General features: G+C 46.0%; 9 protein-coding genes and 3 long non-coding RNA genes across 37 annotated transcripts; all 12 read left to right on the forward strand.

Annotated features, from left to right (window-relative positions):
- The first annotated feature begins 3,632 nt into the window (after positions 1–3,632).
- LOC127308647 (uncharacterized) lies at positions 3,633–7,038 on the forward strand. Of its 3 annotated transcripts, none has more exons than XM_051339521.1 (5): positions 3,633–3,790; positions 5,159–5,411; positions 5,725–5,927; positions 6,488–6,556; positions 6,677–7,038. In XM_051339521.1, exons 2-5 carry the CDS (start codon positions 5,405–5,407, stop codon positions 6,875–6,877), a joined length of 480 nt encoding a protein of 159 aa, XP_051195481.1. In that variant the 5' UTR covers positions 3,633–3,790; positions 5,159–5,404; the 3' UTR covers positions 6,878–7,038. The 3 variants fall into 3 exon arrangements, with proteins under 3 accessions (XP_051195481.1, XP_051195483.1, XP_051195482.1); XM_051339522.2 differs by having other exon boundaries at positions 3,658–3,790; positions 5,162–5,411; XM_051339523.1 differs by lacking the exon at positions 5,159–5,411 and having other exon boundaries at positions 3,639–3,790.
- A 1,918-nt stretch (positions 7,039–8,956) lies between these two features.
- On the forward strand, positions 8,957–10,113 carry LOC127310698 (uncharacterized). Its single transcript, XR_011747776.1, has 3 exons — positions 8,957–9,041; positions 9,130–9,264; positions 9,367–10,113. It is a non-coding gene; the product is annotated as an uncharacterized lncRNA (long non-coding RNA).
- Positions 10,114–13,684: 3,571 nt separating this feature from the next.
- On the forward strand, positions 13,685–16,171 carry LOC139829934 (putative FBD-associated F-box protein At5g50270). Its single transcript, XM_051339513.2, has 3 exons — positions 13,685–14,849; positions 14,931–15,065; positions 15,170–16,171. The coding sequence occupies exons 1-3, from the start codon at positions 13,920–13,922 to the stop codon at positions 15,551–15,553; spliced, it is 1,449 nt and encodes a 482-aa protein (XP_051195473.1). The 5' UTR covers positions 13,685–13,919; the 3' UTR covers positions 15,554–16,171.
- A 1,618-nt stretch (positions 16,172–17,789) lies between these two features.
- Positions 17,790–30,188, forward strand: LOC127308646 (uncharacterized). 14 transcript variants are annotated; one of them, XM_071821466.1, is made up of 13 exons: positions 17,790–18,162; positions 18,483–18,564; positions 18,649–18,721; positions 18,813–19,918; positions 20,648–20,691; positions 21,072–21,233; positions 21,391–21,472; positions 21,564–21,586; positions 21,995–22,080; positions 22,941–23,405; positions 23,497–23,547; positions 23,635–24,488; positions 29,262–30,188. In XM_071821466.1, exons 12-13 carry the CDS (start codon positions 23,851–23,853, stop codon positions 29,428–29,430), a joined length of 807 nt encoding a protein of 268 aa, XP_071677567.1. In that variant the 5' UTR covers positions 17,790–18,162; positions 18,483–18,564; positions 18,649–18,721; positions 18,813–19,918; positions 20,648–20,691; positions 21,072–21,233; positions 21,391–21,472; positions 21,564–21,586; positions 21,995–22,080; positions 22,941–23,405; positions 23,497–23,547; positions 23,635–23,850; the 3' UTR covers positions 29,431–30,188. The 14 variants fall into 14 exon arrangements, with proteins under 14 accessions (XP_071677567.1, XP_071677566.1, XP_071677565.1 ...); XM_071821465.1 differs by having other exon boundaries at positions 21,072–21,200; XM_071821464.1 differs by having other exon boundaries at positions 17,790–18,022; positions 18,128–18,162; positions 21,072–21,472.
- A 2,336-nt stretch (positions 30,189–32,524) lies between these two features.
- On the forward strand, positions 32,525–35,667 carry LOC139832050 (uncharacterized). The gene is made up of 3 exons (XR_011746553.1): positions 32,525–32,890; positions 34,696–34,830; positions 34,934–35,667. It is a non-coding gene; the product is annotated as an uncharacterized lncRNA (long non-coding RNA).
- LOC127308644 (putative F-box/LRR-repeat protein At3g49150) lies at positions 32,886–34,684 on the forward strand. Its single transcript, XM_071821473.1, has one exon. It carries the CDS (start codon positions 33,799–33,801, stop codon positions 34,672–34,674), a length of 876 nt encoding a protein of 291 aa, XP_071677574.1. The 5' UTR covers positions 32,886–33,798; the 3' UTR covers positions 34,675–34,684.
- A 21,205-nt stretch (positions 35,668–56,872) lies between the features above and the next one.
- LOC139832051 (putative FBD-associated F-box protein At5g50270) lies at positions 56,873–59,245 on the forward strand. The gene is made up of 3 exons (XM_071821474.1): positions 56,873–57,916; positions 58,001–58,135; positions 58,244–59,245. Exons 1-3 carry the CDS (start codon positions 56,978–56,980, stop codon positions 58,625–58,627), a joined length of 1,458 nt encoding a protein of 485 aa, XP_071677575.1. The 5' UTR covers positions 56,873–56,977; the 3' UTR covers positions 58,628–59,245.
- Positions 59,246–61,562: 2,317 nt separating this feature from the next.
- On the forward strand, positions 61,563–73,201 carry LOC127308645 (uncharacterized). 10 transcript variants are annotated; one of them, XM_071821480.1, is made up of 12 exons: positions 61,563–61,631; positions 61,716–61,788; positions 61,879–62,984; positions 63,714–63,757; positions 64,138–64,299; positions 64,457–64,538; positions 64,630–64,652; positions 65,061–65,146; positions 66,000–66,471; positions 66,563–66,613; positions 66,701–67,553; positions 72,324–73,201. In XM_071821480.1, exons 11-12 carry the CDS (start codon positions 66,917–66,919, stop codon positions 72,404–72,406), a joined length of 720 nt encoding a protein of 239 aa, XP_071677581.1. In that variant the 5' UTR covers positions 61,563–61,631; positions 61,716–61,788; positions 61,879–62,984; positions 63,714–63,757; positions 64,138–64,299; positions 64,457–64,538; positions 64,630–64,652; positions 65,061–65,146; positions 66,000–66,471; positions 66,563–66,613; positions 66,701–66,916; the 3' UTR covers positions 72,407–73,201. The 10 variants fall into 10 exon arrangements, with proteins under 10 accessions (XP_071677581.1, XP_071677579.1, XP_071677576.1 ...); XM_071821478.1 differs by having other exon boundaries at positions 64,138–64,266; XM_071821475.1 differs by having other exon boundaries at positions 64,138–64,538.
- A 2,375-nt stretch (positions 73,202–75,576) lies between these two features.
- Positions 75,577–78,708, forward strand: LOC139832054 (uncharacterized). Its single transcript, XR_011746554.1, has 3 exons — positions 75,577–75,930; positions 77,736–77,870; positions 77,974–78,708. It is a non-coding gene; the product is annotated as an uncharacterized lncRNA (long non-coding RNA).
- Positions 75,927–77,724, forward strand: LOC139832053 (putative F-box/LRR-repeat protein At3g49150). The gene has a single exon (XM_071821484.1). The coding sequence runs from the start codon at positions 76,839–76,841 to the stop codon at positions 77,712–77,714; it is 876 nt and encodes a 291-aa protein (XP_071677585.1). The 5' UTR covers positions 75,927–76,838; the 3' UTR covers positions 77,715–77,724.
- A 21,194-nt stretch (positions 78,709–99,902) lies between the features above and the next one.
- On the forward strand, positions 99,903–101,975 carry LOC127308643 (putative FBD-associated F-box protein At5g50270). 2 transcript variants are annotated; one of them, XM_051339512.2, is made up of 4 exons: positions 99,903–100,948; positions 101,033–101,167; positions 101,276–101,708; positions 101,804–101,975. In XM_051339512.2, the coding sequence occupies exons 1-3, from the start codon at positions 100,010–100,012 to the stop codon at positions 101,657–101,659; spliced, it is 1,458 nt and encodes a 485-aa protein (XP_051195472.1). In that variant the 5' UTR covers positions 99,903–100,009; the 3' UTR covers positions 101,660–101,708; positions 101,804–101,975. The 2 variants fall into 2 exon arrangements, with proteins under 2 accessions (XP_051195472.1, XP_051195471.1); XM_051339511.2 differs by having other exon boundaries at positions 101,276–101,975.
- Positions 101,976–106,841: 4,866 nt separating this feature from the next.
- Positions 106,842–109,018, forward strand: LOC127310697 (protein ALP1-like). Its single transcript, XM_051341345.2, has one exon. It carries the CDS (start codon positions 107,070–107,072, stop codon positions 108,390–108,392), a length of 1,323 nt encoding a protein of 440 aa, XP_051197305.2. The 5' UTR covers positions 106,842–107,069; the 3' UTR covers positions 108,393–109,018.
- The last annotated feature ends 17,604 nt before the right edge of the window (positions 109,019–126,622 follow it).

The raw sequence follows: 126,622 nt of genomic DNA on the forward strand, positions 1-126,622 counted from the left end.
TCTCTTCTGATCTTCCTAAACTTGATATCTCCAAACAAAGGGCAAAGGCGCTGAATATCATATATGAGGCTTGTAACCTGGAAATGATCAATATCACATTTGTAACCTGGGAACAATAAGATATGAGGCTTGTAACCTGGAAACGATCAGTATGACGAAGACTTGATGCCGACCATGAGGTGAGTCATACCCCCTCGGACTTTTTGAATGTTTATCTTCTTATTTAAGATGACTTGTATGATTTTAGTAACCTGGTTTAGCAACATATACTGAACTCTACCTACTAGCTTGATACGATTGCTGGTAGATGATCGATATTACAGCTACTCTAGCACCAAATCCTTCTGTTATATTTTATATGCAAATGATGGTTCTTGGAGAGATTCTGCAATGAGGACAAGCAATGATTTTTGATACGGCAAGAGTGACTGGTTTCAGGTCTTTCAGCATAGTAAACCAGTGGCCACAATCAGTAATAGCAATGGGATCAGTACCATGTACGAGCTAGCTGACGCGCAATATAACGGATCAGTTGATGGTGATACTTAATCTCTTTATGTTGCTTGGTACTGTAATGAACATAATTTTGTTTTAAATTTCTTTGCAGACGTTTATTCCAATCGTAATTGGAACGAAGTTTGATCACCTGGTGAAGCTTCCTCTTCAGATGCAATGGACCATTGCTAATGAGGTACTGCATTTACCTTGTGACCAAAATATTGTTCACTTTTTTCCTTTTTTTTGTGTCTTGGCAAGTTAGGATATGAAGATGAGACCATTCTTGGGAAGGGTTTTACTACTACTGATATACTAGGTGCATAATATTTGGTAAGTGCACTAATCCAAATCCAAATCCAATAAGCCTTAAATTAGTCACTAAAATATATAAACTTAACAAGAGACAGATACTAATAAATTTTAAAGTGCGACTTTTATGGTTGGCCCTCATAAACACAGCAAAGGTAGCAAAGCCCAGCCAACCATTGAAATAGAGAATTTTTTAGAGTCATTAGGCCTATATACAGAAGGGAAATGTATTAGAAGTGTTGCGGCAAAATAGTTCATCTATCTGAATTATTATTTGCTATTCAGTACTTGCAGCAAAATAATGTTAGTTGGCAAACATGTAGCTACAAACCTAGCATTGTTTAATTAAACCCCAATTGTCTAGGTGCATCAACAATGGCTATCATCTAGGATTTCTATTGCTTTACAAACATAAGTAAATATGATAGATTTAGTGCTGGTGTTTGTCTTTTCAAAAAAAAAAAAGAGCACCGATCTGAAAGCATATAATCGTGTCTGTTTTCGTGTCCTGAAAACTAATAATTGTTATGCTGGTGTTTTGTTATACTTGTACAAAGATATGGGTGCATTCTTTATTGCCATTCGCTAGCAAATAAACTATCCTGAATATTTTGTCAAAAATAGGCACATGTGATTAAGGTATATGCCTGTAAATTATGTACAAGAGGTGATATGTACTCTCTTATTTAGTGTAAAAGTAACTTAAATATTTATGTTCAGGTTGCGATGTAGTGCACATATTTATTGCTACTTTTGCTAGGTGGAGCGAGATAATGCAAGTAGTTGAGTATTGCTGCGGCGATGAAGGTGGAGGTAGACTTGAGAGATAGAAGAATGTGTTAAAGGTGGCATAAACCTCTTCAAAGTTTCCCTCGAGATCGAAGAATGTACATGGCGAAGCGATCGGGGTCAAAAACCATGACCTCTCCCTGGTTGCTGCCGCCACATCTGCTGTCTTCAAACCCAATACATCCATGCAAGTATTAGTTAACTGCATATGTGCGCACGGGTGCAGCGAAAGCGGAGGCCGAGCCATGGCTGCGGTGGTGTAGATCTTGCCGAGAGTGCACCTCTTGCCCTGGCCTCCATCATTGACTTGCCGTGGTCCAGCGCCGCCACAAGGGGCTCCACCCTTAAGGAGTTGTCATGATCCATTATATGCAACCATGGAGTGACTCCGATGGAGTGTTTTTGGATTCTACATTAATGCTACCAGGGATCTGAGGATTGGAGATTGAAGAAGATGAATCTTCTTGAGATTGAAGTATATCACCTTTTCTACTTCCTGTAGACAAACAAACTAATTGGTAGTTCTTGAGCTTGTAGTAAACACGAATTGATTTGTTTTTGTTTCACAAGTGATAAATGAAAACATGGTTTAGTAACTTCTTATTCAAATTTTATTTGACAAATACATTGTTCTTAAAAAAATTAAGTATACATATAAACCACTCTGACATTTACTGTATCATTTGAAGGGAGGTAAAATAATATTATGCAAGAATTGTGTTGCGGGCACTATGCTCACTGCTTATAGTACTTACCAATTCAGTGGAAAATTCATGCTTAATGGAGAAATTTATTTAAGTGGAGTTGTTCATGCTTAATTAGTTTCATACTTGGGAGGAGATACCCGATGACTTCTCAATGTAGACTCAAATCATGAATGTATATATTTTTCAAAGCTGGCAAGGCATCTACTACATCGATAAATGACCTAGCCGAGTTTGTCCTTTGGATTATTTGATAGTGATTTAGCACTACAAGATTGGAACCCTACTAAAGTCATGAACCTGACTGACATGAGTGAGGCTAAACATAACAAGCCTAACAAAGGTAGGCGAGTTTAAAAAATGGTAGGCGATATTTTGACTTATAACAGAGGTACTGACAAAGACTAAAAACCGAAGTCGACGAGAAAAGAGAAACGACGATATGCGGTTTCTTCTGATGTTATATGAAAAAGTTGATTTTACATAGGACACACCAAAAATCTCGCCCCAGGAATCACGTCATCACCTTCCCAAAAACTCGCCCCAGGAATTGACGATAGCCCAACACCTGCATTTTTAATAAAGCATATCATTTAATGAACCCCTAAATTTTGGTTATCAAAGCATCTCATTACATATAGTTTCGTTCATCAAACCCCTAAATTTCATTCATCAATTCAATGAGCAAATATTCAATCGACAAATATCATTAAATCAACCCGCCCCAATAATATCTCGGTAGCCGAAATTAACTCGACCCAGAGATCATGCTGTGGTAATTAAAAAAATTCCCAATTCAGGCATGCTTTTACTGGAATACTTTTGAAGAATTAGAGAATGTAAACTACGAGTAGCAGAGATACATAGATTTTGCAATGGTAAATACATGAGTAGAGCAATTTGTCCTTGGCAAAACATATTGGATAGATTAAAATTACTTATACTGGTGCCATGTGAGAAAGATAGTCCGTTATGTACAATGCAGCTATCACACTTTCATATATAGTTTATGTGCATAGTACTGGAGATGATAGTAATGATGGAGAAACATACCTTAGCATGAAAAAATTGTGTTTTGATTAAATTTAAGTTGGCAGAACTAAGCAAACATCTGTTATTATATGTAGTGTAGATTTGAATTTTCATTCTTTTGAATTTTCATATGTAAATTATGAATTATATATGTGCATTGAGAAATAAAATTTGAGGACCCGTGGCAACGCACGGGCATTTGTACTAGCGTTTGATAAAAAAACAATCATCAAACTATCGTGCCAAAAACAACTAAGAATATCACCTGCATGTCGCTTCCAGTTCACAACCCACCGGCCATGCCCCAATCTGGCTGCTATTTCCACGTGACTTCTCCCCCCGTATAAACCCTCACCCGCCCCCCTCGTCCAGTCCCCGTCCCCGCTCCCCATCGCCGCCGGCTCCGAGCCAGCCACCCCGACGAAACTAGGGTTTCGCCCTCTACCTCCGCTCCCAAGGTACCAATCACGACCTCTCGCTCCCTCGCCACACTTCTCTAGGGCGCGCGCGGTGCTCGTTTGCGTTTCCCCCCTGGATCTGGCGCTCGTGTAGGCGAAGCCCCCAGAGCTCAGATCTGGCGATTTTTTGACCACCTAGGGTTCTAGCTGAGATTGGTTTTGTAGCTTCGGACTCCGTCGCGTCTAGTGACTAACTGGACCTCTGGGAGGATACTGTGCGGCATCCCGTCACGAGTCTGCCCGGGAGCTCGTGCATTTGAACTCACTTATTTTCCGTATTTTTTACCTCCTCAAATCCGAGTTTCTAAGAATTGAATAAAGTAGGGCCGAGTCCGCTAAACAGGCACCCGTCACGAGAACTGCGTGGTGTTCGAACTGCGAATTGCTTGCTTGTTGTGGTTGGTTGGGGCTAAGTAAAGGTAAGTACAACAACACTTGCCGTTGTTGTGGTTGGTTACCCGATTCGGTGTTGTTTCCTCTAGTTTGTTAGAATGGTTGTTGGTGTTTGGAGTTCAGTCTACTTAATCATTGGCGTATTTACATTATACTCGAGTGAAGTGTGCTTTTGTGGTTGTACCATGTGGTTTGCTATATTAATATAGCGGGGCCGAAGCCTATTTCGAGGAGTGTGCTTTTGTTGTTACTTGTATTATTATGAATAAGAAAGGTAGTGGTAGATTTTTTACCGTCCTTTTGCTGGTGTACTGTCTCATCAGTAGCTGCTCTTAGTGTCTGGTTTTCGTTTAGTTCTGGGCAGCCCTTTATTTGTGCTGATGCTTCTGTAAGAAGACTGTAATCTTTGATGATTGGTTGGTGTGAGTCTCTAATTCCACATGGTTGCTGTTTACTTAATTTCCCCCAGTAATACTATTAGGCTTGCTTAAGCAATTTCGGTTTGACTTAAAGGGGTAAAGAGTGTTATGAATCTTTGGCGCGTTTGTTAAAGTACATGTATTGGTAATACGTATTATTTTTAGCTCCATACTAACTTTAAGCTACTCCACTTTTCTGCACTCAAATTTTAAGTAACGAATATCCCTAGAGATTTTCAATGGGAGCACTAATTGGCATCAAAGTTTAAAATAGCCGGCTATAGCCGGCCGGAGGGACTCGACGCTACAGCTACGGCCTTTAAACGCTAAGATGAAAAAATCCGCTATTAGCCCCAAAAATCGGCTATTAACGCTAAAAACGGGGAAAAAAAATAGCGGCTAAGGCTGCCGCGCAGGGCCCAAAATAATTGGCCCAAAATTTCGTTTCGCGGCGTTTGGCGTTGTTTTGCGCGGCCCAAACCCAGCATAGAAGTGCCCGAAGCCGAACCCTAGCGAAATATCCTCATTCTCTTCTCTCCTCGTCGTTCTTGAACAGCAGCGCGACCATGGCGGCGCGTACGGCCCGTCGTCGGTAGCTCCTGCGGCCAGCCGTGCTTGCTTCCTCCCCCTGGCATCCCTAGCTCCCCTGATTGGATCAAGCCGTTCCTTCCCTGAGCCTTGACTGCTGCTGCTACCCCCGGCCGCGCATCCAGTACTCTTCGATCTGCTGCTAGCCTGCTACCACGGACGCTTCACCAGCCTCCACCCTTCCGTTTACTGCTGCTCCCTACCACAGGCAACGATGTCAAGTAAGTGCTGCTCGATTTGTACTTCTGTAGCTTGTACGTACCTTACTAGAGAAAGGGGAATCCGTTCTGGTAGATTTGTAGGTGTGAAATTGTTCTCCATATGTTGCTGGTAGCTGGTAGATGACGTGAATCTTGTCAATAATCTATCGATCTAGCATACAATGGACTAGCATTCCATGTTTAATTTTCTCTTCTTCAGATGGACTAGTATACGATGTATGTGCAGTATAGTTGATATGGAATTTATTTTGTTTGGGTTAGAGTATGTGCAGTATATAGTTGACATGGATTAATTTTGTTTGCAATATATCAGAACTGGTTAGAGAGAGCAAAGGAGAGATGCGGGGAGTCGGAGGCCCGTTGCTCACCGTCAGCGATCTCCTCAGCGACCTCGCCGTCGACGGAGGCAACGACCACCTCGACGGCGGCGGCGGAGACGCATCTGTACCCTCATCCCCGTTGGCAGCGCAGCAGGTTGAGGAGGCCGACCCGTCCCACCTCCAACGGCTCTTCGAGGTGAGGGTACCCTTCGTCTCCTCGTTCCTAATTTCGTACGCATCTGTTGATTCACCCGTCATGTTGTTTCTTGCGCCTTCGAATTCACTCTCGGAATATTGCATCTAGCCATTGATTTCTTTCCCTGAGTCTCCATGAGCTACTCAATTGTTCTGGGTGAAGGATCCTGCTACCGTATATTGATATGGATTGTACAAAAAGGTCCACTCCCATATTTTATATTTCATACTAAAGTAAATAGATGCAGGGATTGATTAAGGTGGACTGATCTTAGTAAAGTTAAGTTCATATTTCATATGCTGTTTTAGGTTACTTCACGTCGTCTTCACCCATTGTGGCCAGCATAACAGAGTGCTGAATTATTGATGTGCTTGTCATGTTTGTTGTTTGCTAATCCCTGAAGTGAGTGTTTATCAATAGAAAGGAAGGGCCCACAAACAGGCCATAAAAAGCTGTTTTGTTCATTAATTCAATGTGGTGTGCTACTCTGTTACTGTTATTCCTGGCTATCTCGGCTCAGTTCAGAAATGTAATCGATTTGCTTGTTCATCATTAATCAGGAAGACTATGACAATCTGATGAAGTCACTACAGGAGAATGACCCTTCATGGCCCTCCTTGATGCTGAAGGTATGGCTCTCGCCTTCCCTGTCGTTTCCCATGTGCCATACCCTGTGGTTATCTACTGCAATTCATATCCGAATGAAAAATAACAACTCTGCTCCCCATTCTCTGTACCTCAAACCCTAGTTGTGCACAGCGTTGAAGACCTCAGATAAGCTGCTGGGCTGCGCGAACGCGAAGGCGCGACAGCTGCTGGAGAAGGTGGAGGCGCTGGAGCAAGTGCTAGAGAAGGGAGATCACATGGTGGGAGCGATTTTAGAGGGTCTCCAGAACGCGCAACTTAAGGGTGATAGCAGGACTTCGAAATCAAATGCACCTAGCAAGTAGTGTTGCGCTGTTGCAGCTGTTGTGTTTGGTTTATGCAAATCAGAAGGGTTGTCACTGTCTTTTTGATGTAAAAGGGCTACGCGTTGGTATCTTCATGAGTTTGGACAGTGCGTGTATGCTTTATGTCTCGGCATTGTTGGAATTTCGGTGTTCCCCTGTCATAGATTTGGTGAAACGACTCAGCATCGTTTAGAGCATCTCCAACAGGCGCGGTATATCGCGGCGCGCTATACCGCCGTTTCGGCGCGCTGCAAACCGCTGGCGCGCGTGCTACCGATTTTTCCCCGCCGGAGGTTGCATTTTGCAGCGCGCGTTGGTGCGGGAAAAAGGCACCTCCGCTGGAGGCTGTATTTTGCAGCGCGTTTCGACCGTTAAATTCAAAATTAATCAAACGAACGATTAAAATTTGATTGAAAATACGAATATTTAAAAAGTTCAACGATACAGCACGACATAGTAGTCGAAAACGAAAATCTAACTACTCGGAGTCCCAATCGAAGTCCGACGAGTGGGTGCTCGGAGTCGTCTCCGACACCGGCGTCGACGTCCACTCGAAGGAGGAGGAGGACAGAACGATTGTCGACGGCCCTGCGCCGTTCTTCTTCTCCTCCGCCTTCCTCGCCGCCTTCCTCGCGGCGGACTCGGCGCGGAGCTTCTCGCGGCTCGCCTTCTTCTTCGCCTTGAGCGCCGCCTTCTCCTCCTCCTTCTGCGCGTAGAAGGCCTCCGTCGCGGCGAGGTCTTCGGGGAACTGCCGCGCCCACTCGACGCGCATCGCCTCGTCGCGCTCCGCGATGAGGAGGCGCTGCTCCAGCTCGCGTCGCCGGCGCGCCTGCTCCTGCGTGATGACGGCGCGGCGGCGGTGCGAGCATCTCCGCCGCTCGCGGTTGGAGACGTCGTGGAAGTTTAACGACCGCCGGAGCGGCCGAGCCGCCACGCGACGGCTGTCGTAGGCGCACGCCGCCTCGTGCGCCGTGTCGAATGTGCCGAGACGGATCCGGCTCCTCGCCGGAGCGGATCTCCGCGTCGAATCGGCCGCTCGGCCGCGCGCGGACGCCGTGGTAGCCGGAGGATGGGCGGCGGCGCGGCGGCATCGTCGCGTCGTCGGGGAACGGCCGGAGGTGAAGCAGCGCGGGAGGGAGAGCGGCGGGGAGAGAGAGAGGCGCGGGAGGAAGACGCGTGGGAGGAGTGTCACAGTCGCCGCTTCGCGCGTGTCGTCTATATAGCGCGCGCGGCAGCCGACGCGGCAGATTTCCGGCGCGGGATGGCGCAAACGCGGACGCGCGGCAAACTTTTTAGCGCGCGCGCTTTTTTCCCGCGCCTGCTGGAGCTGCGCGCGAGCGCCCGCGCGCGCCAAATCGGCGGTTTTTTTTGCCGCGCGGGCCTTTTAGCGCGCCTGTTGGAGATGCTCTTATGTTCCACCCATTTGCTTGTCATTTCTTCATTTGGTTTGCTTTGTTTCCGGCAGGATAGTTGCTATAAAAAAAACATGCCATTCCAATGTACTTCCGTTATCTCTCGTCAGGGTTTCTGTAGAATCCTGAGGTTTGTTGTTAATAGTAGTATGAGCATAACCCAGAGACGGGTAAACTCATGCAACTCAGATTGGGAAGTAGAGTAATCATGTGCGTATCAATAGTCCAGGTATCTCCGTTGTCGATTATTTTTCTGTTCGTTGCGAGTTGCCACGAGTGCAAAGCGAGCGATGCGGCCATTGCCAACTGACACAGTGGTCACACGACTTCATGGCTTGCAAGCACGGCTGGCCGCAGGAGCTACCGACGACGGGCCGTACGCGCCGCCATGGTCGCGCTGCTGTTCAAGAACGACGAGGAGAGAAGAGAATGAGGATATTTCGCTAGGGTTCGGCTTCGGGCACTTCTATGCTGGGTTTGGGCCGCGCAAAACAACGCCAAACGCCGCGAAACGAAATTTTGGGCCAATTATTTTGGGCCCTGCGCGGCAGCCTTAGCCGCTATTTTTTTTCCCCGTTTTTAGCGTTAATAGCCGATTTTTGGGGCTAATAGCGGATTTTTTCATCTTAGCGTTTAAAGGCCGTAGCTGTAGCGTCGAGTCCCTCCGGCCGGCTATAGCCGGCTATAGCCGCGCTATAGCCGGCTATTTTAAACTTTGCTCACCGGACTTCCACAATATACGGATCTTCCAGGTAGCTGCCACAACCAACATTCGCCATTCTAAGTTCTAACATACAAATAATTATTATCGTCTGATGTTCACTGTTTTTTCTTCTTCAGGGAATTAGCCCAGTTAGCTCGGCAAACTCAATGCACACATTGAAGGTTTTGGCTCTCAGGTCTTCCGGCCATGGACTGCACACAGTTCTTAACGTTCTCAGGGGGTTCCCTTGCTTGGAAAGGCTCTATGTTATTGTTAGCACTCATCTTTGCTTGCTTGCTTTGAATGGATGGTTTGGTTGACATATTATCTAGTCTACTTAGCTGTAACATATGCTTCTTCTTTCTATTTTGCAGTTTTACAAACACCATGAGATGGATAAGAAAAACGAGGCTTGGCACGACCCACTATTTCCAATCGAATGCCTTCAGACCTATCTAAGAAAGGTGGTGTTCAAGTCATACGTAGGCTATGACGAGCAGCAGGTTGGCTTTGTGAGGTTCTTTGTTTTGAATGCGAGAGTGCTAAACAAAATGGAGTTTGAAGGATATGGCGACTACAACAACGAATCGGTGGCTCGTCAACGCGTGCTGCTACAAGTGGAAAACAGAGCTTCCCGAGATGCTCAATTTGAATTCAGGAGTAATTGTTATTGGACTGATAGCCAGATCAACAAGTGTATCCATGATTTCTCAGTAGCCGACCCCTTCAGACATCCATAGACAGGGTTGGAGCCTGAAGATTATACTATATGTAGACGGTGTTGATGCCTGAAGATTCTACTGCCCTCCACACATATGTCTGCTCTATTTCAGGTCTAAAGTTTCTCAGTAATTCTTGTAGCTTATGAACTCACCCCTGTTAAAACTGCACGTGATATTTTTTGGATGCTAAATTTTACTGCTGAAAAGTTCTAATGTGCAGGGATGATAAAAAAAGTGTGCAAAGTTGTAGCTGTGAGGGAGCTGGTAATCCAGCTGCCAAAACACCTCTTGCCCTGTACAACTTGGTCCTAAGCTGGGCAAGAAACGCATGTTTGTGTTGCTAACTGAGTTGTCTTTTCAGTAATATGTACAACTACTATCTGAAGTTTAGTTGGTGATAATATTCTTTGCGTGCGCACACATTTGTTTGATGCTTTTTCTAGTTAGTGTTAGGTTGAATTTTTTATGCGCTACTCATCATGTCTCTGCCTGCAACGGAAACATGATTCGGTTTGAACCCGTGCTAATGTCCCCTATCCTAAACAAGATCATAAATAAGAGTCCAGAGCTGCTTAACGTATTCTTGCTTGCTATATTGCTGAAGTTTGAATTTACTGAAATGAAAGTGATTGCATCCTTGTACAAATTTGCAAGTAAATGGAACAGACATAACATTGGACTAGGAAAGGACCTTGGGCTTTGGCTGGGATACTGGTGTATATTTGTAACTAGAGAATAAGTATTTCTTGTCATCTTTGTTGCTTGCAAAACCGGATTTTTGCTGGATCTTTTATCCTCTTAAGTAAAATAGGTTTGAGATCCATAAGAGCACGACATCAGTTTCGATGGAATTGACATCATTTCGTTGCTGGCCATGCATGCAGTGGCGAAGGACGAAAAAAAATTGAGGTCGGGCGAAATTTTAAACGTAAAAAAATGACGCAAAATAATAAACTATCTCGACACATTAATAGTTTATATTATGGTAAGCATAGTCACTAAAGACTGTGGTAATAACAACATGTTCAAATATAAGTAGAACCTAAAACGTACCGATAATAAAGATTTATTGTCTTCTAGAAGTTTCAGGCAATGGCAAAGCTCTACCTTCCTTTTGAAAATCTTTTTTAATTTCACCAAGATCAAGACTTTTGAATATATTATGGCATAACATTTGCAGTTTCTTCGGGGGTGTTTGATTTATATTGGCTGCTACTAGCAATGGGCATAAAATATCTCTTCAAATCTGCAATTGAAAACATAAAATACATTAGTAGTTTTCCCATATTACCGATCTTACAATTCACAAATTTAAACTTTATCCAATTGACAAAAAAATCTACAATTATACCTCTACCTTTAGCTGTAGCGTTCTTCTCTTTCTTATCCATCTGGTAGATAACCTAGACCGGCGCCAAGTGATCTGCACAGTGCTAGGGACGTGCTGGCGGGCAGGGAAATTTGGAGGGATCCGGTTCGGAGTAAGCCGCCAGGGCAGGACGTCGGGCGGCGGCGCGGCGCAGTGAAAGACGACGAGGCCGGCGTGCCGTATCCCGTCGCACCGCGCGTACTCCCGCGATCGCGTCCAAGATGAACAGGCAGGCGGGCGCAGGTGGTTTTTTTTCTTGGAAGGCGATCGCGACTTCGTTCCGTATACGTATACAATCCCTGCCCATCCCTTCGATCATCCTAGGACCTGGCCAGGCCCATTCGGTATACATGCACATGCAGCCCAGCTAGTTACATTGCAGCACAGACAATCCATTCAGCCCATTTCCTATCGACAACAACATAGCAGCACTGAAAACGGACAGAATTTGTACAAAACTGATTGTATGTATATAGATGCATATGTATATGCGATTTTTTGCAAAAAAACAAGGTAGGGCAGCTGCCATACCTTGCCCAAAGGGGAGCTCCGCCCCTGCATGCATGCCTCTTTCCTATACACATGAGAGAATCAGCAGGAAACCTTGTGTGAGTTCTGGTAAATCAGTAGCAAGGGAAAATGTTTTCTAGGCCACTGGTACTTTTTGAATGGTAGGCCACAACCACAAGTATGGATTATGTCTAGTAGCGAATACATGTGGCATGTTTAAGTAAATGCGCTACTTATAGTTGCATGTTTCAGGTATGGAGAGTAGATTTTGTACGTCTCGTCCATCTTGTCCTGGCTTCTAATTTTTCAGAAATAATGAAAATTCACCACAAAGAGTTCATTCAGCTGAATTTGATGTGAATCTGAAAGCAACTTCACGATAGTGGGCTGGATTGTGGGGATCATCATGTCACCTACTGATCTTCTATTTCTTCGGCGAGAGACACTATGTAACACAGGCAAAATAATGCGAAGAAATAATTTTATGAAAGAAAATAGGTTAATTCAACATGTGTGTCATTGTCAACTTCATGTAATAAAAAAACCACTTAAAAACGTTGAAAATAACGCTAATCAGTAATAACAGTGCTACTGTCAAAGTGGCATTGATTGAATTATCCAATATATACCAGTGACATTTTTCTTTATTTTTAGCGACAATTGGAAAGTCGCAAGTAGTGTGAGTGTGATGGGATTCTACCTGTATTTTTTTCTCAAAATTCCGATGTAACGGCGGCGAACCCTAGCTTGCAATCCCCATTGTCGATCACCATACTCTCGTCAAGGGCGTCAATGCCGGAGCGAGGCCGAAGTGCTAGATAGTGGCCAGGAGTGGCGCGAGCCAAGTCTCGCAGCCAAATAACCCGTCCTCGATAGCCAACGGTCATGAAGAACTTAGATTTTTACGAAAGCCATATTTATATCGATACAACATGTTTTTTTTTTAGTTTTTAGCCCATAAATATAATGGAAAAATGATGGCCAATTTTATCATGGCATTCTAATAAAGAGGCGCATTTTTCGTTCTCCACCGATAGCATCATGTCACCATATTCCTCTTCTATGAATCTCTCGAGAACCACTATCTTAGAATTGCTACAATAATACGAAGAAATAGCTTTGTGAAAGAAAAGTAGGTTAAGTAAATATTTTTTATTGTCAATTCCGCTTAACTGAAAAATACCGCCGCAAGAATGACATGTAAAAAGTATCACTTGTAAATATAATTCATTTGATGAATGGTGCTGCCACATCACATGTATTGAAATATCCATAGTTTATCATTTGGCAGTGACTTTATGTAAATTTTTCTCGGTGGCATTTAACGACTGTTGATACTAATTTACCTCCATGCAAGATAGCAGGCAAACTGAATATGCATGTATATTTAGTTATCCCTTACCATTCATAGCACATGTATCTTTGCATATAAGAAGACTTTTATGGTTAGGATTAGGATTAGTTGATTGTTTCCATGTATATCTTGTATTACCCCTATATATATGAGATATGATGGCACCCATAGTGCTCCATCCAAACCTATTCTATCATGATATCAGAAAAGCGATCCAACGCTTTCGCACCCCTCTTCTACCGCCACCGCTCTAGGGTTTCTCCTCCCCGTCACTGCACGGCCTCTCCCTCTGCCATGATCGATACGGCGAGCTTCCGCACCCCTATTCTTCCGCCACCACTCTAGGGTTGCTCCTTCCCGCCACCGCACCGCATCTCCCTCTGCCATGACCAACATCGGCGAGCACACCCATGTCGCACTCTAGGCGCATACCACAGTGACCCAGAGCATCTAATCCCTCATATGCCACACTTGACCTCAAAGGGTCCAACTTCACCAAGTGAAGCAACTTTCTTCATGTCGCCGTCACCACGATCATCCCTCCCGCCGTCGACGGCGGTTGGCTGCGACCTCTACCGTTCTGTGGCGGCTGTGTGGCTCCATCAACCCCTACGCTGTTGAGATGGTCACAGTGGAGACTTCCACAGCCTTCACCCCATGTCGCCCATCACCGTCCTCTTCCGCAACAATCTGTGGGCTACCTCGGCCAGAAATTTCGCAACATCAAGCAAGGGGACAAGTACATCACCACCTAGTGCCTCCAGCATGCCACCGATTGTGGTAAATCCAACCCTATTCTATCAGCACGTTTATTTTTAGCCTCTCCATCGCAGGGGCCGGCCGCCAACCCTAGATCTACAGTACATTCCCAGTCCCGACCTCCCCACTCCACCCACAGCCGCGTCGAGCGCGCCGATGCCAGTGCTAGCCAGCGAGTGCTGACTGGTGGCCAGGAGCGGCGGGCCGCCGGCCATGGAAAAGACGGAGGTCGCGGCGGTGGCGGCGCCTGGCCCCGAAAGGCTAGATTCCGATGGAAACGCGTCGAAGCGGGCAGACTGCGACGAGGCCGACAGCGATCTCATCAGCAAGCTCCCCGACGACATGCTCTCCGCCATCATGTCCCTCCTCCCCACCAAGGACGCCGGCCGCACGCAGGTACTCTCTCGCCGATGGCGGCCCCTGTGGCACGCCGTGCCTCTCAACCTCGACGCCCGCGCCGAACTCCCCGGCAACCCAGCACACGCCCACACCGTCCCCGTTTCCGCCGTCTCGACGATCGTCTCGCAGCATCCTGGCCCCGCCCGGCGGTTCTCGTTCACCGGCTTCCACGCCGGCGACTTCGACGCCCAGATGGAGAGCTGGTTCCGCTCCCGCGCGCTGGACAAACTCGAGGAGCTCCATCTGTGCTGCCACACTAGCATCGATTCATCATCCGGGCTGCCTGAACAGAGCCAACGTCTGCCGCTATCTGTGCTCCGCTCCGCCTCTACCCTCCTCGTTGCCAGGATCGTTGGTTGCCGTTTTCCCGACGATATGCCGTCCATGGATTTCCCTGTCCTCGCGAAGCTCACTTTGGTCTACGTTTTAATCCCTGGGGACGTCTTCCACGGCTTGCTCTCTAGCTGCCATGCCTTGGAGAGCTTATACATGTCCGGAGTTTCTGCTACTACCGGTTCCCTCCGTGTTACCTCGCCGACTCTAAGGAGCATTGCCTTCCATCATTGGCCTAGCGCAAAAGCCGCCCAAGCCCAACTGGTCATCGAGGATGCTCCTCACCTTGTAAGGTTACTAATACCTTACGATTCCCAAGATGGTTGTGTGACTATCCGGGTAATCAGGGCACCTAAGCTCGAGATATTGGGCCCTTTTTTTCCCGTCCTCTCCAACCTCATCGTCTCCCAGGTAACAGCACCAGCATCCAGGAGGAATCTTGCATTTGGCGCATAATTTTGTTTGTGCTCATTTTTTTTCTGTTTTCCTCAGGGAATAAGCCCAGTCAGCTCCGCAAACTGGACCCGCAGTGTGAAGGTTTTGGCTCTCAGGTCTTCTGGCTTTGCATTGCACGCAGTTCTTAATATTCTCAGGTGGTTCCCCTCTTTGGAAAAGCTGTATGTCATTGTGAGTACTCGTCTTTGCTCGCTTTAAATGTCTGGTTTGATTGGCATATTTTCTTGTCTAGTTAGCAACAGCTTTAACAAATGCCTCTTCTTTGTATTTTGCAGTTTCGACCACACAAATACATTGAGATGGATAAGGAGGATGACCCTCTGTATGACCCACTACATCCAATCGAATGCCTTCAGGCCCATTTGAAACTTGTGGTATTCAAGTCATTTGTAGGCAATGAGAAGCAGGTTAACTTTGCCAGGTTCTTTGTTTTGAACTCAAAAGTGGTAAACAGAATTCAATTTGAACTCTTCAAGTACAAGAGTGAATCGGTGGCTTATCAGCACCAGCTGCTACAAGTGGAAAAAAGAGCTTCTCGGGGTGCTCAAATTCAATTTAGGAATCAACCAGCTCGTAGTGATCTCGATGCCAGCAAGCATATCCATGATTTGTCAGTGGCCGACCCCTTCAGAAATTGTCAAAATTGGGTTCATGCCTGAAGATTGCACTGTCTTGTGCTCATTTTGTAGACGCGGTTGATATATGAAGGTAGCATTATCTTCTGCCTATGCCTGATTTCTTTCTGGTCTGGAGTTCCAATGTAATTTGAGTAACTTATGAAGTCACCCGGGTTAATATCGCACAAGATGCTTTTTAGATGCAAAATGAGTTGGCTGGAAAGTTCTAATGGTGAGGAATGCAAAGAAGTTATGGACAAAATGTTGTAGCTGGGAGGGAGTTGGCTAAACCCAGCTGGTATGAATCTCTTCCTGATGCTATTACCGCGACAGGAGAAGTCTGATTGCCTTATCCTGACTGAACTGTGGAAAACAAGAAAGAAAACACAGCAGCCATCCAATTGATCCTGAACTAAGTATTTGAGCTTAGTTCCTTTGATTTATGTTATACAAGCCGTGAGGCAAACATTGCTAAACAGTGTTCCAGCAGCATGTGCCTGGAGTACCCGGGTGCTGGTGTTCTTATCTCCGTGTATTCATGATAACTCTTGTAATGTTTTCTTAAGTAATGTTGCTACCAAAACACATGTTTCTATTGAGAATTGTATCGCCTTTTCTAATATATATATACAAAAGCACAAAAGCTTTTATTTGATGTTCTGTTGAGAGGATATGCACTATTCTTTTGTCAAAGGATACGTAGTTGTCAAGCTAAGCTAGCAATTTGTAGTTTTGCTAATGATCCTAAGCAGCTGGAACATGCTTCGGTTGCCTACTGGTTGTTCTCTTATTAAAGTTTGTGGTTACTGTAATTGCATCCTTGTACAGTTTTACCAGTATTTTTTTAAGAGAATTGTATTGTGCTAAGGACTTTAACATAGTGTTTGGCTTTGGCGGAGGTCCTGGTGCATGCTGCTTGTTAACTTGTTTTCTCAACATATTTGTTGGTTGCAAATACAGGGTTTTGCTGCATCTTTATTCGAATTCAGGAGTGATCCTTTTTCTATTGATTACCTTTGACAACATGCACATCCATGATTTGCTGGTACCGGAAACCTTCAACAGCTTGTTTCGTAGAAAGACTTGAGGTTGTTGATGCCTGAAGATTGCATTATCTTTTGCTCCTCTTTTGATGAAAGGGGTTGGCGTCTGAAGTTTGCATTGTCTGCTTGCTTTGTGGATGGCGTTGTTGAAACTCCTCTTACCCTGTGCCACTGGACTTTCTTCAGCCTAAGCCAGGCTTAATATCCTTTTGACTACAATCAGAGTAAAAAGACAGTATGGTTGCAGCCTGTTTTTTTTTCCAGTTTCAGTCACGAAAATGTTTTTACGTTGTTAACTTTTTTGTATTCCTTTTCAGTTACATACAGAAGTATGAGAGGTTTAATTCTGGTTGATTTTTTTGCTTACATGTAGCATTTTCCTGATGCTTACTAGGAACTATGCTTTTCTAGAGGAAGGAACGATTCTGTAGCTATCTAGCCATCTAGGGGTGCTATCAGGTTGAAGTTTTGCCAATGCTGCATTATTCATCATGTCTCTGCCTTCAGCTGGAACACCAGAACCACAAACCCCTGAAGATCCGTGGCCTAAAGCGTTGTGAGGTGGGGAGACCGGCGGTGAGATCTAGGGTCTTCTTGCGGTCGTCACGAGGGGCGACGCGGTTGCCACACTTTTTTTGTTTTGTTTTTTGCACATGGTCATTTGATCCGTGAGCTTTCTCTCGTCCCTGGGAAAGGGCGGCGAATTCGGAGCGGGCCGGGACGAGCTGGTCGGAGCGGAACGGAGATGGCTTGCTGGCGCTGTTTCTTCAGAACCCGAGGCCGGAGCTTGCTGTCCTCCCCTTCCTGCGTTGGCGCCGGCGACAGCGGCAATGGCACATAGTCCGCTGTTGCTCGCGCGCTAATTTTCCTTTTTTTTTTTCTTTTGACATGGAACACTCGTATCTAAAGGTATAATTGCTGCACCCCCATGGGGGTCTCACAGCGCTCCTAGCTTCTGAACCGTCGGATCACCTCATCTTTGCATCTCGTCCGTCCATTCTGGGGCTTTCCTCGCGCGTGGCCACTTTCCTGCAGACTCCTCCTGCTAGCTATCCCCATGCAACAGCCATTTGTTACCCGCCCCGTCTGCATGTGGGTCCCACCTTTGGTTGGGTCCGCTCGTCGGTGACTGCGGGTAGGCTTTGGTTCGGCTGGAAAAGATCTCCCCGCAGGGGTAGTTTGGGGCTTTCCTCGAGCAGCTCACGAAGGTGAGACAAAACCAGCTTCCGGGGAAAACCCTACCCAATCCCCATCCTCCTCTCCCTCGTGCTCCCCATCCCCGCCGCCTCGAGCCTCTCCTCCTCCCCTTCACGGCCCCCCATCCCGGCAGCCACCTCGTGCGCATCTCCTCCTCCCCATCGCATCCGCCTCAGCAGCAGCAGCCGGAGGTCGGCCCAGAGGAACTGCAGGAACGCCGGCTGCCGCATCGAGCCGTCGTGATGTCCTCGTCCAACCACTACCCGATAAGGTTCTCCTCCCTCTCCATCTCTCTTTCTTTCTCATAGTACTATTTTCTCACCTTTTTTCATGGTGCATCGGGTGATTTGGTGTTGCTGGGGATGGACACGAGAAGGGAAAGAAGAAATGGCAGGGGATAAGCCAGATCAGGTAGGAATTAGAGAAAACTTGTTTTTGTATTTCCGTTTCTGAACATACAGGTTCAGAGATCGTCTGTTTCGAGTACCCATTCGGCCGAATCAGAGGAAGGTTACTTAGAGTGTTTTGTAGACCTCGTTCCTGCGATCGTTTTGAGTGGTCATTCACTAAATTTGGTTAAGCGGTTTAGCTGCAGCGACAAAAACAAGCTCCTGGAATGTGTGTTTTGATGTCTGAATATTACTGTGCTGAAGTATCTGTCTCTACCTATTTATCTCTGCATTGCTTCTAGCTACCTGCATCTTAACTTGGAACCTGGCCACCTGTTGCAGGAGAAGATGGCCACTGGCGATGGAATTGCAATCGCAATCGTTGCTCTGCTGATATTCACCTCCTTCCTAACCACCCTTGCATGTGACTTACGGCCCATCACTTGCTTCTCATTTCATTTACTGTGCCGTTGTCGATGATAAGTTCACTCTTGCCTGATTTATGTAGATGCTGTGGAGTTTGGTCCTTCGGCTCCCTCGGCCCAATTCACTGTTTGCCCACGGTTCTAACCTCTTGCACAGTTTAGTCTGCTGTAATCTTACTTTGTTCGTTGTTTTTGTTCTTCTAAGCAAAGGGAAGTTCTGATAAGAAAACAAAATTCTTGTTTGCAGGTCACCATCTGCAGAAGACAACAATTGTTTTGTATCAAATTCTTCTGGTTATATTTTCAAGTATTCGTATTCTGCTTTAAAATCACACTTTTGCATTCATAATATTAGTATGTGTGCCATGTCCATGTTCTTCCTGGAGGTGCATATTGCATCAAGCATTGTGTGGTGGCATGTTGATTTAGCTTATTATTTGATCGAGCTCGGCCTCCTTTGCGCCCACTTCATCATGCACAATGCCTCATAGGCCATTCGATTTGTGGTGTCTGCCAATTGTATGATAGAAAGTAATGGAATATTAAGCTAGTGGTGGATGGCCTTCTCAATCCTTCAGGGTATGAAACTATTTAGCCTCTTTGTTGTTGTTACACTGATTGGTAAGAGTTTAGGCCCTCTTCATCATGCATCCATGTTTTACTCTTAAGTGCTCACAGTAAAGAAACTCAGTTTTATTTGTTACTAATAAGCTACAGTGCAAAGAAAATTATATAAATTTCAATGCTGCTATCTAGAATCTCTTGTACTTTTGTCGAGATTTAGTAGGGCATACGGACCATTTTGTCTTTGCTAGTGTTTTCCCTATCAAGTGTTATTTTATCGAAAGTTTTGAAAATGGTCTTTTTATCATATGAGCCGTGTTGAAAAAATGGCTTGGGTGGTTTCATATTTTTAATTCACGTAACGCATCCTTATCATATGATGCTTGGGGAATTTAATTCTTATCTATGCTTGATGACCTTTTTCTGGTCATGGACGGAGGATTTTTTTTCTATCAGCTCCTGAAAATCAAAAGGATGATAGAAAATAAATCCATTTTACATCGGGATTTATATACTGCAATATTTGTAGATCATTTATGATGCTCTATATATTCTTTGTGCTTAAGCAATTTCTAATATGCTATTAATGTTTGATATCGTGCAATTTTAGGTACAACTTTTGGACACAATAAACTAGCAATGTCTGTTATCGTAATTAGGACACAATAAACTAGCAATGTCTGTTATAGTACAATGGTTAATTGCCTACTTTCCTACTTAATGCACCAAATTTACAGCTCAGGACAAGCAGGAGATAATGCGAGTGAACGTATTCCCATGTTTCAGATGGTATGTTCTGAACTTAATTTCCATGGTTTATGGAACTTCTGAATATGTTATATATAAATGCTACTATATATGTCACTATCTCTTTCATTTCTTTATTAAATTTTCTATTCAGAGTGGCTTCATATGTTTGTTGAGTGGGAATCCTTAAGTTGCTTGAGTGAGTTCACAGTAATATTTGAATCTGATTTGTTTTTTGAAATAGTATTATATGAAAATATATGTAGAGACATTTTTCGAACAAATGGTCGCTGCATTCACTTTCGTTCATCTTATGGTTGCATCTCAGCACATGTTGTACTGCTATGATACTTGCTTGAGTTTACTTATCAAATTTAGTTCGTTTTTCATTGCTCATATCCAGCCATCTAAAACTTGAGCTCTTCAAAATGTGAGAGCTGGTTTTGTAACAACTTCTATTCTTTTTAGTAAAGTCTGAATCATAGAGTGTGATAGATGGTTCTCTAATTTCTGTCTTCTTTTTTGAAAGTTTTTACAGACTATTTGTAGTGTAATCAAACAAATAAAATGTATTTGAAGCTAATTCAGATTTCTTGAAAGCTAAGACAAAAATGTAGATTTTGGTGTTGTTTTGAGTGGTCATGCACTCAATTTGGTTCAGCGGTTTAGGTGCAGCGATGAAAACAAGTTGCTTGTCTGTTTTTGCAATGTTGAAATTTAATTTTAATTTGGACAAGTGAAGTACTTACTTCATTTTATTCAAATGTGCAGGGGTTGTGCATGCAATGGTGAGAAGGGCCTATTGCCGCAGAAATGTGAGTGCTCATCAAAACATGTAGTTCCTATCATAATTTTGTGATTTTGCGTCATGCTCAAATATGTTATTGTAGAAATGAAGTTTTTTCTCTCTTTTTTGGCAGTGTTGTGTCGGATTTGTAGTTTCCTATAACCTGGTTCCAACCTCAGATGTTGTTCCTTTTTTGAGATAACAAAAGCAATCATTTGTAAATGATTTCTATGCTACTTTGGGTGTTTTAAATGTGTGACCTGAAACTCCAGTGCATATCTGCTTAGCCTTGCCGCTTTTCTTAGGAACTTTGTTTTGCTTCTCACCACACATGTGCCTTTGATTTTAGTTTTATATTTTTTGATTGTGGTTTTATTTCCTAATTTATCCATGTGTCCTCTCCATTAGGGCCAAGGCGAAGCAGCGATCATCTTCCAGAAGGCCCTCTCCATTATCCCCATGTTTGAGGCCACCTAGGACATCCTCGATGAGAGCAAGCCTGACAATCCTCTCCAGCTCATTCATCACATGGAGGAGGTGTTCGATTGGAAGATAGGATATTGCAATATGGTTTCTTCCAATTTATTTATTGGTCCATTCATCCCATAGTTTGTCATGAACTTACAACATTAATGAATAATGATGCAGCTTCTACACATGCCAGAAACAAAACATACTCGTGCATATTTTTTAAGTTAAAGTTGATATTTTTCCCGTGCTTTGTTAGGGCTGGAGATGACTGAGGCTCATGAAGAATGCCATACTTGATTTCTCGAGCCTTTCCATCTCTCAACCATCCAATGCTGAAGGTACAGGCCAACCCTCTTCTTGTTGCGTGTATTCTGGCAATGATGATTTTACCAGATTTAACATAACTCACCATTGATATTTTATATGCAGAATCATGACAAAAGATAGTGCAGGTATTCTGAAGCTCAATAGGCCAACCAGCTTTTGGTTGCGTGTAATTTGACAATGATTATTTTACCCAATTTAACATAACTCGCCATTGATCTTTTATATGCAAAATCATATCGAAGGATAGTGCAGGTGTTTCTTGTATTATGATGCTCAATAGAACCTGATTGAAACCTCGACCTCAACTCATCTGATACTAAAATACTTACTAATTAATGGTTTCCTAGAAAAAATGTTCATGTGGTTAGTTTTCTTTGTACAAGCAAAACAAGTAATTGAGGCCTTGGCTGTGTATATATAAATATATAAAGAGGGTTTTCGTTTGTGCAAAATGGGAGAAACAGATTTACAGATTTATTGTGGTAATGATTTGGTCTCATGGAAAAATGACTCAAGTTCTGATCTATTTGCAGGTATTGGATTTCTGAAAAGAAGCTCACATCCTCGCCTCATTTCACCATCCAAAAGTAGTTTAATTTTATGATGTTTTACATGTTGGGTAAGTGCAGATGTCAATCCCCAAATATAATAATGAACTGAAATTTACTACTTTTCCCTTCAATAATAGCCACTATTTCTTTATTTTTGCCAATCTTGTACAATTTAGCAAGGAATCTACGATCTGTAAATCAATGGCCAAGTTTGCTGCTTTTTAATGAAGATCTTATGTGAAAATATAATTAGGAACTTAGTCTGAGATACTTTTCTCTTTCATAATATGCCACTATGTAGTGACATAACCATTTAAGCTGTACTAAGCATGTTTAACATACATTCATATGCATCATGCTTCTGACAATAATGCATTATCATCTTCGCTTTGTCCCGACAATAACTAGAAGTTTAAATTCTTTCCTATTGCCTTCATTATGTGAAAACTACACTTTATAATGGTACTATAATTAAAATTGCTCAAACTTTCCTTATCTGATGTTTGGCAAAGCAGTTACTACTATGACTTAAGCCTTAGCCAATTTAGAGCTCATTTTCCATTTTCTTCTATCCATGTCATGCACTACTTTCTGAAACATTTTGCAACTTCATAAAAGTTTTAGATCAGTCTTAAAATGTGGTTTGAATTGTGCTTTTGTGTACCCACTGTTTTCATACTATATTTGAGTTCAAAAATATTTTATAGCGTTAGAGTTTCACTCAAAATGCTAGATATAATTCAGTTTTTTGGATTTTTTTTTCAAATTATGGCTGTAATGTTCTCGATTTTTATAAACCATTCAAATCAACTCCGTTTGAGATGAAAACTTTACAGCATATCAATAATAGTTACATCTTGCTTCTGTAAAATTTACAAAAAATGTTAAGCTCGTTTGGTTGCCCAAATGATTTGAAAACAGAGTGCAGTTTTCAGTTTCAGAAAACACAATCAGTTTCAGTTTGAGAGTTCAGGGGACGTGAGAGTGAGAGGCTGCCTAGCAGTCTTCTTCATCATGGAAACCATCCACAGGGCAGCGCAGCAGCGCGGTGCTTGCCATTCGTCGCGTTCCAGCCCATCCTGACTGTACTGTGGATATCGTCTCCAACTCTGACCATACTCCGGCAACGTTTCCGACCATTCCAGTGAGCCTCTGGTCATACCACCGTGTCATAAGAAGTACCCAGGAGACCAAAGACAAAGAGAAGAAGAGAAGAGGGGAAGAAGCCAAAGGGCACTAAGTTGTCAAAAAAGGCATAAAATCAAATGTTCGTCATGTGGAGGATATAACCACAATAAAAGAAAATGCAAAGACAACCCACTTGCCGGTGTTAAAGAATATGGCAACTTCACTAGAGCCGCCAAGAGGAGCAAGAAAAAAAAATGCAAGACAGGTAAAAAGATTATAACACCATATTTATAAATTTACACTTCATATTTAAATTCTACTAAAACAATCTTAACTTGTATTTATGTTGTGTCCAGGGATCTGCAACTACTATTCCTGTTGAGCAACCTACTACTGCTACTCAACAAGTAAAATTATTATTTCCCTACTGAAAGCTACAGCTAATATTTTAAATCTGCTAAAAGAATCTCAATTTGTATTTATGTTATGTCCAGGGATCTGCAACACATGTTCCTGATCAGCGGCCAGCAAAGAAGAGTCAGAAGAGAAACACCACTGAGACTCTCAGCCAACTCCAGATGCATTTGCTGGTGCTTCTTTCTCTCAACATGCCAATGAAAGTTCCCAACAAACTACCAGGCAGTCCCAGCAAGTTGCCAGCTCCATGACAATCCCAATAGAAGGAAGGCTAAAATGGTGGGTTTTTGGTAATGAGAACAGCTCACGGCAAGATGGCGGGCTCCCAAAGCGCGCCCCCCATGATGAAAGCCCAGGGCGGCTCCGGGGACAGGTCGGTGCAGCCCATTGACCAATATGGCACCAACCTGGGCTTGGCATTGGGAAGTACTTGGCCTCAGGGGAAGGGCTGTGACCTGGTGCTGGGCAAAGAGTTGCAGTCTGGGATGGATAGCAGGGTGGAGGAGAAGGAGGGGTCGCTGATTTCCACGGAGAACGACTCCCAGGTGACTGACCCGGCGTCTTCCTGGGTGGCGGACAGCCCGGTCCCGGGTGGGCCGCCTACCAAGGTGATGCGGCTGGGCTCTCCACTGCGGGGCCAAGAAGAGGAGCAGACCGGGGAGAGGAGACACGGTCGAGAGGGTGAGGAGGTGGCGCCACGGAAGGATCTGCTCAAGGAGGCTTTGGCGGACGTGCACCGGTGTGCAGGGGAGACGCTCGAAGGCCATCCCTTACACGCGAAGGAAGAAGGACGTCACGATCACGGCCGTTCGCAAGAGCGGCAGGACCCGGGGAGCGGACGTGGGCACGCCGGCGTTGGAGAAGGCACAGCGCCTCACCGCGGAGAAGAACTTGGAGAAGAACCTGGACAAGGCGAAAGGCAAGGCGAAAGGTAATCCTTTTTCCGTTCTTGATGTTATTTCGGATCCTATGCTCTCTACGGTGGCGGAGGACAGCTGCTTGCTGTTTCATCCAAAGGCGGGCTCCCCGGCGGAGGCCCTCTCCTTGATTAGGGCCAAGGAGGAGGCGCAAGCGGCGCTGGCTGCGACCTCTCGCCGTTTGGAGTTGGAGGAGGAGGCACGGCGACGGGCGGAGCCGAGGGAGGCCCCGTCGTCTGCTGTTGCCCAGGAGGCTGGGACGAGTGCGTCCCCCAACCGACAGGGTTTGCAGGCCCCAGGGGAGGGTCCGGGTTCAGGGGAACCGACAGGGGAGGGTGGCTCGGCTGAGAGGGCTCAAGCTGAGGCTGCAACCCCCTCTCGCGGACGACCGCGACGCAAATGTGCTAAGACTGGTAGGCCCCTGTTGAATGTTCGAAAAGGACAAAACAAGCGCAAGGGTACCAAATGAGGGCGCTCATTTATAATCTGAGGGGTTTTGGACGGCTAGGGCGCCGATCACAACTCAGAGCTTACATGAGGGAGGAGAGAGTGGACATTCTTGGCTTGCAGGAGACTCTGAAACAAGACTTCTCCTCGGCAGAGCTGCATAGCCTTGAGTGTGGAGGCCAGTTTGCGTGGTGCTGGGTGCCGGCAAACGGACATTCGGGGGGAATGCTCCTAGGGTTCCGAGACGAGTGCTTCGAGGTGGGGGCTTGGAGAAAAGGGGTTTTCTTCATCAGTGCGGACGTTTACCAGCGGAACATTAAAGCTAAGTGGTGCTTCATGCTGGTTTACGGTCCGGCGGATCATTCAAGGACAGGGGAGTTCCTGGATGAGTTGCAGCACGAAGTGGACAACTGCCAGCTCCCGCTAGTGGTGGGGGGAGACTTTAACCTCATTAGGAAGCTGGCGGATAAGAGCAATGAGGTGGTGTGCTGGCCGCGGATTCGGCGCTTTAACGACGCCATTGCGGCAATGTCCCTTAGGGAATTGAACCGAGCAGGGGCTCGATTCACTTGGACAAACAACCAGTTAGACCCGATTCGGTCGGTGCTGGATCGGGTGTTTGTCACACCGTCGTGGGAGACACTCTTCCCTCTGTGTTCGCTCTCGGCGGTGACGCGTATTGGATCTGACCACAACCCCCTGCTGCTGGATAGCGGGGAAGGGGGGCGCCTGCGGACAGCGCGGTTCTTCTTCCAAACCTGGTGGTTCAGAGTCGCGGGCTTCGACGACCTGGTGCGGGGCAAGATTGAGGGATACGTGCTGGAGAGGGGTCCGCATCGATGTAGCATTGAGCAATGGCAGTGCATCTCCAGATGCTTGCGCCAGTTCCTCAAGGGATGGGGGGCAAACCTTGGTAAGGAGAAACGCGACTTCCGTGCGGATCTCTTACGACAGGTGGCTGAACTAGATTCCATGGCAGATTCGTCAGGCCTGGATGAGGAGGGGTGGGCCCTCCGATATCACCTGGAGGACCAGCTTGTGCATCTGGACGAGGTCGAGGAGGAGTACTGGAGGCAACGCAACCGCCTTAAGTGGACTCTCCAAGGGGACTCGTGCACGGCGTACTTTCATGCGATCGCCAACGGGAGGCGACGCAAATGCATGATTCCACGTCTTAGGGTGGACGGTGGAGAGATTGACGACCAGAAAGATCTGATGGACCACATCTACCAGTTCTACTCCGGCTTGATGGGATCAAGGGGGGAAGAGAGAGCATTCTCGCTAGCTCCGGACTTATGGGCTGAACCGGCTAAGATCTCGCCGGAGGAGAATCTCTCGCTAGAACTGACTTTCACCCCAGAAGAGCTAGACGAGGTTCTCGCTTCGATGAAGCTCGACTCGGCGCCGGGTCCGGACGGGTTGCCGGTGGCCTTTTTTAAGAGGTTCTGGGGTACTCTAAAGGGTCCCATCCTTCAGATTCTGAACGACTTCGCTCTAGGGAGAGTGGATATCTCCCGCCTAAACTTCGGGATTATCTCCCTCATCCCGAAGGTTAAGGGGGCCGACGATATCAAGCAATTCAGACCTATCACGCTCATCAATGTTATATTCAAGTTTATCGCTAAGGCTTATGCGATTAGATTAGCCCCGTTAGCTAATAGGACGATTGACAGGAATCAGACAACCTTCATTAAGGGGAGGTGCCTGCATGAGGGAGTGCTGGCATTACATGAGATCGCTCATGAACTCGGGGTTAAGAAGCTTCGAGGCCTCTTCCTCAAGCTGGACTTCGAGAAAGCGTATGACAGAGTAAATTGGGACTTCTTGAGGGAAGTACTCCTGAGAAAGGGTTTCTCTGCGGTGATTGTCCATCGCCTTATGCAGCTGGTGTCAGGGGGACAGACAGCTGTCAACGTTAATGGGGAGATTGGTGCTTACTTCCGGAATGCACGGGGAGTGCGACAAGGGGACCCTCTATCCCCTATTCTGTTTGATTTCATGGCCGACTCGTTGGCAGCGATTCTATCTCATGCGAACGAGTCGGGGCACATACAGGGTGTGGTGCCACACCTCATCCCAGGGGGAGTTACCCACCTCCAGTATGCGGATGACACCATGATAATGATCGAACCTTCGCAATTGGGAATTGCGAACCTTAAATTCCTCCTGCTCTGCTTTGAGAACATGTCAGGGCTGAAGATAAACTTCAACAAGAGTGAAGTCATCGTGACAGGGGTCGCGGGGGAGGAGAAACGCAGGGTGGCGGATGCACTGAACTGCAAGCTTGGGAGCTTCCCCATTCGCTATCTGGGCCTTCCGGTTAGTGACAAGAGGTTATCAGTAGCGGACTGGTTTTTCCTTACAGAGAAGGTGGGGCATAAGGTAGAGCCTTGGCAGGGGCTCTTCCTAGCATCGGCTGGGAGGCTGGAACTGACGAATTCTTGTCTTTCGAGTCTGCCGATGTTCGCCATGGGATTATACCTTCTATACGACGCGACACATGGGGCTATGAATACTGCGAGAGCCCGATTCTTCTGGGAAGGGGTGGGAAACAAGCGCAAATACCACATGGTGGATTGGGCTACCGTGTGCAAGCCTAAGGCGTATGGAGGACTGGGGATCCTCAATACAAAATCCATGAACATTGCCTTTATGCTCAAATGGATCTGGAAACTTTACCAGCGACAGGATGGCTTATGGGCAGACCTCCTGAGGGCTAAATACTTAGGCGATAATGACTTGTTTTCCCCAGCGGTTCCAACCAGAGGGTCCCAAGTGTGGAATGCGATCCAGAAGGTGAAATGGCATTTCAAGCTTGGGGCATGGCACCGGGTTCATCATGGGAGACGAACCTACTTCTGGCTGGATTGGTGGACGGGGCGGGGACCCCTCCACCGGCTATTCCCTCGACTCTTCGCCTGCTGTGACAACCACTTTGCCACGGTAGCAGGGGTGAGATCGGAGGGGGGATGGCGCATCAGGTTCCGGAGAGCCTTCGGTACGGACGAGATGGTTGAATGGGAGAACCTCTGCAGAATCTTTGATCTGCACCCCTTCGCCGAGGGGGAGGACCAGGTGATTTGGGCACTGGATCCTTCGGGGGTCTACTCCACACACTCTATGTACCTGCGGCTGTCGCAAGGTGCGGCAGTCACGTACTTCAAGGAAGTCTGGCGCACAAGGGTCCCGCCCAAGATCAGAGTCTTCCTATGGCAATTGATCAGGGGAAGCTACCGTCAGCAGAGCAGGTTGCTAAGAGGCAGGGGCCATCTGACGGAAGCTGCGCAATGTGTGGCGTGTTGGAAGATTGCGATCACATCTTCTTCAAGTGCCACCTTGCAAGGTTTATGTGGGCAGGGGTGAGGGAACTCCTTCCATGTACTTGGAATCCGACCGGGGTCGGCGACTTCATCGCCATAGTCCAAGGTCTTTCCGGACCTCTCCGTAGGCTAGCTTGGTTTGCTTTCGCAGCCTTAGGCTGGACGCTCTGGAACACACGTAACAAGTTAGCGATTGAGGGGAAGGTGATCGGACATCCTGCTGATGTGCTCTTCACCATGTCTATCCATATGCGTAGCTGGAGGGTTCTGGTCAGACAGCGGGACAGGGACCTTCCGGGACGCGGCGCCGGGCGAGCTTAGGCGACTACACGCGAGGACGAGGAGGGAGGCCACTTGACGGCCGATTCTGCGGCTCCCTCACCTTGGTTTTCAACTGTGGTGTGCCCAAGGGGCGGATGTATGAGCTACTATTCTAGTGGGTGTGTGGGTGCTGGGCACCAGTTGATGTTGTTGGTTGTATCGAACTTATGCTTGCCGTTGTGGCTTTATCTATAAAGCCGGGCCTATGGCCTTATGTTTAAAAAAATAGGCAGATTGTTCAGTAGTATACCTTCATATTTTGTGTATGATCAGATGTTCATCATGTTAGTTCTTGAAAGTTTTTGAACCTGTTGGGTTGTCTTATACTGAATAATGCTGCCCAATTTTCAATTATTACAGTGGTACAATATACTGCCAAAATAATGGCCATTTCTCTGCCAATTCCATTATTTTCAGTACAACATACCACCATTTTCGGTATAATATACTGCCAGTTTATCACAGTGGTACACCATACTGCCATTTCCATTATTTTTAGTATAACATTGGAGATACAACATACTGAGAATTACACCAGAGACAGTTCGTACATTACTCTAGATGCAAGTACATCAGGTTCTCCACTTGCAATTGGAGATACATTGTACACACAAGCAACGCCTGCCCAGGTTCTCCACTTGCAAGTACACTGACAGAACACAATTCTTCAGTTATTAATTGATGCTCCCTTATCTGCAGGCGCCGGAACACTGGCTCATTGCCCCTCGCTGCCGCTGCCGTGTGCAGTGTGCTCGTGGGTTTATGGATCAAACTGCCGGTGACCAATACCATGAGCCACTTGTCGTTCATCCTCCATCAGCCGCACCTGCAGCACCTACACACAGTAGACAGGAGAGGGTCTCAATAGAGAGCTACCTGTAGGGCAGTAGGGGATTGGGTAGGCCATCATGTTGAATAATTTTTATTTGCTTGGTTCTAAGCTTTGATGACGTTCTTGCATGATAGAACCTTGTATCCTCGTCCCCTAGAACGCGCCAGTTTACCTTGCCACGTTGTCTTGCTTCGCCAGCAATAGAGTGAGCTGAACTTTCAATTTTTGCTTAACCATATGCCTAAAGAAGCCCTCTAATTTCGTTTGGGGTCTACCATCCTCGAGCCAGTCCATAAAGGCCCCTCAAGGTAAACTTGTTCGCATCCAGAACTTCTCTGTCGGGTTTCAGAATTTCCCTCCACCTCCCAATATTTTTTATCTGTTTTAGATTTCGGCTAATCCATTTCGCTATGACTCCAGGTTACAGTGACCAAGTCGACAAAGCCATTTCTGAACTTTCAATTATTTTTATACTAAAAAATCTTTGATTTTTTGGACAATTGTCGAAGCTTCAGTTTTCAAAGGACAATGATCGGTATAGTAGGATCTCGAATATTGGACCAAGTGAAGTCTTGAATTTGCAAGTCTCTAATTGCATCATTAAACTGGCTCTTTTTTCACACAGTGCAGCTGTGCTGGTAGTTCTGTCCTCACCTAATCGGACTGTGTTTTAAAATCACCAGCGACAATGTTCATTGTTTAGTTGTCCAGAGATGGAACTCTGAATTTTCAGATTGCAAGTGAACCGTGAGTGATCTTTTCTTGGCTATTGTATTGCAGCATTTAAATTTTCTTGAGTTCCATACTGTTAGAATTTCACCAGCGGTACCAACAGCATCTATATGCTATAATTTGTCATGCATAGCAGGAAGGAAAGCGGACTTGTAAAATACAACAACAAGGCCATCTCAGCTCCGACAGACAAACAAACACTGGCGAAACTGATAACCGCTACCACAAAGTGACGCCAAGCAACTGCAAACTGAAAAACAGAAACAACCACGCTGGGAAATAAAATACGCCGTTATACGTAATGTACATTGGCACGATCTTCACAGGGATCGTGCGCCAAGGCGCACATTTAAATCTAGTTTCATTAAGACACGGCATAGTCGCCGGTCACCAGACAGGTTACATTAGAAAGAAAGTTCGTAGTCTTACATGGTCTCCGTGAATTTCACCTACACCCAAAGCCGCAAGCTCATGAGCCGGTCTATTACATACTCTAGGGTGTACACCACTTTAACCTCTAGAAAATTCATATGAAGTCTAAATCTCATATCACTAAGCAAGATGCCAATTGTTGAGAAGGAATAATCTGAAGACGACATGGCATTCTTCATCCATCTTAAAGATCACTTTCCCAATGTGCTCGGCAACTTGCATAGCATTGGAGAGGGCAGTGACTTCCGCATGCATGGCATCCGACATCATTCTCAGAGGTTCATCTGCAGCTACACAAATATCCAACGAGTTGTCCCTGCCAATCGTACCCCAGCCATCACTCCTAGTATCTTCATCGAAAGATGCAACCACGTTCATTTTAATGAATTCAGTGGGTGGTGCTTCCCAACGTCTAGTCTGTTTGGCAACATGAGTTTCTTTTCTCCCCCAAAAATTTGATCCATTTTTGCATCTGTCGTTGAACATTAAACTATCTCCACCGGCGGCCCCGATAGCGATTTGGGGCCGGCGTCGTTTTTGGGCTCGCACCGGTGCACCCCAAACGGCGCCGGCCTTTTTTCGAGCCTAATAGAATCGCCGGTATTCCCGTGCCGGCCCCTTCACCAAGGGCGCGAATCGGGCGCGCCGGCGCCTTGCGGAACGACGGTTTTCGCTGGTGGGGGCGCCCTGTCAGCGAGAGGATGCGACGGTTCGCATCGGCCGCGACGCAGGAAGGTAGGTCGTCGGCGTTTAATGGTCTCCCGCGCTGAAACCGAGGAGGCCACGAGGGCAGCGACTGGCCACGCGGCGTCCAGTCGCCGTAAATGTGGGTAGTTGCCACCGCTATATAGTACGTACGCCGTCCACCACCGCCGCTCCATTCTCATCTCCACCACCGCTCCATTCTCTCCTCTCCACATCAAAATGACGGGCCGTCTGAAAACCACCTACTCGATGATTGACCTCAACGGCCGCGCGCTGCCTCCACCACCACCGCAGCCGCTGCCGGAGCCAGAGCCGGAGCCGGAGGACGACGCGGAGTACAGCTCTGACGAGGACGAGGACCCACGGTTCGCGGCGTGGCACAAGGCCTACGTCGCAGACGCGGAAGCAGAGGCGGCGGAGGAGGCAGCGCAGTCGGGCGAGCCGCCGCAGGCCCCCGCTGACCCGGAGCAGGCGGCGATCCTTGCGTCGCTGAACGCGCAACGATACAAGCGGTTGAAGGAGGAGCAGAGCGAGTTCGTCAACAACGCGAACCTCGAGTACGTCCTCGAGATCTCGCGCCAGCGAAGAGGAGGCGGGACGCCGCCTCATGGAGGCGGAGCGACAGAAGCTCGCAAAGCTCAATGCTCATCGCCACTACGAGGCGTTCGCCCGCCAGCAGGCGAGGCACGCCGAGATCGAAACTTCTCGGGGAAGGCTGGAAGCGCAAGGACAGCGCCGCCGGCAAGCCCCTGCGACGCTGGCCGCCATGCTCCACCGCCAGATGCGCGAAGCAAGGGAGGAGAAGCGGGCACGGACGCATGCGACAATGGCGAAGAACGACGACGAGGCAGGGCCGTCGAGCGTCCCAACCGACGGCCAGTAGATCGGGATTAAATTTAAGTTTTAGTTATGTTTAAATTCGAGCTACTTTTGTATAAATTTCGTATAAATTTGGGTTTTTAAATATCATTTTAAATTCAAAATATATTGAGGCTGGCGTATGGGGGCGCCGGTTGGGAGCAGCATCCCCAAATAAAGCATGCTATGTTGGCGCCTATTGGGGGTTGCCGGTGGAGATGCTCTAACAGACTGATGGTTCTCACCATGATTGCCTCTATTTCGTTCTTGCCACCAATTCCACAAAAAAGACTGACAACCTTAATACTTCCTCAAGCACCTCAATTGCTGACCGACATCGTACATCCTGGAGGAGTAGACTTTGCCACCTCTTCTTTGCATACTTGCAGTTGAGAAAAAGGTGTCCTCCATCCTCAAAAAATCTGTGGCACACTACACATCTTGTATCAAGCTCTACTCCTCTCCTTCCCGCTCGCCCGATGTGCCTGGGTGCTGTTGACTTGGGCTGTCCTAGGATCTCATTCCGTGCTGGCCGTTAGATGTAAATGAATGAATGGTGGATTAAGAGGCTCGGGGCACAACGTCAGGGCACTGGATCTCAGTCCCTTTCCCCGACCCGGTACAGAGCTCTACCGGCGGCGATGGCGGGACGCTGATGGGCTAGGGAGGGCGTCCTTGGCACGGCGGCAGTGGGCGGCGAATTCGGGGCTCCAGACGGCGACCCAAGCACGGCAACGGCGATGTGGGCCCTCTTCCGCGAGTGGTGCAGGTTAGCACCGCGTACCATCTGCTCAGGCCTATGCCGTCTCGGGCACTCCTCTCGGCTCACGCTCCTTCCTGCGCTTCGATTTGTGCTTCTATGTGGCCTTAATGACCGGTTAATCTTATGTTTCCTCGAGTTGATTAGGGTAGAACTAGAAAAGATGATACTGGATTACATTTGCATCTAACATGCTTCTTCTCATGAGAATTGTACAACTGAATCTGCTAGTTACAGTTCATCTACGGTACTGCAGACTTGTTGCAGTTCTCGCTTTGACAATTTACATGAATTTTTTTTTTTTTTGAGTTTGTACAATTTATACATGGTTAAATTAACAATGTGTTGACCACTGAAGTTAGAGTGAATATTTACGTGTCACTTGTTCATTTCCTTGGAGTATATGTTGACTTGACCTCATGTATGTGGTGAATGTGAGCCCAATTTTTGAATTAAAACCCGACGAATGTAAGCTTTTGAATTAAGATCGGTCGGCGACCAAATGTACGGGACAATCATTCGGTCATTTAACCATGAACAAACATATCACTCTACTGCCGCTTTAGTCCTCTTAAAAAATTGGTCACATAATGCCCCCTGTTAGTGGTCAAAATGTACATGACTGTCATATTAGGAAACAAATTTAGACCTAGTGTCAAATAAGGAAAAATAATAATTTCCAGGGCCAAATACGGAAATCATATTTTGTTTTACCGTCAAATAAAGAATTTTATCAATACTTATATCGGAATTCTCCATATTAGAAAGGCTAGGACCGTCCACACTCCACAGAGCCGCCTCCATTCCCAAATTCTACTACTGCCTTACCACCCTGAACCCTAGATCTATCGCGGTTCCCTACCTCCAACTCCATTCCCCAGCGCCGGGGACGGCGGTGATCGATGGCCTGACTCCATATGTACCCGCCATCCATGGAGAAGGTCGCTGCAGCGTCGGCACCAGCGTCCGATGACGATCTCATCAGCCACCTCCCCGACGCCATCCTCGGCACCATCATCTCCCTCCTCCCAACAAAGGACGGTGGCCGCACGCAGGTACTCTCTCGCCGATGGCGCCCCCTCTGGCGGTCCGCGCCTCTCAACCTTGACATCCTCACCTGGATCCCACATGTCCCCATCTCCGTCCTCGCCTCCGCCATCTCCCAAATACTATCCCAGCACCCTGGCCCCACCCGGCGATTCTCCTTCCCCTGCCGCCACCTCGGGTTCTCTGCTGAGGTGGAGAGCTGGTTCCACTCCTGGTTCCACTCCAGAGCACTAGCCAATCTCCAGGAGCTCAATATCATCTACACCGATGGAGTACTGCCACCATTCGTGCTGTGCTCTGCATCCACCCTCCTCGTTGCCAAAATCAGCTATTGTCATTTCCCCCATGAGATCGTGTCACCTATGAATTTCCCCCTCCTCAAGAATCTCTCATTGTTTAACGTTTCCATCTCGGAGGAAGTCTTCTATTTACTGATCTCTAGCTGCCATGCCTTGGAGGGTTTATTCATAAAAGGAGTTAAGTCTACGGGTTGCCTCCGTGTTAGCTCGCCGACTCTTAGGAGCATCGGTGCCTCCAGCAGCCCACATAAGATGGAAGAATTGGTCATTGAGGATGCTCCTTGCCTTGAAAGGATACTATTGCCTTACCACTTGGATCGTTTGACTATCCGGGTAGTTAGAGCACCTAAGCTTGAGATATTGGGCCCTTACTCACTGATACAGATCTTCCAGGTAGCAGATGCAACCAACATTCCGCATTCCTACATACAGATATTTAGCTTTTGATGTTCATTTTCTTTTCTTCAGGGAATGAGCCTAGTCAGCTCGGAAAACTCAATACACACCTTGAAGGTTCTGGCTCTCAAATCTTCTGGCCGTGAATTGCAAACGGTTCTTAAGTTCCTCAGGGGGTTCCCCTGTTTGGAACGGCTCTACGTCATTGTGAGAACTCATATTTGCTTGCTTATATGTATGCTTTAATTGACATCTTATCCGGTCAAGTTAGCTACAGCTGTAACATAAGCATCTTCTTTTCATTTTGCAGTTTCACAAGCACCATGGGATGGATAAGAAAGATGAGCCTCAGTATGACCCATCGCATCCAATTGAATGCCTTGAGACCCATCTGAAAAAGTGGTGTTTAAGTCATTCGTAGGCAATGATAAACAAATTGATTTTGCGAGGTTCTTTGTTTTGAATGCAAAAGTGCTGAACAAAATTGAATTTGAAGGATACTGTCACTACAACAATCAATCAGTTGCTTATCAACACAAGCTGCTACAAGTGGAAAATAGAGCTTCTCGGGATGCTCGGATTGAATTCAAGTATACTCCGGACCCTGAGCATTACGGTCGTACTAATCTCGACAAGCATATCCATGATTTGTCAGTGGCCGACCCCTTCAGACAGTGGTTGACGCGTTGAAGATTGCACTATCATGTGCTTATTTTGTAGACAGTGGCTTGAAGATTACTTTGTCTTCGCATAAGTCTGGTCTACTCCTAGTTTATAGTTCCTCTGTAATTCCAGTATCTTACAAAGTTACCCCAGTTTAAACTGCAAACAAAATATTGGATGCATATTACTGCCGACATTCTTAGAAAGAGAGAGTTGGTAAGTGGTAGCCCCATCTGCCGATACTCCTCCTACTGTCTTATCATTTGCAATTATGGTTAGTTCTGCCTAAACTGGGCTAGAAAGACATGGCTTGTGTTGAAAACTTGAAATCTTGATTGTCTTTTCAGTTTTATACAAAAGCATGAGTTGTTTAATTGCTGATTTTTTGGTGTACATTTTGTTGTTTGCAGTACCATGCTTTATAAAAAGCATGAATCTTAACGTTAATTATCTTTACATTTTTCTGCATTACTGCTAGAGAGATCTAGTAGTCTAGGCATCTTTATTGTTTGTGATACCATGCTTTACGGTTTTTTATTGTTGTCTATGGGGTATATTTGCTACCTTTAAGTAAAAAAGGAGAGGCTTGAGATACTGCAAGTACGGTAGTAGTTAATTTCTATGAAATTTACTCCATTTGTTGTTTGGCATGCGTTTCCCATAGTCTGAAAGAATCTGCTAGAAGCCTTGTGTGGTGGAACACACTTGTTAAAAGATTGTAGTAGCAAATATTTCTGATATACATATACTATATTTAATAATGAATACTTGACATCTTTGAGGATGCCTTTTAGCTCCCACACTTCCCAAGATGGCTAGGAAGATAGATGCTATCATAGCATGTACCGTAGGCCCAATTCCTTTCAATTGTATATTTCAGGATTGCTATAATTAGATTCAAACCCATTGCATTGCAACAGCTAGTGCTGAGTTTCTCAAGGATTTATTTGATAACCTGTAGATTGCATTAAAATGGATTGTATACAATTAAAAACACGGTGAAATCAGAGGTTTGGTCTACTCGCAGTTATATGTCGAAGCTGCCTTTGTAAAGCGGTTGCTCGTACTGAAGACGCTTTGTCCAAACGAAATTCAAAAGGCGGTACATCTGTTCCTAAATGTTTACTCGCTATTTCATTTCATTTTATTTGGCTTGAATATATACAGCCCATAACTAATCTGTATGGAAACTGGTTGGTGAGTGGATATGAAAATGTGCCCAAGTGATGTGGAGTTCCAGCTCGTAGAGTTGTGGCGAGTGGGGTTTGCTAGAATTTATCGTTGTCATCTAAACCAGGTTATACTGATATTAAATGAAATTTCCATGGCGTGGGGAAACGGTGACTAGTGGCTTTGATGTTCCTCGTTGCACTAGCGTCAGGATACCCCGATTAGCATTGCGAGTGGCAGAAGAAGACTAGAGATTGTTGCTGCTGAGATTTGGGACAAACTTGTTAGCATGTTTTTTTTGTAATACTGCTTGGAAGTATTTTTGTTAGGTGTGGCAGTGATCCTGGTTTGTACAACTTGTTAGCATGTTTTTTTTTGTACTCACTGTTTGGAAGAAGTAGTATTTCTGAACATCTTTGTTGCTTGCAAAATCAAGCTTTTGCTAGATCATTATCACTGTCTATGGGGCACCATACATTCTTGAGTTTTGATGGATTTCCCGTATACATGACAGAATCCGAAGGAAACTTTGTGACCTGTTGTGGAGCTATGGTAAATAGGAGAAAATGTTTTACCTGTGGCATGTACAGTAGCACAAGTACACGATACTTGGCAAGTTTTACATCTTTCATGATATTATGTAATATGTACTTCGAATACTTGACAAGATGGCCAGGTACGGCGGCTTGGGATAAGAACAGTACTCAGGCAAGATAGACACAGTTCTTCAATTCATGTTCCAGCTACAATTGGAGAGAAACTCATCCAACTGTTGGCGCTCAAGGATGTAAGTTAGGGCAGGAAGAAAATATATATGGCCCTCAAAAATATGCTTTGCTTCTGCCGGAAATGTAACCGGCAACTAGCCCTTCATTTCCCTTTTGTTCTATCTTGTTCAAGCGAGCGGTCCTTGGATTTGTTATTGATGAATGACTTGGTGCATGGTATGGTTGTGTGCATCATCAACTAATAAATTTAACTTCAAGAGAAATTCGATAAAAACATGCACATTATTTGGGACTTTGATGAGGAAGAACCCTTTACTTGCTTTGTAGAATTTAGACAATAATATTTAATAAGGTTTTTATCTTTCGATCAATTTAGATTTTTAGCACAAACAAACTTGATGGAAGATGTTTGTCTTGTCCCTATCATTTTTGGCAGATATTTTTCTTTCTCCATTAATGACTTTTCATCCCTATTACAAGGACAAGAGTAATCTTTTCCGTCTTTGAGAAACACCAAAATAATTCAAAAAAAATTTGTTATGAGAAAGATAGGAGGTATTACTCGACAAAGTCCTAGTTTTTCCTTCTGAGCTTCAGCAAACTTCCAAATAATGTGTGTGAGCGAGAACTTCGATTGGATCTCGAAAATAATTTGTAACCTTCCTATTTAAAAAATCCATGTAAATAACTAAATGATTTTTGCAGATTTGAAGTTCCATAAAAATCACGAATGATTTGCGAGCCGCGGGAAAATATAAAACCCAAAAACCTCTTCACATGCTATTTTAGGTCATCGGTTTTGCCTTTTTAACGAAAAACTTGCTGTTATATGATTTACTCTAATGTCTGCACACCAGATTTTTCTCGATTTGTTTGAAACTTTTTATCTCTTTTTTTAAATTTATTTTCTGAAAAAAGAGGGAAGAAAAAATCCCTGGCTAGGGCATCTTATCAAATTTGTCCAAATTCAAAGCCCAAGAGTCGACCATTCCCCAACCCCTCAGACTTCAGTGCCAGACCACTTCCCCCAAAACATTTCCGTCGTTGTGGGCGGCGGCCAACCCTAGCTCCCATCCCGGGACGGCGACGCCGCCGGCGTGAGGCCGCGGCCGGCGACTTGTGGCCAAATCTTCAACCCCCTCTCAATGGAGAAGGAGGCTGCAGCGCCGGACAAGGGAGAATCCAGCGGAGCCAAGGGGACGCGGGCACGGAGTGGCGACCACGACGTCACCGACGATCTCATCAGCAGGCTCCCCGACGCCATCCTCGGCACCATCATCTCGCTCCTCCCCACCAAGGACGGCGGCCGCACGCAGGCCCTCTCCCGTCGCTGGTGCCCCCTCTGGCGCTCCGCGCCCCTCAACCTCGAGGTCGGCACCACCACCGCCTCCGTCCCCCCTTCCGCCTGCTGGAATTTTGGGCATTTGGCCTTTGGCCCATGGCCCATTATCAAATTCTGAAACTCACATGGCCCATTCCAAAAATCAGTGGCAGCACTAGTGGGAGCTGAAGTTTAGTCCCACATTGCTAGTTGGAAGAGAGTTGGAGTGGTATATAAGGTGGGATGTTCTAGTCCTAGTAAGTGAGTGAGAAGAGAGAGAGCCCTCGCGCACTCCTCCTCCTCCGCCGCCCGCCTCGCCTCGCCTCGTCACGACATGTCACGACGTGCCGCGGGTTGCGGGAATCTCGCCGAGCCGAGCTTATCTTTTTGCTATTTGGGAAATTAATTGTGTAATCAATTTTGAGTCATTAACGGACGCGTTACTCAGCCGTTTTGCCTTCCGGTTTTTCTGGATCGTGGCTGTGCCGACTCGGACGTGGGCTGCGTCCCACGACCTTCCCGAACCGCACTATATAATCGAGGACGCCAACCCTAGTTTTTTTTTAGACACATATGCGACTACCTGTTTCCAGTTCATTGCGCCGCCGCCTTCGTCTTCCTCATCCTGTCCGTCGGCGTGCACCGACTACCGGGACAGTAGGCCTCCGGAACCCTGCCTCTCGTGAACCTGTACGGGTGAGGGGCAATCAGGTTTTTGGGGAGCGCTCAGGCGCGACTACTGGCATCACGACGTCGTCATCGGACGACGAGTTCCTCCACACCGACAACTTCTTCCCGGACCTCAGCGACTTCTTCGACAACCTCAACATGGGCGACAACGACGCTGCTGCGAAGTATGTGATCTTGTCGTTTCTCTTTTAGTTTCTGTTAGAGTTCCTTCTTCTAGTTTCTGTGGTAGATGCGATCGGTTTATCTTGTTTAGACGTGTTCGGTTCATCTATCTTACTAGTCTGCACGATTAGTTTATTTGTTGTTTTCATAGTCATGATTTATCAATTACTTGTACGGATTATTTCATAAGGATATTTGCTTAGACTTTCAACAATCCAAAAACCTGATTATAGGCAAATCAATTCAACCAGCGTTGCTGCCGCTACTCGACATCCCCTCTTTGATGGTATGCATTACAAGAGGTGGCGCACAAAGGCAGTCCTATGGTTTACAAACCTGGGCTGTTTTAGCGCCACATATGCTAGACCTGAGGGGCCTCTCTCTGCAGAGGAGCAGGAAAAGTTTGAGAAGGTCGACGCCATGTTTAAGGCAGCCTTGTTCAGCATTCTTGGGGACAACATTGTTGACCCGTACATGGCTTTCGACCTTGGTAAAGATGCGTGGGATGCGCTCGAGGCCAAATTTGGGGTCTCGGACGCTGGCACTGAATTGTATGTCATGGAGCAATACTATGACTACAGGATGACTGATGAGAGCTCCATGGTTGAGCAGGCTCATGAGATTCAGTCACTTGCCAAAGAACTCGAGCGGTTTAAGTGTACCTTACCGGACAAATTTGTGGCCGGTGGCATTATTGCCAAGCTTCCTCCTTCGTGGAGGAACTTTGCTACTTCTCTGAAACATAAGAGACAAGAGTTTTCCGTTTCGGATCTCATTGGCTCGCTTCATGTGGAAGAGAAGGCGAGAGCAAAAGACACACGCGCTCGTAGTTTTGAGGGAGGTTCTAGTGCCAATGTGGTACAGAAGAAAAACTTCCAATCTCACAAGTCTAAGAATAAGAATAATGGAAAAGGCAAGTTTGACGAGAAGAACAAAGCCTCTAACTCAACCAACTTCAAGAGGAAGACTCCTTATAAGAAGAAAGGGAACTGCCATGTTTGTGGCGCTCCTGGACATTGGGCTCCTGATTGCCCAGAACGCCATGATCGGCGTGGGAACAGCGGCAAGTCCGCAAATGTTGTTATTGGCGTTGATACTGAGATGAAGGACGTTGGGTACGGTATTTCTCCTACTATCCTTTCAGTATGTAATTCTCCTGATTGGTGGATAGACACCGGAGCCAATACACATGTATGTTCTGATGTCTCTATGTTTTCTTCTTATCAGGTCGCAAGGACTTCCTCCGTGCTGATGGGAAACGGCTCACGTGCTTCTGTTCGTGGTGTTGGTACGGTGGATCTGAAGTTTACTTCGGGAAAGACCATCCAGCTGAAGAATGTGCAGCACGTTCCCTCCATTAATAAGAATCTCGTTAGCGGATCGCTTTTATGTCGAGATGGTTTTAAGTTGGTTTTTGAGTCCAATAAAGTTGTAATTTCCAAGTGTGGACAATTTGTTGGAAAGGGTTATGTGTGCGGAGGCTTGTCCCGCTTATCTCTGTCAGACATATGTACTCAAATTATTAATCATGTTTGCAATGATAGTGAGTCCGATATTTGGCATTCACGACTTTGTCATATTAATTTTGGGTGCATGACGCGGCTGGCGAACATGAATATAATTCCAAAATTTGCTATTGTCAAGAAATCCAAGTGCCAAGTATGTGTGCAAGCTAAGCAACCACGTAAGTCTCACAAGACTGCGGAGGCAAGAGACTTGGCACCGCTGGAGCTTATACATTCGGATCTTTGTGAAATGAATGGTGAATTGACAAAAGGAGGTAAAAGATACTTCATGACTTTAATTGATGACTCCACTCGATATTGTTATGTGTACCTCCTGAAATCTAAAGATGAAGCTCTTAATTACTTCAAAATCTTTAAAGCTGAAGCAGAAAACCAACTTGATCGAAAGATCAAGCGGTTAAGGTCTGATCGTGGTGGAGAGTATTTTTCCAACGAGTTTGATTCTTTTTGTGCGGAACATGGTATTATCCATGAGAGGACGCCTCCCTACTCACCTCAGTCAAATGGGGTGACCGAAAGAAAGAACCGTACTCTAACTGATTTGGTTAACGCCATGTTAGATACATCGGGTCTATCCAAGGCATGGTGGGGGGAGGCGATATTGACTGCATGTCATGTCCTAAACCGTGTCCCCACAAAGAACAAAACCATTACCCCGTTTGAGGAATGAGAAAGGAAAAGGTTGAAACTCTCTTACCTACGAACTTGGGGCTGTATGGCGAAAGTAAATGTGCCAATACCCAAGAAGCGCAAGCTTGGACCAAAAACCGTGGATTGTGTTCTTCTGGGATATGCATTTCATAGCATTGGCTACAGATTTTTGATAGTAAAATCTGAGGTATCCGACATGCATGTTGGCACAATTATGGAGTCGAATGATGTGATTTTCTTTGAGGACATATTTCCTATGAAAGAAACGTCTAGCTCATCAATTCAGGAGATGCCCAGTTCATCTACTCAGGAATTATTTCCTGAACCTACCATGGCTATAGAACACTTTGATAATCCTGTGGAGGATGACAATGAAGCTCCCAAAAGGAGCAAGAGACAGAGGACTGCCAAGTCCTTTGGACATGATTTCATTGTGTACCTCGTGGATGACACTCCCACTTCTATTTCAGAAGCCTATGCATCTCTGGATGCTGACTACTGGAAGGAAGCTGTCCGTAGCGAGATGGATTCCATCTTAGCCAATGGAACTTGGGAAATTACTGATCGTCCTTATGGGTGCAAACCTGTAGGATGTAAATGGGTGTTCAAGAAAAAGCTTAGGCCTGATGGTACTATTGAAAAGTACAAGGCACGTCTTGTGGCCAAGGGTTATACCCAGAAAGAAGGTGAAGATTTCTTTGATACATACTCACCTGTTGCCAGACTGACCACCATTCGAGTGCTACTATCCTTGGCTGCCTCACATGGTCTTCTCGTTCATCAAATGGATGTTAAGACTGCTTTCCTAAATGGAGAGCTTGAAGAGGAAATTTATATGGAGCAATTGATGGATTTGTAGTAGATGGTCAAGAAGGAAAGGTGTGTAAATTACTGAAGTCTTTGTATGGGCTTAAGCAAGCACCTAAGCAGTGGCATGAGAAGTTTGAAAGAACTTTAACCGCTGGAGGTTTTGTTGTAAACGAAGCTGACAAGTGTGTATACTATCGCCATGGTGGGGGCGAGGGAGTTATTCTTTGTCTCTATGTCGATGACATATTGATATTCGGGACCAGCCTTACTGTGATTAAGGAGGTCAAGGAGTTCCTATCTCGTTGTTTTGAGATGAAGGACTTGGGAGTAGCTGATGTGATCTTAAACATCAAGCTGATGAAGGATGACGATGGTGGGATTACATTGCTTCAGTCCCACTATGTGGAAAAGATCCTGGGTCGCTTCGGGTATAACGACTGCAAATCTTCTCCAACGCCTTATGATCCTAGTGTGATAATTCGTAAGAATAAAAGAGTTGCTAGAGATCAATTGCGATATTCGTAGATCATTGGCTCGCTTATGTATTTAGCCAGCGCCACGAGGCCTGACATCTCCTTTGCTGTAAGTAAACTCAGCCGTTTTGTGTCTAGACCTGGAGATGTTCATTGGCATGCTCTTGAGAGAGTTTTGCGCTATTTGAAAGGCACTGCGAGTTATGGCATTCACTATACTGGGTATCCAAGGGTACTTGAGGGTTATAGTGATGCAAATTGGATATCTGATGCTGATGAGACTAAGGCCACAAGTGGTTATTTGTTTACACTTGGAGGTGGCGCTGTTTCCTGGAAGTCTTGCAAGCAGACCATCATTACGAGGTCAACTATGGAAGCAGAACTTACAGCATTAGACACAGCCACTGTTGAAGCAGAGTGGCTTCGTGAGCTTTTGATGGACTTACCTGTGGTTGAGAAACCAATACCCGCTATTCCTATGAACTGTGATAATCAAACTGTGATCGTCAAAGTAAACAGTTCTAAGGATAATATGAAGTCATCAAGGCATGTGAAGAGGAGACTGAAAACTGTCAGGAAAATGAGAAACTCTGGAGTTATAGCATTGGATTATATCCATACGTCTAGAAACCTGGCAGACCCCTTCACAAAGGGACTATCACGAAATGTGATAGAAAATGCATCGAGGGAGATGGGTATGAGACCCACACTATGAGCTGCCCACGGTGGTAACCCACTCTATGTGATCGGAGATCCCGTGAATTAGAGCTGGGAGACAAGCTGTTGGTCAGCTGTGAGGAGAGTATATATCCCTATAGCAATTTTACCACTCCGTAAGATGCAATACTCTCCTAATCTGCATGGCAGGTTGATAATTATCTTAATGTGTTTCTAAGTGGCTTATTTTAGCAGAGATGTTGTCCTACAGAACATCTTTTGAAGAACACACCTATATGAGTCTGATTGTTAAACATCGCAATCTATGAGAGTTGGGTGCTCTCTAGTAAACTCATGAAAGGCCCTGGAGCATGACGTATAAGCTCCAAACCGCGAGGAAGCCTCACGGCAGCCTAGTATCGGTCTAGGCTTTGTATGAAGCTAGTGCGCAGAAAACTTGTAGTTCAAGGCATAGTCCACTATTCAAGTTGCAATCTAGTGTAATATGAAGCTTTAAGTGGAAGTTCAACTTAACAGTCTCCACGACATACCGGTATATAAAATAATATTCTGGAAACTTACTGATGAGATGTGCCAATGAGAGTTTGTGGGGGATTGCTGGAATTTTGGGTATTTGACCTTTGGCCCATGGCCCATTATCAAATTCTGAAACTCACATGGCCCATTCCAAAAATCAGTGGCAGCACTAGTGGGAGCTGAAGTTTAGTCCCACATTGCTAGTTGAAAGAGAGTTGGAGTGGTATATAAGGTGGGCTGTTCTAGTCCTAGTAAGTGAGTGAGAGGAGAGAGAGCCCTCGCGCACTCCTCCTCCTCCGCCTCCCGCCTCACCTCGCCTCGTCACGACACGTCACGACTGTAGGATAACGTTGCATAGAAAACAAAAATTTTCCTACCGCGAACACGAAATCCAAGCCAAGATGCAATCTAGAAGACGGTAGCAACGAGGGGGTTATCGAGTCTCACCCTTGAAGAGATTCCAAAGCCTACAAGATGAGGCTCTTGTTGCTGCGGTAGACGTTCACTTGCCGCTTGCAAAAGCGCGTAGAAGATCTTGATCACGGCGCCACGAACGGGCAGCACCTCCGTACTCGGTCACACGTTCGGTTGTTGATGAAGACGACGTCCACCTCCCGTTCCAGCGGGCAGCGAAAGTAGTAGCTCCTCTTGAATCCGACAGCACGACGGCGTGGTGTCGGTGGCGGTGGAGAACTCCGGCGGAGCTTCGCTAAAGCACGCGGGAGCTATGGAGGAGAGGGGGGTGGCTAGGGTTTGGGAGGGGGTGGCCGGCCACTCAAGGGGGGCGGCCAGGTTGTGGTCTTAGGGTGGCCGGCCCCCTCCCCTTGGCCCCTCATTATATAGGTGGAAGCCCCAAGTGTTGGACTACAAGTCTCCGAATAAGACCCGAACCCAAAACCTTCCATGTGATAGGGAAACCTACCCAAGGTGGGAATCCCACTTGGGTGGGATTCCCCCCTTCCATGTGGGGGGGTGGCCGGCCCCCATAGGGGGAGTCCACTTGGGACTCCTCCCCCACTAGGGTTGGCCGGCCATGGAGGTGGAGTCCCTCCGGGACTCCACCTTCCTTGGTGGTTTCTTCCGGACTTTTCTAGAACCTTCTAGAACCTTCCATAGAACCTTCCGCATCATTTTAATTCACATAAAATGACATCCTATATATGAATCTTATTCTCCGGACCATTCCGGAACTCCTCGTGATGTCCGGGATCTCATCCGGGACTCCGAACAAATATTCGAACTCCATTCCATATTCAAGTTCTACCATTTCAACATCCAACTTTAAGTGTGTCACCCTACGGTTCGCGAACTATGCAGACATGGTTGAGTACTCACTCCGACCAATAACCAATAGCGGGATCTGGAGATCCATAATGGCTCCCACATATTCAACGATGACTTTAGTGATCGAATGAACCATTCACATACAATACCAATTCCCTTTGTCACGCGATATTTTACTTGTCCGAGGTTTGATCTTCGGTATCACTCTATACCTTGTTCAACCTCGTCTCCTGACAAGTACTCTTTACTCGTACCGTGGTATGTGGTCTCTTATGAACTTATTCATATGCTTGCAAGACATTAGACGACATTCCACCGAGAGGGCCCAGAGTATATCTATCCGTCATCGGGATGGACAAATCCCACTGTTGATCCATATGCCTCAACTCATACTTTCCGGATACTTAATCCCACCTTTATAACCACCCATTTACGCAGTAGCGTTTGGTGTAATCAAAGTACCTTTCCGGTATAAGTGATTTACATGATCTCATGGTCATAAGGACTAGGTAACTATGTATCGAAAGCTTATAGCAAATAACTTAATGACGAGATCTTATGCTACGCTTAATTGGGTGTGTCCATTACATCATTCATATAATGATATAACCTTGTTATTAATAACATCCAATGTTCATGATTATGAAACTAATCATCCATTAATCAACAAGCTAGTTTAAGAGGCATACTAGGGACTTCTTGTTGTCTACATATCACACATGTACTAATGTTTCGGTTAATACAATTATAGCATGGTATATAAACATTTATCATAAACTTAAAGATATATAATAACCACTTTTATTATTGCCTCTTGGGCATATCTCCAACAGTCTCCCACTTGCACTAGAGTCAATAATCTAGATTACATTGTAAGGTACCTAACACCCATGGCATTCTGGTGTTGGTCATGCTTTGCCCTAGGGAGAGCTTTAGTCAACGGATCTGCTACATTCAGATCAGTGTGTACTTTGCAAATCTTTACTTCTCCATCTTCGATGTACTCGCGAATCGAATGATAACGCAGCTTGATATGCTTCAACCTCTTGTGTGACCTTGGTTCTTGTGCATTGGCGATGGCACACATGTTGTCACAGTAGATGACTAGTGGGTCCAATGCACTAGGAACCACACCGAGCTCTACAATGAACCTCTTCATCCATACCGCTTCTGATGAAGCCTCTGAAGCCGCTATGTACTCCGATTCTGTTGAGGATTTCGCCACCGTGCACTGCTTCGAGCTTGCCCAGCTTCATAAGCACCATTCAATATAAACACGTACCCAGACTGTGACTTAGAGTCATCAGGATCAGTGTTCCAACTTGCATCGGTGTAACTTGTTACAATGAGCTCTTGGTCACCTCCATAACAAAGAAACATATCCTTAGTTCTTTTCAAGTACTTCAGGATATTCTTGACCGCTGTCCAGTGTTCCATTCCTGGATCACTTTGATATCTGCTAGTCAAACTAACAGCATGTGCTATATCCGGTCTTGTACATAGCATGGCATACATGATAGAGCCTACTGCCGAGGCATAGGGGATCTGACTCATCCTTTCTCTTTCTTCTGCCGTAGCCGAACCTTGAGTCTTACTCAAGACCTTGCCTGGTAACATAGGTAAGAATCCTTTCTTACTTTCGTCCATTCTAAACTTCTTTAGAATCTTGTCCAGGTATGTACTCTGTGATAGCCCTATTAGACGTCTTGATCTATCTCTATAAATCTTGATGCCTAATATATACGATGCTTCACCAAGGTCTTTCATTGAAAAACTATTATTCAAATAACCCTTTACACTGCTTAATAGTTCTATATCATTCCCAATCAATAATATGTCATCTACATATAATATCAGAAATGCTACAGAGCTCCCACTCACTTTCTTGTAAATACAGGCCTCTCCATGACACTGTATAAACCCGAAGTCTTTGATCACCTTATCAAAGCGTCGGTTCCAACTTCTTGACGCTAGCTTCAGTCCATAAATTGAACGCTGAAGTTTGCATACTTTGTCAGCATTTTTAGGATCGACAAAACCTTTGGGTTGTACCATATACAACTCTTCCTCAATGTCTCCATTAAGGAACGCCGTTTTGACATCCTTCTGCCAAATCTCATAATCGAAAAATGCAGCTATTGCTAACAAAATCCTTACAGATTTTAGCTTCGCTACAGGTGAGAAAGTCTCATCGTAGTCAACACCTTGAATTTGTCGGAAACCCTTTGCGACAAGTCGAGCTTTATAGACAGTAATATTACCATCAGCATCTGTTTTTCTTTTGAAGATCCATTTATTCTCGACAGCCTTGCGGCTATCAGGTAAATCTACCAAAGTCCATACTTTGTTATCATACATGGATCCCATTTCGGATTTCATGGCTTCTTGCCATTTGTTGGAATCTGGGCTCATCATCGCTTCTTCATACGTCGCTGGGTCTTCATCATTGTTGTCCACAATTATGACATTTAGACAAGGATCATACCAATCTGGAGTGGCACGTTCCCTTGTTGATCTGCGAGGTTCAGTAGCTATCTCATTTGAAGTTTCATGATCATTATCATTAGCTTCCTCTGTTGCCGGTGCAGGCGGCACAGGAACATCTTCCGGTACTGCGCTACTCTGATCAACGAGCAGAGATTCTTCAATCTCATCGAGTTCTACTTTTCTTCCAGTCACTTCTTTAGTGAGAAATTCTTTCTCAAGAAAGGTTCCGTTCTTAGCAACAAAGATTTTGCCTTCGAATCTGTGATAGAAAGTGTACCCTATAGTTTCCTTAGGGTATCCTATGAAGACGCATTTCTCCGCTTTGGGTTCTAGCTTGTCCGGTTGTAACTTTTTTACATAGGCTTCGCAACCCCAAACTTTCAGGAACGACGGCTTAGGTTTCTTATTAAACCATAATTCATACGGTGTCGTTTCAACGGATTTTGATGGTGCTCTATTTAAAGTGAATGCGGCTGTCTCTAATGCATAACTCCAAAATGATAATGGCAAATCAGTAAGAAACATCATAGAACGAACCATATCTAAGAGAGTTCGATTATGACGTTCGGACACACCGTTTCGTTGTGGTGTTCCCGGCGGTGTCAATTGTGAAAGTATTCCGCATTTCTTTAAATGCATGCCAAACTCATAACTCAGATATTCACCTCCACGATCTGATCGTAGAAATTTAATCTTCTTGTTACGTTGATTTTCTACTTCACTTTGGAATTCCTTAAACTTCTCGAAAGTTTCGGATTTATGTTTCATGAAATAGATATACCCATATCTACTCAGATCATCTGTGAAGGTTAGAACATAACGATAACCACCGCGCGATGCTACACTCATTGGTCCGCACACATCGGTATGTATGATTTCCAATAAGTCAGTAGCTCGCTCCATAATACCAGAGAATGGAGTCTTAGTCATTTTTCCCATTAGACATGCTTCGCATCTATCAAGTGACTCAAAGTCAAGTGATTCAAGTAACCCATCGGTATGGAGTTTCTTCATGTGTTTCACTCCAATATGACCAAGACGACAGTGCCACATATAAGTAGAATTATCATTCAATTTAATTCGCTTAGCATCAATGTTATGTATATGTGTATCACTACTATCGAGATCTAACAGAAATAAGCCATTCTTTTCAGGTGCTCGACCATAAAAGATATTATTCATAAAAATAGAACAACCATTATTCTCAGACTTGAATGAATAACCGTCTTGCATTAAACAAGATCCAGATATAATGTTCATGCTCAACGCGGGTACAAAATAACAATTATTGAGGCTTAAAACTAATCCTGAAGGTAGATGTAGAGGAAGTGTGCCGACAGCGATCACATCGACTTTGGATCCATTTCCAACGCGCATGGTCACTTCATCCTTTAGTAGTCTTCGTTTATTCTTTAGTTCCTGTTTCGAGTTACAAATATGAGCAACCGAACCAGTATCAAATACCCAGGTACTAGTACGAGAACCAGTAAGATAAACATCTATAACATGTATATCAGATATACCTTCTTTCTTTTTCTTGACAAGGCCGCTCTTCAGATCCGCCAAATACTTGGAGCAACTACGCTTCCAGTGTCCCTTCTCCTTGCAGTAATAGCACTCAGCATCAGGCTTAGGGCCAGTCTTAGGTTTCACAGGAGGCGTGGCAGCTTTCTTGCCACTCTTCTTGTTCTTGCCTTTAGACTTGCCCTGTTTCTTGAAACTGGTGGTCTTGTTGACCATCAACACTTGGTGCTCTTTCTTAATTTCAATCTCAGCAGATTTTAGCATGGCGAAGAGTTCAGGTAACTCTTTGTTCATGTTCTGCATATTGTAATTCATCACAAAGTTCTTGTAACTAGGTGGCAGTGATTGAAGGACACGATTAATCCCCAGTCTGTTAGGAATCACTATTCCCAAGTCACTGAGTTTCTTCGCATGCCCGGTCATGGCGAGCATGTGCTCACTAACGGAGCTGCCTTCTTCCATCATGCAGCTGAAGAAGTGTTTCGATGCTTCATAGCATTCCACGGCCGCATGAGTTTCAAAGATAGTCTTCAACTCATTGATTAACTCATGTGGATCGTGGTGCTCAAAACGTTTTTGAAGATCGGCTTCCAGACTGCATAAGATGGCACACTGAACTTGAGGGTACCGAGTTTTCCGAGTCTCGTAAACAGCTTTTACTTCATCGGTTTCAGTTTCTGCAGGAGGGTCACCTAGCGGTGCATCAAGCACATATTGCAGATTTCCGCCATTGAGGAAGATCCTCACATGACGGAACCAGTCGGTGAAGTTGCTACCGTTGCTCTTAAGCTTTTCTTTCCCTAGGAACTGGTTAAAATTGATTGAGGACGCCATATCTACAACATATTTGCAATAGTTTAGACTAATGTTTACGACAAATTGAGTTCAAATTTTAATTCAACATAATTAAAAACTAGGTGAACTCCCACTCAAAACAATATCCCTCGCATTGTCTTAGTGATCACATGAACCAAATCCACCACACCAAGTCCGATCATCACGAGACAAGATGTAACTTCAATGGCCAACACTCAAAGTGTTCATCATATCAATCATATGATTCATGCTCTACCTTTCGGTATCACGTGTTCCGAGACCATGTCTGTACATGCTAGGCTCGTCAAGGCCACCTTAGTATCCGCATGTGCAAAAACTGGCTTGCACCCGTTGTATGCACTTGTTGATTCTATCACACCCGATCATCACGAGATGCTTCGAAACGACAAGTCTTGGCAACGGTGCTACTAAGGATGAACACTTTATTATCTTGATATTTTAGTGAGAGGGATCATCTTATAATTACCGTCGCGATCTAAGCAAAATAAGATGCATAAAAGGATTAACATCACATGCAGTTCATATGTGATATGATATGGCCCTTTTGTCTTTGCGCCTTTGATCTTCATCTCCAAAGCACGGACATGATCTCCATCATCAACGGGCATGATCTCCATCATCCTCGGCGAAGCACCAAGGTCAATGGCGCCGTCTTCATGATTGTCCTCCATGTAGCAACTATTACAACTACTTTGAAATACTACTCAACATGAAATTTAAAGACAACCATAAGGCTCCTGCCGGTTGCCACAATACAATAATGATCATCTCATACATATTCATCCTCACATTATGGCCATATCACATCACCAAACCCTGCAAAAACAAGTTAGACGTTCTCTAATTTGGTTTGCATATTTTACGTGGTTTAGGGTTTTCGAGTGAGATCCAATCTACCTACGAACATGAACCACAACGGTGATACTAGTGTTGTCAATAGAAGAGTAAATTGAATCTTTACTATAGTAGGAGAGACAGACACCCGCAAAGCCTCTTATGCAATACAAGTTGCATGTCGAACGAGGAACAAGTCTCATGAACGCGGTCATGTAAAGTTAGTCCGAGCCGCTTCATCCCACTATGCCATAAAGATGCAAAGTACTCAACTAAAGATAACAAGAGCATCAACGCCCACAAAACCATTGTGTTCTACTCGTGCAACCATCTATGCATAGACACGGCTCTGATACCACTGTAGGATAACGTTGCATAGAAAACAAAAAATTTCCTACCGCGAACACGAAATCCAAGCCAAGATGCAATCTAGAAGACGGTAGCAACGAGAGGATTATCGAGTCTCACCCTTGAAGAGATTCCAAAGCCTACAAGATGAGGCTCTTGTTGCTGCGGTAGACGTTCACTTGCCGCTTGCAAGCGCGTAGAAGATCTTGATCACGGCGCCACGAACGGGCAGCACCTCCGTACTCGGTCACACGTTCGGTTGTTGATGAAGACGACGTCCACCTCCCGTTCCAGCGGGCAGCGGAAGTAGTAGCTCCTCTTGAATCCGACAGCACGACGGCGTGGTGTCGGTGGCGGTGGAGAACTCCGGCGGAGCTTCGCTAAAGCACGCGGGAGCTATGGAGGAGAGGGGGGCGGCTAGGGTTTGGGAGGGGGTGGCCGGCCACTCAAGGGGGGCGGCCAGGTTGTAGTCTTAGGGTGGCCGGCCCCCTCCCCTTGGCCCCTCATTATATAGGTGGAAGCCCCAAGTGTTGGACTACAAGTCTCCGAATAAGACCCGAACCCAAAACCTTCCATGTGATAGGGAAACCTACCCAAGGTGGGAATCCCACTTGGGTGGGATTCCCCCCTTCCATGTGGGGGGGTGGCCGGCCCCCATAGGGGGAGTCCACTTGGGACTCCTCCCCCACTAGGGTTGGCCGTCCATGGAGGTGGAGTCCCTCCGGGACTCCGCCTTCCTTGGTGGTTTCTTCCGGACTTTTCTAGAACCTTCTAGAACCTTCCATAGAACCTTCCGCATCATTTTAATTCACATAAAATGACATCCTATATATGAATCTTATTCTCCGGACCATTCCGGAACTCCTCGTGATGTCCGGGATCTCATCCGGGACTCCGGACAAATATTCGAACTCCATTCCATATTCAAGTTCTACCATTTCAACATCCAACTTTAAGTGTGTCACCCTACGGTCGCGAACTATGCGGACATGGTTGAGTACTCACTCCGACCAATAACCAATAGCGGGATCTGGAGATCCATAATGGCTCCCACATATTCAACGATGACTTTAGTGATCGAATGAACCATTCACATACAATACCAATTCCCTTTGTCACGTGATATTTTACTTGTCCGAGGTTTGATCTTCGGTATCACTCTATACCTTGTTCAACCTCGTCTCCTGACAAGTACTCTTTACTCGTACCGTGGTATGTGGTCTCTTATGAACTTATTCATATGCTTGCAAGACATTAGACGACATTCCACCGAGAGGGCCCAGAGTATATCTATCCGTCATCGGGATGGACAAATCCCACTGTTGATCCATATGCCTCAACTCATACTTTCTGGATACTTAATCCCACCTTTATAACCACCTATTTACGCAGTGGCGTTTGGTGTAATCAAAGTACCTTTCCGGTATAAGTGATTTACATGATCTCATGGTCATAAGGACTAGGTAACTATGTATCGAAAGCTTATAGCAAATAATTTAATGACGAGATCTTATGCTACGCTTAATTGGGTGTGTCCATTACATCATTCATATAATGATATAACCTTGTTATTAATAACATCCAATGTTCATGATTATGAAACTAATCATCCATTAATCAACAAGCTAGTTTAAGAGGCATACTAGGGACTTCTTGTTGTCTACATATCACACATGTACTAATGTTTCGGTTAATACAATTATAGCATGGTATATAAACATTTATCATAAACTTAAAGATATATAATAACCACTTTTATTATTGCCTTTTGGGCATATCTCCAACAACGACGCGCCGCTGGTTATGGAATCTCGCCGAGCCGAGCTTATCTTTTTGCTGTTTGGGAAATTAATTATGTAATCAATTTTGAGTCATTAACGGATGCGTTACTCAGCCGTTTTGTCTTCCGGTTTTTCTGGATCGTGGCTGTGCCGACTCGGACGTGGGCTGCGTCCCACGACCTTCCCGAACCGCACTATATAAGCGCGGACGCCAACCCTAGTCTTGTTTTGAGACACATATGCGACTATCTGTTTTCAGTTCATTGCGCCGCCGTCTTCGTCTTACTCATCCCGTCCGTCGGCGTGCACCGACTACCGGGACAGTAGGCCTCCGGAACCCTGCCTCTCGTGAACCTGTACGGGTGAGGGGCAATCAGGTTTTGGGGGAGCGCTCGGGCGCGACTACTGGCATCACGACGTCGTCATCGGACGACGAGTTCCTCCACACCGACAACTTCTTCCCGGACCTCAGCGACTTCTTCGACAACCTCAACATGGGCGACAACGACGCTGCTGCGAAGTATGTGATCTTGTCGTTTCTCTTTTAGTTTCTGTTAGAGTTCCTTCTTCTAGTTTCTGTGGTAGATGCGATCGGTTTATCTTGTTTAGACGTGATCGGTTCATCTATCTTACTAGTCTGCACGATTAGTTTATTTGTTGTTTTCATAGTCATGATTTATCAATTACTTGTACGGATTATTTCATATGGATATTTGCTTATACTTTCAACACCGCCGTCTCCCAGATAATCTCCCGGCACCTCGGCCCCTCCCGCAGGTTCTCCTTCCCCGGCCTCCGCGCCGGCGAGTTCGACGCCGAGCTGGACAGCTCCCGAGCGCTCGCCAACCTCGAGGAGCTCGACATCGGCTACGCGTCTCGGACAATCAGGCCGCTGCCGCCGTTCGTGCTCCGTTCGGCGTCCACCCTCCTCGTCCTCAAGATCAACAAATGCGATTTCTGCGACCAGATCGCGCCGGGGGGCATCAGCTTCCCCCTCCTCAAGCAGCTCTCCTTGATCCGCATCTCGATATCGAGGGACGTCTTACATGGCCTGCTCTCGGGCTGCCGTTCCTTGGAGAGCTTGTTCATCTCGGAAGTTCGCTCCGCCCGTTGCGGCCCTGCTAGCTGGCTGGGCGTTCCTCGGATCAGCAAACCGCTGCCGCTGTCCGTGCTCCGCTCCGCATCCACCATCCTCGTTGCAAGCTGCTTAACGTCCTCTTGCTTGCTTATATTATTGAAGTTTGAATTTACTGAAATGAAAGTGATTGCATCCTTGTACAAATTTGCAAGTAAATGGCACAGGCATAACATTGGACTATGAAAGGACCTTGGGCTTTGGCTGGGATGCTGGTGTATATTTATATCTAGAGAATAAGTATTTCTTGTCATCTTTGTTGCTTGCAAAACCGGATTTTTGCTGGATCTTTTATCCTCTTAAGTAAAATAGGTTTGAGATCCATAAGAGCACGGCATCAGTTTCGATGGAATTGACATCATTTCGTTGCCGGCCATGCATGCCTCTTTGCGATACACATGAGAGAATCAGCAGGAAACCTTGTGTGAGTTCTGGTAAATCAGTAGCAAGGGAAAATGTTTTCTAGGCCACGGGTACTTTTTGAATGGTAGGCCACAAGTATGGATTATATCTAGTAGCGAATATATGTGGCATGTTTAAGTAAATGCGCTACTTATAGTTGCATGTTTCAGGGTGCTTTACGGAGAGTAGATTTTGTATGTCTCGTCCATCTTGTCCAATCAAGGCTTCTATTTTTCAGAAATGATGAAAATGCACCACAAGGAATTCCTTCAGCTGAATTTGCTGTGAATCTGAAAGCAACTTTACGATAGTGGGCTGGATTGTGGGGATCGTCATATCACCCTACTCCTCTTTTGTTTCTTCGGCAAGAGACACTATCTAACACAGGCAAAAATAACGGGAAGAAATAATTTTATGGAAGAAAATAGGTTAATTCAATATGTGTGTCATTGCCAACTTCGTAATAAAAAACCACTTTAAAAAACGTTGAAAATAACGCTAATCAATAATAACAGTGCTGCTATCAAAGTGGCATTGATTGAATTATCCAATATATAGAAGTGATATTTTCCTTATATTTTTAGCGACAACTGCAAAGTCGGAAGTAATGTGAGTATGATGGGATTCTACCTGTTTTTTTCTCTCAAAATTCCAATCTCACGGTGGAGAACCCTAGCTTGCAATCCTGATTGTCGATCACCATAGTCTCGTTAAGGGCGTTGGTGCCGGCATTGAGGCCGAAGTGTTGTGGCCAGGAGTGGCGCGGGCCAAGTCTCGTAGCCAAATAACCCTTCCTCGATAGCCAACGACCATGAAGAAAAACTTATATTTTTTACGAAAGCCATATTTATATCGATATAACATTTTTTTTAGTTTTAGCCCATAAATATAATGAAACAATCATGGATTTTTTTTTATCCTGGCATTCTAATAAAGAGACACATTTTTTGTTCTCCACCAACAGCATCATGTCACCCTATTCCTCTTCTATGACTCTCTCAAGAACCACTATCTTAGAATTGCTACAATAATACGAAGAAATAGCTTTGTGAAAGAAAAGTAGGTTAAGTAAATATTTTCCATTGTCAATTCCGCTTAACCGAAAAATACCGCCGCAAGAATGACTTGTAAATATAATTCATTTGATGAATGGTGCTGCCACATCACATGTATTGAAATATCCATAGTTTATCATTTGAAAGTGACTTTATGTAAATTTTCCTCGGTGGCATCTAGCGACTGTTGATACTAATTTACCTCCATGCAAGATAGCAGGCAAACCGAATATGCATGTATATTTAGTTATCCCTGACCATACATAGCACATGTATCTTTGCATATAAGAAGACTTTTATGGTTATGATTAGGATTAGTTGATTGTTTCCATGTATGCCTTGTATTACGTCTATATATATGAGATATGATGGCACCCATAGTGCTTAATTCAAACCTATTCTATCATGATATCAGAAAAGCGATCCAACGCTTTCGCACCCCTCTTCTACCGCCACCGCTCTAGGGTTTCTCCTCCCCGCCACCGCACGGCCTCTCCCTCTGCCATGATCGATATCGGCGAGCTTCCGCACCCCTCTTCTTCCGCCACCGCTCTAGGGTTGCTCCTTCCCGCCACCGCACCGCCTCTTCCTCTGCCATGACCGAGATCGGCGAGCACACCCATGCCACACTCTGGGCGCATACCACAGTGATCCAGAGCATCTAATCCCTCATATGCCACCCTCGATCTCAAAGCCTCCAAATTCACCAGGTGAAGCAACTTTCTTCACGTCGCCGTCACCACGATCATCCCTCCTGCCACCGCCGACGGCTTGATGCGACCTCTACCGTTCACGACGGTTGTGTGGCTCCATCAACTCCAACGTCGTCGACATGGTCACAGTGGAGACTTCCACAGCCTTCACCCCAGTGGCGGAGCCACACTTAGGTTGTGTAGTCATTTGACTACACAGTTTTTTGGCAATACAACCTTAAAATGTGTAAAAAATAATTAAAAATTTATATAAATACATGCATTTGACTACACAACTTTAACATGACTACACATGTTTGATGTTCTGGCTTCGCCACTGCTTCACCCCATGTCGTGCATCACGGTCCTCTAGCAAGGGACACAGATTATGTGTCAGTCCAACCCTACTCTAGTATCAGCACTTTTCCTTTTATAGCCTACTCTAGGGTCGGCCGCCAACCCTAGATCTACAGTCCCATTCCTGACCTCCCCCACTCCACCTCTAGCCGAGCGCGTTGAGCGAGTGCTGGCCAGGAGCGGCGGGCATAGGCTTGCGGCCAAACCCTCCGTTTGGGCCGCCGCCGGCCATGGAGAAGACGGAGGTCGCGGCGGTGGCGGCGCCTGGCCCCGAAAGGCTAGATTCCGATGGAAACGCACGGAAGCGGGCAGAGAGTAGCGACCGAGACCGCGACGATGCCGACAGCGATCTCATCAGCAAGCTCCCCGACGACCTGCTCTCCGCCATCATCTCCCTCCTCCCCACCAAGGACGCCGGCCGCACGCAGGTACTCTCCCGCCGGTGGCGCCCCATGTGGCGCGCCGTGCCTCTCAACCTCGACGCCCGCGCCAAACTCCCCGGCAGTCCAGCACACGCCCACACCGTCCCCGTTTCCGCCGTCTCCACGATCATCTCGCAGCATCCAGGCCCCGCCCGGCGGTTCTCGTTCAGCGGCTTCCGCGCCGGTGACTTCGACGCCGAGATGGAGAGCTGGTTCCGCTCCCGCGCGCTCGACAAACTCGAGGAGCTCCATCTGTGCTGCCACACTAGCATCGATTCATCATCCGGGATGCCTGAACAGAGCCAGCGTCTGCCGCTATCTGCGCTCCGCTCTGCCTCCACCCTCCTCGTTGCGAGGATCACCGGTTGCTCTTTTCCTACCGTTATGCCGACCATGAATTTCCCTTTCCTCGCGCAGCTCACTTTGGTCTACGTTTTAATCCCTGGGGACGTCTTCCACGGCTTGCTCTCTAGCTGCCATGCCTTGGAGAGCTTGTACATATCCGGAGTTTCTGCTACTGCTGGTCGCCTCCTTGTTACCTCGCCGACTCTAAGGAGCATTGCCTTCCATCATTGGCCTAGTGCAAAAGCTGCCCAACTGGTCATCGAGGATGCTCCTCACCTTGTAAGGTTACTAATACCTTACGATTCCCAATATGGTTGTGTGACTATCCGGGTAATCAGGGCACCTAAGCTCGAGATATTGGGCCCTTTTTTCCCCGTCCTCTCCAACCTCATCGTCTCACAGGTAACAGCACCAGCATCCAGGAGGAATCTTGCATTTCGTGCATAATTTTGTTTGTGCTCATTTTTTTTTTTCTGTTTTCCTCAGGGAATAAGCCCAGTCAGCTCCGCAAACTGGACCCGCAGTGTGAAGGTTTTGGCTCTCAGGTCTTCTGGCTTTGCATTGCACGCAGTTCTTAATATCCTCAGGTGGTTCCCCTCTTTGGAAAAGCTGTATGTCATTGTGAGTACTCGTCTTTGCTCGCTTTAAATGTATGTCTGGTTTGATTGGCATATTTTCTTGTCTAGTTAGCAACAGCTTTAACAAATGCCTCTTCTTTGTATTTTGCAGTTTCGACCACACAAATACATTGAGATGGATAAGGAGGATGACCCTCTGTATGACCCACTACATCCAATCGAATGCCTTCAGGCCCATTTGAAACTTGTGGTATTCAAGTCATTTGTAGGCAATGAGAAGCAGGTTAACTTTGCCAGGTTCTTTGTTTTGAACTCAAAAGTGGTAAACAGAATTCAATTTGAACTCTTCAAGTACAAGAGTGAATCGGTGGCTTATCAGCACCAGCTGCTACAAGTGGAAAAAAGAGCTTCTCGGGGTGCTCAAATTCAATTTAGGAATCAACCAGCTCGTAGTGATCTCGATGCCAGCAAGCATATCCATGATTTGTCAGTGGCCGACCCCTTCAGAAATTGTCAAAATTGGGTTCATGCCTGAAGATTGCACTGTCTTGTGCTCATTTTGTAGACGCGGTTGATATATGAAGGTAGCATTATCTTCTGCCTATGCCTGATTTCTTTCTGGTCTGGAGTTCCAATGTAATTTGAGTAACTTATGAAGTCACCCGGGTTAATATCGCACAAGATGCTTTTTAGATGCAAAATGAGTTGGCTGGAAAGTTCTAATGGTGAGGAATGCAAAGAAGTTATGGACAAAATGTTGTAGCTGGGAGGGAGTTGGCTAAACCCAGCTGGTATGAATCTCTTCCTGATGCTATTACCGCGACAGGAGAAGTCTGATTGCCTTATCCTGACTGAACTGTGGAAAACAAGAAAGAAAACACAGCAGCCATCCAATTGATCCTGAACTAAGTATTTGAGCTTAGTTCCTTTGATTTATGTTATACAAGCCGTGAGGCAAACATTGCTAAACAGTGTTCCAGCAGCATGTGCCTGGAGTACCCGGGTGCTGGTGTTCTTATCTCCGTGTATTCATGATAACTCTTGTAATGTTTTCTTAAGTAATGTTGCTACCAAAACACATGTTTCTATTGAGAATTGTATCGCCTTTTCTAATATATATATACAAAAGCACAAAAGCTTTTATTTGATGTTCTGTTGAGAGGATATGCACTATTCTTTTGTCAAAGGATACGTAGTTGTCAAGCTAAGCTAGCAATTTGTAGTTTTGCTAATGATCCTAAGCAGCTGGAACATGCTTCGGTTGCCTACTGGTTGTTCTCTTATTAAAGTTTGTGGTTACTGTAATTGCATCCTTGTACAGTTTTACCAGTATTTTTTTAAGAGAATTGTATTGTGCTAAGGACTTTAACATAGTGTTTGGCTTTGGCGGAGGTCCTGGTGCATGCTGCTTGTTAACTTGTTTTCTCAACATATTTGTTGGTTGCAAATACAGGGTTTTGCTGCATCTTTATTCGAATTCAGGAGTGATCCTTTTTCTATTGATTACCTTTGACAACATGCACATCCATGATTTGCTGGTACCGGAAACCTTCAACAGCTTGTTTCGTAGAAAGACTTGAGGTTGTTGATGCCTGAAGATTGCATTATCTTTTGCTCCTCTTTTGATGAAAGGGGTTGGCGTCTGAAGTTTGCATTGTCTGCTTGCTTTGTGGATGGCGTTGTTGAAACTCCTCTTACCCTGTGCCACTGGACTTTCTTCAGCCTAAGCCAGGCTTAATATCCTTTTGACTACAATCAGAGTAAAAAGACAGTATGGTTGCAGCCTGTTTTTTTTTCCAGTTTCAGTCACGAAAATGTTTTTACGTTGTTAACTTTTTTGTATTCCTTTTCAGTTACATACAGAAGTATGAGAGGTTTAATTCTGGTTGATTTTTTTGCTTACATGTAGCATTTTCCTGATGCTTACTAGGAACTATGCTTTTCTAGAGGAAGGAACGATTCTGTAGCTATCTAGCCATCTAGGGGTGCTATCAGGTTGAAGTTTTGCCAATGCTGCATTATTCATCATGTCTCTGCCTTCAGCTGGAACACCAGAACCACAAACCCCTGAAGATCCGTGGCCTAAAGCGTTGTGAGGTGGGGAGACCGGCGGTGAGATCTAGGGTCTTCTTGCGGTCGTCACGAGGGGCGACGCGGTTGCCACACTTTTTGTTTTGTTTTTTGCACATGGTCATTTGATCCGTGAGCTTTCTCTCGTCCCTGGGAAAGGGCGGCGACCCGGAGCGGGCCGGGACGAGCTGGTCGGAGCGGAACGGAGATGGCTTGCTGGCGCTGTTTCTTCAGAACCCGAGGCCGGAGCTTGCTGTCCTCCCCTTCCTGCGTTGGCGCCGGCGACAGCGGCAATGGCACATAGTCCGCTGTTGCTCGCGCGCTAATTTTCCTTTTTTTCTTTTGACATGGAACACTCGTATCTAAAGGTATAATTGCTGCACCCCCATGGGGGTCTCACAGCGCTCTAGCTTCTGAACCGTCGGATCACCTCATCTTTGCATCTCGTCCGTCCATTCTGGGCTTTCCTCGCGCGTGGCCACTTTCCTGCAGACTCCTCCTGCTAGCTATCCCCATGCAACAGCCATTTGTTACCCGCCCGTCTGCATGTGGGTCCCACCTTTGGTTGGGTCCGCTCGTCGGTGACTGCGGGTAGGCTTTGGTTCGGCTGGAAAAGATCTCCCCGCAGGGGTAGTTTGGGGCTTTCCTCGAGCAGCTCACGAAGGTGAGACAAAACCAGCTTCCGGGGAAAACCCTACCCAATCCCCATCCTCCTCTCCCTCGTGCTCCCCATCCCCGCCGCCTCGAGCCTCTCCTCCTCCCCTTCACGGCCCCCATCCCGGCAGCCACCTCGTGCGCATCTCCTCCTCCCCATCGCATCCGCCTCAGCAGCAGCAGCCGGAGGGTCGGCCCCGGAAGGAACTGCAGGAACGCCGGCTGCCGCATCGAGCCGTCGTGATGTCCTCGTCCAACCACTACCCGATAAGGTTCTCCTCCCTCTCCATCTCTCTTTCTTTCTCATAGTACTATTTTCTCACCTTTTTTCATGGTGCATCGGGTGATTTGGTGTTGCTGGGGATGGACACGAGAAGGGAAAGAAGAAATGGCAGGGGATAAGCCAGATCAGGTAGGAATTAGAGAAAACTTGTTTTTGTATTTCCGTTTCTGAACATACAGGTTCAGAGATCGTCTGTTTCGAGTACCCATTCGGCCGAATCAGAGGAAGGTTACTTAGAGTGTTTTGTAGACCTCGTTCCTGCGATCGTTTTGAGTGGTCATTCACTAAATTTGGTTAAGCGGTTTAGCTGCAGCGACAAAAACAAGCTCCTGGAATGTGTGTTTTGATGTCTGAATATTACTGTGCTGAAGTATCTGTCTCTACCTATTTATCTCTGCATTGCTTCTAGCTACCTGCATCTTAACTTGGAACCTGGCCACCTGTTGCAGGAGAAGATGGCCACCTGGCGATGGAATTGCAATCGCAATCGTTGCTCTGCTGATATTCACCTCCTTCCTAACCACCCTTGCATGTGACTTACGGCCCATCACTTGCTTCTCATTTCATTTACTGTGCCGTTGTCGATGATAAGTTCACTCTTGCCTGATTTATGTAGATGCTGTGGAGTTTGGTCCTTCGGCTCCCTCGGCCCAATTCACTGTTTGCCCACGGTTCTAACCTCTTGCACAGTTTAGTCTGCTGTAATCTTACTTTGTTCGTTGTTTTTGTTCTTCTAAGCAAGGGAAGTTCTGATAAGAAAACAAAATTCTTGTTTGCAGGTCACCATCTGCAGAAGACAACAATTGTTTTGTATCAAATTCTTCTGGTTATATTTTCAAGTATTCGTATTCTGCTTTAAAATCACACTTTTGCATTCATAATATTAGTATGTGTGCCATGTCCATGTTCTTCCTGGAGGTGCATATTGCATCAAGCATTGTGTGGTGGCATGTTGATTTAGCTTATTATTTGATCGAGCTCGGCCTCCTTTGCGCCCACTTCATCATGCACAATGCCTCATAGGCCATTCGATTTGTGGTGTCTGCCAATTGTATGATAGAAAGTAATGGAATATTAAGCTAGTGGTGGATGGCCTTCTCAATCCTTCAGGGTATGAAACTATTTAGCCTCTTTGTTGTTGTTACACTGATTGGTAAGAGTTTAGGCCCTCTTCATCATGCATCCATGTTTTACTCTTAAGTGCTCACAGTAAAGAAACTCAGTTTTATTTGTTACTAATAAGCTACAGTGCAAAGAAAATTATATAAATTTCAATGCTGCTATCTAGAATCTCTTGTACTTTTGTCGAGATTTAGTAGGGCATACGGACCATTTTGTCTTTGCTAGTGTTTTCCCTATCAAGTGTTATTTTATCGAAAGTTTTGAAAATGGTCTTTTTATCATATGAGCCGTGTTGAAAAAATGGCTTGGGTGGTTTCATATTTTTAATTCACGTAACGCATCCTTATCATATGATGCTTGGGGAATTTAATTCTTATCTATGCTTGATGACCTTTTTCTGGTCATGGACGGAGGATTTTTTTTCTATCAGCTCCTGAAAATCAAAAGGATGATAGAAAATAAATCCATTTTACATCGGGATTTATATACTGCAATATTTGTAGATCATTTATGATGCTCTATATATTCTTTGTGCTTAAGCAATTTCTAATATGCTATTAATGTTTGATATTGTGCAATTTTAGGTACAACTTTTGGACACAATAAACTAGCAATGTCTGTTATCGTAATTAGGACACAATAAACTAGCAATGTCTGTTATAGTACAATGGTTAATTGCCTACTTTCCTACTTAATGCACCAAATTTACAGCTCAGGACAAGCAGGAGATAATGCGAGTGAACGTATTCCCATGTTTCAGATGGTATGTTCTGAACTTAATTTCCATGGTTTATGGAACTTCTGAATATGTTATATATAAATGCTACTATATATGTCACTATCTCTTTCATTTCTTTATTAAATTTTCTATTCAGAGTGGCTTCATATGTTTGTTGAGTGGGAATCCTTAAGTTGCTTGAGTGAGTTCACAGTAATATTTGAATCTGATTTGTTTTTTGAAATAGTATTATATGAAAATATATGTAGAGACATTTTTCGAACAAATGGTCGCTGCATTCACTTTCGTTCATCTTATGGTTGCATCTCAGCACATGTTGTACTGCTATGATACTTGCTTGAGTTTACTTATCAAATTTAGTTCGTTTTTCATTGCTCATATCCAGCCATCTAAAACTTGAGCTCTTCAAAATGTGAGAGCTGGTTTTGTAACAACTTCTATTCTTTTTAGTAAAGTCTGAATCATAGAGTGTGATAGATGGTTCTCTAATTTCTGTCTTCTTTTTTGAAAGTTTTTACAGACTATTTGTAGTGTAATCAAACAAATAAAATGTATTTGAAGCTAATTCAGATTTCTTGAAAGCTAAGACAAAAATGTAGATTTTGGTGTTGTTTTGAGTGGTCATGCACTCAATTTGGTTCAGCGGTTTAGGTGCAGCGATGAAAACAAGTTGCTTGTCTGTTTTTGCAATGTTGAAATTTAATTTTAATTTGGACAAGTGAAGTACTTACTTCATTTTATTCAAATGTGCAGGGGTTGTGCATGCAATGGTGAGAAGGGCCTATTGCCGCAGAAATGTGAGTGCTCATCAAAACATGTAGTTCCTATCATAATTTTGTGATTTTGCGTCATGCTCAAATATGTTATTGTAGAAATGAAGTTTTTTCTCTCTTTTTTGGCAGTGTTGTGTCGGATTTGTAGTTTCCTATAACCTGGTTCCAACCTCAGATGTTGTTCCTTTTTTGAGATAACAAAAGCAATCATTTGTAAATGATTTCTATGCTACTTTGGGTGTTTTAAATGTGTGACCTGAAACTCCAGTGCATATCTGCTTAGCCTTGCCGCTTTTCTTAGGAACTTTGTTTTGCTTCTCACCACACATGTGCCTTTGATTTTAGTTTTATATTTTTTGATTGTGGTTTTATTTCCTAATTTATCCATGTGTCCTCTCCATTAGGGCCAAGGCGAAGCAGCGATCATCTTCCAGAAGGCCCTCTCCATTATCCCCATGTTTGAGGCCACCTAGGACATCCTCGATGAGAGCAAGCCTGACAATCCTCTCCAGCTCATTCATCACATGGAGGAGGTGTTCGATTGGAAGATAGGATATTGCAATATGGTTTCTTCCAATTTATTTATTGGTCCATTCATCCCATAGTTTGTCATGAACTTACAACATTAATGAATAATGATGCAGCTTCTACACATGCCAGAAACAAAACATACTCGTGCATATTTTTTAAGTTAAAGTTGATATTTTTCCCGTGCTTTGTTAGGGCTGGAGATGACTGAGGCTCATGAAGAATGCCATACTTGATTTCTCGAGCCTTTCCATCTCTCAACCATCCAATGCTGAAGGTACAGGCCAACCCTCTTCTTGTTGCGTGTATTCTGGCAATGATGATTTTACCAGATTTAACATAACTCACCATTGATATTTTATATGCAGAATCATGACAAAAGATAGTGCAGGTATTCTGAAGCTCAATAGGCCAACCAGCTTTTGGTTGCGTGTAATTTGACAATGATTATTTTACCCAATTTAACATAACTCGCCATTGATCTTTTATATGCAAAATCATATCGAAGGATAGTGCAGGTGTTTCTTGTATTATGATGCTCAATAGAACCTGATTGAAACCTCGACCTCAACTCATCTGATACTAAAATACTTACTAATTAATGGTTTCCTAGAAAAAATGTTCATGTGGTTAGTTTTCTTTGTACAAGCAAAACAAGTAATTGAGGCCTTGGCTGTGTATATATAAATATATAAAGAGGGTTTTCGTTTGTGCAAAATGGGAGAAACAGATTTACAGATTTATTGTGGTAATGATTTGGTCTCATGGAAAAATGACTCAAGTTCTGATCTATTTGCAGGTATTGGATTTCTGAAAAGAAGCTCACATCCTCGCCTCATTTCACCATCCAAAAGTAGTTTAATTTTATGATGTTTTACATGTTGGGTAAGTGCAGATGTCAATCCCCAAATATAATAATGAACTGAAATTTACTACTTTTCCCTTCAATAATAGCCACTATTTCTTTATTTTTGCCAATCTTGTACAATTTAGCAAGGAATCTACGATCTGTAAATCAATGGCCAAGTTTGCTGCTTTTTAATGAAGATCTTATGTGAAAATATAATTAGGAACTTAGTCTGAGATACTTTTCTCTTTCATAATATGCCACTATGTAGTGACATAACCATTTAAGCTGTACTAAGCATGTTTAACATACATTCATATGCATCATGCTTCTGACAATAATGCATTATCATCTTCGCTTTGTCCCGACAATAACTAGAAGTTTAAATTCTTTCCTATTGCCTTCATTATGTGAAAACTACACTTTATAATGGTACTATAATTAAAATTGCTCAAACTTTCCTTATCTGATGTTTGGCAAAGCAGTTACTACTATGACTTAAGCCTTAGCCAATTTAGAGCTCATTTTCCATTTTCTTCTATCCATGTCATGCACTACTTTCTGAAACATTTTGCAACTTCATAAAAGTTTTAGATCAGTCTTAAAATGTGGTTTGAATTGTGCTTTTGTGTACCCACTGTTTTCATACTATATTTGAGTTCAAAAATATTTTATAGCGTTAGAGTTTCACTCAAAATGCTAGATATAATTCAGTTTTTTGGATTTTTTTTTCAAATTATGGCTGTAATGTTCTCGATTTTTATAAACCATTCAAATCAACTCCGTTTGAGATGAAAACTTTACAGCATATCAATAATAGTTACATCTTGCTTCTGTAAAATTTACAAAAAAAGTTAAGCTCGTTTGGTTGCCCAAATGATTTGAAAACAGAGTGCAGTTTTCAGTTTCAGAAAACACAATCAGTTTCAGTTTGAGAGTTCAGGGGACGTGAGAGTGAGAGGCTGCCTAGCAGTCTTCTTCATCATGGAAACCATCCACAGGGCAGCGCAGCAGCGCGGTGCTTGCCATTCGTCGCGTTCCAGCCCATCCTGACTGTACTGTGGATATCTTCTCCAACTCTGACCATACTCCGGCAACGTTTCCGACCATTCCAGTGAGCCTCTGGTCATACCACCGTGTCATAAGAAGTACCCAGGAGACCAAAGACAAAGAGAAGAAGAGAAGAGGGGAAGAAGCCAAAGGGCACTAAGTTGTCAAAAAAGGCATAAAATCAAATGTTCGTCATGTGGAGGATATAACCACAATAAAAGAAAATGCAAAGACAACCCACTTGCCGGTGTTAAAGAATATGGCAACTTCACTAGAGCCGCCAAGAGGAGCAAGAAAAAAAAATGCAAGACAGGTAAAAAGATTATAACACCATATTTATAAATTTACACTTCATATTTAAATTCTACTAAAACAATCTTAACTTGTATTTATGTTGTGTCCAGGGATCTGCAACTACTATTCCTGTTGAGCAACCTACTACTGCTACTCAACAAGTAAAATTATTATTTCCCTACTGAAAGCTACAGCTAATATTTTAAATCTGCTAAAAGAATCTCAATTTGTATTTATGTTATGTCCAGGGATCTGCAACACATGTTCCTGATCAGCGGCCAGCAAAGAAGAGTCAGAAGAGAAACACCACTGAGACTCTCAGCCAACTCCAGATGCATTTGCTGGTGCTTCTTTCTCTCAACATGCCAATGAAAGTTCCCAACAAACTACCAGGCAGTCCCAGCAAGTTGCCAGCTCCATGACAATCCCAATAGAAGGAAGGCTAAAATGGTGGGTTTTTGGTAATGAGAACAGCTCACGGCAAGATGGCGGGCTCCCAAAGCGCGCCCCCCATGATGAAAGCCCAGGGCGGCTCCGGGGACAGGTCGGTGCAGCCCATTGACCAATATGGCACCAACCTGGGCTTGGCATTGGGAAGTACTTGGCCTCAGGGGAAGGGCTGTGACCTGGTGCTGGGCAAAGAGTTGCAGTCTGGGATGGATAGCAGGGTGGAGGAGAAGGAGGGGTCGCTGATTTCCACGGAGAACGACTCCCAGGTGACTGACCCGGCGTCTTCCTGGGTGGCGGACAGCCCGGTCCCGGGTGGGCCGCCTACCAAGGTGATGCGGCTGGGCTCTCCACTGCGGGGCCAAGAAGAGGAGCAGACCGGGGGAGAGGAGACACAGTCAGAGGGTGAGGAGGTGGCGCCACAGAAGGATCTGCTCAAGGAGGCTTTGGCGGACGTGCAGCTGGTGCAGGGGAGACGCTCGAAGGCCATCCCTTACACGCGAAGGAAGAAGGACGTCACGATCACGGCCGTTCGCAAGAGCGGCAGGACCCGGGGAGCGGACGTGGGCACGCCGGCGTTGGAGAAGGCACAGCGCCTCACCGCGGAGAAGAACTTGGAGAAGAACCTGGACAAGGCGAAAGGCAAGGCGAAAGGTAATCCTTTTTCCGTTCTTGATGTTATTTCGGATCCTATGCTCTCTACGGTGGCGGAGGACAGCTGCTTGCTGTTTCATCCAAAGGCGGGCTCCCCGGCGGAGGCCCTCTCCTTGATTAGGGCCAAGGAGGAGGCGCAAGCGGCGCTGGCTGCGACCTCTCGCCGTTTGGAGTTGGAGGAGGAGGCACGGCGACGGGCGGAGCCGAGGGAGGCCCCGTCGTCTGCTGTTGCCCAGGAGGCTGGGACGAGTGCGTCCCCCAACCGACAGGGTTTGCAGGCCCCAGGGGAGGGTCCGGGTTCAGGGGAACCGACAGGGGAGGGTGGCTCGGCTGAGAGGGCTCAAGCTGAGGCTGCAACCCCCTCTCGCGGACGACCGCGACGCAAATGTGCTAAGACTGGTAGGCCCCTGTTGAATGTTCGAAAAGGACAAAACAAGCGCAAGGGTACCAAATGAGGGCGCTCATTTATAATCTGAGGGGTTTTGGACGGCTAGGGCGCCGATCACAACTCAGAGCTTACATGAGGGAGGAGAGAGTGGACATTCTTGGCTTGCAGGAGACTCTGAAACAAGACTTCTCCTCGGCAGAGCTGCATAGCCTTGAGTGTGGAGGCCAGTTTGCGTGGTGCTGGGTGCCGGCAAACGGACATTCGGGGGGAATGCTCCTAGGGTTCCGAGACGAGTGCTTCGAGGTGGGGGCTTGGAGAAAAGGGGTTTTCTTCATCAGTGCGGACGTTTACCAGCGGAACATTAAAGCTAAGTGGTGCTTCATGCTGGTTTACGGTCCGGCGGATCATTCAAGGACAGGGGAGTTCCTGGATGAGTTGCAGCACGAAGTGGACAACTGCCAGCTCCCGCTAGTGGTGGGGGGAGACTTTAACCTCATTAGGAAGCTGGCGGATAAGAGCAATGAGGTGGTGTGCTGGCCGCGGATTCGGCGCTTTAACGACGCCATTGCGGCAATGTCCCTTAGGGAATTGAACCGAGCAGGGGCTCGATTCACTTGGACAAACAACCAGTTAGACCCGATTCGGTCGGTGCTGGATCGGGTGTTTGTCACACCGTCGTGGGAGACACTCTTCCCTCTGTGTTCGCTCTCGGCGGTGACGCGTATTGGATCTGACCACAACCCCCCTGCTGCTGGATAGCGGGAAGGGGGCTCCTGCGGACAGCGCGGTTCTTCTTCCAAACCTGGTGGTTCAGAGTCGCGGGCTTCGACGACCTGGTGCGGGGCAAGATTGAGGGATACGTGCTGGAGAGGGGTCCGCATCGATGTAGCATTGAGCAATGGCAGTGCATCTCCAGATGCTTGCGCCAGTTCCTCAAGGGATGGGGGGCAAACCTTGGTAAGGAGAAACGCGACTTCCGTGCGGATCTCTTACGACAGGTGGCTGAACTAGATTCCATGGCAGATTCGTCAGGCCTGGATGAGGAGGGGTGGGCCCTCCGATATCACCTGGAGGACCAGCTTGTGCATCTGGACGAGGTCGAGGAGGAGTACTGGAGGCAACGCAACCGCCTTAAGTGGACTCTCCAAGGGGACTCGTGCACGGCGTACTTTCATGCGATCGCCAACGGGAGGCGACGCAAATGCATGATTCCACGTCTTAGGGTGGACGGTGGAGAGATTGACGACCAGAAAGATCTGATGGACCACATCTACCAGTTCTACTCCGGCTTGATGGGATCAAGGGGGGAAGAGAGAGCATTCTCGCTAGCTCCGGACTTATGGGCTGAACCGGCTAAGATCTCGCCGGAGGAGAATCTCTCGCTAGAACTGACTTTCACCCCAGAAGAGCTAGACGAGGTTCTCGCTTCGATGAAGCTCGACTCGGCGCCGGGTCCGACGGGTTGCCGGTGGCCTTTTTTAAGAGGTTCTGGGGTACTCTAAAGGGTCCCATCCTTCAGATTCTGAACGACTTCGCTCTAGGGAGAGTGGATATCTCCCGCCTAAACTTCGGGATTATCTCCCTCATCCCGAAGGTTAAGGGGGCCGACGATATCAAGCAATTCAGACCTATCACGCTCATCAATGTTATATTCAAGTTTATCGCTAAGGCTTATGCGATTAGATTAGCCCCGTTAGCTAATAGGACGATTGACAGGAATCAGACAACCTTCATTAAGGGGAGGTGCCTGCATGAGGGAGTGCTGGCATTACATGAGATCGCTCATGAACTCGGGGTTAAGAAGCTTCGAGGCCTCTTCCTCAAGCTGGACTTCGAGAAAGCGTATGACAGAGTAAATTGGGACTTCTTGAGGGAAGTACTCCTGAGAAAGGGTTTCTCTGCGGTGATTGTCCATCGCCTTATGCAGCTGGTGTCAGGGGGACAGACAGCTGTCAACGTTAATGGGGAGATTGGTGCTTACTTCCGGAATGCACGGGGAGTGCGACAAGGGGACCCTCTATCCCCTATTCTGTTTGATTTCATGGCCGACTCGTTGGCAGCGATTCTATCTCATGCGAACGAGTCGGGGCACATACAGGGTGTGGTGCCACACCTCATCCCAGGGGGAGTTACCCACCTCCAGTATGCGGATGACACCATGATAATGATTGAACCTTCGCAATTGGGAATTGCGAACCTTAAATTCCTCCTGCTCTGCTTTGAGAACATGTCAGGGCTGAAGATAAACTTCAACAAGAGTGAAGTCATCGTGACAGGGGTCGCGGGGGAGGAGAAACGCAGGGTGGCGGATGCACTGAACTGCAAGCTTGGGAGCTTCCCCATTCGCTATCTGGGCCTTCCGGTTAGTGACAAGAGGTTATCAGTAGCGGACTGGTTTTTCCTTACAGAGAAGGTGGGGCATAAGGTAGAGCCTTGGCAGGGGCTCTTCCTAGCATCGGCTGGGAGGCTGGAACTGACGAATTCTTGTCTTTCGAGTCTGCCGATGTTCGCCATGGGATTATACCTTCTATACGACGCGACACATGGGGCTATGAATACTGCGAGAGCCCGATTCTTCTGGGAAGGGGTGGGAAACAAGCGCAAATACCACATGGTGGATTGGGCTACCGTGTGCAAGCCTAAGGCGTATGGAGGACTGGGGATCCTCAATACAAAATCCATGAACATTGCCTTTATGCTCAAATGGATCTGGAAACTTTACCAGCGATAGGATGGCTTATGGGCAGACCTCCTGAGGGCTAAATACTTAGGCGATAATGACTTGTTTTCCCCAGCGGTTCCAACCAGAGGGTCCCAAGTGTGGAATGCGATCCAGAAGGTGAAATGGCATTTCAAGCTTGGGGCATGGCACCGGGTTCATCATGGGAGACGAACCTACTTCTGGCTGGATTGGTGGACGGGGCGGGGACCCCTCCACCGGCTATTCCCTCGACTCTTCGCCTGCTGTGACAACCACTTTGCCACGGTAGCAGGGGTGAGATCGGAGGGGGGATGGCGCATCAGGTTCCGGAGAGCCTTCGGTACGGACGAGATGGTTGAATGGGAGAACCTCTGCAGAATCTTTGATCTGCACCCCTTCGCCGAGGGGGAGGACCAGGTGATTTGGGCACTGGATCCTTCGGGGGTCTACTCCACACACTCTATGTACCTGCGGCTGTCGCAAGGGGCGGCAGTCACGTACTTCAAGGAAGTCTGGCGCACAAGGGTCCCGCCCAAGATCAGAGTCTTCCTATGGCAATTGATCAGGGGAAGCTACCGTCAGCAGAGCAGGTTGCTAAGAGGCAGGGGCCATCTGACGGAAGCTGCGCAATGTGTGGCGTGTTGGAAGATTGCGATCACATCTTCTTCAAGTGCCACCTTGCAAGGTTTATGTGGGCAGGGGTGAGGGAACTCCTTCCATGTACTTGGAATCCGACCGGGGTCGGCGACTTCATCGCCATAGTCCAAGGTCTTTCCGGACCTCTCCGTAGGCTAGCTTGGTTTGCTTTCGCAGCCTTAGGCTGGACGCTCTGGAACACACGTAACAAGTTAGCGATTGAGGGGAAGGTGATCGGACATCCTGCTGATGTGCTCTTCACCATGTCTATCCATATGCAGAGCTGGAGGGTTCTGGTCAGACAGCGGGACAGGGACCTTCTGGACGCGGCGCTGGGCGAGCTTAGGCGACTACACGCGAGGACGAGGAGGGAGGCCACTTGACGGCCGATTCTGCGGCTCCCTCACCTTGGTTTTCAACTGTGGTGTGCCCAAGGGGCGGATGTATGAGCTACTATTCTAGTGGGTGTGTGGGTGCTGGGCACCAGTTGATGTTGTTGGTTGTATCGAACTTATGCTTGCCGTTGTGGCTTTATCTATAAAGCCGGGCCTATGGCCTTATGTTTAAAAAAATAGGCAGATTGTTCAGTAGTATACCTTCATATTTTGTGTATGATCAGATGTTCATCATGTTAGTTCTTGAAAGTTTTTGAACCTGTTGGGTTGTCTTATACTGAATAATGCTGCCCAATTTTCAATTATTACAGTGGTACAATATACTGCCAAAATAATGGCCATTTCTCTGCCAATTCCATTATTTTCAGTACAACATACCACCATTTTCGGTATAATATACTGCCAGTTTATCACAGTGGTACACCATACTGCCATTTCCATTATTTTTAGTATAACATTGGAGATACAACATACTGAGAATTACACCAGAGACAGTTCGTACATTACTCTAGATGCAAGTACATCAGGTTCTCCACTTGCAATTGGAGATACATTGTACACACAAGCAACGCCTGCCCAGGTTCTCCACTTGCAAGTACACTGACAGAACACAATTCTTCAGTTATTAATTGATGCTCCCTTATCTGCAGGCGCCGGAACACTGGCTCATTGCCCCTCGCTGCCGCTGCCGTGTGCAGTGTGCTCGTGGGTTTATGGATCAAACTGCCGGTGACCAATACCATGAGCCACTTGTCGTTCATCCTCCATCAGCCGCACCTGCAGCACCTACACACAGTAGACAGGAGAGGGTCTCAATAGAGAGCTACCTGTAGGGCAGTAGGGGATTGGGTAGGCCATCATGTTGAATAATTTTTATTTGCTTGGTTCTAAGCTTTGATGACGTTCTTGCATGATAGAACCTTGTATCCTCGTCCCCTAGAACGCGCCAGTTTACCTTGCCACGTTGTCTTGCTTCGCCAGCAATAGAGTGAGCTGAACTTTCAATTTTTGCTTAACCATATGCCTAAAGAAGCCCTCTAATTTCGTTTGGGGTCTACCATCCTCGAGCCAGTCCATAAAGGCCCCTCAAGGTAAACTTGTTCGCATCCAGAACTTCTCTGTCGGGTTTCAGAATTTCCCTCCACCTCCCAATATTTTTTATCTGTTTTAGATTTCGGCTAATCCATTTCGCTATGACTCCAGGTTACAGTGACCAAGTCGACAAAGCCATTTCTGAACTTTCAATTATTTTTATACTAAAAAATCTTTGATTTTTTGGACAATTGTCGAAGCTTCAGTTTTCAAAGGACAATGATCGGTATAGTAGGATCTCGAATATTGGACCAAGTGAAGTCTTGAATTTGCAAGTCTCTAATTGCATCATTAAACTGGCTCTTTTTTCACACAGTGCAGCTGTGCTGGTAGTTCTGTCCTCACCTAATCGGACTGTGTTTTAAAATCACCAGCGACAATGTTCATTGTTTAGTTGTCCAGAGATGGAACTCTGAATTTTCAGATTGCAAGTGAACCGTGAGTGATCTTTTCTTGGCTATTGTATTGCAGCATTTAAATTTTCTTGAGTTCCATACTGTTAGAATTTCACCAGCGGTACCAACAGCATCTATATGCTATAATTTGTCATGCATAGCAGGAAGGAAAGCGGACTTGTAAAATACAACAACAAGGCCATCTCAGCTCCGACAGACAAACAAACACTGGCGAAACTGATAACCGCTACCACAAAGTGACGCCAAGCAACTGCAAACTGAAAAACAGAAACAACCACGCTGGGAAATAAAATACGCCGTTATACGTAATGTACATTGGCACGATCTTCACAGGGATCGTGCGCCAAGGCGCACATTTAAATCTAGTTTCATTAAGACACGGCATAGTCGCCGGTCACCAGACAGGTTACATTAGAAAGAAAGTTCGTAGTCTTACATGGTCTCCGTGAATTTCACCTACACCCAAAGCCGCAAGCTCATGAGCCGGTCTATTACATACTCTAGGGTGTACACCACTTTAACCTCTAGAAAATTCATATGAAGTCTAAATCTCATATCACTAAGCAAGATGCCAATTGTTGAGAAGGAATAATCTGAAGACGACATGGCATTCTTCATCCATCTTAAAGATCACTTTCCCAATGTGCTCGGCAACTTGCATAGCATTGGAGAGGGCAGTGACTTCCGCATGCATGGCATCCGACATCATTCTCAGAGGTTCATCTGCAGCTACACAAATATCCAACGAGTTGTCCCTGCCAATCGTACCCCAGCCATCACTCCTAGTATCTTCATCGAAAGATGCAACCACGTTCATTTTAATGAATTCAGTGGGTGGTGCTTCCCAACGTCTAGTCTGTTTGGCAACATGAGTTTCTTTTCTCCCCCAAAAATTTGATCCATTTTTGCATCTGTCGTTGAACATTAAACTATCTCCACCGGCGGCCCGATAGCGATTTGGGGCCGGCGTCGTTTTGGGCTCGCACCGGTGCACCCCAAACGGCGCCGGCCTTTTTTCGAGCCTAATAGAATCGCCGGTATTCCCGTGCCGGCCCCTTCACCAAGGGCGCGAATCGGGCGCGCCGGCGCCTTGCGGAACGACGGTTTTCGCTGGTGGGGGCGCCCTGTCAGCGAGAGGATGCGACGGTTCGCATCGGCCGCGACGCAGGAAGGTAGGTCGTCGGCGTTTAATGGTCTCCCGCGCTGAAACCGAGGAGGCCACGAGGGCAGCGACTGGCCACGCGGCGTCCAGTCGCCGTAAATGTGGGTAGTTGCCACCGCTATATAGTACGTACGCCGTCCACCACCGCCGCTCCATTCTCATCTCCACCACCGCTCCATTCTCTCCTCTCCACATCAAAATGACGGGCCGTCTGAAAACCACCTACTCGATGATTGACCTCAACGGCCGCGCGCTGCCTCCACCACCACCGCAGCCGCTGCCGGAGCGCAGCCGGAGCCGGAGGACGACGCGGAGTACAGCTCTGACGAGGACGAGGACCCACGGTTCGCGGCGTGGCACAAGGCCTACGTCGCAGACGCGGAAGCAGAGGCGGCGGAGGAGGCAGCGCAGTCGGGCGAGCCGCCGCAGGCCCCCGCTGACCCGGAGCAGGCGGCGATCCTTGCGTCGCTGAACGCGCAACGATACAAGCGGTTGAAGGAGGAGCAGCGCGAGTTCGTCAACAACGCGAACCTCGAGTACGTCCTCGAGATCTCGCGCCAGCGAAGAGGAGGCGGGACGCCGCCTCATGGAGGCGGAGCGACAGAAGCTCGCAAAGCTCAATGCTCATCGCCACTACGAGGCGTTCGCCCGCCAGCAGGCGAGGCACGCCGAGATCGAAACTTCTCGGGGAAGGCTGGAAGCGCAAGGACAGCGCCGCCGGCAAGCCCCTGCGACGCTGGCCGCCATGCTCCACCGCCAGATGCGCGAAGCAAGGGAGGAGAAGCGGGCACGGACGCATGCGACAATGGCGAAGAACGACGACGAGGCAGGGCCGTCGAGCGTCCCAACCGACGGCCAGTAGATCGGGATTAAATTTAAGTTTTAGTTATGTTTAAATTCGAGCTACTTTTGTATAAATTTCGTATAAATTTGGGTTTTTAAATATCATTTTAAATTCAAAATATATTGAGGCTGGCGTATGGGGGCGCCGGTTGGGAGCAGCATCCCCAAATAAAGCATGCTATGTTGGCGCCTATTGGGGGTTGCCGGTGGAGATGCTCTAACAGACTGATGGTTCTCACCATGATTGCCTCTATTTCGTTCTTGCCACCAATTCCACAAAAAAGACTGACAACCTTAATACTTCCTCAAGCACCGTACATCCTGGAGGAGTAGACTTTGCCACCTCTTCTTTGCATACTTGCAGTTGAGAAAAAGGTGTCCTCCATCCTCAAAAAATCTGTGGCACACTACACATCTTGTATCAAGCTCTACTCCTCTCCTTCCCGCTCGCCCGATGTGCCTGGGTGCTGTTGACTTGGGCTGTCCTAGGATCTCATTCCGTGCTGGCCGTTAGATGTAAATGAATGAATGGTGGATTAAGAGGCTCGGGGCACAACGTCAGGGCACTGGATCTCAGTCCCTTTCCCCGACCCGGTACAGAGCTCTACCGGCGGCGATGGCGGGACGCTGATGGGCTAGGGAGGGCGTCCTTGGCACGGCGGCAGTGGGCGGCGAATTCGGGGCTCCAGACGGCGACCCAAGCACGGCAACGGCGATGTGGGCCCTCTTCCGCGAGTGGTGCAGGTTAGCACCGCGTACCATCTGCTCAGGCCTATGCCGTCTCGGGCACTCCTCTCGGCTCACGCTCCTTCCTGCGCTTCGATTTGTGCTTCTATGTGGCCTTAATGACCGGTTAATCTTATGTTTCCTCGAGTTGATTAGGGTAGAACTAGAAAAGATGATACTGGATTACATTTGCATCTAACATGCTTCTTCTCATGAGAATTGTACAACTGAATCTGCTAGTTACAGTTCATCTACGGTACTGCAGACTTGTTGCAGTTCTCGCTTTGACAATTTACATGAATTTTTTTTTTTTTTGAGTTTGTACAATTTATACATGGTTAAATTAACAATGTGTTGACCACTGAAGTTAGAGTGAATATTTACGTGTCACTTGTTCATTTCCTTGGAGTATATGTTGACTTGACCTCATGTATGTGGTGAATGTGAGCCCAATTTTTGAATTAAAACCCGACGAATGTAAGCTTTTGAATTAAGATCGGTCGGCGACCAAATGTACGGGACAATCATTCGGTCATTTAACCATGAACAAACATATCACTCTACTGCCGCTTTAGTCCTCTTAAAAAATTGGTCACATAATGCCCCCTGTTAGTGGTCAAAATGTACATGACTGTCATATTAGGAAACAAATTTAGACCTAGTGTCAAATAAGGAAAAATAATAATTTCCAGGGCCAAATACGGAAATCATATTTTGTTTTACCGTCAAATAAAGAATTTTATCAATACTTATATCGGAATTCTCCATATTAGAAAGGCTAGGACCGTCCACACTCCACAGAGCCGCCTCCATTCCCAAATTCTACTACTGCCTTACCACCCTGAACCCTAGATCTATCGCGGTTCCCTACCTCCAACTCCATTCCCCAGCGCCGGGGACGGCGGTGATCGATGGCCTGACTCCATATGTACCCGCCATCCATGGAGAAGGTCGCTGCAGCGTCGGCACCAGCGTCCGATGACGATCTCATCAGCCACCTCCCCGACGCCATCCTCGGCACCATCATCTCCCTCCTCCCAACAAAGGACGGTGGCCGCACGCAGGTACTCTCTCGCCGATGGCGCCCCCTCTGGCGGTCCGCGCCTCTCAACCTTGACATCCTCACCTGGATCCCACATGTCCCCATCTCCGTCCTCGCCTCCGCCATCTCCCAAATACTATCCCAGCACCCTGGCCCCACCCGGCGATTCTCCTTCCCCTGCCGCCACCTCGGGTTCTCTGCTGAGGTGGAGAGCTGGTTCCACTCCTGGTTCCACTCCAGAGCACTAGCCAATCTCCAGGAGCTCAATATCATCTACACCGATGGAGTACTGCCACCATTCGTGCTGTGCTCTGCATCCACCCTCCTCGTTGCCAAAATCAGCTATTGTCATTTCCCCCATGAGATCGTGTCACCTATGAATTTCCCCCTCCTCAAGAATCTCTCATTGTTTAACGTTTCCATCTCGGAGGAAGTCTTCTATTTACTGATCTCTAGCTGCCATGCCTTGGAGGGTTTATTCATAAAAGGAGTTAAGTCTACGGGTTGCCTCCGTGTTAGCTCGCCGACTCTTAGGAGCATCGGTGCCTCCAGCAGCCCACATAAGATGGAAGAATTGGTCATTGAGGATGCTCCTTGCCTTGAAAGGATACTATTGCCTTACCACTTGGATCGTTTGACTATCCGGGTAGTTAGAGCACCTAAGCTTGAGATATTGGGCCCTTACTCACTGATACAGATCTTCCAGGTAGCAGATGCAACCAACATTCCGCATTCCTACATACAGATATTTAGCTTTTGATGTTCATTTTCTTTTCTTCAGGGAATGAGCCTAGTCAGCTCGGAAAACTCAATACACACCTTGAAGGTTCTGGCTCTCAAATCTTCTGGCCGTGAATTGCAAACGGTTCTTAAGTTCCTCAGGGGGTTCCCCTGTTTGGAACGGCTCTACGTCATTGTGAGAACTCATATTTGCTTGCTTATATGTATGCTTTAATTGACATCTTATCCGGTCAAGTTAGCTACAGCTGTAACATAAGCATCTTCTTTTCATTTTGCAGTTTCACAAGCACCATGGGATGGATAAGAAAGATGAGCCTCAGTATGACCCACTGCATCCAATTGAATGCCTTGAGACCCATCTGAAAAAAGTGGTGTTTAAGTCATTCGTAGGCAATGATAAACAAATTGATTTTGCGAGGTTCTTTGTTTTGAATGCAAAAGTGCTGAACAAAATTGAATTTGAAGGATACTGTCACTACAACAATCAATCAGTTGCTTATCAACACAAGCTGCTACAAGTGGAAAATAGAGCTTCTCGGGATGCTCGGATTGAATTCAAGTATACTCCGGACCCTGAGCATTACGGTCGTACTAATCTCGACAAGCATATCCATGATTTGTCAGTGGCCGACCCCTTCAGACAGTGGTTGACGCGTTGAAGATTGCACTATCATGTGCTTATTTTGTAGACAGTGGCTTGAAGATTACTTTGTCTTCGCATAAGTCTGGTCTACTCCTAGTTTATAGTTCCTCTGTAATTCCAGTATCTTACAAAGTTACCCCAGTTTAAACTGCAAACAAAATATTGGATGCATATTACTGCCGACATTCTTAGAAAGAGAGAGTTGGTAAGTGGTAGCCCCATCTGCCGATACTCCTCCTACTGTCTTATCATTTGCAATTATGGTTAGTTCTGCCTAAACTGGGCTAGAAAGACATGGCTTGTGTTGAAAACTTGAAATCTTGATTGTCTTTTCAGTTTTATACAAAAGCATGAGTTGTTTAATTGCTGATTTTTTGGTGTACATTTTGTTGTTTGCAGTACCATGCTTTATAAAAAGCATGAATCTTAACGTTAATTATCTTTACATTTTTCTGCATTACTGCTAGAGAGATCTAGTAGTCTAGGCATCTTTATTGTTTGTGATACCATGCTTTACGGTTTTTTATTGTTGTCTATGGGGTATATTTGCTACCTTTAAGTAAAAAAGGAGAGGCTTGAGATACTGCAAGTACGGTAGTAGTTAATTTCTATGAAATTTACTCCATTTGTTGTTTGGCATGCGTTTCCCATAGTCTGAAAGAATCTGCTAGAAGCCTTGTGTGGTGGAACACACTTGTTAAAAGATTGTAGTAGCAAATATTTCTGATATACATATACTATATTTAATAATGAATACTTGACATCTTTGAGGATGCCTTTTAGCTCCCACACTTCCCAAGATGGCTAGGAAGATAGATGCTATCATAGCATGTACCGTAGGCCCAATTCCTTTCAATTGTATATTTCAGGATTGCTATAATTAGATTCAAACCCATTGCATTGCAACAGCTAGTGCTGAGTTTCTCAAGGATTTATTTGATAACCTGTAGATTGCATTAAAATGGATTGTATACAATTAAAAACACGGTGAAATCAGAGGTTTGGTCTACTCGCAGTTATATGTCGAAGCTGCCTTTGTAAAGCGGTTGCTCGTACTGAAGACGCTTTGTCCAAACGAAATTCAAAAGGCGGTACATCTGTTCCTAAATGTTTACTCGCTATTTCATTTCATTTTATTTGGCTTGAATATATACAGCCCATAACTAATCTGTATGGAAACTGGTTGGTGAGTGGATATGAAAATGTGCCCAAGTGATGTGGAGTTCCAGCTCGTAGAGTTGTGGCGAGTGGGGTTTGCTAGAATTTATCGTTGTCATCTAAACCAGGTTATACTGATATTAAATGAAATTTCCATGGCGTGGGGAAACGGTGACTAGTGGCTTTGATGTTCCTCGTTGCACTAGCGTCAGGATACCCCGATTAGCATTGCGAGTGGCAGAAGAAGACTAGAGATTGTTGCTGCTGAGATTTGGGACAAACTTGTTAGCATGTTTTTTGTAATACTGCTTGGAAGTATTTTTGTTAGGTGTGGCAGTGATCCTGGTTTGTACAACTTGTTAGCATGTTTTTTGTACTCACTGTTTGGAAGAAGTAGTATTTCTGAACATCTTTGTTGCTTGCAAAATCAAGCTTTTGCTAGATCATTATCACTGTCTATGGGGCACCATACATTCTTGAGTTTTGATGGATTTCCCGTATACATGACAGAATCCGAAGGAAACTTTGTGACCTGTTGTGGAGCTATGGTAAATAGGAGAAAATGTTTTACCTGTGGCATGTACAGTAGCACAAGTACACGATACTTGGCAAGTTTTACATCTTTCATGATATTATGTAATATGTACTTGAATACTTGACAAGATGGCCAGGTACGGCGGCTTGGGATAAGAACAGTACTCAGGCAAGATAGACACAGTTCTTCAATTCATGTTCCAGCTACAATTGGAGAGAAACTCATCCAACTGTTGGCGCTCAAGGATGTAAGTTAGGGCAGGAAGAAAATATATATGGCCCTCAAAAATATGCTTTGCTTCTGCCGGAAATGTAACCGGCAACTAGCCCTTCATTTCCCTTTTGTTCTATCTTGTTCAAGCGAGCGGTCCTTGGATTTGTTATTGATGAATGACTTGGTGCATGGTATGGTTGTGTGCATCATCAACTAATAAATTTAACTTCAAGAGAAATTCGATAAAAACATGCACATTATTTGGGACTTTGATGAGGAAGAACCCTTTACTTGCTTTGTAGAATTTAGACAATAATATTTAATAAGGTTTTTATCTTTCGATCAATTTAGATTTTTAGCACAAACAAACTTGATGGAAGATGTTTGTCTTGTCCCTATCATTTTTGGCAGATATTTTTCTTTCTCCATTAATGACTTTTCATCCCTATTACAAGGACAAGAGTAATCTTTTCCGTCTTTGAGAAACACCAAAATAATTCAAAAAAATTTGTTATGAGAAAGATAGGAGGTATTACTCGACAAAGTCCTAGTTTTTCCTTCTGAGCTTCAGCAAACTTCCAAATAATGTGTGTGAGCGAGAACTTCGATTGGATCTCGAAAATAATTTGTAACCTTCCTATTTAAAAATCCATGTAAATAACTAAATGATTTTTGCAGATTTGAAGTTCCATAAAAATCACGAATGATTTGCGAGCCGCGGAAAATATAAAACCCAAAAACCTCTTCACATGCTATTTTAGGTCATCGGTTTTGCCTTTTTAACGAAAAACTTGCTGTTATATGATTTACTCTAATGTCTGCACACCAGATTTTTCTCGATTTGTTTGAAACTTTTTATCTCTTTTTTTAAATTTATTTTCTGAAAAAAGAGGGAAGAAAAAATCCCTGGCTAGGGCATCTTATCAAATTTGTCCAAATTCAAAGCCCAAGAGTCGACCATTCCCCAACCCCTCAGACTTCAGTGCCAGACCACTTCCCCCAAAACATTTCCGTCGTTGTGGGCGGCGGCCAACCCTAGCTCCCATCCCGGGACGGCGACGCCGCCGGCGTGAGGCCGCGGCCGGCGACTTGTGGCCAAATCTTCAACCCCCTCTCAATGGAGAAGGAGGCTGCAGCGCCGGACAAGGGAGAATCCAGCGGAGCCAAGGGGACGCGGGCACGGAGTGGCGACCACGACGTCACCGACGATCTCATCGCAGGCTCCCGACGCCATCCTCGGCACCATCATCTCGCTCCTCCCCACCAAGGACGGCGGCCGCACGCAGGCCCTCTCCCGTCGCTGGTGCCCCCTCTGGCGCTCCGCGCCCCTCAACCTCGAGGTCGGCACCACCACCGCCTCCGTCCCCCCTTCCGCCTGCTGGAATTTTGGGCATTTGGCCTTTGGCCCATGGCCCATTATCAAATTCTGAAACTCACATGGCCCATTCCAAAAATCAGTGGCAGCACTAGTGGGAGCTGAAGTTTAGTCCCACATTGCTAGTTGGAAGAGAGTTGGAGTGGTATATAAGGTGGGATGTTCTAGTCCTAGTAAGTGAGTGAGAAGAGAGAGAGCCCTCGCGCACTCCTCCTCCTCCGCCGCCCGCCTCGCCTCGCCTCGTCACGACATGTCACGACGTGCCGCGGGTTGCGGGAATCTCGCCGAGCCGAGCTTATCTTTTTGCTATTTGGGAAATTAATTGTGTAATCAATTTTGAGTCATTAACGGACGCGTTACTCAGCCGTTTTGCCTTCCGGTTTTTCTGGATCGTGGCTGTGCCGACTCGGACGTGGGCTGCGTCCCACGACCTTCCCGAACCGCACTATATAATCGAGGACGCCAACCCTAGTTTTTTTTTAGACACATATGCGACTACCTGTTTCCAGTTCATTGCGCCGCCGCCTTCGTCTTCCTCATCCTGTCCGTCGGCGTGCACCGACTACCGGGACAAAGAGGCCTCCGAACCCTGCCTCTCGTGAACCCGTACGGGTGAGGGGCAATCAGGTTTTTGGGAGCGCTCAGGCGCGACTACTGGCATCACGACGTCGTCATCGGACGACGAGTTCCTCCACACCGACAACTTCTTCCCGGACCTCAGCGACTTCTTCGACAACCTCAACATGGGCGACAACGACGCTGCTGCGAAGTATGTGATCTTGTCGTTTCTCTTTTAGTTTCTGTTAGAGTTCCTTCTTCTAGTTTCTGTGGTAGATGCGATCGGTTTATCTTGTTTAGACGTGTTCGGTTCATCTATCTTACTAGTCTGCACGATTAGTTTATTTGTTGTTTTCATAGTCATGATTTATCAATTACTTGTACGGATTATTTCATAAGGATATTTGCTTAGACTTTCAACAATCCAAAAACCTGATTATAGGCAAATCAATTCAACCAGCGTTGCTGCCGCTACTCGACATCCCCTCTTTGATGGTATGCATTACAAGAGGTGGCGCACAAAGGCAGTCCTATGGTTTACAAACCTGGGCTGTTTTAGCGCCACATATGCTAGACCTGAGGGGCCTCTCTCTGCAGAGGAGCAGGAAAAGTTTGAGAAGGTCGACGCCATGTTTAAGGCAGCCTTGTTCAGCATTCTTGGGGACAACATTGTTGACCCGTACATGGCTTTCGACCTTGGTAAAGATGCGTGGGATGCGCTCGAGGCCAAATTTGGGGTCTCGGACGCTGGCACTGAATTGTATGTCATGGAGCAATACTATGACTACAGGATGACTGATGAGAGCTCCATGGTTGAGCAGGCTCATGAGATTCAGTCACTTGCCAAAGAACTCGAGCGGTTTAAGTGTACCTTACCGGACAAATTTGTGGCCGGTGGCATTATTGCCAAGCTTCCTCCTTCGTGGAGGAACTTTGCTACTTCTCTGAAACATAAGAGACAAGAGTTTTCCGTTTCGGATCTCATTGGCTCGCTTCATGTGGAAGAGAAGGCGAGAGCAAAAGACACACGCGCTCGTAGTTTTGAGGGAGGTTCTAGTGCCAATGTGGTACAGAAGAAAAACTTCCAATCTCACAAGTCTAAGAATAAGAATAATGGAAAAGGCAAGTTTGACGAGAAGAACAAAGCCTCTAACTCAACCAACTTCAAGAGGAAGACTCCTTATAAGAAGAAAGGGAACTGCCATGTTTGTGGCGCTCCTGGACATTGGGCTCCTGATTGCCCAGAACGCCATGATCGGCGTGGGAACAGCGGCAAGTCCGCAAATGTTGTTATTGGCGTTGATACTGAGATGAAGGACGTTGGGTACGGTATTTCTCCTACTATCCTTTCGCATGTAATTCTCACGATTGGTGGATAGACACCGGAGCCAATACACATGTATGTTCTGATGTCTCTATGTTTTCTTCTTATCAGGTCGCAAGGACTTCCTCCGTGCTGATGGGAAACGGCTCACGTGCTTCTGTTCGTGGTGTTGGTACGGTGGATCTGCAGTTTACTTCGGAAAGACCATCCAAATCGAAGAATGTGCAGCACGTTCCCTCCATTAATAAGAATCTCGTTAGCGGATCGCTTTTATGTCGAGATGGTTTTAAGTTGGTTTTTGAGTCCAATAAAGTTGTAATTTCCAAGTGTGGACAATTTGTTGGAAAGGGTTATGTGTGCGGAGGCTTGTCCCGCTTATCTCTGTCAGACATATGTACTCAAATTATTAATCATGTTTGCAATGATAGTGAGTCCGATATTTGGCATTCACGACTTTGTCATATTAATTTTGGGTGCATGACGCGGCTGGCGAACATGAATATAATTCCAAAATTTGCTATTGTCAAGAAATCCAAGTGCCAAGTATGTGTGCAAGCTAAGCAACCACGTAAGTCTCACAAGACTGCGGAGGCAAGAGACTTGGCACCGCTGGAGCTTATACATTCGGATCTTTGTGAAATGAATGGTGAATTGACAAAAGGAGGTAAAAGATACTTCATGACTTTAATTGATGACTCCACTCGATATTGTTATGTGTACCTCCTGAAATCTAAAGATGAAGCTCTTAATTACTTCAAAATCTTTAAAGCTGAAGCAGAAAACCAACTTGATCGAAAGATCAAGCGGTTAAGGTCTGATCGTGGTGGAGAGTATTTTTCCAACGAGTTTGATTCTTTTTGTGCGGAACATGGTATTATCCATGAGAGGACGCCTCCCTACTCACCTCAGTCAAATGGGGTGACCGAAAGAAAGAACCGTACTCTAACTGATTTGGTTAACGCCATGTTAGATACATCGGGTCTATCCAAGGCATGGTGGGGGGAGGCGATATTGACTGCATGTCATGTCCTAAACCGTGTCCCCACAAAGAACAAAACCATTACCCCGTTTGAGGAATGAGAAAGGAAAAGGTTGAAACTCTCTTACCTACGAACTTGGGGCTGTATGGCGAAAGTAAATGTGCCAATACCCAAGAAGCGCAAGCTTGGACCAAAAACCGTGGATTGTGTTCTTCTGGGATATGCATTTCATAGCATTGGCTACAGATTTTTGATAGTAAAATCTGAGGTATCCGACATGCATGTTGGCACAATTATGGAGTCGAATGATGTGATTTTCTTTGAGGACATATTTCCTATGAAAGAAACGTCTAGCTCATCAATTCAGGAGATGCCCAGTTCATCTACTCAGGAATTATTTCCTGAACCTACCATGGCTATAGAACACTTTGATAATCCTGTGGAGGATGACAATGAAGCTCCCAAAAGGAGCAAGAGACAGAGGACTGCCAAGTCCTTTGGACATGATTTCATTGTGTACCTCGTGGATGACACTCCCACTTCTATTTCAGAAGCCTATGCATCTCTGGATGCTGACTCATCGGAAGGAAGCTGTCCGTAGCGAGATGGATTCCATCTTAGCCAATGGAACTTGGGAAATTACTGATCGTCCTTATGGGTGCAAACCTGTAGGATGTAAATGGGTGTTCAAGAAAAAGCTTAGGCCTGATGGTACTATTGAAAAGTACAAGGCACGTCTTGTGGCCAAGGGTTATACCCAGAAAGAAGGTGAAGATTTCTTTGATACATACTCACCTGTTGCCAGACTGACCACCATTCGAGTGCTACTATCCTTGGCTGCCTCACATGGTCTTCTCGTTCATCAAATGGATGTTAAGACTGCTTTCCTAAATGGAGAGCTTGAAGAGGAAATTTATATGGAGCAGCCTGATGGATTTGTAGTAGATGGTCAAGAAGGAAAGGTGTGTAAATTACTGAAGTCTTTGTATGGGCTTAAGCAAGCACCTAAGCAGTGGCATGAGAAGTTTGAAAGAACTTTAACCGCTGGAGGTTTTGTTGTAAACGGTTGACAAGTGTGTATACTATCGCCATGGTGGGGCGAGGGAGTTATTCTTTGTCTCTATGTCGATGACATATTGATATTCGGGACCAGCCTTACTGTGATTAAGGAGGTCAAGGAGTTCCTATCTCGTTGTTTTGAGATGAAGGACTTGGGAGTAGCTGATGTGATCTTAAACATCAAGCTGATGAAGGATGACGATGGTGGGATTACATTGCTTCAGTCCCACTATGTGGAAAAGATCCTGGGTCGCTTCGGGTATAACGACTGCAAATCTTCTCCAACGCCTTATGATCCTAGTGTGATAATTCGTAAGAATAAAAGAGTTGCTAGAGATCAATTGCGATATTCGTAGATCATTGGCTCGCTTATGTATTTAGCCAGCGCCACGAGGCCTGACATCTCCTTTGCTGTAAGTAAACTCAGCCGTTTTGTGTCTAGACCTGGAGATGTTCATTGGCATGCTCTTGAGAGAGTTTTGCGCTATTTGAAAGGCATCATGAGTTATGGCATTCACTATACTGGGTATCCAAGGGTACTTGAGGGTTATAGTGATGCAAATTGGATATCTCGATGCCGATGAGACTAAGGCCACAAGTGGTTATTTGTTTACACTTGGAGGTGGCGCTGTTTCCTCGGAAGTCTTGCAAGGCACCATCATTACGAGGTCAACTATGGAAGCAGAACTTACAGCATTAGACACAGCCACTGTTGAAGCAGAGTGGCTTCGTGAGCTTTTGATGGACTTACCTGTGGTTGAGAAACCAATACCCGCTATTCCTATGAACTGTGATAATCAAACTGTGATCGTCAAAGTAAACAGTTCTAAGGATAATATGAAGTCATCAAGGCATGTGAAGAGGAGACTGAAAACTGTCAGGAAAATGAGAAACTCGGAGTTATAGCATTGGATTATATCCATACGTGTAGAAACCTGGCAGACCCCTTCACCATGGGACTATCACGACATGTGATAGATCATGCGTGGAGGGAGATGGGTATGAGACCCACACTATGAGCTGCCCACGGTGGTAACCCACTCTATGTGATCGGAGATCCCGTGAATTAGAGCTGGGAGACAAGCTGTTGGTCAGCTGTGAGGAGAGTATATATCCCTATAGCAATTTTACCACTCCGTAAGATGCAATACTCTCCTAATCTGCATGGCAGGTTGATAATTATCTTAATGTGTTTCTAAGTGGCTTATTTTAGCAGAGATGTTGTCCTACAGAACATCTTTTGAAGAACACACCTATATGAGTCTGATTGTTAAACATCGCAATCTATGAGAGTTGGGTGCTCTCTAGTAAACTCATGAAAGGCCCTGGAGCATGACGTATAAGCTCCAAACCGCGAGGAAGCCTCACGGCAGCCTAGTATCGGTCTAGGCTTTGTATGAAGCTAGTGCAGAAAACTTGTAGTTCAAGGCATAGTCCACTATTCAAGTTGCAATCTAGTGTAATATGAAGCTTTAAGTGGAAGTTCAACTTAACAGTCTCCACGACATACCGGTATATAAAATAATATTCTGGAAACTTACTGATGAGATGTGCCAATGAGAGTTTGTGGGGGATTGCTGGAATTTTGGGTATTTGACCTTTGGCCCATGGCCCATTATCAAATTCTGAAACTCACATGGCCCATTCCAAAAATCAGTGGCAGCACTAGTGGGAGCTGAAGTTTAGTCCCACATTGCTAGTTGAAAGAGAGTTGGAGTGGTATATAAGGTGGGCTGTTCTAGTCCTAGTAAGTGAGTGAGAGGAGAGAGAGCCCTCGCGCACTCCTCCTCCTCCGCCTCCCGCCTCACCTCGCCTCGTCACGACATCGTCACGACTGTAGGATAACGTTGCATAGAAAACAAAAATTTTCCTACCGCGAACACGAAATCCAAGCCAAGATGCAATCTAGAAGACGGTAGCAACGAGGGGGTTATCGAGTCTCACCCTTGAAGAGATTCCAAAGCCTACAAGATGAGGCTCTTGTTGCTGCGGTAGACGTTCACTTGCCGCTTGCAAAAGCGCGTAGAAGATCTTGATCACGGCGCCACGAACGGGCAGCACCTCCGTACTCGGTCACACGTTCGGTTGTTGATGAAGACGACGTCCACCTCCCGTTCCAGCGGGCAGCGAAAGTAGTAGCTCCTCTTGAATCCGACAGCACGACGGCGTGGTGTCGGTGGCGGTGGAGAACTCCGGCGGAGCTTCGCTAAAGCACGCGGGAGCTATGGAGGAGAGGGGGGTGGCTAGGGTTTGGGAGGGGGTGGCCGGCCACTCAAGGGGGGCGGCCAGGTTGTGGTCTTAGGGTGGCCGGCCCCCTCCCCTTGGCCCCTCATTATATAGGTGGAAGCCCCAAGTGTTGGACTACAAGTCTCCGAATAAGACCCGAACCCAAAACCTTCCATGTGATAGGGAAACCTACCCAAGGTGGGAATCCCACTTGGGTGGGATTCCCCCCTTCCATGTGGGGGGGTGGCCGGCCCCCATAGGGGGAGTCCACTTGGGACTCCTCCCCCACTAGGGTTGGCCGGCCATGGAGGTGGAGTCCCTACCGGACTCCACCATCCTTGGTGGTTTCTTCCGGACTTTTCTAGAACCTTCTAGAACCTTCCATAGAACCTTCCGCATCATTTTAATTCACATAAAATGACATCCTATATATGAATCTTATTCTCCGGACCATTCCGGAACTCCTCGTGATGTCCGGGATCTCATCCGGGACTCCGAACAAATATTCGAACTCCATTCCATATTCAAGTTCTACCATTTCAACATCCAACTTTAAGTGTGTCACCCTACGGTTCGCGAACTATGCAGACATGGTTGAGTACTCACTCCGACCAATAACCAATAGCGGGATCCTGAGATCCATAATGGCTCCCACATATTCAACGATGACTTTAGTGATCGAATGAACCATTCACATACAATACCAATTCCCTTTGTCACGCGATATTTTACTTGTCCGAGGTTTGATCTTCGGTATCACTCTATACCTTGTTCAACCTCGTCTCCTGACAAGTACTCTTTACTCGTACCGTGGTATGTGGTCTCTTATGAACTTATTCATATGCTTGCAAGACATTAGACGACATTCCACCGAGAGGGCCCAGAGTATATCTATCCGTCATCGGGATGGACAAATCCCACTGTTGATCCATATGCCTCAACTCATACTTTCCGGATACTTAATCCCACCTTTATAACCACCCATTTACGCGATAGCGTTTGGTGTAATCAAAGTACCTTTCCGGTATAAGTGATTTACATGATCTCATGGTCATAAGGACTAGGTAACTATGTATCGAAAGCTTATAGCAAATAACTTAATGACGAGATCTTATGCTACGCTTAATTGGGTGTGTCCATTACATCATTCATATAATGATATAACCTTGTTATTAATAACATCCAATGTTCATGATTATGAAACTAATCATCCATTAATCAACAAGCTAGTTTAAGAGGCATACTAGGGACTTCTTGTTGTCTACATATCACACATGTACTAATGTTTCGGTTAATACAATTATAGCATGGTATATAAACATTTATCATAAACTTAAAGATATATAATAACCACTTTTATTATTGCCTCTTGGGCATATCTCCAACAGTCTCCCACTTGCACTAGAGTCAATAATCTAGATTACATTGTAAGGTACCTAACACCCATGGCATTTCGGTGTTGGTCATGCTTTGCCCTAGGGAGAGCTTTAGTCAACGGATCTGCTACATTCGGATCGGTGTGTACTTTGCAAATCTTTACTTCTCCATCTTCGATGTACTCGCGAATCGAATGATAACGCAGCTTGATATGCTTCAACCTCTTGTGTGACCTTGGTTCTTGTGCATTGGCGATGGCACACATGTTGTCACAAAGAGATGACTAGTGGGTCCAATGCACTAGGAACCACACCGAGCTCTACAATGAACCTCTTCATCCATACCGCTTCGATGAAGCCTCGAAGCCGCTATGTACTCCGATTCTGTTGAGGATTTCGCCACCGTGCACCGCTTCGAGCTTGCCCACCATCGCAGCACCATTCAATATAAACACGTACCCGCATCGTGACTTAGAGTCATCAGGATCAGTGTTCCAACTTGCATCGGTGTAACTTGTTACAATGAGCTCTTGGTCACCTCCATAACAAAGAAACATATCCTTAGTTCTTTTCAAGTACTTCAGGATATTCTTGACCGCTGTCCAAAGTTGTTCCATTCCCGGATCACTTTGATATCTCGCTAGTCAAACTAACAAAGATGTGCTATATCCGGTCTTGTACATAGCATGGCATACATGATAGAGCCTACTGCCGAGGCATAGGGATCTCGACTCATCCTTTCTCTTTCTTCTGCCGTAGTCAACCTTGAGTCTTACTCAAGACCTTGCTCGGTAACATAGGTAAGAATCCTTTCTTACTTTCGTCCATTCTAAACTTCTTTAGAATCTTGTCCAGGTATGTACTCTGTGATAGCCCTATTAGACGTCTTGATCTATCTCTATAAATCTTGATGCCTAATATATACGATGCTTCACCAAGGTCTTTCATTGAAAAACTATTATTCAAATAACCCTTTACATCGTTTAATAGTTCTATATCATTCCCAATCAATAATATGTCATCTACATATAATATCAGAAATGCTACAGAGCTCCCACTCACTTTCTTGTAAATACAGGCCTCTCCATGACACTGTATAAACCCGAAGTCTTTGATCACCTTATCAAAGCGTCGGTTCCAACTTCTTGACGCTAGCTTCAGTCCATAAATTGAACGCTGAAGTTTGCATACTTTGTCAGCATTTTTAGGATCGACAAAACCTTTGGGTTGTACCATATACAACTCTTCCTCAATGTCTCCATTAAGGAACGCCGCTTTGACATCCTTCCTCGCCAAATCTCATAATCGAAAAATGCAGCTATTGCTAACAAAATCCTTACAGATTTTAGCTTCGCTACAGTGAGAAAGTCTCATCGTAGTCAACACCTTTGAATTTGTCTGAAACCCTTTGCGACAAGTCGAGCTTTATAGACAAGAATATTACCATCAAGATCTGCTTTTTCTTTGGAAGATCCATTTATTCTCGACAGCCTTGCGGCTATCGTGTAAATCTACCAAAGTCCATACTTTGTTATCATACATGGATCCCATTTCGGATTTCATGGCTTCTTGCCATTTGTTGGAATCTCGGCTCATCATCGCTTCTTCATACGTCGCTGGGTCTTCATCATTGTTGTCCACAATTATGACATTTAGACAAGGATCATACCAATCTGGAGTGGCACGTTCCCTTGTTGATCTGCGAGGTTCAGTAGCTATCTCATTTGAAGTTTCATGATCATTATCATTAGCTTCCTCTCGTTGCTCTGCAGTGCGGCACAGAACATCTTCCCAGATCGCGCTACTCGATCAACGAGCAGAGATTCTTCAATCTCATCGAAGTTCTACTTTTCTTCCAAATACTTCTTTAGTGAGAAATTCTTTCTCAAGAAAGGTTCCGTTCTTAGCAACAAAGATTTTGCCTTCGAATCATGTGATAGAAAGTGTACCCTATAGTTTCCTTAGGGTATCCTATGAAGACGCATTTCTCCGCTTTGGGTTCTAGCTTGTCCGGTTGTAACTTTTTTACATAGGCTTCGCAACCCCAAACTTTCAGGAACGACGGCTTAGGTTTCTTATTAAACCATAATTCATACGGTGTCGTTTCAACGGATTTTGATGGTGCTCTATTTAAAGTGAATGCGGCTGTCTCTAATGCATAACTCCAAAATGATAACGGCAAATCAGTAAGAAACATCATAGAACGAACCATATCTAAGAGAGTTCGATTATGACGTTCGGACACACCGTTTCGTTGTGGTGTTCCCGGCGGTGTCAATTGTGAAAGTATTCCGCATTTCTTTAAATGCATGCCAAACTCATAACTCAGATATTCACCTCCACGATCTGATCGTAGAAATTTAATCTTCTTGTTACGTTGATTTTCTACTTCACTTTGGAATTCCTTAAACTTCTCGAAAGTTTCGGATTTATGTTTCATGAAATAGATATACCCATATCTACTCAGATCATCTGTGAAGGTTAGAACATAACGATAACCACCGCGCGATGCTACACTCATTGGTCCGCACACATCGGTATGTATGATTTCCAATAAGTCGAGGCTCGCTCCATAATACCAGAGAATGGAGTCTTAGTCATTTTTCCCATTAGACATGCTTCGCATCTATCAAGTGACTCAAAGTCAAGTGATTCAAGTAACCCATCGGTATGGAGTTTCTTCATGTGTTTCACTCCAATATGACCAAGACGACAAGCACATATAAGTAGAATTATCATTCAATTTAATTCGCTTAGCATCAATGTTATGTATATGTGTATCACTACTATCGAGATCTAACAGAAATAAGCCATTCTTTTCAGGTGCTCGACCATAAAAGATATTATTCATAAAAATAGAACAACCATTATTCTCGTACTTGAATGAATAACCGTCTTGCATTAAACAAGATCCAGATATAATGTTCATGCTCAACGCGGGTACAAAATAACAATTATTGAGGCTTAAAACTAATCCTGAAGGTAGATGTAGAGGAAGTGTGCCGACAGCGATCACATCGACTTTGGATCCATTTCCAACGCGCATGGTCACTTCATCCTTTAGTAGTCTTCGTTTATTCTTTAGTTCCCTGTTTCGAGTTACAAATATGAGCAACCGAACCAAAGATCAAATACCCGTGTACTAGTACGAGAACCAAGAAGATAAACATCTATAACATGTATATCGATATACCTTCTTTCTTTTTCTTGACAAGGCCGCTCTTCAGATCCGCCAAATACTTGGAGCAACTACGCTTCCGGGTCCCTTCTCCTTGCAGTAATAGCACTCAGCATCGTGCTTAGGGCCGCCTTAGGTTTCACAGAGGCGTGGCAGCTTTCTTGCCACTCTTCTTGTTCTTGCCTTTAGACTTGCCCTGTTTCTTGAAACCGGTGGTCTTGTTGACCATCAACACTTGGTGCTCTTTCTTAATTTCAATCTCAAAGCAGATTTTAGCATGGCGAAGAGTTCAGGTAACTCTTTGTTCATGTTCTCGCATATTGTAATTCATCACAAAGTTCTTGTAACTAGGTGGCAGTGATTGAAGGACACGATTAATCCCCGATCTGTTAGGAATCACTATTCCCAAGTCATCGAGTTTCTTCGCATGCCCGGTCATGGCGAGCATGTGCTCACTAACGGAGCTGCCTTCTTCCATCATGCACCGAAGAAGTGTTTCGATGCTTCATAGCATTCCACGGCCGCATGAGTTTCAAAGATAGTCTTCAACTCATTTATTAACTCATGTGGATCGTGGTGCTCAAAAAGTTTTAGAAGATCGGCTTCCAGACTGCATAAGATGGCACACTGAACTTGAGGGTACCGAGTTTTCCGAGTCTCGTAAACAGCTTTTACTTCATCGGTTTCAGTTTCTGCAGAGGGTCACCTAGCGGTGCATCAAGCACATATTGCAGATTTCCGCCATTGAGGAAGATCCTCACATGACGGAACCGATCGGTGAAGTTGCTACCGTTGCTCTTAAGCTTTTCTTTCCCTAGGAACCGGTTAAAATTGATTGAGGACGCCATATCTACAACATATTTGCAATAGTTTAGACTAATGTTTACGACAAATTGAGTTCAAATTTTAATTCAACATAATTAAAAACTAGGTGAACTCCCACTCAAAACAATATCCCTCGCATTGTCTTAGTGATCACATGAACCAAATCCACCACACCAAGTCCGATCATCACGAGACAAGATGTAACTTCAATGGCCAACACTCAAAGTGTTCATCATATCAATCATATGATTCATGCTCTACCTTTCGGTATCACGTGTTCCGAGACCATGTACGTACATGCTAGGCTCGTCAAGGCCACCTTAGTATCCGCATGTGCAAAACCGGCTTGCACCCGTTGTATGCACTTGTTGATTCTATCACACCCGATCATCACGAGATGCTTCGAAACGACAAGTCTTGGCAACGGTGCTACTAAGGATGAACACTTTATTATCTTGATATTTTAGTGAGAGGGATCATCTTATAATTACCGTCGCGATCTAAGCAAAATAAGATGCATAAAAGGATTAACATCACATGCAGTTCATATGTGATATGATATGGCCCTTTTGTCTTTGCGCCTTTGATCTTCATCTCCAAAGCACGGACATGATCTCCATCATCAACGGGCATGATCTCCATCATCCTCGGCGAAGCACCAAGGTCAATGGCGCCGTCTTCATGATTGTCCTCCATGTAGCAACTATTACAACTACTTTGAAATACTACTCAACATGAAATTTAAAGACAACCATAAGGCTCCTGCCGGTTGCCACAATACAATAATGATCATCTCATACATATTCATCCTCACATTATGGCCATATCACATCACCAAACCCTGCAAAAACAAGTTAGACGTTCTCTAATTTGGTTTGCATATTTTACGTGGTTTAGGGTTTTCGAGTGAGATCCAATCTACCTACGAACATGAACCACAACGGTGATACTAGTGTTGTCAATAGAAGAGTAAATTGAATCTTTACTATAGTAGGAGAGACAGACACCCGCAAAGCCTCTTATGCAATACAAGTTGCATGTCGAACGAGGAACAAGTCTCATGAACGCGGTCATGTAAAGTTAGTCCGAGCCGCTTCATCCCACTATGCCATAAAGATGCAAAGTACTCAACTAAAGATAACAAGAGCATCAACGCCCACAAAACCATTGTGTTCTACTCGTGCAACCATCTATGCATAGACACGGCTCTGATACCACTGTAGGATAACGTTGCATAGAAAACAAAATTTTCCTACCGCGAACACGAAATCCAAGCCAAGATGCAATCTAGAAGACGGTAGCAACGAGAGGATTATCGAGTCTCACCCTTGAAGAGATTCCAAAGCCTACAAGATGAGGCTCTTGTTGCTGCGGTAGACGTTCACTTGCCGCTTGCAAAAGCGCGTAGAAGATCTTGATCACGGCGCCACGAACGGGCAGCACCTCCGTACTCGGTCACACGTTCGGTTGTTGATGAAGACGACGTCCACCTCCCGTTCCAGCGGGCAGCGGAAGTAGTAGCTCCTCTTGAATCCGACAGCACGACGGCGTGGTGTCGGTGGCGGTGGAGAACTCCGGCGGAGCTTCGCTAAAGCACGCGGGAGCTATGGAGGAGAGGGGGGCGGCTAGGGTTTGGGAGGGGGTGGCCGGCCACTCAAGGGGGGCGGCCAGGTTGTAGTCTTAGGGTGGCCGGCCCCCTCCCCTTGGCCCCTCATTATATAGGTGGAAGCCCCAAGTGTTGGACTACAAGTCTCCGAATAAGACCCGAACCCAAAACCTTCCATGTGATAGGGAAACCTACCCAAGGTGGGAATCCCACTTGGGTGGGATTCCCCCCTTCCATGTGGGGGGGTGGCCGGCCCCCATAGGGGGAGTCCACTTGGGACTCCTCCCCCACTAGGGTTGGCCGTCCATGGAGGTGGAGTCCCTCCGGGACTCCGCCTTCCTTGGTGGTTTCTTCCGGACTTTTCTAGAACCTTCTAGAACCTTCCATAGAACCTTCCGCATCATTTTAATTCACATAAAATGACATCCTATATATGAATCTTATTCTCCGGACCATTCCGGAACTCCTCGTGATGTCCGGGATCTCATCCGGGACTCCGGACAAATATTCGAACTCCATTCCATATTCAAGTTCTACCATTTCAACATCCAACTTTAAGTGTGTCACCCTACGGTCGCGAACTATGCGGACATGGTTGAGTACTCACTCCGACCAATAACCAATAGCGGGATCTGGAGATCCATAATGGCTCCCACATATTCAACGATGACTTTAGTGATCGAATGAACCATTCACATACAATACCAATTCCCTTTGTCACGTGATATTTTACTTGTCCGAGGTTTGATCTTCGGTATCACTCTATACCTTGTTCAACCTCGTCTCCTGACAAGTACTCTTTACTCGTACCGTGGTATGTGGTCTCTTATGAACTTATTCATATGCTTGCAAGACATTAGACGACATTCCACCGAGAGGGCCCAGAGTATATCTATCCGTCATCGGGATGGACAAATCCCACTGTTGATCCATATGCCTCAACTCATACTTTCTGGATACTTAATCCCACCTTTATAACCACCTATTTACGCAGTGGCGTTTGGTGTAATCAAAGTACCTTTCCGGTATAAGTGATTTACATGATCTCATGGTCATAAGGACTAGGTAACTATGTATCGAAAGCTTATAGCAAATAATTTAATGACGAGATCTTATGCTACGCTTAATTGGGTGTGTCCATTACATCATTCATATAATGATATAACCTTGTTATTAATAACATCCAATGTTCATGATTATGAAACTAATCATCCATTAATCAACAAGCTAGTTTAAGAGGCATACTAGGGACTTCTTGTTGTCTACATATCACACATGTACTAATGTTTCGGTTAATACAATTATAGCATGGTATATAAACATTTATCATAAACTTAAAGATATATAATAACCACTTTTATTATTGCCTTTTGGGCATATCTCCAACAACGACGCGCCGCGGGTTGCGGGAATCTCGCCGAGCCGAGCTTATCTTTTTGCTGTTTGGGAAATTAATTATGTAATCAATTTTGAGTCATTAACGGATGCGTTACTCAGCCGTTTTGTCTTCCGGTTTTTCTGGATCGTGGCTGTGCCGACTCGGACGTGGGCTGCGTCCCACGACCTTCCCGAACCGCACTATATAAGCGCGGACGCCAACCCTAGTCTTGTTTTGAGACACATATGCGACTATCTGTTTTCAGTTCATTGCGCCGCCGTCTTCGTCTTACTCATCCCGTCCGTCGGCGTGCACCGACTACCGGGACAGTAGGCCTCCGGAACCCTGCCTCTCGTGAACCTGTACGGGTGAGGGGCAATCAGGTTTTGGGGGAGCGCTCGGGCGCGACTACTGGCATCACGACGTCGTCATCGGACGACGAGTTCCTCCACACCGACAACTTCTTCCCGGACCTCAGCGACTTCTTCGACAACCTCAACATGGGCGACAACGACGCTGCTGCGAAGTATGTGATCTTGTCGTTTCTCTTTTAGTTTCTGTTAGAGTTCCTTCTTCTAGTTTCTGTGGTAGATGCGATCGGTTTATCTTGTTTAGACGTGATCGGTTCATCTATCTTACTAGTCTGCACGATTAGTTTATTTGTTGTTTTCATAGTCATGATTTATCAATTACTTGTACGGATTATTTCATATGGATATTTGCTTATACTTTCAACACCGCCGTCTCCCAGATAATCTCCCGGCACCTCGGCCCCTCCCGCAGGTTCTCCTTCCCCGGCCTCCGCGCCGGCGAGTTCGACGCCGAGCTGGACAGCTCCCGAGCGCTCGCCAACCTCGAGGAGCTCGACATCGGCTACGCGTCTCGGACAATCAGGCCGCTGCCGCCGTTCGTGCTCCGTTCGGCGTCCACCCTCCTCGTCCTCAAGATCAACAAATGCGATTTCTGCGACCAGATCGCGCCGGGGGGCATCAGCTTCCCCCTCCTCAAGCAGCTCTCCTTGATCCGCATCTCGATATCGAGGGACGTCTTACATGGCCTGCTCTCGGGCTGCCGTTCCTTGGAGAGCTTGTTCATCTCGGAAGTTCGCTCCGCCCGTTGCGGCCCTGCTAGCTGGCTGGGCGTTCCTCGGATCAGCAAACCGCTGCCGCTGTCCGTGCTCCGCTCCGCATCCACCATCCTCGTTGCAAGCTGCTTAACGTCCTCTTGCTTGCTTATATTATTGAAGTTTGAATTTACTGAAATGAAAGTGATTGCATCCTTGTACAAATTTGCAAGTAAATGGCACAGGCATAACATTGGACTATGAAAGGACCTTGGGCTTTGGCTGGGATGCTGGTGTATATTTATATCTAGAGAATAAGTATTTCTTGTCATCTTTGTTGCTTGCAAAACCGGATTTTTGCTGGATCTTTTATCCTCTTAAGTAAAATAGGTTTGAGATCCATAAGAGCACGGCATCAGTTTCGATGGAATTGACATCATTTCGTTGCCGGCCATGCATGCCTCTTTGCGATACACATGAGAGAATCAGCAGGAAACCTTGTGTGAGTTCTGGTAAATCAGTAGCAAGGGAAAATGTTTTCTAGGCCACGGGTACTTTTTGAATGGTAGGCCACAAGTATGGATTATATCTAGTAGCGAATATATGTGGCATGTTTAAGTAAATGCGCTACTTATAGTTGCATGTTTCAGGGTGCTTTACGGAGAGTAGATTTTGTATGTCTCGTCCATCTTGTCCAATCAAGGCTTCTATTTTTTCAGAAATGATGAAAATGCACCACAAGGAATTCCTTCAGCTGAATTTGCTGTGAATCTGAAAGCAACTTTACGATAGTGGGCTGGATTGTGGGGATCGTCATATCACCCTACTCCTCTTTTGTTTCTTCGGCAAGAGACACTATCTAACACAGGCAAAAATAACGGGAAGAAATAATTTTATGGAAGAAAATAGGTTAATTCAATATGTGTGTCATTGCCAACTTCGTGTAATAAAAAACCACTTTAAAAAACGTTGAAAATAACGCTAATCAATAATAACAGTGCTGCTATCAAAGTGGCATTGATTGAATTATCCAATATATAGAAGTGATATTTTCCTTATATTTTTAGCGACAACTGCAAAGTCGGAAGTAATGTGAGTATGATGGGATTCTACCTGTTTTTTTCTCTCAAAATTCCAATCTCACGGTGGAGAACCCTAGCTTGCAATCCTGATTGTCGATCACCATAGTCTCGTTAAGGGCGTTGGTGCCGGCATTGAGGCCGAAGTGTTGTGGCCAGGAGTGGCGCGGGCCAAGTCTCGTAGCCAAATAACCCTTCCTCGATAGCCAACGACCATGAAGAAAAACTTATATTTTTTACGAAAGCCATATTTATATCGATATAACATTTTTTTTAGTTTTAGCCCATAAATATAATGAAACAATCATGGATTTTTTTTTATCCTGGCATTCTAATAAAGAGACACATTTTTTGTTCTCCACCAACAGCATCATGTCACCCTATTCCTCTTCTATGACTCTCTCAAGAACCACTATCTTAGAATTGCTACAATAATACGAAGAAATAGCTTTGTGAAAGAAAAGTAGGTTAAGTAAATATTTTCCATTGTCAATTCCGCTTAACCGAAAAATACCGCCGCAAGAATGACTTGTAAATATAATTCATTTGATGAATGGTGCTGCCACATCACATGTATTGAAATATCCATAGTTTATCATTTGAAAGTGACTTTATGTAAATTTTCCTCGGTGGCATCTAGCGACTGTTGATACTAATTTACCTCCATGCAAGATAGCAGGCAAACCGAATATGCATGTATATTTAGTTATCCCTGACCATACATAGCACATGTATCTTTGCATATAAGAAGACTTTTATGGTTATGATTAGGATTAGTTGATTGTTTCCATGTATGCCTTGTATTACGTCTATATATATGAGATATGATGGCACCCATAGTGCTTAATTCAAACCTATTCTATCATGATATCAGAAAAGCGATCCAACGCTTTCGCACCCCTCTTCTACCGCCACCGCTCTAGGGTTTCTCCTCCCCGCCACCGCACGGCCTCTCCCTCTGCCATGATCGATATCGGCGAGCTTCCGCACCCCTCTTCTTCCGCCACCGCTCTAGGGTTGCTCCTTCCCGCCACCGCACCGCCTCTTCCTCTGCCATGACCGAGATCGGCGAGCACACCCATGCCACACTCTGGGCGCATACCACAGTGATCCAGAGCATCTAATCCCTCATATGCCACCCTCGATCTCAAAGCCTCCAAATTCACCAGGTGAAGCAACTTTCTTCACGTCGCCGTCACCACGATCATCCCTCCTGCCACCGCCGACGGCTTGATGCGACCTCTACCGTTCACGACGGTTGTGTGGCTCCATCAACTCCAACGTCGTCGACATGGTCACAGTGGAGACTTCCACAGCCTTCACCCCAGTGGCGGAGCCACACTTAGGTTGTGTAGTCATTTGACTACACAGTTTTTTGGCAATACAACCTTAAAATGTGTAAAAAATAATTAAAAATTTATATAAATACATGCATTTGACTACACAACTTTAACATGACTACACATGTTTGATGTTCTGGCTTCGCCACTGCTTCACCCCATGTCGTGCATCACGGTCCTCTAGCAAGGGACACAGATTATGTGTCAGTCCAACCCTACTCTAGTATCAGCACTTTTCCTTTTATAGCCTACTCTAGGGTCGGCCGCCAACCCTAGATCTACAGTCCCATTCCTGACCTCCCCCACTCCACCTCTAGCCGAGCGCGTTGAGCGAGTGCTGGCCAGGAGCGGCGGGCATAGGCTTGCGGCCAAACCCTCCGTTTGGGCCGCCGCCGGCCATGGAGAAGACGGAGGTCGCGGCGGTGGCGGCGCCTGGCCCCGAAAGGCTAGATTCCGATGGAAACGCACGGAAGCGGGCAGAGAGTAGCGACCGAGACCGCGACGATGCCGACAGCGATCTCATCAGCAAGCTCCCCGACGACCTGCTCTCCGCCATCATCTCCCTCCTCCCCACCAAGGACGCCGGCCGCACGCAGGTACTCTCCCGCCGGTGGCGCCCCATGTGGCGCGCCGTGCCTCTCAACCTCGACGCCCGCGCCAAACTCCCCGGCAGTCCAGCACACGCCCACACCGTCCCCGTTTCCGCCGTCTCCACGATCATCTCGCAGCATCCAGGCCCCGCCCGGCGGTTCTCGTTCAGCGGCTTCCGCGCCGGTGACTTCGACGCCGAGATGGAGAGCTGGTTCCGCTCCCGCGCGCTCGACAAACTCGAGGAGCTCCATCTGTGCTGCCACACTAGCATCGATTCATCATCCGGGATGCCTGAACAGAGCCAGCGTCTGCCGCTATCTGCGCTCCGCTCTGCCTCCACCCTCCTCGTTGCGAGGATCACCGGTTGCTCTTTTCCTACCGTTATGCCGACCATGAATTTCCCTTTCCTCGCGCAGCTCACTTTGGTCTACGTTTTAATCCCTGGGGACGTCTTCCACGGCTTGCTCTCTAGCTGCCATGCCTTGGAGAGCTTGTACATATCCGGAGTTTCTGCTACTGCTGGTCGCCTCCTTGTTACCTCGCCGACTCTAAGGAGCATTGCCTTCCATCATTGGCCTAGTGCAAAAGCTGCCCAACTGGTCATCGAGGATGCTCCTCACCTTGTAAGGTTACTAATACCTTACGATTCCCAATATGGTTGTGTGACTATCCGGGTAATCAGGGCACCTAAGCTCGAGATATTGGGCCCTTTTTTCCCCGTCCTCTCCAACCTCATCGTCTCACAGGTAACAGCACCAGCATCCAGGAGGAATCTTGCATTTCGTGCATAATTTTGTTTGTGCTCATTTTTTTTTTTCTGTTTTCCTCAGGGAATAAGCCCAGTCAGCTCCGCAAACTGGACCCGCAGTGTGAAGGTTTTGGCTCTCAGGTCTTCTGGCTTTGCATTGCACGCAGTTCTTAATATCCTCAGGTGGTTCCCCTCTTTGGAAAAGCTGTATGTCATTGTGAGTACTCGTCTTTGCTCGCTTTAAATGTATGTCTGGTTTGATTGGCATATTTTCTTGTCTAGTTAGCAACAGCTTTAACAAATGCCTCTTCTTTGTATTTTGCAGTTTCGACCACACAAATACATTGAGATGGATAAGGAGGATGACCCTCTGTATGACCCACTACATCCAATCGAATGCCTTCAGGCCCATTTGAAACTTGTGGTATTCAAGTCATTTGTAGGCAATGAGAAGCAGGTTAACTTTGCCAGGTTCTTTGTTTTGAACGCAAAAGTGGTAAACAGAATTGAATTTGAACTCTTCAAGTACAAGAGTGAATCGGTGGCTTATCAGCACCAGCTGCTACAAGTGGAAAACAGAGCTTCTCGAGGTGCTCAAATTCAATTTAGGAATCAACCAGCTCGTAGTGATCTCGATGCACACAAGCATATCCATGATTTGTCAGTGGCCGACCCCTTCAGACATTGTCAAAATTGGGTTCGTCCCTGAAGATTGCACTGTCTTGTGCTCATTGTGTAGACGTGGTTGATATCTGAAGGTAGCATTATCTTTTGCCTATGCCTGATTTCTTTCTGGTCTGGAGTTCCTATGTAATTCGAGTAACTTATGAAGTCACCCGGGTTAATATCGCAGAAGATGTTTTTAAGATGCAAAATGAGATGGCTCAAAAGTTCTAATGCATGTGCCTGGAGTACCCGGGTGCCGGTGTTCTTATCTCCGTGTATTCATGATAACTCTTGCAATGTTCTCTAAGTAATGTTGCTACCAAAACACATGTTTCTATTGAGAATTGTATTGCCTGTTCTATTATATATATACAAAAGCACAAAAGCTTTTGTTTGATGTTCTGTTGAGAGGATATGCACTAACTTTTTGGTGAAGAATACGTGGTTGTCAAGCTAAGCTAGCAGTTTGTAGTTTTGCTAATGATCCTAAGCAGCTGGAACATGCTTCGGTTGTCTACTGGTTGTTCTCTTATTAAAGTTTGTGGTTACTGTAATTGCATCCTTGTACAGTTTTACCAGTATTTTTTTAAAGAGAATCGTATTGTGCTAAGGACTTTAACATAGTGTTCGGCTTTGGCGGAGGTCCTGGTGCATGCTGCTTCTTAAATTGTTTTCTGAACATATTTGTTGGTTGCAAATACAGGTTTTGCTGCATCTTTATTCGAATTCAGGAGTGATCCTTTTTCTATTGATTACCTTTGACAACATGCACATCCATGATTTGCTGGTACCGAAAACGTTCAACAGCTTGTTTCGTGGAAAGACTTGAGGTTGTTGATGCCTGAAGATTGCATTATCTTTTGCTCCTCTTTTGATGAAAGGGGTTGATGTCTGAAGTTTGCATTGTCTCCTTGCTTTGTAGATGGGGTTCATGCCCGAAGATTGCCTAGACTTTCGCATATGTCTGCGCTATTTCTAGTCTTACGTTCCTCTGTAACTCCAGTCCCTTCAAAGCTATCCTGTTACAACTGAAAAAGATATATTTGGATGGAAAAAAAAAATTTACTGCCAAAAACGAATCGGGAGGGAGCTGCTGACACTCCTCTTACTCTGTGCCACTGTGACTTTCTTCAGCCTAAGCCAGGCTTAATATCCTTTTGACTATAATCAGAGTAAAAAAGACAGTATGGTTGCAGCCTGTTTTTTTTCCAGTTTCAGTCCGGAAAATGTTCTTATGGTTGCGGCTAAACCTAACCTGCTTGCCATCCAAGAAACTAAATTGTCCTCCCTGTCTCCCTCTAAAGCTGCAACCTTTCTCCCTCCCCGTATTCGTTCTCACCGCTCGGTAGACGCTGTCGGTTCTTCCGGTGGCATCCTCTCAGCCTGGGACCATAACCTCTTTTCCCTCTCTAACGAGCTCTCCTCCCGCCACATCCTCTCGCTGGATCTCACTATGAATGATGACGCGTCGGTCCTCCGTTTCACGAATGTGTATGCCCCTTGTGAGAGGAGCGCGAAAATTTCGTTTTTGGAAACGCTTGCCACCCACGAGCCTGGCAATGACATTCCCTGGATCATTGTCGGGGACTTCAATCTCACTCGTGACCCTGCAGACCGTAACAACGACAACTTCTCCCTCGACGAAGCAACTCTCTTTAACGACACCATCAATGCCCTCTGCCTGATTGAGCTCCCTCTGACGGATCGTAGCTATACCTGGTCCAACCGGAGGGCGGTCCCTACTCTCGTTCGGCTGGATCGTGTCCTTATTAACCATGCCTGGAACTCGATGTTCCCCACCTCTACCCTCTCTTCGCTCTCCCGCGACACCTCTGACCACGTTCCGCTCATCGCCACAATCTCCACCCTCATCCCGAAGCGCAGCATTTTTCGGTTTGACGCGGCCTGGACCCTTAATGAGGGGTTTAAAAACCTTATTCGCTCCTCTTGGGCTGGGACCTCGCGGCATGATCCCACCTCACAGATTGTTGCGCGTCTCCGCCAGTGTAGGTTCCGTTGTAAAGCCTGGGCCAAGCGCTCCTCCCCCACGCTGTTGCGCGAAAATGACTGCCGCATCCTCATTACCCTCCTAGATCTCCTGGAGGAATTTCGCCCCCTGTCCGGCCCAGAGCTCAGCCTACGTACCCTTACCATGGATGCCTTGCACCTCGCTGTTAAAGAAAAGGCTCTTTACTGGCGGCTCCGCGCTAAGGTTAAGTTTGCGCTTGAGGGAGACGAGAATACTAAGTTCTTCCACGCCTCGGCTACCTGTCGGTTGCGTCGCAATTCCATCTCTACCCTCGGTTGGAACGGGATCTCTGCCACCTCGCACGCTGAGAAGGCGTCAATTCTGAAGACGTACTACACCGACCTGCTTGGTGCAGTTGTTCCTACGACTTGGCGCTTCAACCTCCAGTCTCTTTACCCTCACAACCCCTGTCTCCCTCCGAACCTCTCCGCTCCGTTTTCGCTCGCTGAGATCCGTCAGGCCTTCAGCGGCATGAACAAGACCTCGAGCCCGGGGCCGGATGGGTTTGGCCCCTCCTTCTTCCACTCCTTCTGGGACACTGTTTCCCCCGATGTTTATGCGGTGTTCCAGTCTTTCTTCGATGGTTCCATCGACCTCACTCGTATTAACCGTGCCTTTCTAGTCCTCCTTCCGAAAACGGAAGCGGCGAACAACCCCTCTCTCTTTAGGCCCATCTCCCTCCAGAACTGCATTATGAAAGCCATTACCAAAGTCCTCACCACTAGACTCCAGGCCGCCATCCACGCTCTCGTTGATGCTGACCAAACGGGCTTCCTTTCTGGTCGCAGAATCTCTGAGAACATTGTGTATGCCGCGGACATCCTTCGGTGTTGTCACAACAGGAAAGCTCCCACGCTTGTGTTCAAAATCGACTTTCGCAAAGCCTTTGACTCCGTTAATTGGGGCAGCCTTATTTCTATCTTGAGAGCCCGTGGCTTCGATGATCGGTGGTGCGAGTGGATGGACCGTATCCTCACCACTGGGCACACTGCGGTGCTCCTCAACGGGGTGCCGGGCGACTGGATCCGATGTCGCAACGGGCTTCGGCAAGGAGACCCCCTCTCCCCCTACCTCTTCATCATCGTTGCAGACGTCCTCCAACGTCTCATTCGTACCGCCTGCTCCGCTGGTGAGCTCTGTCACCCTCTCTCCGCCTCGGTTCCCTGTCCTGTGCTCCAATACGCCGATGACACTCTCATTATCTGCAAGGCGGAGGCCTCTGCGGCCTCTCGTCTCAGGACTATCCTTGATAACTTTGCTGACGCCACCGGGCTTGCCATAAACTACCATAAATCCTGCCTCATTCCCATGTTTGTCGATCCCTCCGATGAGCGCCTCATGGCGGAGGCTCTCGGATGCTCCATCTCCTCCTTCCCCCAGCCTTACTTAGGGCTCCCCCTGTCACCCACCAAGCTCCCTATTTCTGCCTACGCCCCCCTCATCATGTCCTTCGACCGCCGTCTCTCTGGATGGCAAGCCCTCCTCCTCTCTTCTGGAGGTCGCCTGGTGTTATGTAATGCTGTGCTTAATAACCTTGCTTCATACTATATGTGCTCGTATTTGCTTCCACAGGGTGTGCTGGAGAGTATAGACAAGAGACGCCGCGCTTTCTTTTGGACAGGTAAAGACTCGTGTTCGGGTGCTCGCTGCCTTATTGCATGGGACAAGGTGATGTTGTCTAAGCAAGAGGGAGGTTTCGGCGTTAAGAACCTCCACCGGCAGAACAGGTGTCTCCTCTTAAACTTTGTCCATAAATTACACCATACTGACTCCCTGCCTTGGAAAGATTGGTACTGGATGCATTCAGGACGAGACCTCGGCGATACCACTGCTTCACCCTCCTTCCTCGACAGGATCGTGGCAGAGTGCCTGCCGCTCTACCGTGCTGTCACCCGCGCCACGGTGGTTAGTGGCACCTCCACTGCCTTCTGGCTCGAAAAGTGGCTTCCGGGGAAGCCACTTGCTGAGCGGTTCCCCGCCATCTTCTCTCATGTTACCCGGCCTCACGCCTCGGTCGAGCAGGTCATCTCTGCCGGGTTCTCCCTGCAGCCCCGCCTCACCACTGCTGCTGAGCGAGACCTGGTTGAGGTTCAGGGCATTGTGCGCGCCACCGCCCTCTCCGACGGTCAGGACCTGCGCCGCATCGACAGTCCGGCCGCTCCTCTCTTCAGCACTCGGGAGGCGTACCGTCTGTTGTCCCCCTCCCAGCCCCGAGACGCCTCGGCTTGCATTTCTTGGGGGCTCCGGCTGCCCTCGAAGGTTCGGATCTTCTCCTACCTCGCCGACATCGACAGGCTCAGCACGCGAGCCAACCTCTTCGCCAAGAACTGCGCGCCATCCGCCATCTGCGCCGCATGCCTTCTCCCGGAGACCGGGAGACACCTCTTCTTCGTCTGCGCCTTGGCTGGGGAGGTTTGGGACCGGTTGGGTACTTCCATACCCGAGAGGTCTTTCTCCTTCTGGGAGTTGCAGCCTCCCGCCGGGGTGATGACTCATATCTGGCACTCCGGGCTTGCGACGATCCTGTGGTCGCTTTGGAAGGCGCGAAACGACCTCGTCTTCAACGCCAAATCCTCTACTGCGAGTTTGGTTCTTCGTCGGGCCGCTGATGACCTCACTCTTTGGAGATGGCGATATAGCATCATTGATCGTGGGAAGCTTGACGCTCTCCGTAGCTTCCTCTTGTCCTCTGCTATGTAACCTGTATATGTCTCCCCCTCCCCCTGTACCCCTTTCTTCCCCATGTACAATCAGTGCTGGCTGCCAGCCGTGTCGAGTAATATAACAAGCGGTGGGGAAAAATCCCCCCCGTAATTCTCGAAAAAAAAAAGTTATATACAAAAGTATGAGAGGTTTAATTCTGGTTGATTTTTTGCTTACATGTACCATTTTTCTGATGCTTATAATTTTCTAGAGGAAGGAACGATTCTGTAGCTATCCAGGGGTGCTATCAGGTTGAAGTTTTGCCAATGCTGCATTATTCATCATGTCTCTGCCTTCAGCTGGAACACCAGAACCACAAACCCCTGAAGATCCGTGGCCTAAGGAATGCTGCATTATTCATCATGTCTCTGCCTTCAGCTGGAACACCAGAACCACAAACCCCTGAAGATCCGTGGCCTAAGGCTGGTGCCAATGGGGGCGGTAGTGGAGGCGTTACCGCCCGAGGCGGGGCGAGAGGCAGGCGGGAGCGGGGCGGTGGCGCTGGCGCCGGGCGCTATCGCCCGCTACCGCCCGGCTACCGCCCGCGCTGGGAGCGAGAGGGAGGCGATAGGCGGGCGATAGGCGGGGCGGCGCGCTGGCAGCACGGGGCGAGAGGCGGGGCGAGAGGGAGGGGCTGAGGTGGCGCGATCTGATTGGTCCACCTCAGCTAGCCGTTGGGGTAGCCGTTGCTGGTTCAAAAACCCCCTATAAATACCTCCATATGGTTTCACTCATTCCACACCTCACTTCATCTCCTCCACTCTCCATTTCCACTCCTCTCAACGCCATGTCTTCGTCTAGCAGCAGTTCGAGCGACGGAATGGAGGGTGATACGATCGCTGCATTCCAGGCGGAGTATGAGGAGGAGATGCTCAACGAGGAGCCGGAGCCAAGACGGCCGCGACGCCGCCGAGAGTTCATCAGGCGTGATCGTCTGGGTGCCCACGATCGGCTCTTCGAGGACTACTTCGCCGACGACTGCAATTATCCTCCGAGCTTCTTTCGGCGAAGGTATCGGATGAGGCGATCCCTTTTTCTGCGCATTGTGGATAGATTGGGTGAATACTCTCCGTATTTCACCCAAAGAGTTGATGCTCTCAACCGTGCTGGTTTTTCTCCCCTACAAAAGTGTATTGCGGCTTTGCGTCTATTAGCTTATGGAGCCGCTGCAGATACGATAGATGAGTGGCTTAAGTTAGCTAGACAAACTTCATCAGATTGTCTAGATAGATTCTGTGAAGGCATCATTGCCTGTTACGGGGAGACGTTTTGCCGTCGACCAACTGTCGAGGATACTCAGCGTCTGTTAGCGAAAGCCGAAGAGCGTGGCTTTCCGGGCATGTTAGGGAGCATCGATTGCATGCATTGGCAGTGGAGGAACTGCCCAGTGGCTCATGCTGGTCAATTCACAAGGGGAGACATCAAACACCCTACCATAATCTTAGAAGACGTTGCGTCGTATGATCGTTGGATCTGGCATGCCTTTTTTGGAGTGGCCGGGTCCAACAACGACCTCAATGTACTCAACCAGTCGCCGTTGTTCACTAATGTGCTTAGGGGAGAAGCACCCGTAGTGAACTTCACGGTGAATGGACACGAGTACAACTATGGTTACTACCTTGCCGACGGCATCTACCCCTCCTGGCCGGTTTTCATGAAAGGTGTTACTCTTCCACAAAGTGAAAATCAGCGAGTGTTCACTGCTGCTCAATCAGCTTGGCGCAAAGATGTCGAGTGTGCCTTTGGAGTGCTGAAGGCTAGGTTCAACATTCTAGCAGTTCCGGGACGCTCCTACTCGAGGCGTACTCTTGGGTTGATCATGCGTGCATGTGTCATTCTGCACAACATGATCATCGACGATGAGCGTGGTACAAATTTGGAGAACATCTATGAGACAGCTGATTCCAGTGTCGGCCCTACAATACACAACCATGCACCACCAAGCCTAGCAGCCAGGATTCAGATGGACAACGAAATGAGGGACTCACCAATGTATACACAGCTCCAGCATGATTTGATTGAGCATGTGTGGGCTAATGCCTAGATTATGTAATTTTTTCAAATTTTTATGTAATTTTTTCAAATTTTTATGTAATTTTTTTTATGATGTAATCGGTAACAATTTTAGTTCAATAAAATAATTTCCTTGCATTATTTTTAATGTTGTAATCTGAAAAGGAAATGCTGATGTCGAGGAGAGAGAAAAGCTGATGTGGAGGAGAGAGAAGTGAGAGCTGGCACTATAGCCCGTGCACTGGCACCGTGGGGTGAGAGTGGGTGAGAGTGAGGAAAAAAGCTGACGTGGCGGGTGAGAGTGAGGCTATGCATTGGCACCAGCCTAAAGCGTTGTGAGGTGGGGAGACCGGCGGTGAGATCTAGGATCTTCTTGCGGTCGTCACGCGGTTGCCACACTTTTTTTTTTGTTTTTTGCACATGGTCGTTTGATCCGTGAGCTTTCTCTCGTCCCTGGGAAAGGGCGGCGAATTCGGAGCGGGCCAGGACGAGCTGGTCGGAGTGGAGATGGCTTGCTGGCGCCGTTTCTTCAGAACCCGAGGCTGGAGCTTGCTGTCCTCCCCTTCCTGCGTTGGCGCTGGCGGCAGCGGCAACGGCACATAGTCCGCCGTTGCTTGCGCGCTAATTTTCCGTTTTTTCTCTTTTGACATGGAACACTCGTATTCCATTAAGACTCGGCATAGTCGCCGGTCACCAGACGGGTTACATTAGAAAGAAAGTTCGTAGTCTTACATGGTCTCCGTGAATTTCACCTACACCCAAAGCCGCAAGCTCATGAGCCGGTCTATTACATACTCTAGGGGCGTACACCACTTTAGCCTCTAGAAAATTCATATGAAGTCTAAATCTCATATCACTAAGCAAGATGCCAATTGTTGAGAAGGAATAATCTGAAGACGATATGGCATTCTTCAGGTTAAGACAATTAAAAATCACTTTCCCAATGTGCTCGGCAACTTGCATAGCATTGGAGAGGGCAGTGACTTCCGCATGCATGGCATCTGACATCATCCTCGGTGGTTCATCTGCAGCTACACAAATATCCAACAAGTTGTCCCTGCCAATCGTACCCCAGCCATCACTCCTAGTATCTTCATCGAAAGATGCATCCACGTTCATTTTAATGAATTCAGTCGGTGGTGCCTCCCAACGACTAGTCTGTTTGGCAACATGAGTTTCTTTTCTCCCCCAAAATTTGATCCATTTTTGCATCTGCCGCTGAACATTAAACTAGAAGGGGTTAAGAGTATCTCCACCGGCGGCCCCGATAGCGATTTGGGGCCGGCGTCGTTTTTGGGCTCGCACCGGTGCGCCCCAAACGGCGCCGGCCATTTTTCGAGCTCAATAGAATCGCCGGTATCCCCGTGCCGGCCCCTTCACCAAGGGCGCGAATCGGGCGCTCCGGCGCCTTGCGGAACGACGGTTTTCGCTGGTGGGGGCGCCCTGTCAGCGAGAGGATGTGACGGTTCGCATCGGCCGCGACGCGGGAAGGTAGGTCGTCGGCGTTTAATGGTCTCCCACGCGGAAACCAAGGCGGCCACGAGGGCAGCGACTGGCCACGCGGCGTCCAGTCGCCGTAAATGTGGGTAGTTGCCACCGCTATATAGTACGTACGCCGTGCACCGCCGCCGCTCCATTCTCATCTCCACCACCGCTCCATTCTCTCCTCTCCACATCAAAATGACGCGCCGTCTGAAAACCACCTACTCGATGCTTGGCCTCAACGGCCGCGCGCTGCCTCCACCACCACCGCAGCTGCTGCCGGAGCCGGAGGCCAACGCGGAGTACAACTCTGACGAGGACGAGGACCCACGGTTCACGGCGTGGCACGAGGCCTACGTCGCAGACGCGGAAGCAGAGGCGGCCGAGTAGGCAGCGCAGTCGGGCGAGTCGCCGCAGGCCCCCGCCGACCCGGAGCAGGCGGCGATCCTTGCGTCGCTGAACACGCAACGATACAAGCGGTTGAAGGAGGAGCAGCGAGAGTTCGTCAACGACGCGAACCTCGAGCACGTCCTCGAGATCTCGCGCCAGCGAAGAGGAGGCGGGACGCCGCCTCATGGAGGCGGAGCGACAGAAGCTCGCAGAGCTCAACGCTCGTCACCACTACGAGGCGTTCGCCCGCCAGCAGGCGAGGCGCGCCGAGATCGAAGCTTTTCGGGAAAGGCTGGAAGCGCGGGGACAGCGCAGCCGGCAAGCCCCTGCGACGCCAGCCGCCATGCTCCACCGCCAGATGCGCGAAGCAAGGGAGGAGAAGCGGGCATGGACGCAGGCGACAATGGCGAAGAACGACGACGAGGCAGGGCTGTCGAGCGTCCCAACCGACGGCCAATAGATCAGGATTAAATTTAATTTTTAGTTATGTTTAAATTCGAGCTATTTTGTATAAATTTCGTATAAATTTGGGTTTTTAAATATCATTTTAAATTCAAAATCTATTGGGACTGGCGTATGGGGGCGCCGGTTGGGAGCAGCATCCCCAAATAGAGCATGCTATGTTGGCGCCTATTTGGGAGTTGCCGGTGTAGATGCTCTAACAGACTGATAGTTCTCACCATGATTGCCTCTATTTCGTTCTTGCCACCAATTCCACAAAAAGACGCCGTCAGTAACTGTTCATTCTCTGAGAACCTTAATACTTCCTCAAGCACCTCAATTGCTGACCGACATGGAAGTAGTTTCGGCGATTTGCACCAAAATAACCTAAAAGTGAAAGAAAAGCACAGACTGACCCTCCGGCGAAACTATTTCACCCATCTAACCCTTTTGTGTGGCGCCCTTCCCATCGGCGCCACACATGCCAGTGTGGCGCCCCTCCTGCCGGCGGCACACACCCAGCCAACGTGGCGCCCTCGACGCTGAGCTGGTGCGCCCATCCGACGTGGCAGCATGTGTGGCGCCCCTCCCATCGGCGCCACACATGCCCTTACAATTGCCCAAAACATACTGTGAGACAATTCGTCTGGGACTTAGCCGTTTTGGCGAGGCTCTATGCGTGGCGCCGATGCCACGGGCGCCACAGTAGCATGTGTGGCGCCGATGCCACGGGCGCCACACATCCACTTAAGTGTGGCGCCCGCGCCCGCCCCAGCCCGACCACACCTCTTCTTCTCTCTTCTTTCTTCTCTGCTCCCACGAAACCGCCGCCGCCGCCCGCCTCCCCTTCGGCCCCCCCACCAAATCGACCAAGGAATCGTCAGATCTATCCGGCCAACTCCTTCCTCCTCCATTCTTCAAGGTATTCCCCTTCGATTCCCTCCGATTCATCCACTAGTGTTGGTGGATTTGGTAGATTTGGGTATGAACCCTAGACATGGAAATTTATGTTGGTGGATTTGGATATGAACCATTGATATGGAAATTAATGTTGGTGGAATCTACATTGTAGTATATGTGTTTGAACCAAAGATTTGTTGGAACCCTAGATATGAAATTTTACATGTATGTGTTGAAATCCTATGTATGTATGTGTTGAAATGTCTAATATTTGCCTAGCAAATGCATTGAAATGTGTTACATATGCCTATTATTTGTGATGGAATAACTCATATTTGAACCAAATATTTGTTGGAACCCTAGATATGAATGTATGTGTGTATGTATGGAACCTTATGTATGTATGTGGTGAAAGGCAAAATTGGAGCTTAGCAAATGCATTCTATTGTCTTACATATGTCTATTATGTGCCTAGGAATGGTATGTCTTACGAAATTCATATGTGTGATGTATTTGGATATGAACTCTCATGTATGTGTGATGTATAGGTGATTCGAAAGTTAGATATATTCTCATGTATGTGTTGCTCATTTTTGTTAGTGGAATGACTCATAATATGGTTGTGTAAACATGTAGGATGGTGTGGCTTCTGGATGAAGAGTACGACAGGGAGCACCGGGCTGTTCATATGACGAAGAGAGGAACGGATCTTCACCCTTTGAAGATTCGTTACCATGGCACAGTGGATATACCGTATGGCGAGAGGTACACGGAGTTCATCCAGCCTACCGGTCTTATGCCGTTCATATCCCTTGTAAGCCGTGGGGGGCCGAACATGAACCCCTCTGCACTCACCGCCCTTGTCGACCGGTGGAGGCCGGAGACTCACACCTTCCACTTGAGGGCCGGCGACAGTGGGGGTGCGGTGACCCAGCATACCACTGCATGTTGTAGTATACAAGTCGTTGATACGATCTTTGCGAAGGGACTTCTTCACAATTTGCCATATCCCTCAGAGTGGTACAACAGAAACATTGCAGGTCATAACACTCCATACTTTATTACAAACATTGTCTTAACAAGTTGGTATTCTCACAGGTCCTATGAGAACACCCTAAGATACTACTTAAGTACGATTACAACTCATAACAAATATAAAGAGCTCAACAACTTATTTAGGTAAGTTCTACGTTGCTCGGCTCTATGATGCTAAGGTATGTCACTACTCCTCCACCTCCGTGTCATCTGGTCCGTAGACTATCCCATAGTCTACGCCTTCCACTCCGCCGGTAAGATCAGGTTCTTCGTAGACCAGCTCGTAACTTCCTTCTGGTGCTCCATCGTTGATGGCCTCCACTTCCGGATCACAGTCTAGCAAGGGTGTGGAAAGAAAGTGAGTACAGAGGTACTCAGCAAGTTCTAAAAGAGTAAAAAGGTGTTTGATGCACTAGCTACGACCATTGATCAGGAAATCGCAGGTCAATGCATGTTTTTGAAATCATTTCTTCAAAAGGTTGCTTTTATTATGAAAACTATGCCCGTCAGTCTTCACAGGTTGACTAGAACTTCGTGGAGTTCCTTTCCTGCCGCGTTCGCGGTTCCCTTCCCGGAACAAGGAGTGACAGCCACAATTTGATACACTCTGCAGAGGTGCGTTACTTTTCCCACAAGAGATCTCACCCTTTTTGCCATCCGCAGGGACTTGCCCCCGTTCACACTTCCTTTGGTGTGAGGCCAGGTATAAAGATCCAAGCCCACACCGCCTTCTCCACGACTGCAAACCCACCCTTTTGTCCAACCGTACACCTCCAGTAGACTTCCCCCGATAATACGGCTTTACTCATGGTGTACTCCGGACAATCCCTCATAGATCGTAGAGCTTATCATCACTAATGGATGGGGATTTAAAAGGCTATCCCAACCTATTGCGGCAGTGCCTCCAGCACCCCACCGGCTCTCCGATCCGTTGGCGTGCAGAAGGGAAAAGATACGGCTGGCTTCCCGCAGCCATTATAGATCTCATGGTCAACGCGGTTTGTACGGCGCTAGAATCACTGGACGGCATTGGTAATTAGTCCTAGGGTGATATAACCCATTGCAATGGAACCTCCACCATATCAACACATACCATGGTTCCATTGCCAGCCACATAGTCATATTCATAGTTGTAAAGTAACATTTCATTTGCGATGCAGGAATGATAAGTATATAGATTTGCATTAAAGTAGTAGAAAATACTCAAGTTGACATGAGCAAGGGTGAACTTGCCTGTGGACAGCGAGATAGTGCAGTTCAATGCAGTTGATGGAACCTGGACCTCGGGTTCTGTAAGAAGCATCATTGTCCGGTAAGGACAATGTTATAAAATCCAAATAATGCAATCATGGATGGATTATTTTATGTTGAATCCCTTTACCCCGTAGAGTTATAACAATTTAGGGTTGCGTTTAAGATTTATGTCTTTGATAGTAATTTACAATTGATTTAAAAGTATAAACTATTTTAATTCACACAAAGTACAACAATTCAAAGTAAACTATTTATTTGGTGATTCCTTCAATCATTCCAAAAATAATTGAAAATGATAGAGTTACCTCTATAGTTTTTGGAAATAAAAGGAATATAGTATTTTTCTGGGAAAAATACCCTTTTTTTTAAAAGAAATGACTTGGAATATTAGAATTTCATTTTGAAATGTTTGAAAATAAGTATTTGAACTTATTTGAGATTTTTCCTTGAATATTAAATACAAGGAAATAATAATTTTAAATTCCAAGTTATTATTTAAATTCTTAAAATTCATAATTTTGAATTTGTTTCATAAATTCCATTTCATATTTTATTCTTGTTAAGATTTATTTTTCATTCATTAATCCAAATTTTAATGGATTTTTAGAGTTGTTTTTGATTTATGAAAATTTGGTGAAGTTTTGGTCTTTTATTAAATGTAAAAAGACCAAAATACCCCCCTGGACCCATATTGGGCCCAGCCCATTTACCTAAACCCAGGGATGGCCCAATAAGGCTAATCCCCCTTTTGGGTTCGGTGGCGCCGAAGCGGCCCACCTCACTCTCACTCACTCGGCCCTCTCACTCGCTCGACCTAACCCTAACCTCTGGCGACACCCTTGGCGATGGCGTCGCCGCCATGGCCGCTGCCTCGCTCCGGCCATCGCCGTGCTCCTCCGCCGTAGCCACCTACCGAAACTGAACCGCCGCGTGCAGATCTATCGATCTGTCCGCGCAGTTTTCCCCTTCTCGTCCTCTACTGGCGAATCGCCTCCGTCCTGGATCTCGTGGAGATTCGCCTCGACGAACTCCGGCGAGATCTTGTCCTTGCCGACGATGGGTACGCGCCTGGGGTTGACCTGGCGCGGGTGCTGCTCGCAGTACTCGTGCCGTCGCCTCAGGTGCTGGCTACGGTGGTGCTGGTTCGTGTCTGGGTTCGCCGGCGTAACGTCGGCGCCTTCCCTGGACTCGCAGCTGTTAGGGCCGCGCGAGCACTGCCTCGCCATGCCCTAGCCTCTGCTTCCAGGCGCAAGTAAGTGTTGCATCTCCACCTTCTCTTCTGTGCGCCTCCCCTTGTTACTGTTCTTCTTCCTCCTCATGCTCTGTTGCTCTCTGGTGGTCCTGTGATTACGCAGAGCCATGCTATTGCTGCGCAATCTTCCTGTGCTTATGTCTACTGTAAGCTCATGGCCCAATTACCAGTTACTGGTAATGGCACATGCTGCTTTGCTTGCTATTCATGCTGTGCTTGCTTCTCTGCTGCTCCTAGCATGCTCTGTACTTGCCATGCTCTACTGTGCTTGCTCAACAGCTATCTATGCCATGCTATGCTTGGTTATGACTTGCTTGTGCTTACTGGTATGTCATGCTTGCTTGTCTAGGTGTACTTGTGATGCATCTATGTCACTTGTGTGTGTGCCAGTGGTGCCTGTGATATGCTTCAGTGCTTCCTATGCAAGCCAATGATCCATTGGATCATTACTTGCTTGTTGGCTAACCTCTCTGTGTAACTTGGCTTGCTATAATTGATCCATTTGATCAATTCAATTATCAGTGATAGCTAACTGGTTAATACTGTGACTAAATGATTCACTTATCTTGTGATGCTGATGCTCAAGCATCACTATGATGTTGCTTACTTGTGCTGTTGCCCATCTTAGCTATCTAGACTTGCTCTAGTGGCTATGAATTAAACTATGTTGCTTAACAGTATGCTACTGTCAATGCTTAGCATGGATCTGTGATAAATTCATGCTTGTATTACTTAAATTATGATGAACTGCTTATGCAGTGATGATTGAATTACTTGCTTGTGTCTGAATTTGCTATTCATGATTCTTTTACAAGCAATTAAAGTCTGAATCCATTTCTGGATAGTGATGCTTTGGATTGGCTTGGCCTAGGAATGGTTCTAAGTGTGCTGTGACCTCAGTAGCCTTGCTACTGACTGGTTGCTCACATGGTTGGTTGGATCTTGTTGGCTACTCATCTTTGCTTGCATATTTGGGGATCATAATAAATATGAATGCCAATATGCTTGCCTGTGAAGAAATCTAGGGTTTCTGATGGTTGTATGCTTAGGATTTACTGTGTAGTCTTAGCTGCTAATCTTTGCCATCTACTGGTGCTATCTATGCATCTAATCTGGCTAGTGTGTGCATATGTGCATATGTGCTAGTTTCTGTGTATAAGATCTGTACCTAGATGCTTTTTATTTTAGTGGCTTTTGACTGGCAGTAATCCTTGGTGAAAACCAAGTGATGATCTACCCATATGAGCATCTGCTCATCCCATGCTTATTTCATGTATATGTGATGGATCAGATCCATTGGATCTGTCCAGGTATTTGGTATACCTTGTTCCAGCTCCTAGAAAGAAATGTTTTGTTGATGCAGACTTGGGTTTGTGTCACAGCCCTTCACCTCCAGGTCTTGGATGATCTTCTCAGGTCACCATGATTTCTGGTGGTTGAGTGGTTGTGTGTGTTGGTTCTGTTCTTGAGTAAGAACTGGATGAACTGTGCTTGTTCTTGCTTCACCCTTACCTGGTGAATCCTTATCTCAGTCGATCGGTTACTATTTCTAGGGTTTGTGCCCCTTTTATATGATCTCTACTTCTGTTCTTGCAATGACACACAAGCCTGGCTTGCTTTGGTGACTAAGCTGATGCATGGCCTTGTTGTGGCTTGCCCAGCACACATGAGCTGTGTGCTCTCATATGCTGAAACTTGAGCCCCTGGTGGTGCTCGTGTTTGGTCTCTTCTGCCCTTATCTTGTGTCGTTCTCGATTTTGGACAAGCACAAGTGTGCATGACACTTGGTTCTGTCCAAACTGAATTCTTTGGCTAACACTAACATTCTGGCTAGTGTTGGTGTTTTATTTTGCAGGTTTTTGAAGATGAACATGACCAGAAGATATTCTCCAAGTCATTTAGTCTAGGTTTTAGTTTAGGAACAATATTGTAATCTTAATTTTCCTTTCTGTTTATTATTCATCAATTCTTGTATCAAGAATATTGTAAAGACAATGTAATATGTGTTGTGATATCAATAAAGCTCAAATTTTACTTATGAGCTTTTGATTTGTATAATGTTTATATTCTGGAATAAAGGTTGTATTTATTATTCACTTTGAAATTCAAAGTTATTTGAATTCATAAATTGTGTTTAAATTATGAATTCCATATTTATATTGTTCAATGCTTATTGTTAAATGTATTAACACTTGTCAAATGAAATCAATTCCCCAATCCAACAAGATACAAAAGAGATCATGTCAAAATTTCCCTAACTCACATTGCCTAACCCTAAGTGCAAAATGAGAGAGAACCTCGATCCCTCTTAGGTTTAGTTGCAATAAGGCGCGAAAATTTCCCCCGTTTTGCGATGAAATGCACATCCCATTTCTAAATCTACCCTTCGTTGTTCCTATGTTCTGGGTTATTACAGCCTCTCCCTTAATGTAAACTTCGTCCCGAAGTTAAGATTGGTACCTGAACATCTCGGGGTAAGACTTCCTTAATTCTTCTTCCGTCTCCCAAGTTGCTTCTCGCTCAGGATGATGTTGCCATTGCACTTTACAGTATTTGATTGCCCTGTTTCGTAACTTCTTCCACTGTACTTCTAAGATCTTTTCAGGCCTTTCCACATACGTTAGATCAGATTGCAATTCTATTTCTTCATATGTGATGGGATCATCTGGTGCCTTTAAACACTTTCTGAGTTGTGAAACATGAAACACATTATGAACTTGACTTAGTTGTGCCGGTAACTCCAACTCAAAAGCTGTTCCTCGATTCTGACTGAGTATCTTAAATGGTCCTATATATCGAGGGCTTAACTTTCCTTTCACTCCGAACCTCTTAAGTCCTTTCATTGGGCTAACCTTCAGATAAACCATGTCTCCCACTTTTGGTTCCCAATCTCTTCTCTTTAAGTCGGCGTAACTCTTCTGACGACTCTGAGCTATTTTGAGTCTATCCCGGATCACCTCGATGACGTCTTGTCTCTCCTTGATGTAGTCCGGTGTAAACTCCTTGTTTTCTCCGGTTTCAAACCAACAAATTGGTGATCGACACTTTCTTCCGTACAATGCTTCGTACGGTGCCATCTGGATGCTACTCTGATAACTATTGTTATATGAGAACTCTGCTAAAGGTAAATGGTCTTCCCATGAGCCTCCAAAGTTCAGAGCACAAGCTCTAAGCATGTCCTCAAGTATCTGATTGGTTCTTTCGGTTTGTCCTCCGGTTTGTGGATGATATGCTGTACTGAAATCCAATTTGGATCCCAAAGATTCTTGTAGTTGTTTCCAGAATGCTGATGTGAAAATTGAACCTCTATCTGAGACTATCTTCTTTGGTACTCCATGCTTACTCACAATTTCCTTCACATATATATCCACAAGCTTTTCTGCCGTATCTTTTGTGTTTACGGCTATGAAATGAGCACTCTTGGTAAGTCTGTCCACTATTACCCATATCATATCCTTCTTCTTACTAGTCATTGGTAGACCAGTAACAAAATCCATTCCGATTTCATCCCATTTCCATTCCGGTATCTCTAGTGGTTTGAGTAATCCCGCAGGACTCTGATGCTCTGCCTTCACTCGTTGACATGTATGACATTCCAAGACATATTGTGCTATTTCTCTTTTCATATTGTTCCACCAGAACATCTCCTTCAAATCCATATACATCTTAGTACTTCCTGGATGTATTGAATAAGGGGTTTCATGTGCTTCCTTTAATATGATTGACTTTACTTCTGGATCATCTGGTACACAGATCCTTTTCTGGAAGTATAATGAATCAAAATCCCCTAGATGAAATTCCGATGGTTTTCCTTCTCCAATCCTCTTGATTTCCTCTTGGATGAACAAATCATCCGCTTGCTTTCGGATAATCTCATATTTCAAGTCTGAGTACATCTCATCCATAATCCTCATGGTTGCTATACTTCCTTTGACATCACCTTGAATAAACAAAATCTGAGCCTCCTCTAGCTCCTTCCGAAGTTCCTTTGGAATCTCCCATTCCGTAGGTTGATTTTCCGTACTCTTCCTACTTAGGGCATCTGCTACTACATTGGCCTTGCCTGGTGTATAGTTGATCTTAAGGTCGTAATCCTTAATCAACTCTAACCATCTCTTCTGTCTCATGTTTAATTCTTTCTGGGTGAAGAAATATTTCAAACTTTTGTGATCGGTGTATAACTCACACTTGGATCCATATAGAAATTGTCTCCAACTCTTCAAAGCATACACAACTGCCGCTAACTCGAGATCATGTACTGGGTAGTTGTGTTCATGTGGTTTCAACTGTCTTGATCCATAGGCTATTACCTTACAATCTTGCATAAGAACACATCCAAGTCCATTCTTGGAAGCATCACAATACACCGTGTAATCCTTTCCAGGTTCAGGAACTGCTAACACCGGTGCTGTGGTTAACTTATCTTTGAGTGTTTGGAAACTGGCTTCACACTCATCCGTCCACACAAATGGAGTATTTTTCTTGAGTAACTTGGTCATTGGTCCTGCAATCTTCGAAAATCCCTCTATGAATCTCCGATAATAGCCTGCCATACCAAGAAATCCTCGTATCTCCTTAGCATTTTTAGGTGATTTCCATTCCAATACGGACTGAACCTTGCTTGGATTCACCGCTATGCCTTCTTTGGTTATAACATGTCCAAGAAATTCAACACTATCTAACCAAAATTTGCACTTGCTAAACTTCGCATATAGCTGATGTTCCCTCAAAGTTTGCAGAACTATCTTCAAATGCTTGGCATGTTCTTCTTTATCTTTGGAATAGATTAGAATATCATCTATGAACACTATCACAAACTTGTCCAGGTACTTGATGAATATCTTGTTCATCAAATTCATGAAAATTGCTGGTGCATTTGTTAGTCCAAATGGTACAACCAAGTATTCATGGTGTCCATACCTTGATACAAACGTTGTTTTTGGTACATCCTCCTTCTTGATCTTGATTTGATGGTATCATGACCTTAAATCTATTTTTGAGAAGACCCCCGCTCCTTGAACTTGATCAAAAAGGTCTTGAATTCTAGGTAAAGGATACTTGTTCTTGATAGTTACATTGTTCAAATTTCTGTAATCTCCACACATCCTCTTTCCTCCATCTCTTTTATCTACAAAAATAACTGGTGTACCCCATGGTGACACACTTTCTTGAATGAATCCCTTCTGTTCTAACTCATCAATCTGAGCTTTCAGTTCCACTAATTCCTTTGGCCCCATCTTATATGGTGGTTGTGCTATTGGTGCTGTGCCTGGAATCAGATCGATTGTGAATTCTATCTCTCTATCGGGTGGCATTCCCGGTAGTTCCTTAGGAAATACATCCTTAAACTCATTCACTACAGGAATATCTTCAATTCTCACTTCCTTCAGGCTATTTAGTTCCAATCCGATCTCCAACTCACTGTACTTATCTCCTTGGAACACTATTCGACCTCCGATGGAGTTGCGAAGTGATACTGTTTTGTCTCCACAGTTAATCACCGCTCATTTTCTGTCAACCAATCCATCCCTAGGATGACTGATATGTCCTTCATGGGTATGATGAATAGGTCCGCGAAATACACACAGTCACATATGGTTAGGACTTGTGCTTCTTTCACGTGGGTTACTAAGATCGTCCCCCCCGCGGATAGAACAGTTATAGGGGTTTCTAACTTAGAACATCTAAGCCCGAACCTTTCCACAAACTCCAATGCAAGAAATGAGGTGGTTGCTCCAGTATCAAATAATACTTTGCCAGGATGAGTAAGAATGCTTAGCGTACCTAAGACTGTTTGATCCGACTCTTCCGCTTGTTCCAAAGATGTGCAATTCAGCTTTCCATAAGGATTTCCCCTCTTATTGTTGTTGTTGTTGTAGTTGCGGTTGCTGTTGTTGTTGTTGTTGTTGTTGCGGTTGTTGTTGTTGTTGTTTCCACCTCGTCCTCCAGAGCTCTGTCCGCTCCAAGACGCCTTGTTTGGACACTCCGGCTTGATGTGTCCTTCCTTCCCACAACCATAACAGATGATTCTGGGTTTCTAACAATCCTTCTGCAAATGACCCCTCAGGCCACAATTGTTGCAGATGATCTGGTTGATTGGGTTCTGACTCTGACCTCCCCGGTTGTATTGATTACCAGTAGTAGGTCGGTATCGGGGTTTGAAACTCCGATCAGGTGTTGGTTTACTGATTGGGTACTTCCTTGGCTCTATACGAGCCCTCTTCCTCCTGTCCTCTTGGACTTGCCAGTAATCATCCTCGAAAGTGATTGCCGAGTCAATCAGTTCCTGGAATTCGGCAGTCCTTGCCAACCTCAGTTGCATTTTCATGTATGGATTCATGCCTTTCATGAACCGCTTCTTCCGTTTCTCCTCTGTATCTACATCCTCAGGTGCATACCTGGATAACCTGTTGAAATCCCGAACATACTGCATGATGGGTGCAGTATTCTGTCTTAGTTCTTCAAACTCCCTCTTCTTCAGCTCCACCACGCTGTCCGGAACATGAGCATCTCGGAACTTCTTCTTGAACTCCTCCCAGGTGAACACCTTATCAGGAGGGTGTACTGCTACAAGGTTCTCCCACCATGACGCTGCTGGTCCTGACAACAGATAAGTAGTGTATCGAATCTTCTCCTCATCGTTGCAACCAACGGTCTTCAGCTTCCTTTCCGTATCCATAAGCCAATCTTCAGCGTCCATTGGTTCTGGAGCTGATGTAAATGGTAGTGGTCTTGCATTTTGGAAGTCCGATAGAGTTACTCCCTTGCCTTCATTACCCCTATCATTGATGACGTGGGTAAAGAAATCTTGCATGTTCTTGCTCGCTTTTCCTGGTAACGCCTCCTATCTTCCTCCATTGACCTCATATACTGTTGGAAGTCTGGGTGCATCATTGGGTGTGGTGGTGGTGGTGCGTTCTCTGCTCTAGCTGTTGCATCTGCCTCCTCTTTCTCTCTTGCTTCCCGCTCTCTGCGAGCCTCTTCGGTTTCTACTAACGCCATTTCCCCCTAGTCCTGTAACAAAGAGCGATTACTCATAATTACACCATGCCAATGCTTTCTGAGCTCAACTCAATGCCCAGAACTAGTCACCCAATAAAATCAAGAAGCAAATACAAAACAAACATTTATTATGCATATACTTTGTATAATACATAACACACTCACAAACTTATATTACATGTGGTACATATAAACCACTTATTTGGCTCAAAGCCCAAGCCAACGGAATTTTAAAATACGTTCTATTACAATACCACCTAGATTACTTTATTCTTCCTCGGAGCTCTACTCCTCATCATCACAGCTCGCCTCCGCGTACATTCCTGGGGTCCATCCGGTACAGCGGTCTGTCCTCCGAACACCGTCCGGAATGAAGGTTCTTCCCGTAGGTATGTAGTCTGAATCGGACGAAGTGCCGAGACAGAGATCTGTCATGCCAAAGTAACTAGATAAAGACTCATACATATCCCCAGTGGAATACAGCTCATCTTCTCCTGTCATCCATGGAGGATTCCTATTCACTTGACCCCTCATCTTCTTCTTCTTCTTTTTCTTTGTTCCAGAACTCTCACCTACGACGTACTGGGATGTTTTGGGTAACCCCATCTCCAAGTCTAAAGAAATGGAGTTGGTGTCTTTCTCTTTCTGCCCATAGCTTTGGTTAACATTCTGGTTAACCGCGCCTCCTTCATCCTCTGACTCACAAGTGATGGGTTCTCCTTCATCTCCAAATGGTTCCCCGAAACGCCAACCAGTCGAATTCTCGATTGGTGACTCCGAGCAGTTTAGGTTCCTGGAATCATCTCCCCCATATCCAGACTCATATGATGCTGACACGTGTGGATAGTGCGGGACAAAGTTAGGTGTAAGTGGATCTCTCTTGGGCAACTGGTCACTCAAATCTACATAGCTGTCTAGGCTAAAGAAAGGTGTAGTATGTTGTGGTTGTGCCCTCAAATCACGCATCCGAGTTTGGACTTTATCAGGGTCCGTGAACTCAGCTAGCATGTGGTCAATCTCACCTCTCATCTTCATGTGTAAAAGGTACATCGTGGTCAATAAAGACTTACAGCTATCCATGTCTTTGTGCCTACGACTTCCGGGACTTCTGTGTGCTAACACCTAATGATTCAGAGTGGGATCCTCATCTTCCTCGGCATGAGGTATATGAGAAAACTCTGAACATAGTAGTTCTACTGACTTGTGCTGCCTTATCTCAAGGATTGCCTTGAATAGGCCCATGTGGTAGGCTGTGGTGATAGTTTTGGCTTCTCCGTATGGCATTATACGACTCATCAGCAGTTTTTCCGGTAGTTGGACCGATACTCTACACTTGGCTAGGATTTCCCCATCATAGTAGGTATACTTGATAACAGGTATCCGTGGATCACAATGAAGTTCCTTCAGCATCCCACACAGGAGAGCTGTTATTGGTCCATCATAATCACCGAGCCAACCCTCAACCTTCCTCAAAGTCCTCTTAGGTAAAGTGTTCGCCATTATGGCTATATACAAAAGCAGAATATTAGTAGTGATAATGCATCATAATAGTTATAATAAAGAATTATCGCACTAAAATATATGGTTTTGCTATTCTCAAGTGAATAATCACCATATTTCTAGAGAATCCTTTACTATTTCTACTAGACTCCTACAGGTTTCTTCCCTATACTAGGTTTTTCCAACCTAAGGTCGCAACATTTGCTCGATACCAAATGCGGTGACTCAAAGATACCACTGCATGTTGTAGTATACAAGTCGTTGATATGATCTTTGCGAAGGGACTTCTTCACAATTTGCCATATCCCTCAGAGTGGTATAACAGAAACATTGCAGGTCATAACACTTCATACTTTATTACAAACATTGTCTTAACAAGTTGGTATTCTCACAGGTCCTATGAGAACACCCTAAGATACTACTTAAGTACGATTACAACTCATAACAAATATAAAGAGCTCAACAACTTATTTAGGTAAGTTCTACGTTGTTTGGCTCTATGATGCTAAGGTATGTCACTACTCCTCCACCTCCGTGTCATCTGGTCCGTAGACTATCCCATAGTCTACGCCTTCCACTCCGCCGGTAAGATCAGGTTCTTCGTAGACCAGCTCGTAACTTCCTTCTGGTGCTCCATCGTTGATGGCCTCCACTTCCGGATCACAGTCTAGCAAGGGTGTGGAAAGAAAGTGAGTACAGAGGTACTCAGCAAGTTCTAAAAGAGTAAAAAGGTGTTTGATGCACTAGCTACGACCATTGATCAGAAATCGCAGTCAATGCATGTTTTTGAAATCATTTCTTCAAAAGGTTGCTTTTATTATGAAAACTATGCCCGTCGGTCTTCACGGGTTGACTAGAACTTCGTGGAGTTCCTTTCTGCGCGTTCGCAGCTCCCTTCCCTAACAAGGAGTGACAGCCACAATTTGATACACTCTGCAGAGGTGCGTTACTTTTCCCACAAGAGATCTCACCCTTTTTGCCATCCGCAGGGACTTGCCCCCGTTCACACTTCCTTTGGTGTGAGGCCAGGTATAAAGATCCAAGCCCACACCGCCTTCTCCACGACTGCAAACCCACCCTTTTGTCCAACCGTACACCTCCAGTAGACTTCCCCGATAATACGGCTTTACTCATGGTGTACTCCTGACAATCCCTCATAGATCGTAGAGCTTATCATCACTAATGGATGGGGATTTAAAAGGCTATCCCAACCTATTATGCGTAAGTGCCTCCAGCACCCCACCGGCTCTCCGATCCGTTGGCGTGCAGAAGGGAAAAGATACGGCTGGCTTCCCCAGAGCCATTATAGATCTCATGGTCAACGCGGTTTGTACGGCGCTAGAATCACTGGACGGCATTGGTAATTAGTCCTAGGGTGATATAACCCATTGCAATGGAACCTCCACCATATCAACACATACCATGGTTCCATTGCCAGCCACATAGTCATATTCATAGTTGTAAAGTAACATTTCATTTGCGATGCAGGAATGATAAGTATATAGATTTGCATTAAAGTAGTAGAAAATACTCAAGTTGACATGAGCAAGGGTGAACTTGCCTGTGGACTGCGAGATAGTGCGCTCAATGCGCTTGATGGAACCTGGACCTCGGGTTCTGTAAGAAGCATCATTGTCCGGTAAGGACAATGTTATAAAATCCAAATAATGCAATCATGGATGGATTATTTTATGTTGAATCCCTTTACCCCGTAGAGTTATAACAATTTAGGGTTGCGTTTAAGATTTATGTCTTTGATAGTAATTTACAATTGATTTAAAAGTATAAACTATTTTAATTCACACAAAGTACAACAATTCAAAGTAAACTATTTATTTGGTGATTCCTTCAATCATTCCAAAAATAATTGAAAATGATAGAGTTACCTCTATAGTTTTTGGAAATAAAAGGAATATAGTATTTTTCTGGGAAAAATACCCTTTTTTTTAAAAGAAATGACTTGGAATATTAGAATTTCATTTTGAAATGTTTGAAAATAAGTATTGAACTTATTTGAGATTTTTCCTTGAATTTTAAATACAAGGAAATAATAATTTTAAATTCCAAGTTATTATTTAAATTCTTAAAATTCATAATTTTGAATTTGTTTCATAAATTCCATTTCATATTTTATTCTTGTTAAGATTTATTTTTCATTCATTAATCCAAATTTTAATGGATTTTTAGAGTTGTTTTTGATTTATGAAAATTTGGTGAAGTTTTGGTCTTTTATTAAATGTAAAAAGACCAAAATACCCCCCTGGACCCATATTGGGCCCAGCCCATTTACCTAAACCCAGGGATGGCCCAATAAGGCTAATCCCCCTTTTGGGTTCGGTGGCGCTGAAGCGGCCCACCTCACTCTCACTCACTCGGCCCTCTCACTCGCTCGACCTAACCCTAACCTCTAGCGACACCCGTGGCGATGGCGTCGCCGCCATGGCCGCTGCCTCGCTCCGGCCATCGCCGTGCTCCTCCGCCGTAGCCACCTACCGAACCTGAACCGCCGCGTGCAGATCTATCGATCTGTCCGCGCAGTTTTCCCCTTCTCGTCCTCTACTGGCGAATCGCCTCCGTCCTGGATCTCGTGGAGATTCGCCTCGACGAACTCCGGCGAGATCTTGTCCTTGCCGACGATGGGTATGCGCCTGGGGTTGACCTGGCGCGGGTGCTGCTCGCAGTACTCGTGCCGTCGCCTCAGGTGCTGGCTACGGTGGTGCTGGTTCGTGTCTGGGTTCGCCAGCGTAAAGTCGGCGCCTTCCCTGGACTCGCAGCTGTTAGGGTCGCGTGAGCACTGCCTCGCCATGCCCTAGCCTCTGCTTCCAGGCGCAAGTAAGTGTTGCATCTCCACCTTCTCTTCTGTGCGCCTCCCCTTTTTACTGTTCTTCTTCCTCCTCATGCTCTGTTGCTCTCTGGTGGTCCTGTGATTACGCAGAGCCATGCTATTGCTGCGCAATCTTCCTGTGCTTATGTCTACTGTAAGCTCATGGCCCAATTACCGCCAT

The sequence above is a fragment of the Lolium perenne genome, chromosome 6 (genome assembly GCF_019359855.2).
Source record: "Lolium perenne isolate Kyuss_39 chromosome 6, Kyuss_2.0, whole genome shotgun sequence".
Taxonomy (NCBI): Eukaryota; Viridiplantae; Streptophyta; class Magnoliopsida; order Poales; family Poaceae; genus Lolium; species Lolium perenne.

Coding starts and splice junctions, on each gene's coding strand:
- LOC127308647 (XM_051339521.1), top strand. Junction 5,928..6,487: donor ACCTCCAACGGCTCTTCGAG/GTGAGGGTACCC, acceptor ATCATTAATCAG/GAAGACTATGACAATCTGAT. Junction 6,557..6,676: donor GGCCCTCCTTGATGCTGAAG/GTATGGCTCTCG, acceptor CTCAAACCCTAG/TTGTGCACAGCGTTGAAGAC.
- LOC139829934 (XM_051339513.2), top strand. CDS start 13,920: ATGGAAAAGACGGAGGTCGCGGCGGTGGCGGCGCCTGGCCCCGAAAGG. Junction 14,850..14,930: donor CCAACCTCATCGTCTCCCAG/GTAACAGCACCA, acceptor TGTTTTCCTCAG/GGAATAAGCCCAGTCAGCTC. Junction 15,066..15,169: donor TGGAAAAGCTGTATGTCATT/GTGAGTACTCGT, acceptor TGTATTTTGCAG/TTTCGACCACACAAATACAT.
- LOC127308646 (XM_071821459.1), top strand. CDS start 23,851: ATGAGAACAGCTCACGGCAAGATGGCGGGCTCCCAAAGCGCGCCCCCC. Junction 24,489..29,261: donor GGCGAAAGGCAAGGCGAAAG/GTAATCCTTTTT, acceptor CCTTATCTGCAG/GCGCCGGAACACTGGCTCAT.
- LOC127308644 (XM_071821473.1), top strand. CDS start 33,799: ATGTACCCGCCATCCATGGAGAAGGTCGCTGCAGCGTCGGCACCAGCG.
- LOC139832051 (XM_071821474.1), top strand. CDS start 56,978: ATGGAGAAGACGGAGGTCGCGGCGGTGGCGGCGCCTGGCCCCGAAAGG. Junction 57,917..58,000: donor CCAACCTCATCGTCTCACAG/GTAACAGCACCA, acceptor TGTTTTCCTCAG/GGAATAAGCCCAGTCAGCTC. Junction 58,136..58,243: donor TGGAAAAGCTGTATGTCATT/GTGAGTACTCGT, acceptor TGTATTTTGCAG/TTTCGACCACACAAATACAT.
- LOC127308645 (XM_071821475.1), top strand. CDS start 66,917: ATGAGAACAGCTCACGGCAAGATGGCGGGCTCCCAAAGCGCGCCCCCC. Junction 67,554..72,323: donor GGCGAAAGGCAAGGCGAAAG/GTAATCCTTTTT, acceptor CCTTATCTGCAG/GCGCCGGAACACTGGCTCAT.
- LOC139832053 (XM_071821484.1), top strand. CDS start 76,839: ATGTACCCGCCATCCATGGAGAAGGTCGCTGCAGCGTCGGCACCAGCG.
- LOC127308643 (XM_051339511.2), top strand. CDS start 100,010: ATGGAGAAGACGGAGGTCGCGGCGGTGGCGGCGCCTGGCCCCGAAAGG. Junction 100,949..101,032: donor CCAACCTCATCGTCTCACAG/GTAACAGCACCA, acceptor TGTTTTCCTCAG/GGAATAAGCCCAGTCAGCTC. Junction 101,168..101,275: donor TGGAAAAGCTGTATGTCATT/GTGAGTACTCGT, acceptor TGTATTTTGCAG/TTTCGACCACACAAATACAT.
- LOC127310697 (XM_051341345.2), top strand. CDS start 107,070: ATGGTTTCACTCATTCCACACCTCACTTCATCTCCTCCACTCTCCATT.